This window comes from Rattus norvegicus, chromosome 2 (genome assembly GCF_021556685.1).
Source record: "Rattus norvegicus strain SHRSP/BbbUtx chromosome 2, alternate assembly SHRSP_T2T, whole genome shotgun sequence".
Taxonomy (NCBI): domain Eukaryota; kingdom Metazoa; phylum Chordata; class Mammalia; order Rodentia; family Muridae; genus Rattus; species Rattus norvegicus.
Window position 1 is genome coordinate 32,284,014 of NC_141535.1, and position 144,179 is coordinate 32,428,192.

General features: G+C 45.2%; 2 protein-coding genes and 2 long non-coding RNA genes across 5 annotated transcripts in view; 1 reads left to right on the forward strand and 3 right to left on the reverse strand.

The window, feature by feature from the left end:
* Positions 1-6,574: 6,574 nt before the first annotated feature.
* On the forward strand, positions 6,575-71,010 carry Zfp366 (zinc finger protein 366). Its single transcript, NM_001433267.1, is given in 6 exon segments — positions 6,575-6,765; positions 48,332-49,668; positions 53,614-53,805; positions 63,482-63,656; positions 66,505-70,141; positions 70,203-71,010. Coding segments are annotated over 4 exon segments (2,232 nt in total). The 5' UTR covers positions 6,575-6,765; positions 48,332-48,345; the 3' UTR covers positions 67,047-70,141; positions 70,203-71,010.
* Positions 9,906-15,106, reverse strand: LOC148006639 (uncharacterized). The gene is made up of 2 exons (XR_015673808.1): positions 12,714-15,106; positions 9,906-12,658 (listed from the first exon to the last, which is right to left on the reverse strand). It is a non-coding gene; the product is annotated as an uncharacterized LOC148006639 (long non-coding RNA).
* On the reverse strand, positions 28,298-43,248 carry LOC148006640 (uncharacterized). Its single transcript, XR_015673809.1, has 3 exons — positions 43,087-43,248; positions 33,851-34,024; positions 28,298-29,911 (listed from the first exon to the last, which is right to left on the reverse strand). It is a non-coding gene; the product is annotated as an uncharacterized LOC148006640 (long non-coding RNA).
* Positions 71,011-139,918: 68,908 nt separating the features above from the next.
* Positions 139,919-144,179, reverse strand: part of Ptcd2 (pentatricopeptide repeat domain 2) — a 27,636-nt gene continuing 23,375 nt past the window's right edge. The window contains exons 8-9 of one of the 2 annotated variants that reach the window (XM_087621653.1): positions 141,786-141,899; positions 139,919-140,603 (exon numbers count right to left, since the gene is read on the reverse strand). In XM_087621653.1, the coding sequence (XP_087477779.1) occupies positions 140,379-140,603; positions 141,786-141,899 (339 nt within the window). In that variant the 3' untranslated portion in view covers positions 139,919-140,378. 2 annotated transcript variants of the gene reach the window in all.

Consider the following 144,179-nt stretch of genomic DNA (forward strand, 5'->3'; position numbering starts at 1 on the left):
CTCCCCCCAGGGTGTGTCCTCCACAGAACATCTTTGGTGAATCACGGTCCTTCAGTTGACCTCGCGCCCATCATACCCTCTCCTATTACACATGAGTGCTATTTTACACATTTGTGTTAGCTGCTCGACTCATTCAAGTATTTGCATCTCATTCAAATAGAGTCTAGAGCTAATGAGGCCACACGATAGGCTTGAGGAAGAGAGGAACCTGGCCCTTGTGAGCTGAGTCTCAGAAGACTGAGAAGAGAAACTCAGCCGGGAGTTGAGTCTTATCAGAGTATCAGTGACCTTGGGTCTTTCTCTGGGGACAAGGTTCTGGGGTTAGTTCATAGGTCTTGAAATTCCAAATAGGTGTTGCTATGACAAGGCTTGATGATGAGAGCTCAGAGCTGCAAACAAGCCAGGCAGCTTTCGAGGCCCGGATCCTGCCAGGGTTCAATTCTAATTCCCTCTGTGCCTTCTGTCTGGAACAACTAAATAGAGACTATGGAATGGATGGAAAGACAGCGACACAGGGCCGTCAGGTGATTTAGTGTCTGGGAAAGAAGCTTTTTCTTGTTTCTGGTGTGGCATAGATGTAGAAGATCTGGGGATGCTCACAGAAAGCCTGTAAGGAGAGGACAGGCCTCGAGACCTTGGAAGAAGACCTTGGGGTTGGCTCTTCTGAATTACACGTGTGAATACTGGAGGGCATGAACACTAACCTCTGGCTTGAAAGTACACACAGTGACTGTAGGATGCAGATAGGGACATGTTAGCTCATATTGCTCGTACTAGGTGTGTGTGTGTGTGTGTGTGTGTGTGTGTGTGTGTACATATATCTTCTCCAGTTTCCTGAGTGTATACCCTAAAATTCTTCTTGAAGACCCAGTTGTTCACCAGTGGCCAATAATTTAACCATAGTCATATAAATGAGCTCCTGTGGGGTTTGAGAGCTCCCAGGTAGCCTCCCATGGAGGTTCCTAGACGACGGTGTGCCCAGAGTGGGTGGAAACGTTATTTCATTCTTACGAATCCCTTCCTACTCATCTTCGTCTGGCTTCATACGAATCCTCTGTAACATCCTCCATAGCAAAGCAGTAGACAGACAGAGCTTGGTGCTTTTCTGAGTTCCGAAGGCTGCTCTGTCAAATTATTTAAGCCGAGGAAAGGGCTGTGAGAAACCCAGTTTATAGTCAATTGTTTAAAGACGTACAAGAACAACCCTCCGCTTTGCAATTAACTGGTACCTAGAATGCGGGACTGGGCTCACAACTCGGGGGACTAAATGTTTTCTCTGTGCAGACAGTGTCAGGATTTAAGTGAATCAGAGGGCACTGCTGTCTGATGCAGTTTGCTCGGTGTGTAGGGAAACATTCCCCCACCCCCATGCTTCTTTGTGGATTTGGGCCTGGCAGGGAGGTTTGGTTTCCCCAGACTGGGCTTTTTTGTGTAGCCTTGGCTGTCCTGGAACTAGCTCTGGAGGCCAAGTCAGCCTCAAACCCACAGAGATCTGCCTGCCTTTGGCTCTCGAGTGCTGGGTTAAAGGTGTGAGCCACTAGTGTTGGCTCCTAATTCCTGAGGAGCTAGTAAGTAATTTGGGAGGTCAGGGAAGCTGAGCTTGTTTTTGTTGGTTGGTTTGTTTTGTTTTTTTGTTTGTGTGTTTGTTTGTTTTCTTAGTCTCAAATATTTTTACAGTATCTATGTATCTCCAGTTCTAAACAATGGGTCAGAGTCTGCTTAGAAAATGTCAACCTTGGTTCTAACATGGATCACCAACTTTCAATGCATCACTCAAACTCACCACCTTTCCGAATGCTTCATTGCTTTCTGAGGACAGCACTGGGTGGGGATTGATAAGCCCAGGCATAAGAATACATATCGAGGCAGTTAAGACAGCAAGCAGGTGGGAGGTTGGAGCAGAACATAGGCAGGCTAAGTATCTGTTTTGAGAACAGGGAATGGAATTAGAGTTATGGTGGATGTCCTTATTTGACAGGCATTCATAAGATTCTTACATTTGCACCACACATGGCCTAACTCCTTTCTCTTGTCTTACATCCTACCAAGCCATCTCTAAGCTGTCATGATTCTCCTGTGTCCAGATTTAGCACGCCCATCTTGATTTCTCCTAGTCCTCACCAGGACCATCGACGTAGCCTATACACCTGCCCATCTACATCCGCTCTTGCCCCTCCACAACCCACCTTTGCACAGTGACCAAGCTAGTATTTCGGAAATTCCTGTGTGGCAATTCCATCTCTCCTGTGACGGCTTTGACGGTGCTCCATCCTTCTTGCGATGAAGTACAAAGTCTGCACTTGGACCCACCATGCTGCCCCGCTAAGAGTTTCACCTCATCAACTTTGCTTGTTTTTGGGGCCTCTGTTGGCAAGCAGATTTCCTTGGAAAAGACTCTCTGTCTAAGGAATGACCGTTGGTTAGGCATCCAGGCACGACTTGTTTAATTTGCTTAATGTATCTCTCTCCTCTACCAGACTAACAAAACCCAGAAGCCCATTAGTCACTCACAGCCTGGAGCCTTCTGGAGCTCACACTTGCTCACTAGACAAACACCTAGTGAGCGTCTGAGCTGTGCATTTTTTTTTGCTTGTGTACTACAGACCATAATTTCCTCAATTTTAGGGACCATGTGTTGTGTTTGTGCTACTTGATAGGCATTGCTTGTGTAGAGGGTCAAACTGTTGGGTTCCATGGCTTAAAACTGGAACTCTGAGTCAGAATTCATGGGGTCTGAGATGTTACTGGTTGAGAATCACATGCTCTCAAACACAGAGGGATGGACAGCAGCAGTGCCTATGTTACAGGGCTTGACTGCAAAAAGCCAACAGTGCTATCCCCTGGTGCATGGTCAGTGTTGGATGCATATGATAGACTTCCTCCCCCAATAACTTGTTCAAACGAGTCCTTCATATCACTTTTCCAGCAAACAAAACAAAAAACTAAAACTAAGAAAGGAAGAAAGAAATGGATGTTTTAGTTGTTTTGGGAGTTGGGTTTTGAAAAAAACACCATGGCTTGGCAAGAGAAAGACAATAAGCCAATGAGACATTGGATGGCTCAAGGTAGTTCCAGGCTGGGCATCCGACCAACCCATCAGCACTTTAAAATGGCAGAACTCTGCATATTTACACAGAACCCAAATGTCAAGAGAGGCTCACTATCCGCAGAACCCCAAGAGGATATTAGGTCCACGCCATGGGGCTGGAGATTAGAACCACCTTCTCCAGGATCCTACAGGACATAACAACAGCACCCTGATATCTTGTTCAAGCTTCTCAGGCACCCTGCAAACATCTCCAAAGTATCCTCATGTCCTCAAAACAAATCGATATGATTAAAAAAGAAACCCTAAGGCCCTGGGTTCGGTCCCCAGTTCCGAAAAAAAAAAAAGAAACCCTGACTATCACATATCCCATGCGTGAGGAACTGGATACCAAGGGAGATCAACCAACCATTAACCAACAAAATATTGAGTCACTGGAGCAGAATGTCTTCCCAGAGAGAAATGAGTCCCACCTCTGACCTTTCAGAAGACATATGCTAGGGACAGATGTTATACTGTAACTTAGAAAATGACTCAAAAGTCTATCTGCAGGAAAGCAGACATGTAAATTGTGGTGTAGTCCCAACTTGAAGTACCAGGCAGCAGTGGGATGGGAATGAACTGTGCACACACTCAACGCTGGGGAGGAATCATGCATACGTCAAGGCTGAGAAACCCCCGAGTAGATAAACAAAAGCCACCTTCATATTTTATGCAACTTCAAAAGTGATGCAGACCTGTTGTTAGATGGGTGTGGTCGAAGGAACAGGAAAGCCCTGCTTCTGGCTGTGAACACTGACCACTCAGACAGATGGATTTCTGAATTTTCTCTGGCCAGTACATGAAGCATTTGGTATACTTTTCATAATATACTCTCTGTTTTAATACTAGCTCACCATCTCCCGAACTAAATCACTACCAGAGTGAACAGAAAGCCCCGGAGTTCTTGTCACGATAGCTGGAGATGCCCAAGTTGGGATGGTGTAGAATTGGGGAACTGTGATGATCTGTGTGCACATGAGGAGAGAGCAGGTTGGGCGTATGGGTTGCTAGGTTACTACTTGTGCCCCATCGTTATTTCTCTCCCAGGTCCATGGGCCTGAAGCCCTTTCTGGCCAGCTCCAGGGATCTCTATAACAATCTATGTGGAGATTATGCAGGGGGTCTATCCCCAAGTTACATCCACACCACATATGCATCTTCACATTGGCTTGGCACAAGTGACCATTTCCTTCTTCCTCATAGGATTCAGAAGAGCTTAGGGACCAGCTCAGATCTCTCTCGGGAGGCCTAATGGGAGGGACTGAGGAATTTTCAGTTTCTGAGACCCAGTGGGGGATTGGATGAGAATCATAGGTGACTTTCTATATGACTGGCAGTGCAGGGAAAGAGGAAGAAGTCTTTCTGCCTCTAGCAGCCAGGTTACGGTTCGGTGTCTGCACGGAGCAACCTCAGGGAGCCCCATGGGCGACCCTGAAGCTCAATAGAGGCCGATGGCTAGAATCAAAGCCCGGCGGACTGAATGTACTTGTCCCCGTTCATGATCTCTTGGGTGGGTCAGTTAGCTTTGAGAAAACAATCCGGTCCAACGTGACAGTCCCCACATTCTGAAGACTTGAAAGGGAAGTCGTTTGGCTTGGAACTGGACTCCTGGGGTGGGCTCAGCCTGGCTTGGCCTGAGTCTGCATGAAGAATAGCAAACTGGAAGGGCCATGGCTGTGACTGGATGCTCAGGTGATGGAGGTTTCTCGACTGTGGGGACTCTTGTCTCTTCCCATCCCTCTGTTGTGCTATGACAGATGCCCACCCTCTCCCTATGGCTCCCCACTCACCTCTCTCCCACGACCCACCTAGTATGGTATGCTTCCATGCTCTGAAGCCTCAGGCCTCCTCCCAGGTTGCCCCTGTTGCCTCCCCTCTGAAGGCCTCTGCAATTCTGGCCACCTTCCTTCTCTGGTGTCCTGCTCTGGCTTCCCTGGCTTCCCAGTTTCCTTCTCTTCCCTCCCTGCAGAGGCAGGATGCAGAGGAAGGCCAGCAGAGGGCAAGAGCACAGGAGCGGGCCCAGGAGGCAGATGAGTGCTTGCTTTGCACTGCTTTGTGTGAGTCTGGCTGAAGGGCAGAGCTAGTTTTGCTGGCTGTCGGTGCACTCGCCTCTGGGGACAGGTTCACCCGTGATGGAAGTCTCGATGCCAGAGTTGGATGTGTGTCAGTGTCGGGAAGAAGTATGCCCCGTTCTTATAAACATTCAGAACAACCTTCTTACATGGTTTCTCTGCTCTTGCACATGTTCAGGCAGACAGGCACACAGGCAGGCAGATAGAGAGACATGGAGATATACTCAGAAAATGTGGGACAAGCACTCCATATTGTAGCCCATAATACCCAGTTAAAGCATATAATGGACTTTGAACCAAGCCCTCTCTTGCTGTGAACCCACCTTTCCCATGGCAACCCATGAGGTATAACCTCCACCCCATTTTTTTCACCATCAAGGAAATCGAGGAAGCGGCTTATGACCAATGTTTCTTGTGCCACCACAAAGAACCACACGACTGCTGGATCCTGTTTGTAGTGGCTATGGTCTTAAATGAATGAATGGAGGGTACAAGACTCACAAAGATAATTAGATAAGTTGGCCCCAGCTCCCTCTGTCAGTGAAATCATCGCTCACAGAACCCAGGCCTGCCCACTGAACCCCAGAGCCATCTTCAGTAAAGGATGCTCACCCCACTTTTCTGCTCCCACTCAGCTTTATCCTCCTCTTTCAAAAACAGAGATCGATTTATCTAAGACCCCAGCTGTTTCACAGCATTTTCAAAACAAATTAACACCCTCCTTCCAGTCCTCCAGAAGTGACTACATCCAAGAAGGACAGGACAGTGTAAACAATAGTCGGATTTAGCCATGGCTGGCAACACCGTGCCAAAGTGGCTTCTTTTCCTTTTTCGTCCACTAGCGAAGATGGAAATGGACTTGGCCAGGTACACAGGGCTCAGTGGGCACTGCATAAATCTGCTGTTTGACTGTGAGGAACTTGAAGAATCTAGAGCCAGCCAAGGGACTGTAGCAACACTGGTGTCTCAAAGCACCTAGGAAAAGTCAAGAGGCCTGGGTGGCCAGTCACTGTGCCCTTTGGTAAAGGCCGCAGGTTCCCTCTTGGTTAGCACAGCAGCCTAAACTTTCCCCAGCTGAGAGTCAGAGTTGACAGGGCATGATTCGCTCCTTTTGGGCTGTGTCAGTTCTGCAAGCCAGATACCAGAGACTGCGACCAGGAGAGCCTGCGTTTGTTTGGACAGGACAGGGCCACTCAGGAGTTTTCGTGTCATGAGCGCTCCCAGGGTAGAGAGCATATTTGAGGAATTCACTTTTGTAAAGATTTTCTTTCTTTCTCCCCCCTCCCCTTCCAACATTTTGTTTAAGAGAAAATGAGATGTCTATCTTCTGTTTCCTTATTTTTTTTCAGGAAAGCGAACGGTTGTTGACTTCCGCCCTCTCCCCTCCCTTCCTTCCTTCTTCCCGAAGGTACTCATCTGAGAAAAAGAGAACGGAGTACTGTTCCTGTTCTCCTTCTTAAGTCATTTGAAACACTGTCCCTGCGAGTTCTTTAAGTTCCCTGCAATCGGTACACAAGAGAAAGAGGGAGAGAGAGAGGGAAAGACAGAGACAGCCAGAGACCAGGTAAAGCGGTGAGGCTGCAGCCACTCAGCCCTCAGGAGCTGGTAAGTGACCACATACTCCTTTCTTTCTTCATTTCGATGTCCTTGCGATGGGGGCTGACCTGGCATCTTCCACAGAAATCACCTCCCTGGTCTGCTCTTTAATCAAAAGGTGTGACTGATGGGTGGCCTAGAGTGTAGGCTCAAGTCTCTTTGCTGAAGAGAATATTAATGTTTTGCAGGGCTGAGGCTTGGCAGGAGCGGAGATGGAGTTGTATTGGGGCTGAGGAGGTCGCTGTGTTAAACCTGAGTTGTTTTGGAACAGGCAACTTGGGTTAACTAGGAACCACTGGGACATGTGGTGTGCCCCACTGGAGGGGTCACTGCTCCCAGGACTGCATCCTGGGAACCCTCTCGGGGTGTCTGTTGAGAACTGTGATTCGCCGAGGGGCTTTGGCATATTGTCTGACTTGAGGTTTCCTTCTCCTGCTTTTTTACTTCTCATTCTGTAGTCCATCTCCCCAAAGAGAACTGTTAATGTATGACTGTCACTCTGCCCCTGCAGTAGGAGGGAAAGGAAGGGATACCTCTCTGGAATAATGCTGCTGTGTATGGGAGACTCAGGAGACAGATGCCCCATGTGGGTTAGATGTTAATGTACTGTCACTGTCAATGTGGAGTGTCATGTACCACCCAAAAGAAGGCAGGGATTTGAGGGCACGGAACTGTAGTTTTGGAAATCAGTGTGTGACTGGAGCGGGAAGATTTAGATTGATTGCTCGTGTCAGGAAGAGTGAAAAGCTTAGCCACGGATGTGACTGAGAAATAGTCACCCAGAGCCTGCTCTTCTAAAGCGCCAAATAGAACACAGCAAGGTAGTCAGGCTTGCACACACTGTGCCACCAGCGGTTAAATGCCTAAGCTGCCTCCATTGCGTTCGTCAGAGAGGATAATGTTACCAAAAACTTACCGTGGCAAGCCAAGAGGGAGCCAGCATCACGCTGTCAAAAATAGGTTAGCAAGGTCAAGCCAAGATTGTGGCATGGCTGCTATTAATAATTTAATCCAGTGAGGTGCTGGATGGGTAGAAGGCAGTGGCCATGCATCCATCTCAAACCCTCCATTCCTATGGTATACATGGGTTGAAATGCTCAGAGTATAGACAGCATAGTAAACTCGACATTTTAAAATTAATTAGGCCAGATTGTGCTTTAATCACAATCGCGTAATTAATCTTTATTTGAAACGGAGCTGTCACCTGAATGAAGATGAGACAGTCTAGAAGAACTGGATGGTTAATGTAGGGTTTGTTCCATTCATAGATACTTTGTTTTGAAAAAGAAACTTTTCCTAGAATCCCCATAAAACAAGTTAAAAGAAAGAAACAGAATAGCATTTGCTCCTTAAGGATGCAAACCAGTGAAACCATAGTAGCCAGCAGTGCCCAGCTCTCCTAGAGGTGCCCAGCTCATCTGGCGGTGCCCAGATCTCGTGCCCAGATCTCCCCGTGGTGCCCAGCTCTCCCACCACCTGCCCCAGCCACCACACCCTCATGCATCTCAAGGCAACAGCTTCCAAGACTGATCTTCTTGGGCATTTTGTATCAGTACTCGCCAATTGTGACCCCAGGAGAAATGCAGGGCAGCATGCAATCCTGCTTGGCTCCTTTCGGTTTCATTTCTCCTGATGTTATTAATGCCATGCCTGGTGGCATGCGATGGGGGGACAAACAGCTTCGGGGTCACTCTATTGAAAGACAAGCCAGGCAAAAGTGGGGAGCCTGTGCTTGTTGTGTTCCTTCCTGGGAGCCAAGACTAAGGAGCTGGGAGTCGTGAAGTCATTGCCAGGATTGCTGCTGGGTACGGTGGGAGTGGGGGTGGGGTTCAGGAAAAATCCTTCAGCAACATCAGCCTGGGTCACCACTACTCAATCTATCTTCTCAACTCCAAAGAATGAGTTGATGTTTGTGGAAATTTCCAGAGTGATTCTTCTTTAGGGACATCATAGGCTCCTTTTTGATAGAATGGGAAATTCCAGTTTGGAACGATCCAGAATCTAACTCATACAATAGTTCGCTAATTAATTTGTTTGCCAAAATGGTACCAATAGCTAAATTACCAGTGTGTCATCTGCATTTGGGGGGTGTGAAGGATTGAACTTAGGGTGTATGTTGTTATGCACATGTTCTTCCACTAGCCCCTGCCCCACGCTCAGTTAAATACTGCTTAGATCACAGCACGGTTTGTATCCCATGGGGCTATGTGTGCATGCACGACTCAAGTCAGAGCAAGCAGAGTGTGAAAGACAGGACACAGCCAAACAACCTGAGCTTGAGTTTCAAATTTGTCATTTACTGACGGAGAGAGGGGTTTGGATCAGGGCTCTAACCTAAGTCTGTGTCCCTCAAATGTAAAGCTGAATTAATGCAATATATTCTGAGGGTTAAGTGGAAACTATGGCTAGGAAGCAGTTAACACAATACTTGGGAACTCGCAGGAGACAGCCACTGTTGGCTGTGATCTTTTTCACAGTCATTTATTAATGCTTAGGTGGCCCACGCTTTGACAAATTGAGAGATTAAATCCCTGTTGGGTATTTATTCTTGCTCTGAGACTGTACCAAAGATCCGTCAGAAGAGATTATTCCTTAAAGTTTTCAAGTCGGGCACACACCGAGTACACATATTCCTAACCTTGAAATCACACGACACAAGAGGCTGGTATTGTTGGACATGCTAATGTCCGTCTGTCTTGAAGGCAGAAGTGCAGTGGACCTTAGCTGCATGTAGTGACAGCTGCACTCCAGCCTCCACTGTTGGGAAAGGCTTCCTTTGGGACCAAACTTCTGCACTTAGATGCACGTGGGAAGAGAGCTGAAAGATGCTGCAGACATTTGTACTTCCTTCCACCCACTTCCCCATGCTCATGGTTTTCACTGCCGTGACCTTTTCCCTGGCTGTGCAAAACTGCAGACAGTCATTCTGAAGACGATGGTGGCCATGCCACAACTTAGAGGGGAGAAGAGCGAGTGGAAGTGACACAGGGTGCTGTTCCCTCGTGCTAACCATCTAGCTGCAAGCCCTCACAGATTCATCAATAGAAAGGTGTCAGCCAGCACTGGGTCTGTGTACTGAGCCGGGGAGGAGGCCCGTGTGAATCACTATTGTTTCTCTTTCTCTTTAAACTTTACCAGCAACAAGTCTGTTAGGTCATCGAGTAAAAATGATACTTTTATTTAGCTCCACTTCCCTCCACTTTCCAAAAACAAAACAAGTAACACTGAAACGAGCCGGACTTTACCACCCAGAGCCCGAGTTCTGGAGACTCTTTGATTAGAGTAACGGCTCTGATACCATGGAGACTGATTTGGAAACTAACCTAAGGAGAACAAATTCCGGCTGGGCACCCCACCCCACTGTGCACAAGGTGCCTTTCATTGTGGGGTAGTGCTGGAGAAAAAGGCCAGATCAGAAGCCAGAACACATAAGCTCTGGTGCAGTCTCTGCTACTCCCTGCCCGATACCTTATCAGACTTCTTCACTTGCTTGGACCTCTGTTTTCTGTGTGGAGGTAACAGGGCTGGATAAAGTCAATGATGAGGGTAGGTGAGAATCACAGAGAGGGACTGGCCTCTGTCGGTTGTCATATCAGGGCCTAGAACAGCACATAGCATAAAATGATGCAAAACAAATATCTGGTGAATAAGTGAATTATAAACGAGTGGGGTGTCCAGTGGAATGAGCTCTTTATGTAATGACAAATTAAGCAATTAATTAGTAAAAGGAGGGAAAGACAGGTCAAGCTTTGGGCCAAGGGAAGGTCTATCTTACCCCACGGTGCTGTCTTGGCAGCTCCACGCTGAGTTGACTGGAATTCTATGGGTTTCTTCTATGGATTTGTCAGTGTATGGGGCCGCTGCACGTGTATTAAAGGGTCACGCTGACAGGTAAGCCACCTACTTGCTCACGGGAGATAAATACTTATCAGAGAGATGCCCCGAGAGCCTACCGGTTGTCTTTTATTTTCCGTTTGTCTTCTGGGCAGATGATGGGTTAGCAAATTGTTTTTGGCAAGAGAAAGAATGACTATTTGTTTTCCCTTGACTGAAGAGCTTTGAGCCAGGATTCGGTCTTGAGGGAATGAGCGCAGCGCCCCTGTGAATATGAAAGGCAGAGCTGTGCATGCAAATTAAAGGAGGGCCGAGGTTGGCAGAGCACAGCACACCATGGGGGCGAATTCAGGAGAGAAATGGAAGACCCTTGCTGAATGCATTTCCCTCCATCAAAGCCTGTCGGGACAGGCAAAAATGACCGCTTCTAGTCTCACCGGTATTTGGCAAATTTAGAGTGGAAAATACAAATGCCTAACAGCAAGTTGGGATTGGGGGTGATATTCATTACATTTGACAATGGTGTCCAGGGTTTCTATATTGTAACGGGGCCTGGAAAAAAAAAGAGCTCTATCTTTCTGGGTCGATGAACCCTGTCTCTTTAGACCCAGGGCCACACACAAAGGCTCTTCTGGTCCACACACCTGTTTTCCTTTATATATTGTGGCCCCATGTTGACCTCCTTCCCTGTGTCTGTGGATACAAGTCAGGAACTGACGTAACCATAGATCGTATTTGTGGCAGAGTCCTGACCAGGTTTGGGACCTGTTCAGTGCTCCCCGTGCATCAGAGAACCCTGCCGTAAGTGGCAGATCTCTTTTTCTTTCATCTTCAATCTGGAGTTTCCCCAAAGCGATGTCACTAGCATTCAGCTCCCTCAGTAAGAAGGGAAGGGCATCTGCAGCTGATAAACCTGGAACACTCCTTCAGGCAGGACCCTACAAGTGTGGCCCAAAGACCCTCAGCAGAGTATCACCTGAGAGCCTGTTAGGAATGGGGAACCTCAGGCCCCATCCCAGACCTGCTGCTCTCTTTTATCCATCAAACCCCAAATCACAGTTCCACACAATTCTGTTACGCAGTCCAATACAGACAGCACCAAGGGTATGGGGGTCACTGCGGTATACAGAGTGGTGCAGCCCCCAGTTTCAGCATTATAAAACCATCTGCTAACTGCGACCCCATCTAAGACGATAGGACTGTGTTTTACAGCAGCGTTCCTAGATCGGTTTCTCATCTCTTCAGCTTGGAGCAACCTTTGCCGTGCACATTGTGGTACTGACACGCAAAAAGATGCCTTCCCAAAGATCCCAGTCCTCGGGGTCCACCAGTCCAGGATATTGTTTTCTAGTGTGTCTTAGCTGACAAAAATTAGAGTCACCCTGGGCAGATCCCTAGTTCTGGAAGACAACAGAAATCTGGGGTGGGGAAGCAAAACAACCCAGGAAGGAGAAACCCAAAGGCCTGACAGTGTTGACAATCTGGGGACGCAATGCTCTAAAAAGGAGTTCTGCCTTCACAGCAGCCTGAGAACCAATTAAATAATACTGTTTAATTTCCAGCATGGAAAAAGACATCTAAAAATGAGAGGGGGAAGGAAGAAGAAAGGGTGGAGAGAAAGGGAGGACAGAGAGAGGGAGAGGGAGAGAGCTCTGCTAGGGTCTTCTTGAAATCTCCAGCATGAGGCAACAAATCCCCAGTGTCAGACCAGTGTCTCTGGATTCTGTGTCCAGCATTGGAGCCAAAGTGGGGACGCCAGGACGCATACCTCACTCCCCTCATCTAGAAAAGCCTGCGGAAAGAATCCTTAGAGTTTCCTTTTTGCTGGGGACTCACCGTTCTCTCTCAGAACAGAAGTCAAGAAGGGGCTATTGTTGGAGGGGTGGGGAAAGGAAGCAGCGGAAAGAGCAAGGGAGAGGACAGGAAAAGCCTCTGCTCGCTGCAGCTGGGACCCAAGAGGGCCGCTGCCTCCTTCACTGGCGCCCTTGCACAGCACCGCGGGGAGCAGAGGAACTTTGGGGGTTTCAGCTCTCTTGTGGGGCAGCTGTTGCAGCAGGGCCCGCTAGGCCTTGCGCTTCCTAGGCAAGCGCTCTACCACTGAGCTAAATCCCCAACCCCGCTACTATGTTTCTTGATGACCAGTCTTTAGTTCTGTCGTCTCTCTCTACTATGCGGTTCTCATGGCGGGGGTGGGTGGGGGGGACACAGCGGAATCTGCTAGCATTAAGATAAAAAAAAATATTGACCCATTTTGAATACTCTGGAGTTCTGTGCTTAGTCTGTTGAGATGAAGTTCCTGAAATACTGGATACTGGGACGGAACTTTGTCGGGCCAGAAGAATGGGTGAAGTCCTAAGACTTCCTTGGGAGGTTTTACAAGACCCAATCCCCTACTGTGGGTATCACCTTTTCAGCCCCCTAGAGAACACTGGTAATGCACATGCAGTTGGGTATCTCTTCCCATGTGGCCATAGCCATCGTGGTACACCAGCTGTTTCTCGTGCATCTCCTGCATCTGCTAATGGGGCAGAGAACTTTCGATACAGAGACTCCCTGTTGCAGCCTAAGCCCCAGGTCTGAGCTTGCAGGTTGAGCCTAGCTTTTAGGAAAGAAGGCCCTGCCTAACACATTGTTTGGAGGAAAACGAATCCGTTCCACTTGTCTCCAAACCTTTCCATACCACAGGGCAGTGCAACGTGACTTATACTAACCCCCTTATTCCTTCTGGTGTATTCCTGATAGAGGAATGTCTTAGTGTGACATCTGTAGAATATGCCTTTGGGGAGGACATTTTGTAAAGGACTTAATGTATTTGTTCTGCGATTCCCTTGGCTGTCTCGGAAGGGAGATCTAGTTTACTGCTGCTACATATGAACCTGCCGCAGTCTTGCACACGTCTTTATGAGCACATGCCTATACAAAATCTCCAGCCTTCACAGAAGACCACGGGCCCAAAGATTAACTCTAAATTACTTATTTGACTTGAGAACATCATAGCTGAGAAGAAGGACCGATTCTTAGTCCTCTATACACCAACTTTAATGTCTTCACGCAGTTTCCTTGGTTCCATGTTTGCTAGCATTTGAATTCTGTTAGGTCGAGGCACCAGGGAGAAGACCAGCGATAAGCTAAGGGTTCCTGTAGACAATTCATAAAGTGTTTCATCTGCCCTAGTGTGTGCAGCCAAGAACAGAGTAAGAGTCAGGCAGCTATTTGGGAAAAACAAACTCACATCATGCAGTACTTCTCAAATTAAAATAAATGCCAAATAGACCAGAGACATAAAATGTTAAAACGAAAACATACTATGACTCTAAAACTACATTAACATGTCTTTTAAAACTGAAAGAACAGGGAGAGCGAAGGTAGCTTAATGGGTAAGGAAGGGTTTTTGCTGCTCTTCCAGAGGATCTCAGCTACCCATGCCGGATGGCTCATAACTGCCTGTAATTCTAACACCAGGGAATTGGGTATTTCTGGTCTCCACGGATACTGCACTCTAGTGGATAAACACACACACACACACACACACACACACACACACACACACACACTTTTTTTTTTTAAAGCAGAGTATGATGCTTTTAATCCCAGCTCTTGGGAAGCACAAGTAGACAGATCTCTGTGAGTTCAAGGCCAGCCTGGACTACCTATTGAGTTTCAGACCAGCGAGGACCACATAATAAGACCTTGTATCCAAAACCATTTTTTTCCATTATATGAAAGCACAAAACATTAGAACAAATTAGAGATATATGGTTTTGAATCCAAGATTAGGGAAGCTCTTTCCAGTTTGACCCAGAGGAAGCCTGGGTGTTTATTATACATTTTATTGCACCATGACAAAAGACTTCAGTCCTAAACTCAATAAACAAACAACCAGAAACCTGTGGGAACATTTGCAGCGTGTATCACAGAATGCTTTACGGAAACAGAAACAGGAGGAAATAGCACAAAACACACACTTCACATAAAACGAAATGTAGCTGACTTGTAAACATGTAAAAAAATGAACAATACACAACCCATTTCATAAGAGGAGAATAGAAACCCAGATGTCAGTTTCCATCCACACGACAGACACAGATAACACTTGAGCACACTTGTGTCTGAGCTCTGCTGTGACCTAAAAATATCAGATTTCTAAAATAAAAAAAAATGTTTGTAATCCTTGTTGGAAAAAGATGTCTTATTATGACACAAAAGAACATCACAAGAAATAATGGGCAAGTTGGGATTTAGCAAAAACTAAAAATGTTTGTCCTTAAAGAAAAAGATAGCATTAAGAAAATGAAATGCGACAAAATAGGGGAAAATATTTTCAAACTGTTACTAGACAGTGAAGACGGTGTTTCTAGAATGTATAAAGAACTGCTTGAACCAGGAGGTGGTGGTGCACACCTTTAATGCCAGCACATGGGAGGCAGAGTCAGGGGGATCTTTGTGAGTTTAAGGCCAGCCTGATCTACAGAGCATGTTTCAGGACCTCCAGGGCTACACAGAGAATGCATGTCTCAAAAACACAAAAGAAAACAAAAGCATTGTTTGAACTTAATAATGATACACCAACCCCAGTAACAATGGCTGAAATTTTCTGAATCTGCACTTAAAGAGGCAATACAGAAATGGGAGAATATTTGCTCCATTATAAGAATGCAGACTTGAGTCAGACTGTGGTACTTTTGTGCACTCAGTTAAATGTTCCAAGCCAAGAGGATGGATAAAGGCTGGCAAGGGTGTGCAGCTTGGACTCTCACTGTACAGCGATGGCAGGGACATAAAGGGACACTGACACCTTGGGAACAGTGTAAGATGTATATCCACCACAGAACTCGATGTCGCTTCCAAAATAGTATGCTTAAATGAAAAGTTGGCCTAATCACAAGAGAATTGCTTATAAGAATTCCATGCTGACAATAATCCAACGGGCCATCCGTTGGTTTGTAGAACCTGCCATGTTTCTGCAGTGGAATACCAGTCAAGCTTTGGAAATGGCTTCTGATATAGCCCATAGACTGTAAGTGAATCTTAGAATCATCCTCAGAATCAAAAGATCCAGGAATAATAGTACTGGAGGATATCAACCTACAAGAAATGCTGACGGCTTATATTCATATGAATTTTCTAGAAGCACAAAAAGAGACAGAAATCCAATTCGTGCTTTTCTGGAGCTGGAGTTGGGAGTATAGACGGTATAAAGGAATGTCTGAGGCTGATGACATCATTCTAAAGCTGCATTTTAGCAATGGTTGAGCTCTCTGAAATGCAGCACACTGAGTAGTTAAAAACACTTAGCTTTATAGTGTGTAAATTATACCTCAATGAAGCCGAATACATAACAAGGGGAAGGAGAATTATACAAATCTCATGTCCTCCTGAAGGAGCAGTCTCCAACCTGTATGGTTCAGAAGAAGGCCATGATGTCATATAGAATGGATCGTTTCTGTAAGCAAACCAAAACCAAAGTCTAGTTTTCACTTGCAGAGGATTTTTCTAGAAAGATATGGTAGACTTACTAATAGAATTTGGCTTTGGAAAGAAACTGGAGAGAGGTAGTCTTCATTCCCACATCAGGGGTGCCAGGTCACTAACTCTGGGACCTTAGCCAAGTGATACAGCTATTGTGCCTCAGCTGAAAAATGACCAGGTTAGACCAATAATATCTAAGGATGCATCTGGCTTTAATTCCCTCCATTCTTTAAGAATGACCTCCTGGTTTTCTTTTCCTCGTGTCACAAACTTGCAACAAAATGCAGCTAAATGTAACCAAATGTAAAATGTAACAAAATGTAACTAAAGCAGGCAAAGCCTCCTACTCTATTGGTTCCTGGCCTCTTGGCGTGCAAAGTCTGGGTAAGCTGGAAGCCTAGGAAGCCAAGCACAGCCGCAAGACAGGAAGGATCCCACACACATCCTAAGGCTAGCTGCTTGAGATAAATCACCGCCATCTTGCTTACCAGCACTGTAACCACAGACTGTTCACCTCTTAGGTATCTCGAATGGCAGGAATTGGATGGCACAATGCTCTTTAGGTGACAAGTGGGAATGCCAGTTCTTGTGATCGCTTAGTACAGTTAAGGCCTTACATCTGAGTACTATATTGATTATAAAGTGGAACTGTCCTTGTCCGTAAAATGGCTGCTTTGCTGAGGGCAGAGGAAAGAGAGACCTCAAGTTCAATCTGAGGACCAGTTAGCTTTGCAAATTAGAACTCCTTGGGTAGATGCGGTGACTTAATTTTTTGTTTTTCTTGCATTCCCACAACTCAAAGGGAGAGGCTGCAATACATTCTGCTGAACTCAAGCTGGTGATACTGAGGGGAACCGCCTTCTAGGATCCTGTCTCCTGGAGTCAGTGACAGCCTGGAACTGAGTTGGGTGTGACTAGGAGCTTTGAGATTGTGACATTGTGCAGAGGCTTGAGGCAGTTAGGTTACCATGAGTTTCAGTTTGCAAGCTGAATGTGCCTTAAATTATACCAGCATGCAATGCAATCAAACACTAGTATCAGGGCCATGTGAAACCTCCTCTCCACGGTAGTCACCAGCAAGGCTAAGTTATGTTTTCAAATCAAACGGAATCGAACCCAAAATCCCCTATCGCCATGAGGCGAACACCTCCGGTTTCAACTGCAGTTTTAGTTCACAGAGAGGAGACTGTCTAAATCTGGGTGGTTCTCTCTGGATCCCTGTGACTTCAAGCATCTTGCCGTACACAGCAGCCTGCCCCACACATACCCCTTGCTACGGGAATATTTCTGATGCCTTTTAAGTGAGGTCAATGTTCCCTGTGTGCCTGTGAGACTGCAGTTAGCCCCTTTGACACAGACTCGATCTGTCATCAGGTCTTATTCCTGAACTAGAACTTAAAAGGCACTTTTGGGGCTTTGTTCTGTAAGCCCATTCTCTAAAGACTGTCTATTTTCCCTAACCACATGAGAACTAGACAGGCCAGCAACTGTATGGTGAACCATTTTTATACTGCCCTAGACAGAAGCCTTCCAGATTCATGATGCTGTCACACAAATTCTGTGAGAGGCTTAAAACAACATCTCATATCATCCCTACTTTAGAGTTGGAGAGACCGAGGCTCAGAGAGGACAAATACCTCAGCAGAGGTCCGCATAGTGGATCTCAGGATGTGGAGTTACCACAGAGTATCTTTAGGACTCAGCTCCCCAGCATCTACAAACCAGGTGTTTTAATGCAAAGACGTTACTGAATTCAAAATAGCTTTCATTTATTTTGTATTTTTTCAGACTCCTTAGGGATTTGTAAAAGATTTATTATTCAAAATTTATGAAGTTTCCTCGTGCTGAGAAGCCTGGGATCCATTCCTGGGACTAAACCTGGAGTTCCCTGACACATGGAAGGTCTGCTTTGGGGGCAGGATTTTGATAACTGTGAGCTTTTCCAATCTGTGTGTTTGACCAAAGCATTTGGAAATATTTGCTCTATTCCTTTAACTACAAGCCATCTCCAAAGTCATGGCTTTTTTCTTTCACTGTCCGTATGACCTTGGGCAATCTTCCCGCTCTGCTTGAGCTTTAGCTCCCTCACTGAAGAACGAAGAAGCTGTGACAGTCACGTGACCGAGCACGCGTGGTAGCCTTACCATGGTCTTGTCACACAGGAAACGCTCAGCAAATACTGCTTAGGCTCTGCTTGTCACTGCTTTTGACACATGGACAAGGCTGAATAGACTTTCTGACATGGAGTTAATGAGAGAGAACGCGGATCAGGAAGCAGGGCAGCTGGGGATGCGCATCTCCTCACCCACGGTGCCTTTAACCCACCCAGGCATCGAGACCGGCTTTGTGCGGATGCTCGCTCCCTTTGAGGAGTGTTTGGGGGAAGCTCGGGCCACAGGACAGACATGGTTCTGGACCTTCAGGCTCAGCTGACTTTCCAAGTTCATGTCCCTTTGTATTTGTTGCATCGAACTCCACATGCGAGGGACCCGCAGCTTGGGCGCTGGAGCCGGTTTGCGGCCCATCTTTCTCTCCATCGCCAGTGGCTGTGAACGGAAACAAGCCCATGGCCCCATGGACTCCTGAACTGGAAGAGAGAAGCAGAATGGTGCTTTCTTGACCCAAACCAAATGCTGAGGGCCACAGTACCAGAGGGTCAAAGGGAAGCTCAAGCGACCTTCCTTTCCACAGCAGACTCGACATTTAGCCAGCTGATAATTTCACTTCCAGGTCATCCTACGGTTAGATACTTAGTTTCTTATGTCAGTAAGCTTCTGGCTTTAGTGGAAACCGTTGGCTTGAGTGTTACAGCGTTTGCAATGGTGGAGGTTAAATTGTTAATTAAGTTTATTTAATTGATACGTAAAAATCACACATATTATTAATAGGGTGTCACGTCGTGACTCGAGGCCTCTGACTCTGAGAGAAAAGAGCCTTCTGTCAGAGTTTAAAAGTGGACCACCCTCTCCTGAGTTTGGTACAGGCTGACATCGTATTTTAAAAACAGAATTGCAGGCAAGTCAGCTAATGAAGAAACGTAAGTTTCTGAGAATCAATCACTTTTCTAAGAATTATTTCTGAGTACTGAGAACCATCATTCTCATCATGGTAGCCACTGTTCTTGGCCACGCCGCATTGGGGACGCTCTATGCTGGTGCTGCTGGTGCTACAGACCGTAAATAAATAAGACCAAACTCAAAGCTTCCAGAATATTAGGAGCTATATGGAATTGAATTCAAATGAACTCTCCTGCCAGCCCTGTTTCTGCCCACTGCCGTGTATTCTTTCTAAGTGTCATCTCTTCAACTATTTAAACATAAGGTACCCAAGTGTCCAGGCTTCTGGCATGATTCCATAACTTACAGGTGACCTCAGTCATGTCCTTAGAGGGTAGCTCCCCATCTTTCTACCAGCAAATTGCATTCCCGGACATGTCCTGTCCATTGTGTCTGACCCAGAACATTTCCAACCCCTTGTCATTCTCATGGTTTTAGCCAATGAGGGGCAGAGTCAAGCATCCTTGGCCCATTTTCAAGGTAAGAGCAACTGTGGTTGTCTCTTTATCAGCCCAGGTGGAAAGCACTGGAGAAGCTTGGAGTGAGAATCACAGACTTAGCTCTGTTTTCTAATCTCCAGAGCTTACCTTGTCTCCAGGCTCCTTCCCTCATTAGCACAGCCCTGAGAATACCCAATCAGCATTAGGAAGATCAAATACTAGTGAAACTACTCCCTTGTTTGATATCCTTTATCTTTCTTACTTTATATACAATCACCCAGAGCATGAGTTATTGTTCTTACCAATACTCATTTTTTTCTGCATTAAGAAAAATGCCTTGAGGCTTAGAGATTAAACGATTTGTTATAGTTGGTAAGAAAACAGAGTTCAGGCCTAAGGCCCCTGCCTTCTAAATGCATGTTTCTTCTTTATTTATCAACCTTCATGGTATACGACATCTGAACATACTGAGAACCCTGTCTGGCCATACAGGCACTCCTTAAGTGCTATTTCCTCTTTCTTGGATCTGTCTGTCCTCTTCTCCTCAAATAATCACAACAACCTACAACACAGGAAGAGAGTTCCCAAAAGGTGTGGCAGGTCCCCAGGGGGCAGATGCCAGGGATGCTGAAGTGATACTTTGACTGGCCCAAGCCTCTTCTGCAGCAGTAGGTCAGCCTACAAGGTTCCCTGCATCAGATGTTAGGCCAGCTGGTTTCTGACATCAGAGTATTCATTCTAAACACCCCCACCCCCAACGTACACTTGTCCTTTTCTCTTTTCAAGTCATTTTATTCCCCCACCACATGCAGTCGAACTTGGTCCTTGACTCCATAGGACTTTATGCTGCTGCCCTGCCCTCTTTGAACCACAAGTTCATAGGTCATGTGGATGCAGGCAGCAACAGAGGTGTCTTAGGGTGGGCTTTTCCTTGGCACTTCTTCCTCAGTGGGGTCCTTTGTGACCTGCTGAGAGCTTTCTGTTACGTCACTTTCAACAACTCTCGTACTCAAGGCTCACAGTTCTCAACTGGGAGCAATGTAGCGTCCCAGGAGGCACATAGAAGTACGGACCATGCTTTTTGGTCATCATAATGACATACTCTTGACACATGGTCATTAGTGGTGGGCAACGGTGTTACGTTTTTGCCATGCACTCCATCCTCTGGCATGGTGAAAAACAAGCTCCCTTGAGAAGGTTGGTGCCTTCTGGGCATTGTCCTGCCATGCTGAGTACATTGTCCCTCCACAGTCCTCTAAACTGATCAGCTAAGATTACCCTTTTCAGTACAGATCAAAGACATGACTTGGCAATTTTAGGTATGAGGTTTTTTTTTTCTTCTCCAAAGTAGATTTAAGTGCTCTAAAATGTTTTGGATGGATTGCTTAAGTGAGTGTATTGACCAGTGAATAAGTCCATGAGTCTATGATTGCTAAGTGTTGCAGCCAAAGCCAGTGACCCTGCTGGCTCTTCCTGTGAGGAGACCGGGAAATAATGAAGACTGAGGTCTGGCAGTCTTCACTCTCAGGAATACAGATGTTAAGCCAGCCAAGGACACCAGCTTCCCACAGGGCAGATGAGCTATCAGGGAAGCGGCAGAACTGTCCCCTGAGATGCTCATCCCCTGATCTCAGTGCTACAGAGCACGGTGCGTCACAGTAAGTACCCTGTGGTACCTTCAGCATTCATGAATCCGAATCTTACCCACTGAGCAACCTCTCGAGAAGACCCATAGCTCCAATCCCCTTGGAAACTTCAAGGAAAAAAGATTCTCTTCACAGGGTAGGAATGCCCAACCCCTTTCCATTAAGATTCATTCATTATGATAAAGAAGTTTCATGAAATACTTTCACTGGCCTTAGAGTTCATTTTCATTCTTCATAAACTGGAAGCACACTGATGGGTAGCCTAGCTTGTGGCCAGTAAGCACAGGCAGGCAAGGGCCACATTTGCTAACAGAAAAAAAGCTCTAACATTTATTTAGCCCTCATCTACCATGCATAGTAACTATTGAGTATCTCACTTTAATTTTTCTGCAGATCCAAAGTGTATTTGTTAGGATAGACTAGACTATGCTTCAATACAAAAAGAAAAGTCCCAGTTCTCCACTGGGAAAGAGAGAGAAAACCAAAAGTTTATTCTTCGCTTCACTATCCATCCATTAAATGAATAAACCATGACTTTGACCTTGGCATCTTAACTTTGAGCCCTAGACCAAAATAACGACTGTCATTGAAAATGTTTCATGTCACCATGGTAGGGGGAGAGAAAATTATGTGGAATCATAAACTACTTCTCAAACACTAAAGAAATGGTCAATGCTATTTGTGTTTCTGTTGCATTGGCCAAAGCAAAAGGTGTGTTAACGCCTACTTATAATGGGGATAAGGAAGACCAACCCAAACACTTAGGGAATCAGTATCGGGAGTTAAGATTCTTGTTTACTCAGTGCGGGAAGGTATAGATGGTAGAGCTGGTTTTCAAAGCCAGATTTTGTAATCTTGTCTCCTGAACTCTTTGCTCGTCTGTGGTGGGTGCCTTCCACAGAGCAATGCAGACATGGCGCCTGGTCTACATCCGTATGCTGTTGCTCAGACAGTAATCATGGGGTTTGCCGGCATGTGCACGTGTACTTAAGAATGTCAGGGTTAAAGTTAACTCAAAATCATTGCAATCCTGCTACTATACTATTCTGCATTTTAGGTCTCTGTCAAGGTCTTCAGCACATCTGATATAAAACCACTGTGTAACAGAATCTTAAGTTTTAAAAACATACCATGCTTCTCTTTTGTCTCAAATGCTAGTCTTTGTGTGCCTTTGGTCTCTTTGATTACTGCTTTGGCATGCTCAGAAATGAGACCACTTTCTCCTCAGTTCGGCAAGGTTTTTGCCTGGTAGATCTTTAAGAGACAGAAGAAAGGGGGCCAGTCTTAAGTTATGCTCATCAGAAAAATTCCTAGAGGGAAACAACCCTTGCTCAAAGGAACAATAAAACAACAAGACCAGCTCTTGGAGGATCCACCCCAGCGTCCCGTCTCCCTGGGGCGCAGAGGAAGTGCTCAGTTACAACTCATCTCTAACTTTTCTCTTCCAAGCATCCCTGATGGAAGTGAAATCCTGGAGAAAAAAAAAATCCTGAGTTGTCTGTAACTGGTAAATTTGACTTTAAAGTGTCTGTGTTTCCTATGTTCTGTTCTGTAATATACTGGAACTCACAATGGAAAGGTTTCAGGTTAATCAACTACAGACTACGGGGTTCTGTGGGTTCTACCACCCCTTCCCCAGCATCTCAGCAGTGACATCATACTCATCTGAAAGTGGGGTCCCTGAGTAACATAAGAATTGCTGTCAGGTTTGTGGGACATGGGTGTACCCCTCAGCGGCTACAGCACCCTAGAAGGCAGGGTGTAGGAATAAATGTAGAAGTAGGGGCGTCAGGAAAAGAAAAATAGGAGGAGGAGGAGGAGGAAGAGGAGGAGGAGGAGGAGGAAGAGGAGGAAGAGGAGGAGGAGGAGGAGGAAGAGGAAGAGGAGGAGGAGGAGGAGGAGGAAGGCCAGTAGGACCAAGAGGAGGATCAGGAGGACCAGGAGAAAGAATAGGAGAAGGAGGAAAAGGACTATTAAATGACATCAGGAGACAAAATGGAGCCAGTGCAGAAAAGGAGAGAGCACCACACATTGCTAAGGAAAGCACATGAAAATAGTTTGGAACCAATTTACTGATTAACACAGTCATTAGAGCGCTACATTTTTTTTTTTAAAAATTCATTTTATTTCCTCTGTAATTTAAAAAAGACAAAGTGCTTTGTTAGAAGCGGAGCAAGCTGTGGGTTGAGGCAAATTGTTTAACCTTGCTTTGTCCGATCCATAACTCAGGGGCTGCTCAACCTAATGAAGCAGAGAAGCACCAAATTCTCTCAAGGTGAAGGGTTCGATTTAAGCATCATGTATTATTAAACAAAAATGTCTTCTTAGGAAGGAAACTCTCCAGTCACATTCCATTGCCCTAACGAGTCATCAACAAGCTCCAGGGCAGAAGATCCCGTTGTTGTTCACTAAAAATGGAAAAAAAAAATAAGAACAAAGACACCAGGCGGGTTGTAACAATTGACACGCTACATTAACACATTGGCTGCATCCAGAGACAGATTCCTGAGCTGAAGAAGGGCTTCACTTACTGGAATGGAAAAACCTAGGATCAGGAAATTGCTCAGAGGCCCCTGTCTTCCTGTGAACAGAGATTCACTGAGTGTTGGCTACTGTTTTGGATCAGAACCTCCGTTTTAGAAATTGCTTGAGTTGTGTCCTTGGGAAAGAAGGGAGTTGTGTGATGTGTTTGTGTGAGGTTGGAAGAGGAAAGGGAGCCCGGGAGGATGTGGGGGAGGAGTCTTTTATAGTCTGACTGGAATGAAATTAGCGCGGTGCAGTGCTGGGGGATTAGGCAACCACTCTGAGATTAGGAAGCTACCAAATTTCCTGAAGTGGGTCTCCCTGAAGACACAGGCCCATTCTGTGTGTCTAGGATGGGAGGCTTAGCTCACAGTGAAGCAGGGAATAAAATCAATGTCTACATGCTCATGGAACCTACATTTAGCAGAGCTTTGCTGACCTATAGACACAGGACCTCAGGGACCTGTGGATAAATGCCCAGTGCTGTCTGCCCCTCTGCACTGGAAGAATATAGGAAGAAGGCACATTAGTTACAGGGGACAATGTCTCTTCTTCATTCCTTGGTTCATCTCTACTCATTGAGAGTCAGTTATGTATCAGACAGCAAATGACCCTGAACTGACAAGATCCTTACCCCCGTGGAGCAAACAGTCTACTGGGAGAGCCAGATGTTAACTGAACAATCTCTCCAAGACCCCCAAATAAATGTTGCGACACCATTGTGGTGTGCAAGCATCAGCACCTGAGCGTCCGTCCTGGCTGGGGGTTCAGGAGGAAGGGATGCTCGAACTAGTATCCAAACATATAAAATAAATTAAATATTCTAGCTAGACCATCAAAAAGGCACACAATCCAGGTATTTTTATTTACAAGCTATAAACCTAGACTGGGTGGTTCTGGAGCTGTTATAACTTATATCCCAGCCACATGTCCCTTGCTACTTGCTGTTTCTCCTGGCCATGTGCTCTTGGTCCATCTCCTCTCATGGTGGCCTCTTCCTGTCTTCCTCCTCCTCTCTCATCCTGTCACCCTCAGCTGGGTAACTGAATACCCGCCTACCTCTATATATTGCCCAATCACAGGCTTTAGACTTTTATTGACCAATTAACTTGGGGAGCAAGGTTCACACAACAAAGTCTGGTACCCACAAGGATCTACTTGCCTTGGAGCAACCAGGTCTTGGGGTACAGAATTTAGTCTTTGGATACAAGCAGCAGCAGACCAACCTCCAACATGAACATATAAGTGTCATCCCAGTCTAGGGAGCTGGTGAGGTGGGGACGGTGCTGCAGACAGTGGGGATGGAGGATGTTACAAAGGTTCTGAAGGAGTGGGAACAGAACATGAGGGGAACTGAGATTGGAGATGCCCTGAGTGGATTTAGGGATCAGGGAATAAGATAATATGGGTGCCAGACCAGGTGGACTTATAGGTTATCATTGAAAGGAATTATTTTAATAAAATACTAGCCCAGGTTAGCCTAGAATTCACTATATAGACCAGACTGGCCTCGAAACCACAAAGACATTGTGTTACTTCAGCCACTAGTGCTAGAATTGCAGAGTCTTAGATGAATTTTTGAACTATATCTCTGGATGAGCAAGAAGCTGTTGTGGCCTGGGGAAAGGCAGGGTCCTGCTTGTCTAAAGATAAGTCACTTGTCACTTTTAGATTGGCCATGAGGTTTGACAAGAGGGATAATTCCCAGAGCACAACCGTGTCTGCGGCTCCTCCCCTACATGTAGAACTTGCATTAGGCTAACCATGGGGAGGATTGAAATATCTTTTTTTACCAGTATTTAAAAGAAAAACAGACTCTCAGGTGGTATGGTGTTCAGCCTTACTTAGAGGAGTGAGGCAGATGGGCAACTCTGGCCCTCTCGGACCCGACAGCATGTTTGTGAGATGATGTCATAGAACGTTGCGTCCAACCCCATATACACCCCAGGTGCTGCCACCTGTCTTACTCGAGCCCTGATTTAACTAGCATGTCCCTACAGCAGTACTACCCAGTGAAAAGGAATCAGGCAAAACCAACTCAAGTAATCTATCTTATTGAGCCCGATAAATCAGAAGCATTATTTCAGGATATCATCATAGAATAATCAAGAACCAGAGATTTTTTACTTCTCTTTCCCAAGTCTTGGCAATCTAGGGTGTACTTCACGAGCATTGCACGTCTTGGTAATGAAATGCCCCGATTTGGGATTCTCGAAAGGTACAAGTGGCCAGAGGCCTGGTCTGGACAGCAATGCCCATACTCACAGACGTCACAGAATCTGGACTCCATTTTCAAAGTAGCAGAAGTGCAGGCCCCACCCTAGCAATTTAGAAAGTAAGTCATATCCTAAATAGCCGTACCTCTTACATTTTAACATTGAGCACCTTGCCATCGATGAGCTGTGGGGTTTGTGGGTGTAAATGTTAGGCTCTGTGCTTCAGTTTTCCATAAGAAAGGTTCTCACCACTGACTCTAGACCATCGGTTCTCAACCTCCCGACTGTTGCAACCCTTTAACACAGGTCCTCATGTCATGGTGACCCCCAACCATAATATTATTTTCATTGCTGCTGTTATGAGTTGTAATGCAAATATATGATTTGTAGAATGGTACTTAGGGGAGCCTGTCCTCATTGGACCCCCCAGGTTGAGAACCTCTATTCTAGGGTAAGAAAGTTCCAGTGGCTTTTCCTTCCTAGTTTGCTTTGGGTTTGTCCTGATCTTTCATTGTAGACTGCTTTGCAACAACTGGAAAGTGGGGAATGGCCTCTTCATGCAGAAGTGACAGAGCCTCTGGGAGACTTTTCACACCCAACAAAAGAAAATAACAACAGAAGGGTTTTGTGAAGGGAACTTTGAATACTCTCTAGGTACTTCAGTGATCAATAAAGCGATTGGGATCTTGTTTTGTTTGGTTTGGTTTGGGTTTGTATTAGAGTACTGTGGCAAAATTTTCAGATTAAAAACTTTGATTAAAATAGAAGCAGATTTCACAGCTTCAGGTTCTGCCTCTGCAGATCAACCAACCTTGGGTAGAAAAAAGAAAGTTTTCAAATTGCACCTGTTTTGAGCGCACGCAGATGAGCTTCCCACCATCCTTTCTTAGATAACGTAACAGTTTCCATATCATGTGCATTGTACTAAGGATAAGCAATCTAGAGATTATGTTTATGGGAGGATATGTGTAGGTTATATGCAAACAGTATGCCAATTCAACTCATTCGTTCGTTTTTGAGGTATGCTCTCACTAAGTAGCTTTAATTCATTCATTTGTTTTTGATAAATGCTCTCACTAAGTAGCCTTTGGCCGGGAGCTCACTTTCTAGACAAGATTGGCCTTGACCCCATAGAGATCCTCCTGCCTCAGCCTCATGGGTGCCGGGATTGAAGACGTGGCCCACCACGCCCACTCGACTGTGTCGTTTTATAGAAGGGAATTTCGATAACTGGGAAACTTTTGCCACTAATCTCTGGATACTTAGGGGCGACTGTATTTACGGGTGAACTGATACTATGCCGCGGATGCACTTCCAAATTTTATATTTAATTGGAAGGCAGAGAGGGTAGGTAGGAGTCAAACAAAATTGGTCATGGATTAAAACTGCATGGGAGACCCAAGTATTTGTTATACTTCTCTCTCTGCTTTCACAGGTTAATTTTTTCCCAATAAAATATACTTTTTTAAAAAAAAAATCAGACTCTTTGGGCTTTTGCAGGTTGGTTTTACTACCTGTTGGAGTTCAACTGATCTCCTTCAATGTTGTTATACCTCATGGTACCGCAGGAAAAGCCACAACACCACCAGGAATGCACAGTCCTTAATGCCATGCAATGAACCCCAGGCATACGGCTCCAATCACAGGTTAAAGATCTCTGCTAGTTTTAGTGAGAGCACCAGTTTAACCCTCATTGTCCTTCCCTTTGAAACCTCTTGAGATGAATATTTAAAGTAGAAGGCTATCCTCCTGTGATTCAAGGAGAGCCCCAGGCACACAGGAGCCCAGGAGACATGGCAGTATAGTACTGACGTGGGCAAAGCAGCTACACTGAGGAAGACACTGACTGGCACGTAGATGGCACTAGCCTGCTCCTTCCACCATGTATTTTGGAGGCAGCATGCTACAGAGATGGGCAGAATCTACCGAGCAAAGAACTCAGAAGGAATGTGAGCTCAGAGTCTTCTCTCAGAGGACCAGACCTTGGTGACCAGAGAGAACGCACAAAGGGTTCTTTTCATCCTGGTTGCCTGTGCATTGTCTGAGGATCTGGCATGAAGCTACTGGTGAGTTTCAGTGAAAATACTCCACCACCCTGTCAGTCAATGCCATGGTAGGGGATGAGGAGGCTGGCCTCTGCCTCCAAGGGACCCAAGACCTGCTGAGGAACTACGGCAGTGAATTAGGAACAGAGAACAATATGTCCAGGCAGATATCTCGGGCAACCTGGCTGGTGAACCTAGACTTTCTGTGGTCCGCATACCTTTGTGCCTGACCCTCATTTTTCTGAAGGAAAAAGACACCATTGTCGGTGTCTTTAGAACAGGATCTACACAGAAAGAGAACAGGACTCAGTTTGAATGTGATCCTTCTGTATTTCAGTCAAAGGAGTATTGAGTTTAGGGTACCAGCATATGGCACAAGTATTGATGGTAAGTGTATTTTGGCACAATCATCACACTGAACTGTGTTGCTTTCCATGCACAGGACACTTGGCTCCATGGGGAGCAATGCGGTGCCAGATTTTCTTAAATGTCAGACATCTTCAGAAATGATTTCTCTGAATTTAGAACCGAACACGAACATACACACACACACACACACACACACACACACACACACACACACACACTCACACAAAACATGGATGTGCTACTGTGATGCTTCTAAATGAAAGGAATTTGACCCTTAAGACCAAATGAGGCAGCTGATGACGAGAGTTCAGGATGGATCACTGGCTGAACGTCCACCGTCAGCATTGTGCTGCTCGGATTTAAAGTCGTAGGCTTTAATCTTATCATTAATTATTTAGATGGTGACCTACAACTCTGGATAGAACCAGGGTTCAGAACTTTGAGGGGGAAGGATCTAGACAGTTTCAACACATCCCATGACTACTGAAAGAACTCATTTGTGCTGCATAGTTTGGGCAATCAGGTGAGAATGAGCCAGAGGCAAGAACTTCCCTTGTCTCACAAACCCAACAGTTAGTAGTCCCTGTGGTCAGCTGTCTAGCACTCCAACACATCAGGCCTGAAACTGCACGTGTTCTTCCAAAATTCCCTTGAGTAGCTTGTGTTTTTACCGAGTTCACATTGAGTTCAGAGCTGACTCTCCTCACTGTTGCTGACTTATGTTCATCTGGGTGCTCTTGGGGGATCTTCCTGGGAAATCAGCGACACCATGCTAAGTTTCATTTCAGGGGTGTTGGACTTCTATGACTGATTCCAGATGACAAGTTTCTTTCTTATTCCTGTCACAGAGGGAGAAGTCTCACACTGGTTGGGCAAGCTCTCTACACTGAGCTTCAACCTGAACCACAGAAAGAAATCTAGTCATGTATTTCCTGGTGGGTGTGTTAGTCAGTATGGGGAGGAAGGAATGGTGAATGCCACAGGGTTTCACAGGGACCAAGGTAGAGCCACAGTTGTCTAGGTCAGTGGTTTTCAGCCTTCTCAATGCTGCGACCCTTTAATGCAGTTCCTTGTGTTGTGGTGACTCCGGACCATAAAGTTATTTCATTGCTACTTCATAACTGTAATTTCACTACTGTTATGAATTGCAATAGAAATATCTAATATGTAGGATATCTGATATGTGACCCCCAAAAGGACCTCGACCCACAGGTTGAGAATGACTGATCTAGCGTAAAGTAATGAGTGAGCGGAAATTCTTAAAGCTGACTTCTAGAATATTAGAAACTTCATATCTTCTTTATGCCTTTGTCTTATGGAAACGGCCATTAAATCTGAACAAGGTGGTATCAGAAACGCTTTCCTATGCCCTGAACCATCTACAAGAACCTTCTTCTCAGGAAGATTTGTGAGGACCAGATGTTACTGTGGCCGTGACAGGTCGAACATGCTGAGAAAAAGCTCACACCACCACGATCTCAATATTGGGTTACATTTGGGTGGTTTCTTGATCTCAGGTAGATGATGGATGTAGCCATAAAAAATAGAGAGAGGCATCTGAGGAGAAAAGAAATAATATGAATTAGATTGATCTCAAAAACAATTTAGCACTGTGTACCAAGACTCAGAAACTCATAGACTTTTTCTCCATAACTCTAGTTCTACGGAGTCTAGTCTGAGGAAATGATATTCAACAGAGATTTATGAATGAAGTTGTTTATTTTGTATATTTATTTGTATACTGCATAGAGATTTAGATTAAATAGTGCCGTCAGAAAAAAAATATCCATGCATAGTAAAAGGAAAGGACCAAAATATTAACATCGCTACTTTGAGGTTATTGATTACTTTAATTTTCTTCTTCAGTATTAAATTTTACAGTGGTAATGGATTTATATTATTTAAAGGTCATTAAAAGCAAATTATGTGGAATCCTTTACCATAATCAAATGCAGTTGCCAACGCACTCTGGGTTTTAATAAGTCATGATCAATAGCTGGGGCATCTCAATTGAGTGGCTGCCTTTCCCGTTTGCCATCATTCTGGGTGGGGAAGGATTCGGTCTGCATCTCTGAGACACAGCTTTGCTTTCGTTGTTGTCCTTCTTTGTTTTGTGTTTGGTCTGATTTGGTTTGGTTTTTTTTTTTCCAGCAGCTTTCTAACACCCGGAGAGCGGAGTTGCCTGTTGGTTTTAGGGCATCTGTATTGTGTTTCTCCCCTCTATTTCCTACTTACCAATTCCCGCCACGATGGCCACTTGATATTAATTAGCTCATCACCTGTTTGTTCAGGGTAGCCTGCCCCATGGAACAGTCATGGGAAGATTCGGTTTGCTCAGTTCTCCCCTGAAGTTCTAAAGTGGAAACGCTCTACACTCGTATTGGATTCCTCATTGAAATATAAATATATAAATAGCTCTTTATAATGAGAAGGTCAGAAGTTTCAGAAAATGCTGTAAGCTAGGAATCTATTTTATTATTAACAAAAAAAAAGCTCCAAATGGATACCTCTATGTCTCCTTTGCTTTTTTCTTTCTTCCTTCTTTCCTTCCTTCCTTCCTTTCTTCCTTTATCTTTTATTTTTTAAATTCATGCTGGCCTTGATTTCATGGCTATCCTCCTGCCTCAGCCTCAGGAAGGTGTAGCTATTTGTTTTCATTTTCTTGTGAGTGTTCTGTTTCGGTTTTGGTGTGGAATCTCACGCAGTACAGGCTGACCTAGAACCCCTAGTCTCCTGAGTGTTGGGCCAATAGCTATGCCTGCTACTTCTACCACAGATCGACTGTTTTCATAAGAAAGCACCAGAATCCTCCATTTTCCCCTGTGTGTGTGTGTGTGTGTGTGTGTGTGTGTGTGTGTGTGTGTGTGTTGTATAAGAGAATGTCTAATGTTTTGTTATTGTTTCCAATGCTGGGGATCTAACCCAGGCTCTCTGTCTCCAAACTGCAGCCCCAACCAGGCCTTGAACTTGCTCTGTAGCTAGGCAGGCTTTGAGGCGTCCATCTTGTCTGTCACTTTTTTGAGTCAACGGGATTGCGGGTTGGTACCACTAGATATGATTCAAAAGGTTTTTTTTTTTTTAACAAGTCATTGATACTGTTCTATTGTCTTGCCATTTGATTCATTTTATCCAGTTTTCCAGCTTAGTTTGTAATTCATTTGTGTACACTGTTAGATGTTGGACATTGCCGTCATGTGTCCCTTAACGATGGGCATGTTTTCTGGAAAAGGTGTTGGTTGTCAGTTTCATCGTCTGCATACATCACAGAGTGTGCTTACACAGCCTCAATGGCTACAATTTCAGCAGACAATACAGTCTTTTAGAACTAACAGAAGGTCCTTTCCTGACCTAAGCATCCGTATGTTATCGCATTTGTCAAATGATGTACACATCTTTTCATCAGTTATTCTCTTACTAAGTTTATGTGCTTTGGGGGCTTATGTGATTTTTTTTATGTATTCATGTTTTAGTTAAGGGTTTAAGAGATTGTAGGCTTGAGGCCGAGACCCCAGTGTTCTGTTTTCTAGTGAGCAGAGAGTCCAAGTGGACGAAGCTGGTAGGTGTTCTACCGAGGGTTACTGTTATTCAACACCGAAGCAGGCAATGCGTCTGGGAGAAGAGGTCAGTGGTACACTCATCCCAGGGAGGCAGAACCCTCTGAAGCAGGAAGAACAGAAGTGAGAAGTGGCCTCTGGGGGGATAAGAGGCCTGTAAGGAGTGCATGTGTACTCCATGACTTAGAAAGTCAGGTGACTAGAAATTGAATGACTGTCCTCTAACCTTTATCCAGCCCCAAGGGTTTGGATAGTTTAGAGGGACAACTTCTCCCCAGACTGAATGATTCAGTGGTGGGATTTCTTGGGGCGAATGGGTAAATCCTTTTTGGGGCCAGCAACATAATGAGGAAGCAAAGGTTGGCCTGGGTTCTAAGGCCAATTCCCTGCAGATCCCCCACTTAACACGTGCATGAAGATTCCCCCTTCACTGCCAGGCTTTGATTGTTCTAGCAACCATGGAAAGGGCATAGGGCACCCCGGGACTTCCTGTTCTTTGTAGAGGCTAGAAAGGAAGAGACTTCCGACTTTAACTGGCTTTCTGAGCTCATGTGGTGGTGATTAATTTGAGGGGTAAAGCAAGGTGAGCAGCCTGAGTGCCCTAAGGGAAGCCACACAGCAAACGCGTGGTTCAACCGTGTGCACCCTGACCTGAGGCAGGTAGCTTCTGCTCTGTGCTTTTACCTCTCGCCTACAGAATGGGACAGTGGCACATCTCTTACAGAATTCAGGTGAGACCTCAGTTTTGCGTGTCTCATAAGACCAAAAAGTCTTTACCATCTGTCCTTTTACAGCAAAATTTGCCAGGCTCTGGCAAAGGCCTGTTACTACCAGGCTACATGGCCTTACATAGTATTTATACTCACAGTGCCTTTGAGTCTTAGTGGATAAAAAAAAAGATGGGCTGAATGTGCTAACTCACACCTATAATCCAAGTCCTCAAAGGGCAGAGCACGTTCAAGCCAACCTTGGCTACCTGGTGGGTTAGAGGCCAGACTGAGCAAGATCTTGTATAAACAATGAATGAATGAATGAATGAATGAATGAATGAATGAATGAATGAAGCAGAGGTATACTGTTTAAATTGGTTGGCTCATGTAAAGAGATTCACATGTGCTAACCTCCCCAGCTCTCAACAGCTGTCGCAAATATTGTTGGTACCACTGATTGACAGCAAATCTTTCTGGGTAAAATACCCTGGCCCGGTTTTCAAAGTCCCCCACCCCCACCCCCAGCAGTTACCATTGCAACTAAAATAGTCCCCTCCCCCTTCCACTAGTGTGACTCCTTAAGATCAGACATCTCAATGCTATCAGCTCAGCATACTGTCCCGTTCCTCCACACGCCGTGCAGACATTTGGATGGGTGTCACTGAATATTTCCTCATAGTCTGTGCATCCTATCCGGGGAAGAGGCCTTGAGCAAGGCAGTCTGTTAGAATTAAATGTCAAGGCTGCCAGCTGCTTCTTTCCCGAAAAAAGAGCTAGATATTCTAAAAGGTGTGACCATCAATCAAAGTATGAGGAGAGAAGAGTTTGAATTCACTTGCTGTTGTTGGGGGTGGGGGTGGGGGGTTTAAATTTTAGAAGAAAATCATCCTCTTCACAAACTAGCACCGAAAGCTATGTAGGGAGCTGAAAAAACCCAGCAGCCTCCATTTGCCTCCTAGGCACAGTGGGAAACGCTTGTTCAACGAAAAGAGCACGCCTCATCCTGAAGTCCCATCACACACAGGGGTGATTTCCAAGAGAGAAGTGAAAAGAAAACAGAAGCCCACAGCCCAACCTTTCAGAAGTGTTGTAGTCATGCAGAAAGAAACCTTCCTCCTTCCTTGTCAACCTTTGCAGATTAGAAAAAAGCTCAGTCTTCAGTGGTCTAAGTGGGACGTGGGAGGACAGGAATGGTACAAAGTCTCAGGGCTTTCTTACTCAGAGTGTCTCACCTGAAGCACAGTCAGCTGGCCTAGACTCTGCCATTTTCATCGAGGGAGGGGAGGGGGCGGGCTTAGTGAGCACTTCCCTTCAGCAGTTCCCAGCGCTGGGTGCCAATGGGAGTCAGTTAATTCTAAAGACAAGGATGCCTAAGCCTTTGTCCAAAGGCCCTCAGGTCATTGACTCTATGGAGGAAAAAAGGACAAGGAATAGTGTATGTTTAAAACTTTCCAAGTGGTTATAATGCATTGAGACCTACTATGCGCTGGTCTTTTCTAGGGGAATGAAACAGAGAACACTGATCTAGTGGAACAAGAAGATAACAAATAAGCGAATGGCCAAGATACTCTCCTCTGATAATGCAACACACACACACACACACACACACACACACACTCACACACACACACTCACACACACTCACACACATATACACACACATACAGACTCACACACATACACACACACTCTCACACACATACTCACACACACACAGAGTGGGGAGAGAGAGAAAGAGAGAGAGAGAGAGAGAGAGAGAGAGAGAGAGAGAGAGAGAGAGGGAGAGAGAGAGAGAGAGAGAGAGAGAGAGAGAGAGAGAGAGAGAGAGAGAGAGAGAGAGAGAGAGGCTTGAGGCTATAAAAGAATGAGGCTGGGGTAAGGCTATTTTGTAGTTTTGCTTGGACTGTTCTTGGTTCAAAATTTGCTTCTTTGCTTGGTGAGCTCTTTTAACGTTCAAGACTGGCTGTGAGACCATGCTCCTGGCCCAGCATCCTTAGCCCAGTTGTCATAGCTTTATGAATGCTGGCAGGGACACTCACCTGTAAGCCATGTCACCTTGGCCCTAGGATGCCTCACCCCTTTACCTTTTCACCTAGGGAACTTGGGGACACCTTGAACTATTCTGTTTCTTTTTTTTTTTTAAGTGATTTTGACTTGTTTCTTCCATGAATGCAAACTTCTTTGACCACCCTCTGAAGAAATGTCCTGTTGACAACATTTATGGGATACAATTTTCTGTCTTGCTATTTATCATGTGTGATCATGTGACCAGGCTATACAACAATTAGCTCAGCTCAACTACCACTCAGATGAACAGAATAAGCCCCATCTGGCCAATACGGAAACCAGACTCACACGGGAGCTTGAAACTTTGTTTAGCTTTTCAGACCTTTTCCATCTCTTCAAAGGACCTGTGGTCCTTTGATCTCTCACCATTTTCCCCATCTAGGCAGAAGCCCCCCAGAGAAGCATCTGACATACACGTTTTGGCTATATTCCTACATGTTAGCAGCCTCACTTGTATGATGAAGGCCACATAACTTTGATGGCCACACCTGAGGCTCTGGTGTCCCATATATGAGCAAAGATGGCAATTCCTCACTTTCTCCTCAAGATTCCCAGGACAGTCCTCAGCAGGCAACATCAAGAGTCCAAAAAGAGCCCCCAACCCCCAAATACCTCCCAGGCATGTATAAAAAACTCTGTGTGCTTGCTCCCTAGAAAGAAAATTCCTAAAGAAATTTCTTCCTTGCAAACTTTTTTTCTCTACTTTTTCCCTTTAAAAAAAAAAAAAACAAGATTAAAACACACAATAGCATCACTGTCTTCCTTAGGTTAGGGATTGTTATTCAATAAGGCGGATTTCAAGCAAGTGTGCTCTGCCCTTTAGGTGATAAGAGATTCCATGCAGAGAGAAGTTCAGGCAAGGTTTTCTTATCTTCAAAGGGAATAGTAAATTTTGTTAATTTAACACAAACAATATGGCAGGTTATATAAAATGTGTTTTTCCTAAGATGTATGTGTATGTGTGTCTATGTATGTGTGAGTATGTATGTGTATGAGTGAGAGTGTGTGTGTGTGTGAGTATGTGAGTGTGTGTGAGTGTATATGTATGTGTGTATGTGTACATGTGTGTGTGTGCGTATTTGAGAAAGGGAAAGAAAGTAAGGGTGTGACTATGAGGATATCTCATTTAAAAAAAGAAAAGGAAAGGAAAACCAGAAAACTAAGAAGTTATAATATCCCAAGGGACAAAGGGATATCCTGTAAGATGGCAGGTTTGTGATAATTTCAGTTTGCAGAGCTTAAACTGAGAGGTTTGGGGTCTTGTCCCCTCTTTCCTCTTCTCTGGTCATTGCATAAGAGGGGAAATCTAGCACTTGGAGTTGATGGCTCAGCAAGCTGGTCTTGTGACAGTCCCACACAGGAACCAGGTAGTGAGAGTCCTTTAAAAGGATTTTGTTTGTTGATTTATTTTTACATGCATTGGTGTTTTTATGGCATGTATGTCTGTATGAAGATGCCAGTCTTCTAGAACTGGAGTTACAGACAGATGTGAGCTGCCATGTGGGTGCTGGGAATCGAACACTGGTCCTCTGGAAGAGCAGCCAATGCTCTTAACCACTGAGCCATCTTTCCAGTCCCTGTCCTTTTTAGTTTTTGTTTTTAATGTCAAGATCCCATAGTATTGATCTCACTTCCTCTTGGTGTGTTAAAAACAAAACAAAACCCAGATTTAAGGAGTTAGAGGTCTATTTTCAACATCCAGACCTACCCTACAAACAATATGCAAATTCCAACATACTTCTTATGGCGATAAACACAATGTTATGGTAACGTTGGCTGTTGCAGACTTCTACACATGGCGAATTAATTCATCCTAACTACGAACTGTCCATCAATGCAAATATCCACTCATCAGGGGGAGAAATAACTTGCAATTCATCTGTGTTCATTAGGTTCCCACAGCCACAGACAAATCTGCTCTAAGGCACAGAGTAAGACCATAGGAGTCAAGCAGCAAAATTGTCCTTGTGACCAGCATAGGGAAGGGAGCAAGGGGGAGATCAAAACTCAGGGGTTTCAGGGTGCTGGGAACTTAACAGTTGAAAAGCAAAGCTTGTCTGTCCATCGATCAGAGTGCAATATATGGGAAATCCTGTGTTTAATATTGGGCTTAGTGTGTGTGTGTGTGTGTGTGTGTGTGTGTGTGTGTGTGTGTGTGTGTGTGTGTGTGAGAGAGAGAGAGAGAGAGAGAGAGAGAGAGAGAGAGAGAGAGAGAGAGAGATGGAGGGTTTTCAATAGGATTTGGAAGAAAGGCTTTTGATCATCTTGACAGAATGCAGTGAGTCAATCAGAACTACAAAATCCTGAGTGATTTTCTAGCCTATGCTAATGGAAGGGGTAAGATGGTGACTGCCTGGATTAGCTTACCTAAAGTGAGAGAGAAGAGCATCCTTCTCCCCTAAAAGCCAGGATGGGAAGCTTGTACCTGATTTGCTCATGAACAAGTTCTTAGAGGAATGCTTTTGCTCAACACAGAACGGGGCTCATTTTTCATCAAGGGTGGGGTGCCAGCTTCACCTGGGTAAAAGAGCTCCACATGGCCTCTTCCCCTCCCTCCTCTACCTTAGTTGTCCAGAAGCAGTTTATGGTTACAGTGTGGCTGTCCTACCCCCAACCTCCTCTTCACATTCTAGACAGAAGGAAAACAGGAAAGAGGAAAGCATCTGCCATGGGAAGTACAAGATGAAAGCATTCACAGGGGTTCTCTACATGGTCCGGGTGGTGGGGTGGGGATCGTGACTGAAGGGATGGTAGGAAAGGCCGGTGTTTCTCCCAGACACATTGTCACCAAGGGAAAAATCAGGGTTCTATTTCTCAAGGAAAAGATTAAATGGATATCAAAGCACAACCAACCACTTCCACACACAATGTCTAACCATCCCAATAGGCTATCATATAGGTTTCTGAGCAGAAGAGTTGACTAGAAAAAGTAACAACATATTTTTGAGTGGATTTGGACATTGTACAAAAGGGACATGGAAGGCAAGAGAAGCATACCCAGGAGGATGCTTATAAACTATTGAGAGCAAGCTGGACATGAAGTGGACATTTGGACTAGTTTGATGATACCAAGAGAGGCAAACTGTCATCTGTTTCCCAAGAACGATCCCATGATTTTGTGATAACTGCCCAGCCATAGACAAGATGAATGATGTTGATAAATTGACTTTTTGACTCACTGTTTTCACTCTATCCACGAAGCCAACATTTGGAGACAGGATAGGAAAGGACTTACTGGAAGGAAGAAGCTGGTAAAGAAAACTCTAGAATTAGAACCATTGCAACAGCAGCAAGCCCTGGAGTATTACTGTGTTTTAACACAGAAAACATCTGAGAGGCAGAAAAAGGATGACTGAGCCCAAAAGAGGGGATTCTACAGGAATCCTCCCTCTTGGAAACTAAGCTGTGCTTAAGAAGAGTCAGGTCTGGAAAAACAATGCACCTTCCTTTCCATGACTAATCATTCAGAACAAAGAAAGCACTGGGCCTATCAGCAGGAATCAGGTCAGAGCCAAAGGAAAGAGGGAACGGAAGAAAGGAATCCCAGAGGCCGCCTTCTTCTCCTTCTTCTTCTTCTTCTTCTTCTTCTTCTTCTTCTTCTTCTTCTTCTTCTTCTTCTTCTTCTTCTTCTTCTTCTTCTTCTTCTTCTTCTTCTCCTCTTCCTCCTCCTCCTCCTCCTCCTCCTCCTCCTCCTCCTTTGTAGTTTTATTTACTAGTTAATTATAAAAGAATAGAATACAAGTTTAAGGCTAGAAAATGATTGGACTGTGAAAACATATCACGTAAAAAATTACCAACCATAGCACTAGAGAGGGTAGATCCAGATAGGTTAAAAGGAGACCCAGGGTCACAGGGAGGCAGCATATCCCAGTGCCAATGCAGAAGTTCCCTCAGCCAGAGAGCACAGACCATGGAAGCTGATGTAAGGAGGAACTAACCCAGCTGAGGGTTGAAGCACATTCTGCACTTTAACATTTAGTTGTTCTGTAGCTGCACAGATAGTTTGGAAATATTAGCCTGAAAGAAGTTCCATCTTGTGGATATGAGAGCCCTGGGAAAGGACCTGACATGGTGAGAGATCCGAGGGGGTCACCCTAGTACTCCAGAGTTCTCTCTGCTAAGGAGAAGTTACAGGAGGAGTGTGATGGAGAAATTGGATTAGTACGTAATTAGGCCCTGACCAGGTGAGACCAGATGACTGCACTCATCTGTCTGAATGCTCAGGGTTCAGTGCTGTTTGTCTTTCTCCTTATACAAACATGGCTTCACAAGGGCAGCCCTATAGAGCAGACCTTCCTCTATTGTCTGGAATCCACAGATAGTGAGGCTGGACCACTGGGTGGGGAAGAAGGAAGTTTTCTCTTTCCTCTCACATCTTCAGATACCCTCCATCCTTGATGAGGTGTTCTGACATTTCATGCTTAAAGAAGGGGACATTTGGGGAAAAAAATGATTCATTGAATGAGTCGAAGTCACAGAGTTCTGCTTCCAGTTCTGTTGTATTAAAAAAAAAATCAGGCTTTCAGGTCAAGATGGTTCCACCATAACTCCTACAACATGTTTCCACATCTGGCTGTCATCTGTTCTCCCATCTGCTGTGGATGGAGTTCCTCAGGAACTCATGTTTGGCCGATAGGACATTGTGTTCCTGGCACCTACCCTAGGGCAAGCATAGAAGAATCTCAAAGTTGCTTCCTATGAAGAGTTCCTCACAGTCTGAATCTCAGTGGTGATTTGTACTTATCTCCCTAATGGTTTGAGCCTTGGTCAAAATACTGCACACCACAAAATAGGGCAGGGTGAACTCTATCATCATAACCAAAGACCCAGGGAAGGAAATCAGAGATAAATTAAACTGTCTGAAAGAGTGCTTTGAGGGGAATCTTCTGAGATATGAAGGGGTTGCTATATCTAACTTTGTCTAGATGTTTGATGCGGGATAATCAATATGAATTTGCACTGTATGCCTACGTGTTTGAAGAGCTAAGCCATTGCCAGTGTATAAAAGTGTTGGTGGGAGAAGTGCACAAATAATTCCACCCAGGGAACTGCTCAACTGCGGGGCCTCGTTCCTGTGAGCCCTGATTGGAGCAGCTCCTTCTAACATCAGTAACTCTGCTCTTAGCTTCCAAGCCTACCCCTTCCTAGACACTCAGCCCTCCTCAGAGAAACAGGCTTTTGTACTTCCTTCCCCGGATGGGCTCATATACATACATGTACCTGAGAAGATGTGCATGTGTGTTTTTTAAACATAAGTGCACATGCACACACACACACACACACACACACATGCACACACACACACATGCACATGCACACAGGGGCAGAGGGAGGAGACTGAGAATGAGAGGGCTTGGGGGGAATTGTCTGTGACAGAATTCACAGATGAGAGGGATTGTGGGAAGAAAGGTTTAACTTCTTAGTTCCCATGAAGTCTCCAGGAGGAGGGTTTCTCTCTATCCAGCCCAGAATGTTGCAGAAACTCGATATTTCAGGTGCAAGGCCTTAAGACACTAGGGCAGATGGCTGCTCCGTTTAGCTGTGTGGGACAACAGGGCCTGGCGAGGACTATGGGCTCAGCATGTGGCCTATGGGTTTGTAGATATATGAGGTCCAGTCTTATGATAGAACTTAGTTAATCCAACTCAAAGAATATTGAAGGAGAGCGATTGGTGGACCTGAATAGTATGAGTCAGGTTATTTACAAGGTGACAAGTATATCTTCTAATGACTAAAATGATCTTGCGCACTGGATGCAGATTACTCTGCATTTCAAAGACCCTTGGAGCAATTGAGAAGATTGCTTACTGAGCATGCAATCAGGGTCCAGAGGTTAGACACCCTTCTGTAAAGTTCATCATCTCTGTCTTATAATATTCTCATTGAATTGGATACACACACACACACACACACACACACACACACACATGTATACATCCATACACAGGCACATACGCTGCTAGTATATGTCATGTCTAAAGTTCTGCCTTTGAACTAAAGAGGAATTAATACTGTTCAATTATGACCCAGTCCACATTCATTTCTACAAGCCATATGCAAATTATTAGACACATTCCAACGCTAAGAATTTCTTAAAGAAGCCTTTGTCACCATGACTACTGTTGGACGTTTGACAAATATCTTTTGTTACTCATTTAGTAATCAGACATAAAGTAGTATTTTGTGTATATTTCTCTTGCGCTGTAAAACTTATTTGACATTTATATAAACATAATTTTTTATATTTTGAAACCATAATTACATCACTTCCTTCCTTATATTCCCTCCCTCCAATCCATCTCATATAAACCCCTTGCTCTCAAATTCATAGCCTCTTTTTCTTCAATTATTTGTTATATTAGTTCTCTAATTAATTGCTTTATATATTTATATGTATATTATGTGTGTGTATTCCTAATTACCTGAGGATAATTTCTTACATGAGCTCTACATGCTTTGACAATTACAGAGTTGTGTAACTCCACAATCAAAATGCAAAGCATTGCACCATCTCCCTGCCAGAGAAATACTGTGTTGAATGACATTTTCAAAATTCAGTTTTTCTAAACAGAGCCAACAACAGTTGGTTGTCACTCAGAAGGTCATATTTTCTAACCTTGCCTACAACATGCTGCCATGCTTGCCAATGGGGAGAATTAATCTTTCTGACACGCATGCCCATGTTTGCTTACCCACAAGTGAGTCTTTTAAGCTCCTTTGATCAGTGAACATAAAGCAAAACAAAAAGTCAGACAGAAAATGTCCTAAGGACATCTTTCCCCCGGAGAGTTGGAGACAAGTTCCATCCAAATGTGATACACTAACTCTGAAGGCTGGGGAAGAAAACTGCTAAGCCATTTCTTCAAGTCATTTCCTTCCTTTAAACAAGCTACATACACAAAGATAACCCTAAACTCCCAAGCACCCAAGCCACACGTCACCCTGCTCAGAGAGTAGCCCCCACACAGACATCTAAAACCTACACCCATTTTGACTGTGCGAGTTAGTGTCTAAATTCATCACTAAAGTTTTTTGTTTGTTTAGTCTGGTTTTGTTTTACTGATGGCTTTCTTTAAGATGGGGCCTGGCATGGTGGCTTATAGGGTAAAGGCACTTGCAGCCAAGCCTAATGACCTGAAGTGGATCCCTGAGGCCCAAGTGGAAGAAGCAGAGAACCAACTCGATAGATTTGTATTCTGCCCTCTGTGTGTGCACTGTGGCACGAATCCACACATGCACTTGTGTGCTTGTGCAACACATGCACACAAGAACTAATGTAAAACCATTCTAAGACTTTCTTGCACATTTATAAAATAGTATCTATCCATGCTGGCTCTGGAGATTTCAAGCAATTCAAAACTCCAGTTGTCTCTTGATGGTTCTGATTTTGATTTTTCAAGACAAGATCTCTCTACATAGCCCCAGCTGTCCTGGAGCTCGCTATATAGACCAGGCTGGCATGAAATTCTCAGAAATCTGCCTGCCTCTGCCTCCCTAGTGCCGGGATTGAAGATGTGTGCCATTACTCATGGCAAAAATCTTTATTTTATTTTATATGTATTAGTGTTTTGCCTGCATATATGTCTGTGTACCATGAATGTGTCTGACCTGGGGCCTGCAGAGGCCAGAATGTGTGTATGCATGCCTGATGTCTCTGACTCCCTGGGCACTGATAGACAATTGTGAGCCCCCATGTAGGTGCTGGGAATTGAACTCAGGTCATCTGGGAGAACAGCTAGTGTCTTAACCACTGAGCCATCTTGTCAGACCCGCACTGAAGATCCAATCAACTGTTTCATATGTGACCAAGTCTTACAACCAAATATTGTAATTTGGCCACTATCTGCAGACAAGACTATTTCTTTTAAACGGGTGGGAGAAATGAAGTTCGTAGGATAAGAGAGAACCAGAAGGGTGTGTGGAGGGGTGCTGGGGTCTGGTTACTAGGTATCTGGTCACCTCTTTTTGTCCTTACTGCTGACATAGGGCATGATAAGGTAGACATTCTTTCCTTCGAGAACACACTGCTTGCTCCCCCACAGGATGTATGTGGAGACCCCACACTTCCTGCCAGCCCCAGGACACGAGGCCGGACCTCTGTTCACCGTCACCTGCACTGGAAATCTCAGCAGACTCCTGCTTCATTTGGTTGGGCAACTAGAAACTGCATTTTCAGTCTCAACATCTCCATCTCGGTTCAGAAAGAACAGGAAAACCATAAAAGCCTCGCTCCAGAGGGACCATTAACGAGGTCCCTTTTATGAATAAGGAGAGGACAGTCAGCCTGTCCTACCCTGTTCTGCCTTCCTGTTGTTCTCCCACATACACCCCTCCCCCTGTTCCCTTGGTGCTGCTTCTCATGCTCACACTTTTCCTGACCTTCATCCCCTCCTTGCCTCACCCCTGTTGAGAACGGAGCTCAAGGATAAACCACAGGAGCAAACCGCAGGGCTTCTTAACATGTAGCGTCTTGTCACAAAACGTTGGCGAGCTTCGCGGTTCCTCTCTTTCCTGTGAGCGTGAATATTCTTCGCTCTGTTGCAGGATGGACAGAAGTCAGAGCAGAAGAGTGAAGCTAACTCTGTCCCTGGCATGCTGACTCACTCTGACTCTTCTAATATCACTTACCAGAGTGACCTTCAATTCAAATGAGAACCACAAAATACCAGTAATTTTATTTGGGGGAATATTTATATTTTGGTACAGTAGGTGAATTCCTAATGAAAGGGCATTATTACAAGCATTTCCCTCCAAATTCCACAGTCTCATCTCTGTGCTTCATGCTTATAAATTGGTCTGCAGGAAGGAAAAACTATTTTTTTTAAATTCACCCACTGCCTATTTCATCATAACTGACTCTCACGGCTGTAATCTCTCAGAGAAGATAGAAGTTCCAGGTCACTTTAAGACAAATCAGCCCAATACCTTCCTCCTCAAACCGTGCTTCCTGATTTAGTGCCGGCTGAGTCCGGGACTGAGTGCATGGTGTTAAGAGCACATTGTTCTCTGCTCAAAGAAATAAGCCTGTAGTTATTCGGTCATCTTCTCTCCTGTTGATACAAAGTTAACTTCCTAAGGGTAAGAGTGGGGAGTGAGCGTGCAGCCTGTTCCTAGTGCAGGAGTCTTTCCATGAAGCTCTTTGGAATTTCAGGAATCTGTTCCCTGTCTGGGTTGGAGAACTTCATGATACTTGGAGGATGGCATCAGTGTAACTGTATCTGAAGGTTAGCCAGAGACCAACCACTCACAAGGGATTGTGTGCGGAGTACCTCCTGTGGTAGCTAGCTGTGTAGTGTGCCCTTGAGGGGTAAGAAGTAGATAGGATAGGAGGCCTAGGGTCTTCCCTAGAACTTGTGAGGATTCTACCAATCACGTTCATCACATACCAAAAGTCGCCATAACCTGGATCATGTAAGACAAAAGTACACACATATAGGCTTCATATGGAGGCTTTACATACAAGAACTAATTGTTTCTTCTCTCAAAGCATCTTCCTGGACAGCTACTTTGAGCCAAGCATGTGGTAGAATCTAGAGACACAGCATCGGACAATACAAAAAAAAAGTGGGTTCTTACTCCCACAGTCGAGAACAGTGGTTCTCAACCTCCCTAAGGCTGTGACCCTTTAATACACACTTTCTCATGTTGTGGTGACCCCCCCAACCGTAAAATCATTTTTGTCGCTACAACCTAACTATATCTGTTACTGTTATGAGTAGTAATGTAATCGTTTATGTTTCTCGAGGGTCTTAGGTGACCCCTGTGAGAGGCTCGGTCAATCCCCAATCAGTGCAAGCACTGGTCTGTCAATATTGATCCAGCACTGTCCTAGCATCTGTACCTTTGTACAGAATTTGTACTTTCCCAGACAAGTGACCTCCAGTGTTAGTTAAGGACAGTCTTTCAATCTCTTACACAAGCTAATGTAGTGCCTACGAGCTTCCCATCCTTCAACTCTCTGCTTCCCTAAGCAGTCTGGTATAAATGTACACAGGAGAGCATCTTCAACACAGGAAAAGAAGCATGGGGGAGGGTGGGGAAGTCTTCTTAAACTCGAAAGCTATCACTACATGCAATTAGTAGTAAACTCATTGGCTCTTTGAGTATGTATGCCTTTGCCCTGTGACAAGACCAACACAGCCTAAAAGGGTTAAAGCCTTGGGCTTGAACTTGTAGAGCAGAGGCTTAGATGCCCATCAGTGGTAATCAACAGTGTCTGTTTGGAAAATAGAAGTGTGACTGCCAGTATCCGTCCTCTGATCATGAACCCCAGCCCTCCCGTCCTATCTAGTCTCCCATTCCTCAAGGGCACGCTCCACTTTAAGCCTGTAAACCTATGAGGGCATCCAAGCTCCCATTTGACAGATGAGAACAGCAGACCTCAAACCTAACCTGCCCAATCTTCCTCAGTCACCAATGACCCAGGGTTCAAGCCCAGATTCCCCAGGCTCCAAAGTGATGTCCCTTCCGTAATCCCGCAGCTGTCCACTTGAAAATTTCAGTTCTTTCTTTCTGTGTGCTGTTTCGACACGTACATAACAGGTGGGAAACTGCCTTACAGCCTGCTGGGTTTCTTCAGGGTTCAGGAAGCAGCCTGCAATGCCCACCAAGCTGAGGGTTTCTGCTGTTCTTAGATATAGGACTCCCAGTCAATCACTTGTCCCCAAGTCTCTCTTGCCTCCGGCACTGGAATCCTGCAGCTGCCTGGATGCCTGTGGGTGTATTTTTAGAATTGAAGGAGGGCGTGTGGGCGGTACCTATTTGAAGGGTTCTAGGGTCTATTAATAATATTTTCTGCTGAGGACACCCAGAATTTTAACTCAGTTAAGTTCAAGCTGGATTTCCTCTAAGGTGAGCCTGACCTTGAGCTCTGCCCCTCCCCAGTATTGCTTCCCTTCTGAGTTCTGTTGTTGTTCTTCGACTCCCAAGGGCGGCTCCTAGCACCTGACCCTCAAACACAGGGGCATTGGTAGCTAGCAGCGGCCTCAGTTGGTTGCTCTCCAAGAAGGCCAAGGGGGAAGAGAGGCTAATTCTCCTTGACCTCCCTCTGTAGGGGTTGGCCATGTTTCCTAAGATACTTCGGTAGAAGGGGCCTGCTGTTTTTAAACGTCCATGGGTGGATCCCCTGCTTTTTTTTTTTTTAATTCTTTTTTTTTCCGGAGCTGGGGACCGAACCCAGGGCCTTGCGCTTGCTAGGCAAGTGCTCTACCACTGAGCTAAATCCCCAACCCCGGATCCCCTGCTCTTTAATACTTCCTAGGGCCACTGACTTTATTCTAGGGCACATAAAGTAAATACTCTTTTAGGAATGAGAGGACAGAAAGCCTACACAGTTGGAAATTAATTTTCAGGTGTTGAACTAAGTAAAATATGAGGATATACACATATAAGATCTCTACCTTTGGGAACATAATGGTGGAGCTTGTATTTAAAATAAAAATCTTTGCTCAAAATTCTTCAAGTTCCCAGATTATTGGTGATAACCTGAAAAGGCAAATGTGCTTTTGAGGTTAGTTTTATGTTAGGAGTGCCACTGTTAATATCTATAAAATATCTATCTATATCTATATCTATATCTATATCTATATCTATATCTATATCTATATCTATATCTCTATATCTATATCTACATCTACATCTACATCTATATCTATATCTACATCTACATCTACATCTATATCTATATCTATATCTATGTCTATGTCTATGTCTATATCTATATGTATATCTATATCTATATGTATATCTATATCTATATCTATATCTATATCTATGTCTATGTCTATGTCTATGTCTATGTCTATGTCTATGTCTATATCTATATCTATATCTATATCTATATCTATATCTATATCTATATCTATATCTATATCTATATCTATATCTGTCAGCCAATCCATAATGTCAAACTAAATAAAAAATATTAAACAGGAAAATAACAGTGGGGAAAAAACTAAAACATCTTCAGTTTCAAAATCTGTGATGATGTTCCTGTCCAAGACTCCCCATATATAAGACAGAGTATGTGACAGAAGGGCCTCCTATCGCCAGCCACAACCTTTTAAATACCTTCTTAATAACAAAAGCAAAAGCAAAAACAAAAAGTCATTGTGTTCTGGCATGCCCCTTAGAGACACATTCTCCCATCAAGCTCTCTGGCGTGATCTAGGAATAAGTGCTTATTTTAACTGTATTGGAGTAAATATAAAACCACTTTGGCATGGGGTAGGCTCTTCAGACAGTGAAGGGCACTAACAGCTTCCAAGAATCCCTTTCAGTCTCAACAGCCTCTTTGCCAAAGGGAATCTATCTCTAAAGGGCAGGACTAGTCAACTCCGGAGAATCACTATTGCCAATGCCGGCCAATCGAGAAAACCCTGGGTCCGAATTGCACTTCTACAACTGTGAATCTAGAGATCAGAGCCCGATGCCCACGTAGCAAAAATGGAAGCACACCAAAGAGCCTCTGCTGTCCCCACCTCTGGTCTGGGTCTTCTGGCAGCAACAGTGCCCAACTTTTGTTTAATGCCCACCCACATGTTCTTGGAGACGCCAAGCAAGGTCTCTCTCCCAACCCCATCACTTCCTACAAACCAGGGACATACCTACTCACTGAATGAAGGATAAATGTTGCTAGGCATTATTTATTATTACCATAATAATATTATTATAGTCTTATAGTGCATGATAGAGTATATTAAATATTATATTTATTATTATTGTTCTCAGATCGATTCGCTGAAGATCCTTAAATAATGTGTATTTAATATTTGGTTACCAAGCCCATACACAAAGGATGGACAGACTCCACAGGCCTCCCTTAACTTGAACATCCATGTGAAGGGAGAGACACAAGCATAGGTTTAGAGATCCATAACCTTGGAATACCCTTCCCCAAAGCCCACCAGCCTTGACATTGCTTCTGACTGAGGATTTAGGATGTATGAACGTCATGACAGCGTGACTCGGGAACATGAAAATGCCCGTGTTTTCTCCTCGTGTCAGCCTCCTCTACTTGATGTACCTAGCAGCTTACCTTGCTCGTCCACATCATATCCGAGCTCAGTGTTAAAGTCTCTCTCTTTCACAGTATTAGAATATTCTTATCTGGGGGGCAGCACAGGCTCAGAACAAGCGGTAGAAACTGGTTTTCATACGCCAAGAAATTCAGCAACAAGACATTTAAAACACCAATGAGTGGTAATTCCAACTCAGATGAGAACTGCTGCAGTCTGCATCCTGGTTCTGACCCCCCACCCCCACCCCCACCTCCACCCCCACCCCCCACTGAGTAGCTGTGCTGTATGAACACATCATTTCATCCTCAGGGGCCTTAGGACCCTCGCTTTAAACAGAAGGAAGGAGAGGGAGATACACGAGGGACAGATAAACTTTCAGGTTTCTGTCAGAACAAACCCACTCCCAGCCCCTATGATACTGAAATTCTATGGCTCTGTAGTTCACAATAGGCCCTCAGATGGGTAGCACCACATTAGCAGGTGAATTTAAAAGAACTCAGAGGGTCAATATAATAATACTTTTTATAAGTTAGTACTGATCCCTATCCAAAACCTCTTTAAGTTCAGAAAAGAAGATCAGAAACAAGGCAAAGCAAAACCTCACAAAAGTTTTCTTTCTCTTTAAAGAGAAGCTGCAGAGGATGCAGAAGGTGATGAAGATGGTCAAAGACGAGGATGGCCCCCTCAACGCTGCTGCGAAAAGCATCCCTTCCTTTCCCCACTGCCTACAGCCCGAGGCTTCCCGAGGGAAGGCTCCCCAAAGACACCCCTTCCCGGAAGCCCTCCGGGGCCCCTTTTCACAGTTTCGGTATGAACCTTCTCCAGGAGACCTTGATGGATTCCCGGAGGTCTTCGAGGGAGGAGGGTCCCGGAAACGGAAGAGCATGCCCACCAAGGTGCCTTACAATCACTCTGCAGAAGAAGCCACCATCGCTCAGGAGAGCAAGAGCTTGGGTCCTCCAAACCTCGCTCTGCTTTTTCCGCAGCCACAGCATCCCAAGTGTGACTCCCAGATGATCGACCTGTGCAATGTGGGCTTGCAGTTCTATCGCACCCTGGAGCACCTGGGGGGCAAACCAGTCAAGCAGGAGCCGGTGAAACCCAGCGCCATGTGGCCCCAGCCCACGCCTCCTGCCTTCCTGCCTGCGCCTTACCCCTACTACCCCAAAGTCCACCCTGGACTCATGTTTCCCTTCTTCATGCCCTCGTCCTCACCCTTCCCCTTCAGCAGGCACACCTTTCTGCCTAAGCAGCCCCCCGAGCCAGTGTTACCCCGCAAAGTGGAGCCCCTGGAGAGCGAGGAGACCAAACAGAAGGTGGAGAGGGTGGATGTGAACGTCCAGATTGATGACAGCTACTACGTGGATGTGGGCGGGGCTCAGAAGCGCTGGCAGTGCCCCACCTGTGACAAGTCCTACACTTCCAAGTATAACCTGGTGACCCACATCCTTGGCCACAGTGGGATCAAGCCGCACGCGTGCTCCCGTTGTGGGAAGCTCTTCAAGCAGCTCAGCCATCTGCACACCCACATGCTGACACACCAGGGCACTCGGCCCCACAAATGCCAGGTGTGCCACAAGGCCTTCACCCAGACCAGCCACCTGAAGCGTCACATGATGCAGCACAGCGAGGTGAAGCCGCACAACTGTCGCGTTTGCAGTCGGGGCTTTGCCTACCCCAGCGAGCTCAAGGCCCACGAGGCCAAACACGCCAGCGGGCGCGAGAACATTTGCGTGGAGTGCGGCCTCGACTTCCCCACCCTGGCTCAGCTGAAAAGGCACCTCACTACGCATCGGGGCCCCATCCAGTACAACTGCTCAGAGTGCGACAAGACCTTCCAGTACCCAAGCCAGCTTCAGAATCACATGATGAAGCATAAGGACATCCGTCCCTACATCTGCTCCGAGTGCGGCATGGAGTTCGTGCAACCCCATCACCTCAAGCAACATTCACTCACCCACAAGGTATGGGAAGTGGAGGAGGGGGAAACGGGGTGGCAACCAGGGGTGGTCTGCTGTGTCACCAGGAAAGGAACAGAGCTGGTTGGGGTGGGTCTATGATCCTGTTCCTATCTAAAATGCAGAGAGCTCTGTGACTGGCTAATATGCTCGCCTAACCTGAGCCCCCAAAGCCCTTTCCCACCTCACGGAACAAACAGTGAAAGATGTGCCAGTACGCAATCAATTAAGCCCTTTCCCAGAATAGAGTTAGCGCCTAAGGTGGGACTGGAAATTACCAATGCAGACTCTTGGAGAGGACAGTGAGGAAGGATGAAGGAAGCAGCTGGGTGCTGTGATATTTCTGCTTAGCCCTCAAGAGCCCTAGCATTTTGTTTCCAGAAACTTCTTTTAGGGCACTAGTGAAAAACAAAAACGACAACAACAAAACGCATGTGATCAGACACAGATCATCATTCACCGTGCCTGGGCTATACCAAAGAAACCCTCTTTCTAGAGAATTCTCTAAGAGCCCTTTCCAGCAGCAGCAGCAGGGCCTATTTCTGGTTCGTTGGCTGGCCCTGCTGTGACACTTGCTTCCTTCTGGTGGCTATAAGTTGGAGCAGAGTTTAGCGTAGTCTCCGGGGCCTGCTCTTCCCTGTCCGCTTGGGTTCACTAGTCTGTGGTATCTTTGTGGGAAGCGGGAGGAAGCACCCTTCTCTGCTGGGTTTTAACTTCTCTGGGCTCAGATCTTCCGGGAGCAATGCAAATACAAGATTCTTTGTAACTAGCGATGTGGAGTGCACCACAGGAATAGGGCGAGCCCAGAGCTGCATCTTGAGATCTTACTCAAATAAGCTTTTACTTAGGTCTGCTGTGACCTGCCAAGAGAGGACTTTTGCCTCTACTGACCTCTGGTCTTACCCTTGACCTCAGTAGTTTTCTTGGCAAGAGCAGAGCAGAGTCTTTAAAACATCCTTTATTTCCATGGGTCATCAGAGGGCTGGCCAGCTGAGGCCAGCTGCAGCCCCACTCTGCTGGCTTTCCTTCATTCAGTCAGGACAAAACACAGTGCTCTCTGGCTCTGTAGCAGAGATGTACTTCCTGATGGACAAAAGGCACTCATAGAACATCTAAGGGGAATGGGGGTTGGGGGGGTGGGACTGGCCGACAAGTGCGGGAACCATCGACAGAGGACTTGGACTCAGATTTGGCCACAAAGGCACTGCTGGCTTAGTTCAGGGGGTTCCTGTGTATGTATGGGGATGGAGGTCAAAGGTTACTGATTTTAGACCTTATGGATTTGGCAAGGTAACGGAAAATGAAGTTCCAATGGGAAAAAGAACCTGTTGTTTTCCTCAAATAGTTAATTAAACAAGTGTGCTTTTGGTGGACACCTGGGCAGACACCAGATGCTTGCTTTGTGGTGGTTCGCAACTCAGTGTTACTGATTCTCAAGGGTGCTGGGGTCTGCAGCTGACTGAAAGTGAAAACACCGAGATATGATCCAGTCTCTCAGAACAGCAGCTCCAGCACCCAGAGCTTTGTTTGTTTGTTTTATTTATTTAGTTGGTTTTTTTTTATTTTGTGCATGTTTGCTTAAGTGTGCAAAATGCTCATGTGTGCACACAGAGGCCAGAGGCCAACTTCAGGTGTCTGCTCTTACTCCCCATGTAATGTTTTTGAGATAGATGCTCTCACCGAGCCAAGTTCATCAACTGGCTTGAGAGTCTGGCCAGTGAGCCTCTGGCTAACTCTGCCTCCTAGTGCTAGGTTTCCAGACACCCCTCTGTGCATGGCTTTTTCTACGAGCTTGCCCCCTGGGCATTTTACCCACTGTGCTAACTCTCTAGACCCGACATTGAATTCTTTGTTTTTTTTTTTTTTGTTTTGTTTTACTGGTTTTTAAGATGGAATTTTTCGGTGTAGTCCGGGCTGTCCTGGAATTCCCTCTGTAGACCAGGCTGGCCTTGAACTCACAGTGAGCTACGTGCCTCTGCCTCTTGAGGGTGGGAATTAAAGGCATGTGCCACTACAGCCCAACCAACACCAAATTCTTAAACATCATATTATCCATACTCCCCCTTCTGTCCCCTGGCTCTAACTACTGTCACAGGTTCCTTCCTCTGTACAGTTTCATTGGGACTTTCAGAGAGCCAGTAGTTTCCCCCTAAGGTCCACAGTGGACACAGCTCTTCTTCTCTTGTCTTCCATGCCACTGAGTCCTAGTTTGGAAACGAAACTCTCTAAAGTATTTCCCAAACCATGATAAATACCTTCTCTGTAGTCCAAGGACAACTGGATCTTACCCAAGGCCAGAGAAAAGAAATCTCTTTGTTTTTCTCCTTTGTCCCCTACACTACATATCCATTGAACCCATGGATTTAGGCATGCAAGACCTGAGCTGACCTCAGTCCCACAGAACAGCAGGTCAGAAGGCAAATGCTGCTGTAGTAAATTTGAAAGTCCTTCAAGAAAATTAATTGTTGATTTCATGATTTTTAAGTGCACTGAATAACTTTAAGGTTTTATAATCAGTAGATGATTGGACAGAGACATGAACCCACCCCTTAGTGCTTTGAGTTTATCAAACTAAAGGCTGCTAATCTCTTACCGTGCTCCCAACTTAAATACGTGACGATATGGCTAAAGTCAGAGCTAACCTGAAACTCCTCCTTCCTCAGACGACTTACCGATACTAGGCAGTATGGATCCTTAAGGTGATAATTTGATAATGTGTTCTAATCCTCATCTTAGTGCCAAGGTTCTTTGAATCTTCCTTTTAAGTCATTCTTGCCTGGGACAGCAGTCTACACCTGTAGTCCCAGCTACTCAGGAGGCTGGAGCAGGAGGATTACCTCAATCCAGGAATTCAACACTAAGCCTCAGCGACACAGTGAAGCCCTGGATTGAAAAGTCACTGGGGGTCTAGAGAGATGCTCAGTGGATAAGAGCACTTGTTGCTCTTGCAGAGGACCTAACTACGTTTCCCAGCATCCACATGGTGGTTCAAAGCTATCTGTAACTCCAGTTCCAGGAGATCTGATTCCATATTCTGACATCTTCGGGTACTAGTCATGTAAGCGGTATACATGCATACACACATACGTACATACGTACAAGCATTCATACGCATAAAATAAACAAACCTGACATTCTTCTTAAGTCACTGTGGATGGAGACATTTTGCCAAGGCCTTGTCTGGGAAGTGATGGTTGTTGAGATTACTAACATTCTGTCTATGCGTCCCTAGAAAGGCTCTGAACTGAAGGCCTCAGGACTCAAGCCTTTAAACACTGGTCTCTAGACAGTGAGGAAGCCAGCCGACCTTCTGTTCTATTTTCCGATTTAGAAGGTTATCCATGCCAATTTTCCACAACAGAAGCAGCTGGACCACAGGAGGCTCTGGAGTTATGGCCCATGGGTCAGCATGGTCTGTGGGAACCCAGAGGAAAAACTGGAGAGGGAGATTATCTACTGTAATTGATTGAGGCAAGGATGCGTGGCTCTTTGGGGGTTTTTTTGAGTCCATTGGTGAGAGCTGGTGAGAACTGGCTTCCCTCTGGGAAAGTTTAGATCCCTCATGATCAGTTTAGATTCTGTCTTCATCCTCATGAAAGCCCGATTATGGACTCACTTCACATATCGTTTTACAGTGCTCTTACCAAAATCATATTAATCCTCTCGTCCCATTGCTGTAGAATTAACCCTGCAGCAGCGGGAAGAATAGAGGGCTTCTTTTATTCTAGTGGTCAGCTAGTTTACATTGTTCAAAAGAAAACGGTAGGTTACGCGATCAACACTTCCAAGGAAATCATAATTTAACACGGCTAAAGCTGTGTCATTGAAGACTTCACTTTGGTCTCCGCACTTCTTGCGGGTTCATGTGTCAGGGAGGAACAGTCTGTAACACTCTTGGCAGCCTGGTTAGCATTCAGCACTCACTGGTTGTGAATCTTGCCTTCTGCACAGGGTGTGAAAGAGCACAAGTGCGGGATCTGTGGGCGTGAGTTCACCCTGCTGGCCAACATGAAGAGACACGTGCTGATCCACACCAACATCCGTGCCTACCAGTGTCACCTGTGCTACAAGAGCTTCGTGCAGAAGCAGACCCTCAAGGCACACATGATCGTCCACTCTGATGTGAAGCCTTTCAAATGCAAGGTGGGAAGAAAGGAGGACTCCAGGGGCTATGCGAATGTCTGACAGGCAAGACCCTGGGAAACCTTCTGCTAGATTTCTTCAGTAGTACCACTGAGGCTCAGAGTAGATCTGTGGTCCAGTCCAAGTCGCTTCTCAACTCTGACCCTGTTTCTGCCACAGTCCTTCCCTGGTTCCCTATTCACATGGCTGTGACCTTACTGCTTGGGTGGTGGGTGGGGAGTGGGCAGCCAGTCATGAAAACTGAGTGTAGGAAGCTCGTTATAGTATGGCTTGGAGGGCAGGGTGGGAGGCACCGCTGGTCTACAGAGGAGAAACCATGCTGGCCCTGTTTCTCTTATAAGTCAGTGACTAGACATAAAAGGGAACCTGAAAATCTAACACATTTCCTTGGGCTGAATCTAATACTGTGAGAGCAGACCTCCCCAAGAGGAATCTGGCATGCCGACTTCATTCTGGATAGTTTCAATGGTCAGATTGCTAGTTCTTAAGATGGTTGCAATGATATTCACCATAGCCAAGCTATGGGCACATCAGAGGATGGTCAGTAGAAGAGGAGCTGGTTCATGTACACAACGGAGTGCTGCTATTCAGCTATAAAAGGAACAAAACCCTGGATCTATGTCAAACATGAATGGAGACCATATTGGAGGACACGATGTTAAGAGAAATAAACCAGGCATGGAGAGACAAATATTGCATGTCCTATCTCATACATGAAAGCTAAGTTGAGCATCATAGCAGTAGAGTTGAGAAGAGTGGTTACTAGGGCTTGGACAGGGGAGGAAGGAGAGGGGACAGAGGTTGGTTAGGCTGCAGAAATATAGTTAGGTGGGAGGAATATGGTCTAGTGTTCCACAGTACAGCAGGGTGACTTGCTATTAAGGTTTTATCGAATATTTCCCTGAAAGAAAGATTTTGAGCACCCGGAACATCAAGACCTATTAGTGATGGGGTACTGACAACCCTGACCTGCTCACCACGTGTTCTACACATTAATCTAAATATACCCTGCATATATGAATAGTTTCTATGTGCCAATCCAAAACATTCTGAAGAGGTAGAAAGGGATTCAAAGCTAGTCCCCCCTAAAGGACCCCAGAAATGCTTGTGTGGGATGGGGAGTATATGAGAACTCAGCCTCTACAGAGCTTTCTCTTTATAGCGGAGTACCACCCGGCCCAGGGCCTACGCTCTGTTGTTAGAGCAGCTGTGTCGGCTGACTTTTACTTTGGTTTATTCTTGTTTTATCAGCTGAGAGGGTGTGTAAGCTCGAGATCTTACAAGACTATGGCTCTCTGAGGCTGCCCTGCTCCATGGCTGTTTCCGGGAGAGTTGCTTAGGCCTGCCTGGGTAGTTGGGGGACCTCAGGGGTAGGTATCATCTCGGTCTGGAAGAGAGAGCAGAGGGGAGAGAGGAAATACTTCGTTCAGACAGTGGAGTGTATCTGTGTGAGATCTAAATTTTCCTTTTCTGCTACTGCATGTTGTTGGGCCTGTGGGTGACTCGCTTTGCAAATCTGCGTCCCTGCAATTGGATTCCTTCTTCTAGGAGGGGTTGTGGCCCTAACCCCTCCGCAGTGTGGCCCCCACTTGAAGGAATCCCTGTGAAGTGGACTTTTTTCCTGTGTTGGCAGCTTCTTCACAGGGTGAGAGGTCAGGAACCAGAGCTTCCCCAGGCTGTGTGGACATTGTCTGAGGAGGGGCCTTCTCCCTGACTCCTTTCCTGCCACCCGCTTCTGTTTCCCCTTCTTCTCTCCAACCTTTCAGTGGTTTGAAGGCCCGAGTTATGCCCATCTTGAACATGTGAGCTAAAGGAGGGGAAAGCAGTGTGGGGGATAGGTCTGCATCAGGGCCCAGTGTGGAACGGAAAGGCAAGGCTCCTTCAGAGGGCATAAGCAGCTTCAAGGGCAAATAAAGCTCTAACTCAGACTCAGGACCCCCCAGACAAAGAAACCTGTGAGCAGCCCCAGCACTCGGGTCTCCACAAACACCCCTTCCTTCTCATCTCAGACACCCCTCTATTTTCCTTCTCACTCCATCAACCCCTCCTCAGTGATTGACCATTGACAGTTGCTCTGCCCGCAGAGATTCACTGTCTCCAGGAGTGGAGGTGCCAGCAGGTTCTCCTATACTTGAACGTCAAGCGTGAACCGCATCAATTACCTCGCCAACTGGTTGACTGCAGTACAACTGTTATTATATAAAGGGAGACACCTCTTAGTTAATTCTCCGAAGAAATGAACACCCCAGCAATCTCCCTTCTATATTTATTTATTCAGATCTCTCTGTAGAAATATTGACCCTGAGGTGGAGGGGTAGGTCAGAGGCAACACAGTCTGGGGGGTGGGGGAACCCCTAAGATGGAGGTCAGGACAAAGCCAGTCTGAGCAGTGTGTGATCTGGGGCCCTTCCTAGAACAGTTCTGTTTCCCTATCCTCAAAGACCTACAAGATTTCTTGGGCCTGAGAGTACATTAGTATCTAGAAAGTTCTCTATAGGACCAAGGCACAAAAGCTGCTTGGAGTAGTATGCACTGGGCCTAATGCTTCAGTGGGCCATCCTGGATGAGTGTGTTTGGCCTCCATTCACAGACATGTATGTCCTTCTCCACCCTGATGACTGTGCACCATACATGGTGCCAAGAGCATGGGGCAGTGAGCTGTGTGGCTCAGAAACTCTGTTTTACCTTCCTTAACGCTCTTGGTGTCTGGCCCACATTCCCAGATCCCACAAGAAAGTACAACCCCAGCTTTGACCGGAGAGACGGTTTACCCCGAACGTGGGGAAGAGGAGCTGGACTGCTCACCTACAGGGCTTCTCTCAGAAGGCCAGAATATAGCTCTTCACCTAGAGCATTGTCTGTTATTGGGAAAAGCAATTTGGAAGATAAAAGACATTCTCATCAAACATAGCTGGCCCTTCTCCAATACTTAGACATTTCTGAAATAGCAATCCATGTAGGTCACCGTGATGGAGCCCTTTCTTCCTGAGTGCTCCGGAAGCATGCTGTCAGGTTCTTTCCCTCCTTGTCACCACTCCCTCACAGTGGCACCCTTTGAGCTAGCCTATGGCATCATCACTGTCTGTCGAACTGTGAGGTGCTGTGTCAAACAGGTTTCTTCGGGAACCTGAAAACCACAGGGTAGAGAGAGATTCGTGAAGCCCCAGGCCCTGGTTCACGTCTCTCAGAAGAGCAGTGTGGTCATGGGATATCCCGTGGGCCTTGCTTCCTATCCATGTTGAGCTGGATAGAAATCTGTCCCTGGATGAAGGTTGTAGGGTATTGAAAGGTTGGAGGAGAGATGGAGGTCACTCCTTCATTGCTATGCACTCCAGGGCCAACTGAGACAAATGCCTAGCCAGCCACATAGCCATGGTAGGAATCAAGCCTAACCAATCACATCCAAGTTTGGGAGTCATAACGGGGATAGTTCTTCTCTCCTCACGATTGACAGGACAGGCAAAAAAAAAAAACCCAAAAAACAAAAAACAAAAAACCAACCGAACAAACAAAAAACCAAAAGACAAAAGGCTTGCTGTAGCCCCAAGCAATTTATGACAAGAAAGCTTCTTCCAGCAGCAGATTCTGATTTCTTGGGATTTTTGCCATTAAAATCCCCTCCCCAGCATAAACCCCGCTATGGCAGCGTGAAACAGTTCTCAGTGGAAACAGCTGTCCCCAGTGAGCAGCAATGTTCACTAGCTGTAGAATTAAGTATTAACAACAGGATGTTAACAAGAAGGAAGTTTTCCCTTCTATGTTCTTTCCTTTCATATGTATGTATGTATGCATGCATGCATGTATGAAATGACTGCCCTTCTGGACTCTTGCTATTGGCTCGACTTCTAGACTCCTTGCTCCTGGCAGCCAGCCAGAGTCTGTCCAGAGACCCAGCCTGTAGGCTTAAGCTCCATTTCGTAGATATGCTTCCCAGATTTGGCGTGAGCACGCAGCTCTCGATTCGGATACTGTCTGCAGTGGCGGCGCCCCGTAATAGCCGAGAACCAGCTGCCGTCTTTGGAAAACCTATCCAGGAAAAGCTTCCATCTAGAATTTCCGGGACAAATTCTCTGTTGAGATGGGTGAAGCCCAGAGCTGCCTAAGTTATGAATCACCAGGTCATCTATAGCCTTTTCTACAGCAGAGGGCTGAGGGGAGGCCTGCGAGGAGGACGGATGGGGGAAGTTAGTTGCCTTGAAAAAGGGGTTCAACTTCATGCACCAAATGTGTTGTGGGCTGTTTGGTACACGGAAAGGAGAGAGATAGGATTGGGTGGTTTATAGGAATTCAGTGCCCCTGGTGAGAGTTTCCAGGTTGGTGTGGAGGGGGTTAAGGCAGTGACCAGATAGCAGCCTTTTGGCAGCAAAGCCCTCTTCCTAGGCAGAAGGAAGGATATAACTGCCCGTTTAACAATGCTTCACATGTCCCCAGGGGCCCGCCTGCAAATAGATTTCATCTTGCTTTCTCTTGTACTTTTCAAAGCTTCCTGTTTTCTCACGGTCCTTTTGGACAGTTTACACTCTCTCTCCCTCCCTCCCTCCCTCCCTCTCCCTTTGAGGAAAGGAACACCCTTCTTATTAAAGAGGAGAGAGGGAGAAGAATGTGAGGGAGGGGCGGCTGTGCAGAGGCCATTCTCTTGGGCTGGCTGCAGCTCTTTGACCTCTCCTCTCTGGATAGGAAAACATAGCTTCCTGGTGCATCTTGGCTCTGAAGCTCACCTCAGGCGGTGGTAGCCAGGTCTAGTGCTGCTTGGCCTTCTAAGCCTCTGGACTCAGCTAAGGGGCAGCTGTCATTGCTCCATCTCTTGCCCACTGACCATCTCTCTGTGGCAGTGGCTGCCTCAGGGGCTCATGGGAAACAAGCAACTTCAGGCCCTGTATTTCCGGGCAGGTGGAGGTTGGGAAGGGCACCAGGAGGCCAGAACAAGGAGGGCAAAGCAAAGAGGACATGTGCGGGCTGTTTCAAGGGCATCCTGGACATCAGAGAGACGATGGGTGGTAGGTTTTCCAAAAGCCTGTGATCTATAGTGAATCTCTGCTTTCCACTCACAAATCCTGGGGCTGGGCTTCTCTTCAGTCCCAGGTCACCTGGCAGGGGTTCAGCCAGAAGATTCCTTTCAGTTCCTTTGATGTTTGAAAAGCACAGCACCCTTGCTGGGGTGCAGTGGCTCAGATCTGGTAAGAAGGAAACTGAGTCTCCAAGCCTCCACTAGTGTCTCTCTTACTTCGATGCAGACCTTGACAGGATCCTTCAATCCAGTCGTGGCTTGGGGCTGTGCTTGCATTTTCAATTCAGGAAGTCTTGCCTTTAGCTGCTGATTTTTTCCCCCCAGAGAAGACATGAGTTTTGCTGTTCCCTCTGTACTCTTGCCTCTGTCCCCAGCTGTAGGGACTCTGCTTAGAGCTGACATCCCAGGACTTTGTTGGTAGCGGATCCCGGCCTCTCTCTGTGTCCCCTGTCATGGTCTGACAGGGATGGCTCTGTGTTTCCACAGACAAAAACCAAACCAAATCAAACCTCTCTACTCTTGGGCATTGTCACATGAGGTCACTCTTCTGGGAACTGTGAAGAAGAAAGTGTTCTGAGTGAGAGCCAGAGGACCCCGAGGGGGTCAGAGATGGAGGATGGCACTGAGTAGCTACTGCTGATATGGGAATGAGGCCCAAGTGCTTCAGGTCCTTCACATCTGACTGCAGCCTTCTGCCAGTCAGGGTCTTAGTTTACAAACTGGTGTGCGTGCAGGCGATTGGGGAAATGAGGAGAACCAGTCATGGCTGTAGTTTAAGATTTTTGGAGAGATGATGCTATTTTCCTGACCTGCTTACATATTCTCCTAGCCTAATGCTTAACTACTCCTGTTAAGCAGCCCTGAAACAGAGGTCGGTTACAAGAAAATAGAGGTGACTGTCTGGGCCTTGTTTTGGACTTCAGTCACCTATTAGAGTTGACGGGCCTCTACTGACCACTGTGGTATCTCTCCATTGTTATACCCAACAGTTATGCAGAGCAACTCTTATTATTAAAAAAAAATTAAACTTGCCAACAGCACAGAAACTAGTTTCCTTTACCAATCAGTACGATATAATATCTCTTTTGTCATTTTGGTTTTACAAGGTAGCATTCCTCTGTGATGCTCTCCTGGAATTCATTAAGTACACCATGCTTGCATTGAATTCACAGATCTAATAATATAATCTTAAAGCCATAATGTTCCCATATACCACCAAAATGTCCCAAGAACCTTCATGTTGAGTGAATTGAGCTAGAAAATCTGTAGCAGTGAACAATTAATTCACCGGGCTCTCAGAAAGGAACCCAAGTAACCCAAGTTAGGGTTACTATTGCTGTGTTGAAATACTATAACCAAAGAACGAGGGGGAAAAAAGGTTTCGTCTTTCAGCTTATAATTCTAGATAACAGTCCATTACTGAGGGAAGTCAGGGCAGGAACCTGGAGGCAGGAGCTGATGCAGAGGCCATGGAGGGATGCTGCTTACTGACTTGCTCACCATGGCTTGCCCAGCCTGCTCTATTATAGACTCCAGGGTCATCACCCTAGGGATGGCTCATCCATGATGGGCTAAGCACTCCACATCAATTCCCAACTAAGAAAATGTTGGATCTTACAGAGGCATTTTCTTAATCGAGGTTCCCCCCTTCAGATAACTCTAGCTGGTGACAAGTTGACATAAAACTAGACAGCACACCTGTCTGAGGCCGAAGAGGAACCTTGCAAGATACCCAGATACCCTGAGGTGGCCATTATGACAAACACAGAACTCTGAGGGCTGATTTGTGGTGAAAGAAATTGAAGATTGATGGGTGGAACCTTGGGGTAGATGAGTTGCGGGATCTCTCCTAAACCCCAAGTCCCAGTTATAACGGGTATGGCACTATAAGCAGTTAACCCTTTTCACAACGGCAGTGGCTCACCTCAGTGTAAGGCAGACTGACGTGTCTATAAATGTTAACAAAGACAATTCACACTGTGTCGTATCAAAAGTAAAGGACATACCACACTTTCTTCAAGTAGGGGATGAACTACCTGTAAGGCGTGCATGGGCGCACGAGAGAGAGAGAGAGAGAGAGAGAGAGAGAGAGAGAGAGAGAGAGATCGCATGTGTGTGTGTTTGGTCTGTGTTCATGTGGAGGCCAAAGGTCAACCTCAAAAGTCCTTCTTTATAAGCCATCAGGTTCTCTGCCGCTGCCCCCCCCAAGTATTATCAGTTAGGCCAGATGTCTAGTGAACCCCAGGTACCTGCCCATCTCCACTGTCTCAGCACTAGGGTTGCAAAAGCTTATCACCACACTCAGAGTTCTATGCAGGTGCTGGGAGTCCGACTTGGCTCCTCAGGCTCACACAGTAAGCACTCTACCAACTAAGCTGTTGTCCCAGGTCTATCTCTTTAATGAAGCGTCTTTCAGTTCAATCTAGAGTCTAATACCTGAGCAGCATGAGAATTACTTGAAGAGGAATGTCCCCCACCACGGAAGCCAGCTCAGAGGCCTGCTCGCTTCCCTTTCAGTGACAGCTGTCTGCATTACAGGGGAGCATCTGACCCTCTCCGTGGCTGCACTCGCTTGATGATTGAAGTCATCTGTCAGCCCTCGACTTCTCTCTCCCTACATACCTTCTGCTCTCCCACTTGGGGCTTTCTCCTCTTTAAGTTCTCCTACTGTAACATGCCCCACCTAATAATACAGGACCTGCCCTGTGTCAAGCACCACAAGGCAAATTGCAATCCAAAGGCAGGCAGAGCCTGCACAGACTCAGTCTGCGGAGTGGAAAACACATTACCGGTATAGATTCAGCACTGATCTCAGTAATGGCAATGGCAACACACCTCTAGATACCCAGGGATCACCCCGTAAAACCTGTGAGCTGTGCTTCTTTTCCTTAAAATGTTCTTGGGCTAGAAATGCCTAACATGTATCTTTAGATCTTAGGTTTTGCTCCTTAGCTATGATAGAGAAGCCGGAAAGCTAAGCTCTCACGGCTTTAAAAAGAAAACAATTTTTAGCTGTGTGCAAAACAGAGATTAGCAAGCATCTTCATGAATTGTGACTAGTGGGAATAAAGGAAATATCCATGCTACATATGGCTTCTCTTGTGGAAGTTGGAATCGGATCAGCTTTCCCGTCCTTTCCTCCTCTTAAGCTGTCATTTTTTTGTTGTTCCTCCCCGATCCATGGTGGGATTCAAACCTAGTGCTCACACATGATGTGCAGGCACTGTACCTCTGAGCCACATTGCCAGGCTTCGAGTCACTGTCTTCTAATGTGTATGGTGTACAGTTACTCTGAGCTAAGAAGAACTCTGCCTACGATCAAAAAGTCATTCGTGCTGGCAAGGAATCAGAGGTGGAAAATGTACTCCAAATCCTCAAATCAGTCAGAGCCAGCCACTCACAGTCTGTGTGGATTGTTTGGGTCTGCTGTGAGGCCCCAGGATGGCCCCTAATACACCCAACAGTCTTTTGCCTTGCCTCCCAAGATCAATCTTGTCACTCTGCCCATTCCTCCAAGGTCAGCTCCGTTGTCCGTCCCTAAAGAAAACAGTGTCTTTGGTAATAGAAATTCAATCTAGAATCTTGACATTAGCCTGGAAGACCTCTGTTGGGGAGAAGGAAAGCTGATATAAGCCCCAGGGGATGCCTTACCTCACATCCTTCCTGTGGTTTCTCTCACCACAAATTGCACCCACCAGTCCCCTCAGGGACTGAGGCCAGAGAAGAATCATCTGCCACTACTGAACAGCTGGTCTAAGCACAGACACAGATTCCTGCTTTGTCTTCCTCAGTGCACAACCAAGGAAAAGCAGAAGCTCCCAAACACTGCTCTCCTGAGGCACGGGGACAAAAAATATACCCCAGAGTCACCATTGTGCACTTTCTTCTGTGGAGAGGTATCAGATCCACTCTTGAGATCTATCGTGTATGCACCCACACTGGGTGGTCACAGCAGTTTGGTCACCTTCGTGCACATAGGCCCACATAGGTACACATACATAGACATAGACATACACACAGATGCATGCATTTCTAAAAGTTTGCATATATATATATATATATATATATATATATATATATATATATATATATTCAGACACTTTTCTCATTTCTTTAGATCTCTACCCAGAGAAAAGATGGCTCCTTCCTTATATTTCTGTCTCTTTTTTAAAAAAAAATATTTTATTTATTTAATGTATATGAGTAGCTGTCTTGAGATACACCAGGATCTGTTACAGATGGTTGTGAGCCACCATGTGGTTGCTGGGAATTGAACTCAGGACCTCTGGAAGAGCAGTCTTAACCCCTGAGCCATCTCTCCAGCCCCTATTTCTGTCTCTTTTAACTAGCTACGTAGTAAGCTTGAGGTTAGCCCGGAAGACATGAGACCTTGCCACTCAACAAAAACAGATTTTGAAATTGCAAGCTTTGCAATCTGGGCTTTGAGTTTAGAGAGTCCAGACACCTGTATCTCACAGTCCACTCTGCCTGCTCCATGTCTGACCCCCAGGTAGTGCCTGGCCCCTCCCTGCCTGTCAGGAGGACATTGTCCTTGGAAGTAGTAATAATTGCACCAAGCAGGTGTGGCCAGGGCTCTCCAGCCCCGCACCACTAGAGCATGGGTTCTCTCTGGCAAGATCACTGTGCCCCGGTCTCTGTCTCCAACAGCTGTGCGGGAAGGAATTCAACAGGATGCACAACCTGATGGGCCACCTGCACCTGCACTCGGACAGCAAGCCCTTCAAGTGTCTCTACTGTCCCAGTAAGTTCACGCTGAAGGGGAACCTGACCCGCCATATGAAGGTCAAGCATGGCGTGATGGAGCGAGGCCTTCACTCTCAAGGTACTCCCTCCACTGTGGCTGGAAGCCCTGTCCACCACACCCGGGGGGGTGCACAGGGAAGAGCAGTGTGCTTTTATGGGGGCACTTCTTGGGGGGGATTATCCTTGCCCAGAATGGGGGTGTATTTTAATGACCACAGCAGAGCAGCAGAGCAGGCAAGAGTGAAAGGGTCACAGAGCAACTCTGGAGCACAGTTATGATGGCAGTGGTCCCGTCTCCTTTGTCTCAGGCCATGCGTGGTATGCTCCATCTCTTTAAATCTTCAGTCACCCCCAGCTAGAGCGCCTCTGTTGTCCCCATTTCGCAGGTTGGAAATCTGAGACTCCCAAAGTTATTCTATCTTGATTGCATTTCAACTTTATTATATATAGTCATTATTATATTATTACACGTACTTTTCACACAGATAGACAACTCGGGGTTTTTCTTCCATTTTCAAAACAAATGATGGGTCTGCATCCCATCCGGCCACAGAGATGTTTGCTACCCTTTCTGTCCACACAAGGGCAGCTTTCCCATTGCCCCAGCTCCTACATGAGCAGGGGTTTGTGTCTCTTGACTGAACGAATGAAAAGCTCTTGTTTATTTAATCTCCTTAGCTCCAGACCCTTGTTGGGGAAGACTTTATGTTCCAGGTCCCTTGAGTGCAGCACGCTACTTAGTCACCTCACCAGCCAGCCCTACAAAAACAAAACAAACAAACAAAGCCAGACAATAAGTGCAACCCCCACCACCACCACACACACATCTACCAAGCGGATGCAGGGACAAAGTATGGAGAATGAGAGAGGGAGCACCTGGGCCCTCTAGGTCTGTGTGAAGATCGAAGACAGTCACACACAGTGTTCATAAAATTACATCAACAGTTTTTGACCAGAAAAACGGTGACAACTGAGGGTAAGACTTAGCAGCAGCCTCCTCAGTCACCTCTTCCAAGTCCGTGAGAGAGCCTGTCCTCATCTTGTGTCTGAGGAGAACTTGCAGGTGCCACATAAACTTCCTGTGGCCGGCAGAAGTTTGCAGGCAGAGCTGGGACTGATGTCAAGCCTCCATTCGCTCATCATCCCAGGCAAAACCATGGCTGACTTGTTTGTCTTTACTGCTTATGAAGTAAGGTGCAAACACTGATAAAAACCCATGTCTGAGCAAACAACAAAAACCAAAATAAGCATAGACTGGGGAGATTTTACAACGGCTCTGAGTTTATGGTGACCCCGGGGCTCACAGGCAACTATGGTCACTACAAGTGAGTTTATGCAAAAACCTTTTAAAAGTACTGGTTAAAAAGAGAATATTTCTCTTTTCCTTGGGATGCCCTTTCTCTTTACTCATTTATTGACTCTGGTCCGCCAAGCCCCTTCAAGGCAAGACATGGATTTTTCTAAAAGTAGAGTTTGTTTCATCACTTGGGTGGGAAACAGTTATAGCAAGAAGAAGAAGCCATCCACTAGAAGCCTTATGTGGTCATTGTGAATTACCCCGCAGGGAAACTCATATCCGAATAGACATATTGTGGCTCTGTCACTGTGGGGCAAGGAGAGCATCACTACGTAACAGAGGATTGCTTTGAAAAACAATTACTGGTTTTTCAACAATTCTGGTGGCTTTATCTATACATGGTAATTTTTCTTGTGGCTCAAAAAAAATCATTAGAAAGATGAAAAGATTCCTCTTGGCCCCTGACAAGATTAAAGCTATGGACAGCAGGCATCATTGTGCCTCAAAGCCCCGACCCTTCCTTTCTTCCCTCCCACTCCAGCCTGCCACCTGCTGTATCCTGGACACCTCCCTTCCTGTTTCTCAAACCCTCAGTGTCCCTGCTGTGTCTGACGGTCTGGTTTGGGTCATGGAAGGCAGAGGCCTTGAAATGAGCTGCAGTCTGTGCCCAGTTCTAAACCCTAAGCCTGTGCTTCTAGCAAAAAGTGAAAGGGACCCTCCCCCATGTCACCCTGTCCATTGCAGGGACATTGGATCCAGATCGGGGACTTGGGAGCTCCTCAGAGAACCTCTACTTTGTGCATAGGGACCACAGGCTGTGGAGTTGCCTAAGTGTGTTTGTCTTTGCTGTGGCTTTATTTGTTTGAGGTCTTGAGACCTCAATATTTATTAAGGTCTACATGTTCTCTGTGAAAAGAAAATGAGAAATACTTGAGAAGTGAAGAGAAAGTCCAGTAGCCACTTCAGAGTTTTGAGATCTGATTCTTTTTCCTTCCACACAGTTCTGATAAGGAAAAAGGGGAAGAGACATAAGTGGGGAAGGGGAGGGAGGGAGGGAGAGATTTTAATTTAGAATACACAGAGAATATGTGTATGGATTCTCATGTATGTAGGCATTTTTAATCAGCCAGACACAGTTCATTGTGTAGTTCCATTTATGTGTTTAAACCAAAATTTAGATACTATTTTTTCACATGTAGTATAATAAAAAAAAAAAGTGTTTCGCACATACTCCGTGTCCCTCCTCCCTTACTTTTTCATATTTTAAATTCTCAGTAGAGAGACGCTAAGTTGGGGCACAAGGTGCCAGGTTTGCCTTACAGAGTTCTATGGATCACAAGCTCCCCACGCCAGAGTCCTTAATGGGAACTATTCCCCCCTCCCCCCTCCCCGGCCCCCAACCCCATCCCTGTTTTTTTTTTTTTTGTTTGTTTGTTTTTTTTTTTTTTGGTTCTTTTTTTTCGGAGCTGGGGACCGAACCCAGGGCCTTGCGCTTCCTAGGTAAGCGCTCTACCACTGAGCTAAATCCCCAGCCCCCCCCCCATCCCTGTTTTTAAAATGAACAAGCAAAATGCCTAAGGGGCCTCCGGCATAACTTTTCTCAGACATAAATTCTGCTCTGCTCCTGTAGGTCTGGGTAGGGGACGACTCGTCCTGGCACAGTCCACTGGTGCGCTGAGGAATCTGGAGCAGGAGGAGCCGTTTGACCTCTCCCAAAAGCGCAGTGCAAAGGGGCCAATGTTCCAGTCCGACATGGACAGCACGCAGGGCTGCCTCTACCCAGAGGAGGAGGAGGAAGAGGAGGAGGAGGCAGATGAAGAGGACAAGTGCTATGATGTGGAGCCCTATAGCCCCACCCTGGCCTTGGAGAGCCAGCAGCTCTGTGCGCCTGAGGATCTGTCCACCAAGCAGGAGCAGGCCCCGCAGGGCCCTGGAGAAGGATGCCAGGATCAGGACACTCCAGAAGAGCCGCAGGAGGACAGTAGCGAGGACCATGAGAGTAGAGACATAGACTGTGAAGTCAGAGACGAGCGACTGAGCAGCAGGCTGTTGCAAAGCGGCGGGCAGGGCCCCTCGTTTTCTGATTACTTATACTTCAAGCACAGAGATGAGGGTTTAAAAGAATTACTGGAGAGGAAAATGGAAAAGCAAGCAGTCCTTTTGGGTATCTAAGTAAAACGGCTTTAAAGTTACATTTGGAAAAGGAGATCGAGGCAGTTCAACTATAGCTTTTCGTGCAAACTGTCATTTGCTGCAAAGGGGAGAGAGGCGCCAATCTTTACCAATGGCTCAGACTGAATGCGTGGCTAACACGCACACTTCTCAGGTCCTTCCTTGGGCACTAGACCCTTTGGTGTTATTTTACACATCACCCGCATGATGAACTGTGCCTCCTTCTAGATACCTAACTGCAAGCTGGACCTCGAGGTGCTTTTAGACACTGTTTTCTCCTAACATTCAGTGGCGCAAACATCTTTCTAGTTGCAAGACTGCGGTGCTCGAGTTATCTTACTTAGTAACTAGTTAGCTGCATTTATGAAGGCTACAGTATCATAGATGAAAATATTAGTAGTTGTATATATAAAAATATAGCCTCTATGAAATAACAGAAACACAGGAAATGATGCAAGAGACCAACTGTTGGGAAGGTTCGAGTGGTTCCTGCAGATGTGAGGTTGGGTTTCAGGAGAAGGAAAATCGTTTTTTCTAAGACTGAACCAGATGATGCTTAAATATCTGGTTGAGTCCTCCCCTACTTCAGCTTTTCTGGTCAGTGGGACATTTGAGACACCCCTGGAGACATCTGGATAAGCTTGGGGGTCCCAGCTCTTCAGATCAAACCCCTCACAAGAAGAGCTCCTTCCCCTTGCTCTGAGGCCCCATGCCCCATGAAGCAACTGAAGGGAGAGTTGCCTTTCAGAGTGAGCAGTGGAGCTTGGGCTATGGAATGGGGTTCAGGACTGCTCCCTAAAACAAACTTTTATCTGGGTAGAGGAATGATCACCCGCCCCTCGCTATAAGCAAGACCTGAGGTATCCTCTGAGAGCTGGCTACATGTAGGAATCATTCAGTAGATCCTTCAGAAGGCACTGATGTAGCTGGGCATGGTATCTCACAACTGTAATCCCAGCACTTGGGAGGCTGAGGGGGATTATGAGGTCAAACCTTCTCTCAAAGAAAAAAGGTGGAAGTAAGCGAAACCCTGTAAGGTTCTGGGTGAATCCACCTGGAGTAGGTCCAGCTTTGGGAATTTCCAAAGCACCTCCAGGTGCCTCTTGGGAAAAAGAGAGCGCTGGTCTCACGCAGTCCTGACCCAACTGTCTCCTGGGAGTTCCCACTGTTCACACATAGTTCTGACCCTGTCTTTAGATGCACTGAGGTGGCAGACAGGAGACCTGCAAGCACAATGCTGACTTGGGTCTTCGTTCTTGTTCTGTCATCCTCCCCAGGATACAACACACACACACACACACACACACACACACACACACACACACCCCCCATACACACCATACACAACATACACACCATACACAACATACACACTATACACACCATACACCATAATATACCCCACACACATATACCATACCATACATAACACATATACCATGTATCACACCACAGACAGACACACACACCACATATGTACACCACACGCACACAACACACATACACACAGCATGAACACATACACCATACCATACATATCACCCATACCATACACACACCACATACACATATACTACCCACACCACACACTCACACATACTTTCTCACTCTCTCTTACACACACATCCACACATTGTAAATATACATGTGTGTGTGTGTGTGTGTGTGTGTGTGTGTGTGTGTAAACTAGAAGATAACACCCGTGATGTTTGTAGCCATCTAGTGCATTGAAAGATTCATGCATGGCTGGCCTATGATGACTCTTACTCTTGCCCAGATGTGTGAACTGCTATTGCAGTGTACTGTGAGGATTATGATGGATATGCTGGGCCTATTGGGCTGACCTTCTTAGACCCTGCCACCATGAAAAGCAGTGCTGCATGGGGCTACGTTCATGTCACTGACTCATGGTAGGTTCTAGACTGTGTTTCTATAAAACCTGCCTTTCAGTTGAGAGTGTCAACATTCTTGGTAAAGCCACGGTTCTGGGGACTGCCTTGCTTCCTCTTCTCCCAAAATTCTCCCATTCATCTAAAAGACCCAGTCTAGCTCTGCTAACTATTAGTTGCTGCTTTTCTTATCAACCAATCTACTTCTCCACGAGGCTCATCCAGTTCCCACCATTCACCTATGCACATGGACAAGCCTCTCAGCCATTTCTCTTACCAACATCCTAAAATTCTTTTCTCTGTCGTGACTACTCCTGTGAAGGACAAAGGGCTTGTGTGTTTCCAGTTCCAGCTGTGTACATGTCTAGGTCATAACACCTGCAAAGATGGTGGATGGTGGGGAGATTTCCCTGGGTTTCTACAGTCACAATCACTGCTCAGGACAAAGAATTGTTGAAGGTCTTCAGATGGGCAAGATCCCTTCTATTCACTGTGAATGGAGCTTTTTTGGTGTCTTAGATAAAAGTGTCCAGGAAGCTTCATCCATGAATCCAGAATTGAGGCATGATTGAATTCAGTTGTGTCAGAAAGAGAATGATCTAGGATGGTGGTTTGCGAGCATGTTTGAAGAGTTAGATGTCCATCACAGAGCTGGTAAAAAAGGAGATATCCAGCTCCTGGGCCCATTTCACTGCAAGCAGCAGGCTTCTTCTGTGCCACTACACATGGGTTAGCATCCTCAGTGAGATTTCATGGAGGAAGAACTGCAATGTAGTGTGGGGTATGCCCCAAGCTTGGCTCTGGCTTTTACTTCCCAGTATGAAAGACTTAGTAGGCTAGAACCTGGAAACCAACCCAACACTCACCTGAAAGTAAAGCCAGCCCCAGGTTTCATGTGTGGAGGAGACAGCAGCCCTCATTCACACGTGTTACCCCAACGCAGCCATGAGTATTGTCCCTTGGCTTCTCAAAAGCATCCCAAGGTATGAGATCAGATTCTGGACACTGGAAAAGGTGTGGCCAACCTTGATAAGATTAACCAGATACAAATCTGAAGTAGATCTCATGGAGCCCACCTCAGCAAACCAAAGAATAAAGTCACCCAGGATGCACCAGCCCCCCAAAGCCACACACACCCTTCATGGCAGTATAGAATTCTGAAAAGAGGTCAGACCCAAATGGACCACCATCACATTGACTTCCAACCTTTGGACCATCACTATGTTGACTTACAGGCTTTGAATCATCATCACATTGGCTTCCCAGGCTTTGGACCATCACCATGTTGACTTCCAGCCTTTGGACCACCATCACATTGACTTCCAGTCTTTGGACCATCACTATGTTGACTTACAGCCTTTGAATCATCATTAGATTGGCTTCCCAGGCTTTGGACCATCACCATGTTGACTTCCAGCCTTTGGGCCACTATCACATTGACTTCCAGCCTTTGGACCATCACCATGTTGACTTACAGCCTTTGAATCATCATCACATTGACTTCCCAGGCTTTGGACCATCATCACTTTGAACCTCCTAACCATCCAGCCTAGTGACATATTTGCCTCCTGTCCTTTATATTCAGGCCTGCAGTGGTCCTCCTTAGTTTATTTGTATCTCTCTTTTATTCTTTTATGCTTTTAAAACTTGGATGTCCCTTTGGCCATGACACTGAAGCCAATCTTTCCCAAGCCAAAAGGAGCTAATGGGTGAATGTATATCTGGATGTAAGTAGTTGCAGAAGAAAGCTCGACTGTTGTGCATTCTGTATTTATTGAGCCCCCAAGACATTCAATAAAATATTAACATTATGTTTTGAATTGTGATCTTTATCTGCTTTGCTGAAACAAAATGTAACCAAGCTAACATTTAAAATCCTTCACATAATTGGACAACATTACACCAAATGTTGCTTTTTATACAGAATTTGGGATTGCCAATAGAAAAACTAAAACTCGGAGTGTCTAGCAACCCAAGTTGTGAAATGTTACTTCCTGTTTCCAGACAGTTTACCTTGAAATGGCATGTAACCTGTGTTTTGTTAATTTAAGTAAATAAAAAAAAAGTTGAAAGAACCGTGTTACTTATTTGAGAATACTTGAAAACTGAAAAGGAAGCTGCCAAAATACATAGTTGCTAAGGTTTTTTCTTACTTCAAAGCACAAAACCTGGTGCAGGTTTGTTCTCCAGGAAGCAGATGCTAAGACAACTTGTTGTAAGACACTTATTTATGATTAACACAAGTGGAAAGAAGAGATGAAAGGCCTAGCAAGGACAGAAAAAGGTTCCAGCGTAGTTCTAAGCCCCAGTTAGTCTTGGAAGGGCAAGCTGGGGCAAAGACCTTCCAGCCAGTATGGCTGTACCAGATTGGGCAGGAACATCTAGGTGTCTCCTACCACGGGTACTCCAGCTACTCTGAGCCTGCACTCAGCACCAGAGGTGGGCTGCCCTGAGAAGAGCACACCCCAGCTCCTACTGACCTTACAGGGTACGTGTCTGGGGGCTGGCTGCTACCTGCTCTCTCTAAGCAGCTACTTCTCCTTCCTTGGAAGAAAACTGTATCTTTTAGTGATGTTACCTCTGGCATCATTCTACACCACTTTATAGAGATCCATGGGCCTCTTCTGGAAGTTTCTGGTAGGCTTTTCAGAATCTTAAAAGAGGGAGGTGAAAACAAATTCCAGCTCCTTTACTTGCAGTGTGTCTGATCCTTTCAAACAGGGCTACTCTCCAGTGACTAAGCATTCAAATCTAAGAGCCTATGGAGGCCATTCTTAATGAAACCACTGCAGTGACCAAGCACCTTAAGGACAAGATGGTCTACTTTGGCTCATAGTTCCATGTCTGCCATGTGATGAAATCACAGATAATCAGTATTAAATCAGACACTGCTCTTCTGAATAAATGACATTTAACTTGAAATGAAGTTCTGTTCTGAAGGACAGAAAGTCACCCTTGGGAATAAGGAAGGAAGGGTGTGATGTTTTGTATATGCTTGGCTCAGGGAGTGGCAATTATTAGGACTTGTGGCTTCGTTGGAATAGGCATGTCACTACGGGTGTGGGCTTTAAGACCCTCATCCTAGCTGCCTGAAAGTCATTCTTCAATTACCATCCTTCAGATGAAGATGTAGAGCTCTCAGCTCCTCCTGCACCATGCCTGCCTGGATGCCGCCATATTCTTGCCTTATTGATACTAGACTGAACCTCTGAATCTGTAAGCCAGCTCCAATTAAATGTCCTTATAAGACTTGCCTTGGTCATGGTGTTCACAGCAGTGAAAACCTAAGATAGAAGTTGGTACCAGGAGTTGGGTATTGCTGTGATAGGCATGGCCATGCTTTTGTTTGGAGGAATGTGGATTTGGGGGACTTTGGAAAGCAATGAAATGCTTTAAGTTGGGCTTAATGGGCTATCCTGTTAGGAATATAGAAGATGTCCTTACTGAGAATGATTTGAATTATGCAGACCTGATCCAAGAGGTTTCAGTGCAAAATTTCAATATGTGGCCTAGAGATTGTTTTGGTAAATAATGGGGCTACTTTTTGCCATTGTCTGAAGAGTCTGCCTGAGGCTAAGGTGAAGAGACACTGATTAATTGCATTGACAAAGGAAGTCTCAGAATCACCCATCATAGACTTTGTTCTCTGGTTAAGTCTCATGAAGAGCATTTTAAACAAACATAGCAAACTGAGAAAGGGGAAATATAAAATATATGGTTTGAGTATTAAAGGGACACCAGGAAGTGAAATGGAGCTGAATCCTGTGTTCAACGATATTAAATTGAATTAAGGGAGTAATGACCTTGTGGCAAGATTCCACCCAGCTAAATTTAGATCTAGGCATGGTAGAATAAGCCTTTAATCACAGTAGGCAAAGGCAAGCAGATCTCTGAGTTCAATGCCAGCCTAGAACAGAGCAAGTTCTAGGTGAAGAAAAACTGAAATCCAGGTTTGGTGGTCTATACCTTTAAATCCCATTGCTTTTGAAACAGGCATGCAGATCTCTGAGTTCAAAGTCAGTCTATGGAGTAAGTTCCAGGACACTCAAGCTTAGGCAGTGAAGGAGTTGGAAAACAGAAAGCTGGTGATAATGTAATAGAACAAGGGGGGCCATGTTCCAGCTCCTGCAAGCAGCAGAACTCAGCAGCTTTGACCATGTGTGTCTGGCTTTATAGTTAAGAGGAGAAGGAGATGACTGGGACAATTGATGCTGGTTAGCTGGAGCTAAGAAATTAGTGGTGATTTCACTGAGGTGAAATCTTCTGGGAAGTGTTTGCTGAGAGCACAAAGAAGCTGTGCTCCAGAGACAGTCAAGATTGTACCTAGTGCTGCAGCTGTACTGGGTAGTGTGTAAGAGTCACCCATGTGGTACTGTGGCTTTGAAAAGGGTCATGAAGAACAGCTGAGGCTTAGCACTGTGAGAGACCATGGGAGACCACTGGTGAAGGTGCAGTTGTACTTGATGGCCCAGGATTGAAGGGGTCATGCAAAGGATTTGTCACCATGAGCAAAGCCTATGAAAGGCTATTGGTGAAGCCTATTTGCAGCAGAAGGCCCCAGTATATTGGAGATGCCAGTACCATAGGAGGATCACCAAGAGCAGCAGCCTCAGTGAAGTGGATCCACCTGAGCTTAGAGTGTGATAGAGGGCAGAGCTGGAGAAGTGACGCCAGACCTTTGGAGGAGCCCAGAAGTTCATGTGTGGATCCCAGACATTGAAACAAGAAGCTTTAACATTGAATCTGCCTTGGAGACCCCAAGATTTTCAAGATGCCAGAGCCACAGGAATGCTGCTAACAGGGAGTAGAACCAGCCCAGGAAAAGAAGTTTGTTGCAGTCAACAAAGATGAAAAAGGAGCTGGAGGTCTGAAGACTGTTTTGACGTCAAACATGGAGAAGCAGAGTTTGGAGTTTGCCCAGCTGGTTTCCTGTCTTGCTTTGGGGATTACACTTAAGTGATTGCATGGATCTCAGAAGAGACTTTGAACTTTGAACTTTTAACATTGATGGACTTTGGAAGTTGGACTAAATGTACTTTTTGTTATGCTGTGGCTAGATATGGCCCCCATAGACGCATGTGTTTGAACAAGTCTATGGGAGCCAGGGAGTAGAAAGTTATGGTTTGTATGTGCTTATCCCAGGGAGTGGCACAATTAGGAGGTGTAGCCTTGTCAGAATAGGTGTGTCACTGTGGGCATGGGCTTTAAGAACCTCGCCCTAGCTGCCTGGAAGTCAGTTTTCTACTAGCATTCTTCAGATGAAGATGTAGAACTCTCAGCTCCTCCTGCACCATGCCTGCCTGGATGCTGCCATGTTCCCACCTTGACGATAACAGACTGAACCTCTGAACCTGTAAGCCAGCCCCAATTAAATGTTGTTCTTTATAAGACTTGCCTTGGTCATGGTGTCTGTTCACAACAGTAAAACCCTAATGAAGACAAAGGGCTTTCTAGGTAGGGTCTATGACATGGACAAAGGTCTAGTAGTATAAAGAAGCATGGTAGAGGAGGTCATGGCCAGAGGACAGGGATGGTAATACAGTGTGAGGATGATATAAAAAGTCATCGAACAAAGAACATAATATTCACATTTTTGAAACTTGTTTTAGTTATCACAAGAGAGATGGCTTGGAAGGTAGCCAGAAGGATGCTGGGAGATACTCAAGAGTCAGCTTTAATATCCTATCAGAGACAATATTAGGATAACATGGTAACAAAGAATCTAAAAATGGGTATAATTGAGCATATCTGTAAAATGGGTACAATTGCACATATCTGTAATTTCAGAACTCAGGAGGCTAGGGTAAGATGAAGAGAGTTCAATGGCAACCTGAGCTACATAAACAGATATCTGAAAGTCTTTCTCTCCTCCTCCTCCTCTCTCTCTCTCTCTCTCTCTCTCTCTCTCTCTCTCTCTCTCTCTCTCTCTGATCCTCCTTTGAGTTGTACTCAAGGAAAAATGTAATAGCAAAAACCAAAAGTGTGCTGGGAGGATGTGTCAGTTGGTAAAATTGTCTGTCTTGCAAACATGAAGACCTGAGTTCAATTGTTCAGAGCCCATTTATGGGTCAGGGCTGGGACAGGATCTGGATGTAGTAGGGTTTGCAATCCCAGAGCAGAAGAGGTGGGGAGGGGTAGATCCCCTGTGCTTGCTGGCCAGCCAGATGAGGCAACTTGGTAAACTCCAAGCCAGACTAATAGCAAACCCTGTCTCAAAAACCAAGGTGGCTAGCACCTACTGATGAATAGCCTTCACACATGTGCACAAATAAACACAAGTGTGTGTATGCACACACACACACACACACACACACACACACACACACACACACACACAAGTAAAACAAAACGCATACTTTTCTCAGTCCTTGATGTGAAGTCCATCTCCTGTCATAATGACTAAAGGGATCAGTTAGAGTCTGTGGCTCCCAGGGTGCCCATGCTCTGCTCTCTGCTTGGTGACTGTATGGCACACTTCCTAAGTACAAAATTAAGTCCATCTGTTCTCTCTGTTTTCTCCTAGATATCAGTGAAAAAAAGGGAAGCAGGCAAGATCTGCACAGGCACAGGTGGTGGGAAGAGAAGGCAGAGCACAGAGCTTGAGAGGCTAGACCATATGATGCTGGGAAAAGCCCTTTATCTCCCCCGGCTCACCAATAAAGCAAGTACATGAAAAACACTTTCATTCTTAAAAGAGAATTCGCGGCCCAAATACATTTTCACTAAAAAAAAAATAGTTCTCAAAAGTCTAGCTATGCAAAAACTTTGGTTCAGTGCACTTAGGGAGGTGCGGAATAAACACAGTGTTGTTATGTCACAGGCCACAGAGACAATTGTTCCTGGACACCCTGATAGCACTTTAGGAAGAAACCAAAAACAAAAACATGTGGAAGGAATTTGTCTCCGCCCTTAAGGAACACATAGTTCTAAGCCAGACTGTGGAGACCAGCAGGGCACAGCTAAAGATTGTCCAAGTCTCCTTTCCTCAGAGCCTAGCATCTAAGAACTTTCTGACCCAGGAAACCTAGGTGTGTTCATAGCCTGCTTTGTTGGAAGTCCCCCCCCCGCCCCCTCTCACTTGCTCTCTCTCACCCTCGCTCTTTCCCTCTCGCTCTCTCTCACAGACACACACCACACACACATGCATACACTCAACACACACACATGTATATATCACACACCACATACACACACACTGCACATATATATAGACACATCACAAACACACATACACAAACACACATACACGTTTTCCTTTCTTCTTTCTTTTTTTTTTCTTTGTTTCACATCAGTGCGGAGCCAAAAGCAACTTCCACACCCAGCACTACAAATTCCCTGTGCAAATGGAGGAAGACAAGCCCCTGTGGTAGCTGGGGTGTGACCCTTATGGGATCCCTGGGGGCTCAGTATCAGTGGCCCTCACGGCTTCCTCTTCCCTGATGCAACAATATATTAAGGAGAAGGAGAGGAAAAAAGAGGCTGGCTCCTTTCATGATTTTCCTTTTTTAATTTTTGTTGAAAGAGGGCTGTGTTCTCTTGATCCTTCAAACAAATGGAGGGGAAGTGGGAGCCCAAGAGTTTCTCTGATGTTCCCTGGAGAGTGGCTGTGTTTGGAGTAAGATGTGGGAAAAGTCCTTGTGTGTCTGCTGCTTTGTCATGCTCTACTGAAGTGATCTGCATGGGGAAGCATGGGACAAATAGGATTTTTATGTCAGGGAAGAAGTAGGGTCCGGGACCTCAAATCAAAGATCTTTATCTGTCCTTCATCTGTAACACCTCTCCCAACCGCTACCTTCCATCAGTTTCCCCCGATGAAAGAAACACAAGAAAAACTGGAACAACACATTCAAGCTGAAGGGCTGCCTCTTCAGTGCCCTTTGACAAGGCAGGTGACGGGATGAGGGGTGGGACAAATCATCCATAAAATGATAGAGACCGTGGCGGGGAAGGGGCTCTGTTCTGGTATCACACGTAGAATCCTTTTTAACTGATGCTTGGCCTGTGTAGTAAGTCTCTTTCCAGGGTGGCTCTTAATAAATGAATGGTCTTTGGAAGGAAAATAGATGGGTGTATTAAAAGGCATACGGAGGAATCTCAGAACTATTGTTCCTAGGTTCCCTGATAGATTAAGGGGGCAAATAACTTTGTTTCTTCTTCTAGAAAGTGGTAACAGTAAAACTATCTCTAACCTTGTGTGGGATGAGGGGCCGGCTGAGGCAGAAACCAATTAATCATTCTAGACTCGCAGAGTCAATCACCATTACCTATTATGATATCTGGATAGCTTACCTTCCAACCTGTAGCAAGTCTAGCAAAGTAAGCAGCTGCACTTAGAGTAGCTGGTTATTCAAGTCAGGATAATATGTAAAACACTCAGCTGTCATTTTGCAAGATGGTATCCATACAGAGTTGAGCCAATTGCCTTTTCTTACACTTTAGAAACCAATTGAAAAAAAAGAGAAAGAAATATAAATTCTCTGGCTGTGAAACACTCCCATGGGAAGAAAAAGCAAAAATCAAGGCAAGGTTAGGCAGAACTTCAAAAACGATTTGTGGCAATGTCACTCCCTAGGGGATGTTTGATAAACATTCACCAAGCAATGATGCATGTCTCTGGTGACCACAGAGGCCAGAATCTAAGCCTCTTAGCAGAACCCTAAGCCCCCACCTGAAGATGCAGACAGTTTCCTGGATTGTCGGGGGCTTGGGTGTCTGGCACTGGTCATCTCCTTGCGTAACTACAGGAGCTTTATACGTTTGGTCTCAAGTTTTGCTTTACTCCAACTATGAGCTCACTGGGCAAAGAGCTGGGCCAGGTTTTAGAGCAACTAGATGTTGGCCACAGCCACTGTCTCTGATCCTCTTCAGGGTATTTTTAGAAGATAGTAAGGTTGGTATATGAACTTACCTGGAAGACCTCAGGAGGACCACACAAAATGCTGCTACTCAAAAATATACATCCTTCCAGTATGATAATGTTTGAGGCAGGATCTATGGTAGTTCAAGTGGGCCTTTCAAGGATGACCTTAGACTCCTGATCCTCCTATCTGTAACCCCATGAGTGCTGGCACTTACAGACATGCTTTACCATCCCCAAGTTATGTGAAACTAAGATCAACTCCAGGGCTAAGTAAGTACGACACTCTCCATCGGAGCAATACATCCTTAGCCCCTCAACATTGTGAATTCAAACTCTGCGGGATTGGGGAAAGTTCTAGAATAGAGAGGTATGAGGAATATAGAGACACTGGTGCTGCTCAGACAGCAAATAAAACAGGCAAAACTTTGCAAATGTCAAAATCTGGTGACTGGCCAGAGGTCTTAGAACAATATAAGAGATAGTTTTTGGCCTGATGAATGAAGGAGGGCTGTCTGATTCCCACCTATCATTTTAATATTATAGAAGACAATTCCAATAAGCCACCTGATAGGTCTCATCTCCCAGTTTCATAAAGAAAAACTATATTATAAGCCAGACATTGGCCTAGATCAACAGGAAGAAGCTGACCTCACTGGCTCCCATCTTACCTAGTTTATTGGTACTCTAAGTGCCAGGCAAAACTGGCCCATCCACTTCCCCTGTCTCTGTGGGGTGGGAAATGGGTGCCATTGGGAGACAAATAAGAAACATGACAATTACATTTCTTGTTTCTGTTGCTGGTCCTGTGTCCTTAATGAGCATTTATAATGACTCTTTACTACCCACTCCACATTATCTTACCCCCACCAAGTATCTTAGCAGCATCACTGTTTACCCTGAGGGGCGACCCTCACCTTCCTTCCTGAAGGGCCTTGGCCTTTTGTCATCCTACCTAGATAGAAACTCTGTGGTTTCCAATGACTTCAACTGAAGGGCGTGATGACTAATCTTCATTGCCAACTTGACTATATTTAAAATCACCCTGGACCCAGTCTTTCCAGCTTTGTCTGTGAAATGAGGCTGCTTTTGATGAGGTTTCCCAGAGGCTGTAAGGCCAACACCGTGGGTGTCACCACCTTGGGTCTAGGTCTGAATGAAAAGGAAAAAAAAGAAAAAAGAAAAAAAGCAGCCAATTGCCAGCATCCATCTCTGTCTTTGACCTGACTATGGACACAATGTGACCAGCCTCCACTTCCACTGTCACACCTTCTCCACCACGCCCTACTCGCTGTACCTTTAAGCCATGAACCGAAATAATCCCTTTCTCCGTTAAATTGCTCTTTACCAGGTGTTTTGTCATAGAAATGAGAACGATAACTGATCCAGGTCCTACAGGATCTTTGGTACTCTTCCCATGTCCATCACAGGAAAGCAGTTCAATGCTCCCCACCCCCGTCTGGATCAATCAACAGCACAGACACTGAAACCCCTTTCTTGACCCACACAGACCACGTCCATCTTACGAAGATTGCTGCTGTGCATGCGGTGTGTCAAATAACACCTAGCTTGTGACTGGCCGCTCGGGTTGCATAGTAATTTGGTAGCATGTTGCCAAGCATCCAGTTCCTGCTAATGCCCAATGGAAGGCCAAGGTCTGTTTCTCAAAGGGCGATAATTGCCTGCAGATGACAGCAGGGCCTTTATCCAAAAGCCACAGGTCTCCACTGTGATCCATATTTGGAAGTCTGCCAAAGGCTCCGGACACTGTCCCCATCTGCCATTGATACCTTGAGTACCATCTGGCTTGCTGGAGGAGGTTTGCTACAAAAGCCCATTCCTCTAGAATGGGAGGATTCAGAAGACATGATTCTAAGCCCCATCAAATTGACAGTGAAGACAACCATGACAGTGCACAAGGCTAACAGTAAGTCCTGGTCTCCTTCCCCTTGGCATACTGGTTATTCTAGTCTATTCTATTTCTTTTTTTTTTCCCGGAGCTGAGGACCGAACCCAGGGCCTTGTGCTTGCTAGGCAAGCGCTCTACCACTGAGCTAAATCCCCAACCCCATCATTCTATTTCTAACTCTAAATTTTACCAGCTAATATGATTCACATGACACGATCTTTGTGTCTGGCATGTTTTACTTAGCATAGTACTTTTAAGGATCACCTGTGTGGTAGGTAGCCTAAGCCACAACTTCCTTTCACTCTTCACGGCTGAAGAATGTTCCAACCTATGTGCATACCATCTTTTGCTCATTCACTTATGTGTTGATGGACACTTAGGTCCTTACTTACTTAACCCTAAGTGTGGGATCCCTTGTGGCGACAGCATAGAGAAGGGAGAATCCACACTGGTCTGTCTGGATCTTTCTTGCCTTCTCTTTTGACTTCATGCCCCCAGACCTCTCCCTGAAGCAGATCACTCGTCTGAGTGACAGTGACATAAGCCTCCTTCTGTCATGAGCCCAGTCAGCTGTGCAGGATGCAATTGCTGGCTAGGATTTGCATTCCTTCCTTTCCTTCATGCTGCATCAAAGGGCCTCGGTGGGGAAAGCCTCCCCAGCTGTGGCAGACCATCAAGTAGAATGGCATTGCCAGGTGCACTTCCGATAAGATACCCCAGCACCCACCCAATGATAGCACATTGTTGCAGCTCTGAGGGAGAAAGCCTCAGGTAGATTTTGTTTCCGATGCTTTTGGTACACTTTGGGCAGAGGAACTCTTAACTCTTAAAGGAAGAGCAAATATAGCAGGCAGAGAGCGAAGGCTTTTAAGGTTTTTATTACACAGGCAAGCACCTGGATGAGCTGTCAGGCCTGTGGGTGGCATAAATAGCAATGTTTTTGAAACAATCTGTGACTCGTTAACGGACCATAAAATCAAGTGGGCCGTGAGCAATGTTTCTGCAAAACAAAATAGACTGCGGTAGAAAATGCCAGAAAAATGTCATTTGCAGTAAAGCCAAGTGCTCTTGATGAGGTTTGATTTTGATATATGGGGGTGGAGATGAATTACGTTGTCCAAGTTTTTCTTATTGTTGGCTGCGGTCAAAGTAGTTTGAAAGTCACCTAAACAGATAAATACACATTCAGCATTTCTTATCGAGGCAAACGAAGCCCACTCGGGATAGGAGGAGTGTATACGACGATAAGAGAAACCCGTTTCTCAGTCCATGGCTTCTGCTCATGTTTGCAGTTCTACCTCACTGCACAAAGGGTGGGCAGAGCTGACCACGATGTCTACCTCAAGGGGCTCTGACAGTTTCTCTTCTGATAACTGGAACCACGCCAGGCAGGGAGAAAAGCTAGATAACAGACTCAGCTCTCCGGCATCCCAAGTAGTGGGTTAGTTCTCAGCTCCTGAAGAGTGAATGGCAGACTTTTCCTTCCTTGGTTATCTCTGTGCCTTCTCACGGTAAGTGGGAGCTTCTGTTAACACAATGTCTATGTGGGACACAGTGACAGAATGCTGAAATGCGACTATTCTAGCTTACCTAACTTACATGGGCCGTCTTCAGGTGTAGTCCCCCTGCTTCTGTTCAGTGAATACAGGGAAGTTTGCAGGAAGTTAGTAATGAAGTTTCAGGATTTAGGTGAGAAGCAGTGGTGGGTAGAGTCTTGGTGAAAGATGTGGTGACTCATGGGAAATCAGGGATGGAGAGCATGCTATCTATCTGCAACTCTAATTCTAAGATCTTCTTGAATACTCTAAGATGCATTGGCCTGCAGATGTGTACTTTGTATCTTTTTGTATCTTTTGTATCTTCTTGAATGCTTTCAGATACGCCAGCACACAGATGTGTACTTTAAAGCATACTTTGAAATATTAAAGTAATCTAAATGTCCATCCACAAGGAAACATCTAAATGAAATATGATGTGTTCCAGTTTAGATCTGGAATGAAGAGACTATGAAGAATAAGTTCTCCATGAGGCCCACAGGTAAAAGGTTTGGTCCTGGGCTGAGCAGCTCCTAGGAAATGGGAGAACTCTCAAATGATGGAACTTAGGGGGATGACTTAGGTCATGGAAGGGCATGACAGGACTCCAAACCTCTCTTGTTTCTCTCTTTTGCATCCTAGCTGTGAGGTAAATAATTTGCAGTGTGTTGCCACTATCCAGTGCTGCCTTACCACAGGCTCAAGAACAATAGTGCCAATCAGCCTGGGAAGGGAAGCTCCAGAATAATGAGACAAAGTGTCTCTTGCTCTTAGATGTTGATGGTCTCCGGAAGTTGTTAGAGAAAGGAAGCTGAACACTCCAGGCAGTGAAACAGTCCTGTCCTAGTCAGGGTTTCTCTTGCTGTGATAACTCACCATGACCAAAAAGCAAGTTGGGGAGGAAAGGGTTCATTTGGCTACACTTCCAGATAATAGTCCTTCTTTGGAGGAAGTCAGGACAGGAACTCAAACAGGGCTGGAATCTGGAGGCAAGACCTCGTACAAAGGCAATGGAGGGGTGCTGCTTACTGGCTGTTTCCCATGACTTTCTCAGCCTGCTTTCTTATAGAACCCAGGACCACCAGCCCAGGATGGCACCACCCACAATGGGCTGGGCCCTCCCCTACTGATCACTAATTGAAGAAATGCCTTACAGCTAGATCTCATGAAGGCATTTTCTCAACTAATATTCCTTCCTCTCTGATGACTCTACCTTGTGTCAACTTGACACACAAATCCAGCCAGTACAACTCCCTACTGTATGGTGTGTGGGACAGCCCATGGAGAAAACAATAAAGACATGCTTGCTGTGCCCATAGGGAATAGACTCTTTGCTTAGTCAGTGTCCTATCGATAAGAAGAGAAACCATGATAACAGCAATTCTTATAAAAAGAAGCATTTAACTGGGGCTGGCTTACAGTTTTCAGAGTTTAGTCCATTATTCTCGTGTCAGAGATCATGATGGCTTAGAGGCAGACATGGTAGTCGAGAGTTTTATCTCTGAAGGTGACAGGAAGAGAGCCACTGGGCCTGGCTTGGGCTTTTGAGACCTCAAAAATCACCATTTGTGGCACCCTTCCTCCAATGGGGCCACATCTAATCCTTTCAGATAATGCTACTCCCTGGTGACTAAGCAGCCTGTGGATTCCATTCTTATTCAAATCACCACACATCTGTCCAAACTGCTTCTTCCCCTTCTGTCCCAGGGGCATCATGTCATTTCCTGATGGCTGTGTAAAATGCCACCACAATAGGCAATAGTTAGTCTCCTGTGGGTCACGGACTGCAGAGCAGATGGTCTTATGGTCTTGAGTCATTCTGGTTAAGAAGCCCCCTGGGTCTGTTCCCACCACAGCAGGTAGACTATGGAAGGACACAGTGAAACACTCCTGTTTCCCTGGTGAAGATGGATGACTGTATGTATGATGCCGGAGGCCAGAGGGCAGCAGATGGGCAAAGCTCCCACAGGGCCATCTTAGATCAGCCCCAGGAAAGGAGAGTCTATGACCCTGTTCCATCATCTCCCTCGCAGGATGGCTGCAGCCTGCTTTCCCTCAGCAATTCTGCAGGTGCACAAAGTCTGAACTTTAATTCCCCTCTGACCAGGGAGAATGAGCTTAGCACTCTTTCCCCAGTATCTCTTTTGGAAGAACACAGCGATTAGTTCCTCTCTCTTCTCCTTAGTAAGGTGGGGTGATCTTGTTTCTATTCTAGTGTTTCTCTTCAACGTTCTTCCCATTAGCGTCTATGGGCATGAATAAAGGTAGACATGTAGCCTGGAGATGGAATGTGTAAGATTCACACTCTAAGGACAAAGGCCTCCTTAGGGAAACACCAGGTGCCTGGGACTTTAACACACTGTCCAAAGAATTTAGGAAAACACCCTGTTCCAGGAAATGCCCTTAGCAGTCCCCTATCCATGTGCCAAAGACATCTCCCCATTGATGAATGTAAGGGTCAATGTGTGTCATCAAGGACCAATTCATGCTGTTGCCAAAGGCTTTCCTCCACAAGTGTATAAAAGATGTGTGCTTTTGTTACTGGGGGTCACCCCTGTCCTGATTACAGGGCCACCCCAGTGCACTGGATCATTAAACCTCTTGCTTATTGCATCGATCTCTGTCTCTGTGTCTCTGTGAGTGGGACATCCTGGATGTAGGGCTCAGGGGGCTTCTCGAGTCTTACAAATACAGCTCTTGGGAATAATTTGTGTCTATTTTATATATTAACAGGGGCCAGGTACCATGGTGGCAGATTCATGTGTTCCAGCCCCCCCTCACCATCCAGGTACCCATGCCCCTAAAAAAGCACCTTTCCACAGGCCTTCTCTACATCTTTCCTGCCATAGTCATGGTTGAAGCAAAGAATTCTATTGTGAAAGTAAAGAATTTCATTGTACAAAAAAGGGTTAGAAGCCCTAGTCTCTCTCTGGTCATCTGGTCCAATTTCTAGCAAGTGTCAGACCCCATTAAAATAGTGCACAGCCCATCTAAATCTACTTTTAAATGAGCCCCCCACAAGATTTGTTATCCTAGTACCACCCATAAAAAATGCCAAAGATGGCCATGGATTTGGGTATACCTTAGGGAAGACCACAGTACTGACTTCCCTCCTGCTCTTGGGTGCACTGCTCACTGGGGTTCCAGAGGCTCTTGAGTTTTACTTTGCTTCAGGTAAAGCAAATGAGAACTATTTCTTTGTTTGGACACAGTGGCTCTTATGGAAATGACCTGGTGCCCTTAACATGGGCTCACCTAGCCATGATGCAGGCAGCTGTTCATATAAGAGGGTGCTGAAGTCCCCCAGGCTTGTTCACGGCAGAAGTGGCATGTTTTCCAGACACTGACACTCGACATTCTCTCTTAAACTGTACCTTACCCCCAGATCTCTGCATAGCACTAGCCTCACAGTTAGAAAACTGCTGTGTGTAGTCAAAGCCTGGAACCCCTTCAGTGGCTGCCTGCTTCACCAGGGTCAGGTCTTATTATAGATGGCTACAATGAAAGCTAAATGACAAGCAAGTCTCAAGTGTCCACATAAGATGACTTTGAAACTAAAAAGCCACTCCAGTGATGAATCCCATTGTCAAATCCCAGTGGGGACTCCACTCACCTTGGCACTGTGCCTTAGCCTTCCTGGGGCTGAAGACCCCAGCATATGACATTTGGAATTGTTTGTGTGCTCTGCCTCATCTTCAAAACAGTACCACCCTCTTCTGGTATCTGTTGACACCAGATACTAACATGATATGCAGACACACTTGCAGGCAAAACTCCCTTAAACATAAAATTTAAAGAAAAAAAAAAGAAAGAAAGTTGAAATCAGAACAGTGGTGCCTATAATCGAAGCACTCAGGAGACATAGTCAGATAGGTATCTGTGTTCAAGACCAGCCTGGTCTACAAAGCAAGTTTCAGGACAGCCAGGAATGTGCAGAGAAACCTTGTCTCAAAACAAACAAACGAATAAACAAACAAACTTTGATCTGTGTCAGTCCCTGGCTTCCTACCAGCATTTCCCCAAAGTCTTATTGATTTTGAATCGATGGTTCTAATCATTCGTTTAACTCCCCCAATAGTATGTGTGCGCTGATGTTATATGTGGATACTGTGTTTTTTTGGAGAATATTATTATCCATGATGATGATACCTGCAGTCGACCTGGCCACTTTAGAATATCTGTTTGGAGCTGTTCAGAAAGCAGAGCCTGACCTAAGTGAGTCACTGCAAGTCTGTGTGCTCATGTGGGAACAAAAGAGAGGTCGAGAGAAGCACATTTGCTTTCAACTCTAACTAGGAAGTTTAAAGACAAGACACCATTGGATATACGTTTTAATCCTTCTTGTTGACATCTGCATTTAAAGGACCATGAGAGGAAAGTGGTTGGATACAGGGCTAAACTATCATAGCTTAGGGTAAGTTTCTGGCGGAAGTCAAAAGTATGAGGTCTGGGCTAGAGAGATGGCTCAGCGGTTAAGAGCACCCGACTGCTCTTCCAGAGGTCATGAGTTCAATTCCCAGCAACCACATGGTGGCTCACAACCATCTGTAAAGAGATCCGATGCCCTCTTCTGGTGTATCTGAAGACAGCTACAGTGTACTTATATATATAATAAATAAATAAATCTTTTTTTAAAAAAGTATGAGGTCTTAGAGAAACATATCTAATAAGAGAAAGAGAAATAAGAACTTGGAAATGTTGTGGAAAAAGAAAGAGCTAGGAAAAACTATCAACTCAAATGTCATGAAGTACGTCTGACAGGATGAAGTATTAAAGACTATTAGGTCCATATAACCAGATGGGAGCAAAGGGAGCAAGTAACCATTCCAAAAGGAAATCAGTAATTTTCAGGAAGAAATAATAATAAGTTTAGAAACAATATTTATTATTCTCGGTGTCTATATAATAATAATAATCTAAAACATGCTTGTTAAAATGATACCGAAAGGGTTCCTGATTCACCCAAGAATGATACCCCAGACTTATAAAACACTGTAAACTCAGTGTTTTATAAGACAGAGAGACAATAAGTGAGCTCACAGGCCTGATTTAAATTAAAGCACATTAGGGGGTTCCAGAGTAGGTGGCCTTTATCTTACTCCGTCTCTAGGGACATTCCATTACTGGGATGTGGGGGCTGGAAACTGTAGCTGGGGAGGTCTGGAAACTGTTGCTGAGGAAGTCTGGAGACTGCTGCTGACCCATTGTCCTTGCCTCAGGCTAGCGGTCTGGGCAGCTTCTGAGGGCAGCTTCTGACTAGCTGCCTGAAGCCTGTTTTTTGTTTTTTGTTTTTTGTTTTTTGTTTTGTGTGTGTGTGTGTGTGTGTGTGTGTGTGTGTGTGTGTGTGTGTGTGTGTGTTTTTCTCTAGTAACGGACTTACCTGGACTTTTTGGACTTGCCCAGTTCTTAAGCCTAGTCTCCTAAACTGCCAATTTGCAACCTGCCATGGAGTTAGCCTAGCCTTTTCAATTCCATGTTTTTTAAGATGTGTTTTATTTATGTGTATATGTGTCTACTTGAGTTTGTGTGTACCATGCATATACAGGTGACCACATGGGGCAAAGAGAGTCAGATATCCTGGAACTGGAGTTATAAGCAATTGTGACCTGTATGATGGGGCACAAGGGCTGGAAAACAAGCCCAGATTCTCTATAAAAGTAATATACTCATAGCCACTGAGCCATCTCTCCAGCCCCTTATTCAATATGTCAGTATAAGGTAAATAAATCCAATTGCTTATTTATACTCAGGTAAATAGAATTATATAATTGTTTTTAAAATAGGTTCAGAGGTTACTGCTACCTGAGATTTCTTCTAATAAGCTACCTGTAGGAAGTCTCATTTCTGCTAAAAGAAAGCGCTACATAAACATCTGGTACCTTTCTCTATTAACACATTTCCCCAGAAGCAAACAAATCAATAAAACCAATACAACTAACTTAATTCTAAACAAAAAGTTAGAATTTAATAGTAAACTGGAGCTAAAAGGAACCCTGGGAGCTGTAATGGATGTCTGTTGTTCTACAATAGTCTCTCATATACCCACCCCACTAGGAGTAATTTTACCCTAGTTCCACCCAGAAACATAATCTCTCTTCTATCGAAAGTCTTCTTACTGTACATGCAAATAAAAGGTCCCTGCTTTTCTCTGATCAAGAGACAAAGAACTAAGCTTGACCATTCAGACTCTGTCTTTCTTAAGACTTCTAATCTTAGGTATATTGGCGTAAGGGCAGCATAGTTTCAGCTGAGTGGACTGAGCCAGTTCAGGCTGGTTCTACTGCTTTGGAGCTCAGTTCTGAGGCTGCCATCACAGTGCTAGCTTCCCAGCAAATTCCATTTGACTCAGCCACACTCTATTTCTGATGCTATGGACCTAGTAAACTCATACTTATGAAATCCCAACAGTGTTCTATGTTGTGATAGCCAAGAGGAAAATGAGGGAGCCCTGAGACATTAATCTGAAAGTTCAAATGTTCTAGCCAGTGCTAGGTATGCTGATACTGCTGCAACCTATAGGTGCAGAAATAGATTAAGACTTGAGGAAAATATAGGAATGAATAATCTTATAAATTACCATAGTGTAAAGAAAAAGAGACAGGAATTTGTGGGCATAATGGTCAAGTCAATGGAATCAGAGTAGAAAAGAACACACACACACACACACACACACACACACACACACAGGGGCGGAGAGGAGGAAGAGAACAGAGCATTCAAAGAAAGACTGGCACTGAAGGAAAGTCATACCTGGAAAACTGAAGCCAAGAGAGGAAAAATCAAAGTATCTAGAAGCATTAAAATAATATTTTGTTGAGTATGGGTAAAGCACACTGGACCAAAGTGCATTGAGGCTCAGGTTTCAAAGCAAATGGTTGAGTATGGGGGTTGGGAGGACTTTCTTATAGCTCCCAGTTTCTGTCTGCTCTTTGGAAGTGAAAGGCTTCAAACCTGTTTAGGTAGAACAGTCATTGTGAAGTCCAAGAGGGGCCAAGAGAGGAAAAGAATGTCCTTGTAAAGGGTTCCGTTCTTCACACTTGGATGAATTCCACCCCACGGTGCTGAGGGAATTAGCCGAAGTCATGGCAGAGTCCTTGCAGTTTGTTTTCAGAAAATAAGGAAGAGTGGGGCAAGTGCCTGAAAGTAAAGATGGGAAATGGTTGTTTCTGAAAAAAGTTAGGGTGGTGAGCATCAGGGTTGGTGTCTGTTAACAATCAATGGGGTGTCAAGCCTAGTGGGTGGAGAATTCTAACACTGAGGGGAGCATATCTGCACACTTTGCAGTGACAGACCTGATTTAAACAGGCAGAACCTCCTGGGTTGTCCTTCAGAGCACTGTGGGAAGTGCCTGAGTAGGCTCCATGCATTGCTAACTGTCTGGTAACTCCCACCCAGTAAGTGCTGAGGGATGAGTCAGTAGCCTGGGAGGGTGGGTGGTGGGCTGTGCTACAGGAGTCTGTTCTTACCCACCCCATGCAGTGTTTTATTAACAACTCTCACAGAATACTGGAGCCGCTCTAAGGCTGACTCAGAGCTAGGAGGAGCAGCCTGTACAATGGATATATAAAACAAGCCACAAAGTCACCTCTATGTGTCATTCATATTCAGAAATGTGCTCTTTTATGGGTTACTGGAAAGGCATTGATTAAGGTTCTGGAAAGATAAACATCTAACAAAGTGTTCATGGTGATCAACACTGTGTGGGTGGCTTAACATAAATTCTAATGCTCTTTCTGCTCATCTCTACAACACTTTTAATGAACAGATATTCCTCTCACAACAAAAATTATTTTAAAAGATATGTTTTAAAAGAAAAAACCTCTCCTGGTTGAAATATTATTCAAAACAAACAAACAAACCATTTGTGTAAAGTCCTGGCTTAAGCAAAAAAAGTACTTCCATAAACATGAAAGAGAGAAAAGTATGATGTGTCTGAGAAGACTATTTGGAAGCCTTTAGCCCAAAGTTAGTGCTTTCCAAAGGACAGATGGGTGCATCACAGGCTGAGTCAGGAAAATGCTTGCCTTACAAGCTTGAAGGCTGAGTTCCAGCCCCAGAACCTATGTCTTAAAAGTCAAGCATGGCTGGAGAGATGGTTCAGGGGGTGAAGATACTCAAAGTCATGCCTGACAAGCTGGGTTCAATCCTTCCACATGTTAGGGAGGGAGAGACAAGCAGTTTGTTCTCTGGAGCTCACTAGTCAGCCTGCCTGCTGAATCAGTGAGTTTCTAATCCAGGGACAGATTCTGTAGCCACAAAAACATGGCGGACAGCATCTAGAGAAGTAACACATAAGGTTGACCTCCTGAGAGGTTGACCTTTTGTCTCCATGCTGAGATAGCGCGCGCGTGTGTGTGTGTGTGTGCGCGCGCGTGTGTGTGCGTGTTTGTGTGTGTGTGTGTTTGTGTGTGTGTGTGTTTGTGTGTGTGTGTTTGTGTGTATGTGTGTGTTTGTGTGTGTGCACGCGTGTGTGTGCGTGTTTGTGTTTGTGTGTGTGTTTGTGTGTATGTGTGTGTTTGGTACATGCACATGGTCTGAAAGTTGCAGAGAAAGACTACAATGGTTGAATGGATTGTGGTCAGGCCGCCTGTGGAATGCTGTGGTTGTTTCTGAGTGCCACACACACTAACATGGGGACTGTCATCCCAGAAAGCAGACAGCAGAGGTCATCTGAACAGGGATAAGTTTGAAGTTGATGTCACCTAAAAGTATATGTCTTAATTGTGACAGGTCAGGGGAGACTGGAAAGGGAAAAATATGGGACAGGCTTTATAGAACAGACTGGCTGCCAGTGCACAAGGGCATGGTGGGAACCACAGACCCTATGAACTCGCCGTGACGTGACCATAGTTCGGGAAGTTCCTAGGATCTGAAAGCTGGGGCAGGTGAGTAGTAAACAGGAACATGTTGAGGATAACAACAGAAGTGATGATGAAAGTTCTCCCAGCTACATCTGACAACACAGTGAGGGCCCAGAAACATCCCGGAAGATCTAAATGAGGGAGGGACCACCCAGCCTCTAAGGAGTTGGGATAGCAAGCATGCAACAAATGAATCTATTAAAATATTGGATTCCAGAGAAGAATCTAAGCTGGGCTTGGTGGCACACGTCTTCCATCCCAGCTCTCAAGAGGCAGAGGCAGAGGCAGGTGGATCTCTTTAGGTTTGAGGTTGGCCTGGTGTACATAGTGAGTTCCAGGACAGCCAGGGTCATGTAGAGAGACACTGTCCCAAAAGAGAGTTGGGAGTCCAGTTGGCACCTACCTCATAGTTCTTAAATTGTGGTGTCCTATCTGGCACCACCAATATCACATAGTAACTAGTTAGAGATGACAATGCCCAACCCCTTCCTTAAGACCTGTGAGTAAAAGATACCCATCAGTCTATGTTTGAGCATACCCTTTGAAATCCTAATGCATGCTCAAGTTTGAAGACCACTAGCTTGGGAGGCTAGCTTACTTACTTTTCCACTGCTTTAAGACACCATGACCGAAGCAGTCCCCTGAACACCATTAGTCTTGCCACAACTCCACCCACCATCACCAGGCCTGCTGCACCAGGAACATCCAGGTTAGATCCTTTCTTCCACCTCTCAGTCTCCTGCGTAGCTCCCCTGAGATGTGCACTACCCCCTGAGTTGCACTGTCCAGCATGAAGATGCCCACTCAAAGACAGCTGCACCACGAACATTCAGACTTGGCCTGCCTGAGACCTACTACACGAGTAATAGCCAGGGACAACCAGATGACTAAAGGCTAGTGTAAGAACACAAGTAATGAGAGCCAGGATAATGTGGCATTTCCAGCATCCAACTAGCCTACAAAAGCAAGCCCTAGATATCCTAACACAGCCAAAGCACAAAAACTGACCTTAAATCCAATCTAATAAAGTTGATAGAAGCCTCTAAAAAGGAATTGAATAAATTCCTTAAAGAAGTACAGGAAAATACAATCAAACAGAAGAAGGAAATGAATAAAACAGTTCAAGACCTGAAAATGGAAATAGAAGCAATAAAGAAAACACAAATGGAGGGGATCCTGGAGATGAAAAAGCTAGGGACGAGAACAGGAACAGCAGACGTAGAAGATACAATGGGAGAAATTGATACATTGTTCAAAGAGAATGTTAAATCTAAAAAAGTCCTGGCATAAAACATCCACAAAATCTTGGATACCATGAAAAGATCTGTTTCCTAAGAATAATGGGAATAGGAGAAGGTGAAGGCCCAGCTCCAAGGCCCAGAAAATATTTTCAACAAAATCATAGAAGAAAATTTTCCTAACCTAAAGAAAGAAATGCCTATAAATGCACAAGAAGTTTACAGAACACCAAATAGATTGGACCAGAAAAGAAAATCCTCCCATCACATAATAATCAAAACATTAAATCTACAGAACAAAGAAAGAATATTAGAAGCTACAAGGGAAAAAGTCCAAGTAACATACAAAGGAACCTATCAGAATTATACCCAAATTCTCAACAGTGAGATATCTTACAGGCCCTAAGAGACCACGATGTCAGACCAGACTACTATATTCAATATAGATGGGGAAATCCAGATATTCCATGGCAAACTATACCCAAGAAAACACAGGAAATAACTCCACACCAGAAAAACCAAAAGAAGGGAAACACACGCATATGCTCGCTCTCTCTCTCTCTCTCTCTCTCTCTCTCTCTCTGTCCCACCCCACCACCACCATCAAAATAACAGGAATTTACAATGATTGGTCCCTAATATTTCTCAACATCAATGGACTCAATTCCCCAATAAAAGACACAGGCTAACCAAATGGATGTGAAAACAGGATCCATCATTCTGCTGCATACAAGAAACACACCTCAACAATAAAGATAGACATTACCTCAGAGTAAAGGATTGGGGAAAAAAGTTTTCCAAGCAAATGGACCCAAGAAGCAACCTGGAATAGCGATTCTTATATCTAATAAAATAGACACTCAACCAAATTTAATCAAAAGAGATGTAGAAGAACACTTTATACTCATCAAAGGAAAAATCCACCAAGGACATCTCAATTCTGAACATCTATGCCACAAATTCCTAAAAGAAGCATTAGTAAAGCTTAAATCACATATCAACCCTACACATATTAATAATAGGAAACTTCAATACCCCACTTTCACCAATTGACAGGTCACTGAAACAGAAACTGAACAGAAAAATAATGAAAATAACAGAGTTTATGATTCTAATGGGCCTAATAGATAGCTATAAAAGAATATATCTTCTTCTCAGCACATGATGGAACCTTCTCCAAAATTGACCATATACTTGGACACAAAGTAAGCCTTAACAGATACAAGAAAATTGAAATATTTCCTTGTATCATATCAGACTACCATGGATTAAAGCTGGACTTCAACAACAACAGAAACAACAGAAAGCTTACAAACTTATGGAAACTGAACAACTTTCTACTCAATGACCACTGGGTCAGTGAAGAAATAAATAAATTAAAGACTTTCTTGAATTCAATGAAAATGAAGGCACAGCATACTCAAACTTATGGGACACAATGAAAGCAGTACTAAAAGGAAAGTTCATAGCATTAAGTACCATCATAAAGAATTAGAAAGATCTCATACTAGCAATTTAAATGCACACCTGAAAGTTCTAGAACAAACACGCTAAGATTAGTAGATGACAGGAAATAAATCAAACTCAGGGCTGAAATTAAAAAAAATTAGAAACAAAGAGAACAGCACAAAGAATCAATGAAACCAAGAGCTAGTTGCTTGAGAAAATCAACAAGATAGACAAAACCTTAGCCAAACTAACTAAACTGCAGAGAGACACTATCCAAATTAATAAAGTAAGAAAAGGGGCTGGAGAGATGGCTCAGCCATTAAAGGCTAGGCTCACAACCAATAAAGTAAGAAAAGAAAAAGGGGGACATAACAGACACTGAGGAAATCCAAAGAATTATTGAGTATTATTTCAAAAGCCTGTACTCCAAAAAATTAGAAAATCTAAATGCAACAGACAATTTTCTTGATGGACTGCACTTACCAAAGTTAAATCAAAATCAGATAAACAATCTAAATAATCCTATAACCTGGAATTAAATAGAAGCAGTCATTGAAAGTCTACCAACCAAAAACAGTTCAGGGCCAAATAGTTTTAGTGCAGAATTCTACCAGATCTTCAAAGAAGAGCTAATACCAATACTCCTTAAACTACTCCACAAAATAGAAACATAAGGAATCTTGCCAAAGTCACTATATGGGATCGTAGTCACCCAGATACTTACGTAAGCCACACAAAGAAAGAGGATTTCAGACCAATTTTCCTCATGAACACTGATGTGAAAATACTCAATAAAATACTAGCAAAGCCAAATCCAGGAAGACATCATCCACCATAATCAAGTAGGCTTCATCCCAGGGATGTAGAGATGTTCAATATATGAAATCCACCTATGGTAACCCACCATAAAAACAAAATGAAAAAAAAAAGCAAAATAAAGCACATGATCATCTCAATAGATGGTAAAAAAGCCTTTCACATAACTCAACACCCCTTCAAAACAAAAGTGTTGGAGAAATCAGGGTTACAAGGCACATACCTAAACATAATAAAGGCAATATACAGCAAACTGATAGCCAACATCAAAATAAATGGAGAGAAACTTAAAGCAATTCTAGTAAATCAGGGACAAGACGAGGCTGGCCCTCTCTCCATATCTATTCAATATATTACTTGACATTCAGGCGAGAGCAATAAGACAACTAAAGGAGATCAAGGTGATACAAATTGGAAAGAAAGAAGTCAAAAGTATTGCTATTTGCAGATGATGCAATAGCATACATAAGTGACCTCAAAATTCTACCAGCTGATAAACACTTTCAGCAAAGAGGCTGGATACAAAATTAACTAAAAGAAGAAATCAGTAGCCCTCCTTTATACGAATGATAAACTGGCTGAGAAATTAGGAAAGCAACACCCTTTACAATAAGCACAAATAATATAAAATATCTTGGTGTAACTCTAACCAAGCAAGTGAAAACCCTGTATGACAAAAACTTCAAATCTCTAAAGAAAAAAAAATTGAAGATATCAGAAGATGGAAAGATCTCCCATGCTCATGGATTTGTAGAATTAACATAGTAAAAATGGTCATCTTCAGGCTGGAGAGATGGCTCAGTGTTTAAGAACACTGACTGCTCTTCCAGAGGTTCTGAGTTCAATTCCCAGCAACCACGTTGTGGCTCACAACCATCTGCAATGGGATTGAATGCCCTCTTCTGGTGTGTGTGAAGACTGCTAGAGTGTTCTTATGTAAATAAAATAAATACATCTTTAAAAAAAAATAAAAGGCCATCTTACAAAAAGCAATCTACAGATTCAATGCAATTCCCACCAAAATATACAAATCTTGAAAGAACAGTTCACAATATCATATAGAAACATAAAAAACCCAGGATAGCTAAAACTATCTACAATAAAAGAACTTCTGGAGGTCTCAGCATGCCTGATTTCAAGCAGTGCTACAGAATACTAGTGGTTAAAACTGCATGATATTGGCATAAAAAACAGACAATAGAATCAAGTTGAAGATCCAGAAATAAAACCACACACCCATGGCTACTTGTGTTTTGACAAAAAAGCCAAAATCACACAATGCAAAAAGGAACGCATCTTCAACTGGCAGTCTATAATGTAGAAAATGCAAATAGATCCATATTTATCACTCTGCACAAAACTCAAGTCCAGGGGTTGGGGATTTAGCTCAGTGGTAGAGCGCTTGCCTAGCAAGCGCAAGGCCCTGGGTTTGGTCCCCAGCTCCGAAAAAAAAAAACAAAAAAAAACCAAAAACTCAAGTCCAAGTAGATCCAAGACCTCAACATAAAACCGGATACACTGAATCTAATAGAAGAGAGAGTGGGGTGTAGCCTTGAATGCATTGGTACAGGAGACAACTTCTTGAACAGAACACCAACAGCTCAGGCACAAAGATCAATAATTAATAAGTGAGACCTCATGAAACTGAAAACCTTCTGTAAGGCAATAGGACAAAATGACAACCTACTGATTGGGAAAAGATCTTTACCAACCTTGTGTCCAATAGAGAGCTAATATCCAAAATGCATAAAGAACTCAAGAAATTAAACGCCAAAAAAACCAAATAACCAAATTAAAAAATGAGATACCGAGCTAAACAAAGAATTCAAAAGAGAGGAATCGCTAATGGCCGAGAAAAACTTAAATGCTCAGTGTCCTTAGTCATCTCAAAAATGCAAATCAAATCTATTCTGAGATTCAAACTTATATCTATCAGAGTGGCTAAGATCAAAAACTCAGAGGACAGCGCATGCTAGCCAGGACGTGGAGCAAGAGGAACACTTCTCCATCGCTGGTAGGAATGTAAACTTGTATAACCACTTTGGAAATAAATATGGTGGTTTCTCAGAAAGCAACTCTACCCCTCCTGGGCATATACCAAAAAGATGCTCCAACATCCCACAGAGACACTTGCTCAACTTTGCTCATAACAGCTTTATTTGCAATAGCCAGAAAATGAGAACAACCTAGATGTTCCTCCACTGAAGAATGGATAAAGAAAATTTGGCAAATTCCCGCAGTGAAATACCACTCAGCGGTTAAAAACAAGGACATCCATCATGCCTGGCTTTAAAAACAAACAAATCAGAATAAAGAGCAACCATTTTTGAGAATTTCAGACATAAGTACTGCCCTCTCCAACCTCCAACTTTTCCTTTGTCTCCTACACTCCATCTCAAATCATTCATTCATTTATTATTGGTGTGTGTGTGTGTGTGTGTGTGTGTGTGTGTGTGTGTGACAGAGAGAGAGAGGTTTTTTGCATGGGTTCTGGAACTCAAACTTGTCTCTTGGTGCTTGCTGACTAAGCCATCTCCTGAGCCTCATCCATAGACTTAGAATCCTTAACGCTTAATGTCACATAAGTGGTTGTCACACTGCGTTGTTGACAGCACAATAGCAAGGAGAAGTCTGTACTTTCCCTGTACAGACACAAGCTTTTCTTTAAAAGCCTGTTCCACCCACAGCTCGTCGAATCCATGGACACAGACTTTACCTCATTTGGGCTTAACACGGAAAGTGCTCTTCTCCCCGCCGGCCTTCCAAATTCAGAACTACCTCTGACCATAGCAGCAAGCGCCCAGGCAGACTTTGCTCACCTCTTTGTGTGTGTGTGTGTGTGTGTGTGTGTGTGTGTGTGTGTGTGTGTGTGTGTGCGTGCGTGTGTGTGTGTCTCGGGGGGTGGTGGTGGAAAATATTTCAAAAATATTTCAAAGCTTCCACAGAGCAGCAAAATGCCTCTGACCCCTTACAGTGGCCATATGTCCTCACTGCTATCACATTAGTAATGGCGGGAAGTGAAATACACATAAAGGTCCAGTGACAGGAACTCCAGAACAGTCTGTGCCTTTGATTTGCTAAGCCTCTGATGCTGTGCTCTAACGGAGCCTGAGCCCAGGGAAGGGGAGCACGGGGAAGCGCTGTCCCTTGACACACTGTCACATGTGAACATAAAACTATTTCCTTTACACCGGCTTCTTAGAGCTCTTTATTTAGTCTGACTTCACCATGTGTTAATGGATGGCTTGTTTGAAATGTGTTTAGACACCGACTTGGGGAGCAGAGTCCCCCTGGGAAGAGCGACTGCTGGCATCTATGGCGAATTTTGGAGCTTAAGACATAGTTTGATCGTTTCTGAAGAACTGGAATTTTGCCCTGACTGTTCCTCTCTATAAATATAATCTATCTAAATAATGTCATAGAAGTTAATGCACGAGATCCTTCCAGTGCGGCTTCACCAGCCCTGTGGTGGCTATTCCGATGCACTACCTCTGGCTTAGCAGCAGGTAAGGTATCCTGGAGATCATGGGGTAGCAGGGTTCTCAAGACCCTAGTTGGTGTCAGTCAGAACTAGACCCTAATTTTATTCCCTGAAGTACAGTTTAAATAATTTAAGGAGAGGGAACAAGCCATTTCTCATGGTTTCCACTCTCAAGCAGTTCTAGATCTTAACGGCCTCTTAATGTCTAACTAACTGACTTGTCAATCTTTCTTAGAGTTGAGAACATACCATTGAAGCCTGGAGAGGTATTTCTAGCTGTGTTGCTGTCTTGGATAAGGTTCTGCTACTTTCAAATCATAGAAATCAAAGTCGGCTCGCTTAAATATAAACGAGTAGATAGTGAAAGAAAATCTGAATGGCCAGTCTGTAAGAAGGCTAGCCGCAGGATAGCTCCAGTCAGTAGCAACAATCCAACCCTAGACCTCATTCTGTAGTCTGGACGATTCGCGTCTTTTTCTCTTCAAACTTCAAACTTCAAAAGTCCTCAGAGACAACCCTTATAGGCTCCATTTATGTCAGGGGTCTCTTGCATAAGTCAAGTACGGCTAAGCAGGAAGAGGGTTGCATGAGTCACACAAGTGACACGGCAAGTGAAGGCCCTGCGCGTGAAGGGGATGGTTCTCTAAGAGGTGAGTTTCTTGGTTTTGTATCAGTGTGACCAAAATACCCCTGACAGAAACCACCCGAGAGGAGTTTAATTGGTTTGGATGGGGCCACAGCCCATCATGGTAGATATCTTTGTCACTTTTCTGTTGCTGTGATAAAACCCCAGGCAACTTGAGAAAGGAAGTGTTTGACTTGGCGTATAGTTCCCCGGGGTTAGAATCCAAAATGGCAGAAGAAAGGCACAGCAGCAAGAACCTCTGAGTATACAGATATCAAACCACAAGCAAGTTAGAGCACACGCTGCGGGTGACAGGGGGCTTTTAAAAGCTCAAAAGTCCAATCCCTTGTCACAATTCCTCCAAGGCCACACCCCAAGGTTATTATTATTTCTGCAAAAGGTAGATTTTCTTTTTAACAAAAAGTAACATGAATGGCCTCCAGTTCCCACCTGAAACCCCCTGATGGCCCTCATTACTGTCTGCCTGCCTGGCGACAGTGTGGCCTTCTGAACTCTGATCAATTTCTGGTCACAGAATCCGAAGGACTCTCTATTTTACCTCTCCAGACTTTTCCAAATCCTCAAACCAAATTTGCTCACTGTTTCTCCGGTGTCCATTTTCTGTGTTGGTTGTTTTTACACAAGTGGCTAGAATGCCTGCCAGAAACAAGGAAGGAAGGATTTACATTGGCTTCTGGTTTCTAAGAGCTTTGGACCGTTGCAGTGGGTAGGGCATGGGGAGCAGTTCACCTCATGCCAAATACTGTTCATATCCCAGGAGACCAGGAAGCTCTGCACCAGCCAGGAATTAGGGTCCAACTTTGTAACTTCCACAAGTCTGCCCCAGAGAATGCCACCATCAGCTCTATAGACCCGAAGACAACCTCAGCAGCTGAGGGAACAAGCATTCAAAACACAAGCCTGCGTACAACAGTCTATGTTCGAATCTTAAGAAGGAACCTCTACTCTTTCGATCCTTTCTTTGGCTCCCTAACCTGAGAACAGGTCTTAAACTGACTCTGAAGATAAGCCATTCTCATCTGCCCTTCTCTACCCCTGTACTCCCTTACAGGCCCAACCACTGCTGAAAAGTTTCATGGACTCCCTTCCTCATGAATCTCACCCGTGTGAATTTCCAACTCTTGTTCTTCTGACTCGTGAGTTCACTTCTGTGTAGTTCTCGTTCTCCAGAGAACTCCTTTAAGGTCCGTGAGATGCTGCTGCTTTTTTTTTTCCTTTTGTGCAAACAACACTGGGAAACCAGAGCTGATTATCCTGCTCTGAATTATTTCTCTAACAAGTCAAGGCCAGTCACTCAAACTGGTTTCCTTCGTGACTGCTGTTACAGAGTGGTGGATAGTCTGGTTGACAGTGTGTACAGGTTACCTGGAAAAGAAGACTCTCCCTGGTGGAAGTGGCTATCTAGCTGGCACAGGCAGAGAAAGTTATCCCTAATGAAATCTATTCCCTAAATCAAATGAGTTAGCAGATGTATAAGAAACCAAGGTAGTTTTTTTGGGGACACCTTCATATTTCATTCTCTCTCCACAGAAATCATGTTAGCTAGCACATCATAAAACATGAACTACAATGACACATGTGTCTCATGAAGGTCATGAGAAGACATCACCAAACTCAGACATGTTTTTCTCTGAATCGGACTGAGAAAAACTTGGTAGATACGCGTTAGTTTACGATGTGCACCTTGAAAGCCAGCTATGTAGCTTCTCGGTGACTGCTGTCTCCTGCCCGTCTCCTCCTCCCTGGGGAGATTATTTTCAGAAGACTGAGTAAATGTTTAAAATAAGAACCTAGATTACCGCCTGTCATGTCACAAACACGTAAGACACAGTAGCTGCCGGAAGCGTTCGTGACATCCTTGGGTAACGTTTGCACAGCTTCTCTATAAAAGCTTCATTCATTGATCTTTCTTTACCACTAGACCAGGGCACCCAAACAGAGCTCTTTGTTCCATATCACTGGTACCCAAGGAGCCACGGTGATGCTGGGCGTACACACGAATGCTTGCTAGGAAGGAACACCGTGATCTCTGAGAGTCTTCTGTCTGTGGAATCAGCAAGTGCACTTGCAGGAAGATTTGCTAGAAGGTTACCGAGGGGATGGGGTGGGAAGAGAGCAAGCTAGGAGTTTTACGTAAGTTCAGCAGATTGTTTAGCTCCCTGGTTGTCTGTCTGCATTTTGTGTTCTTAGACAGTGGCCTGTGCAGCCCAGACTGGCCTTGGACTCATCGTGTAACCCACGTGACCTTGAACCCCTGATCCTCCTGTCCCCTCCTCCTTAGTACTGGGATTACAGGAACGCACAACCACTCAGTAGCACTTCAAGTCTTCTTAGCTCCGGCTTCTTTATGACATGGGTCTTGAGACTGATTCACGGCACCTGTATGAAAACCAGATATGGTTAGAAGGGCACAGTGTTTGTGTATAACAAGCATCAATGCTAACTTTTATAATTAAAAAAAAATTAGCTGTGCCAGAATTTCCTTACCTACCCAAGTAGGGTAGTTCAATGACAAGAGCTGATAACATGGTCAACTAACGCTTCTGGGTTTGATTTATCTTCACCAAACCCTCTCTATCTAGAGATAGTAGTTTGGTTTCCTCTAGAGAAACCTGGAGAGATAGACCACACAAGGGATTCTGACTGTTTTGAGCCTTGTTTAAAATGGACTGACATGGAGCTGGAGAGACGAGTCGGCAACTACGAGTGCTAGCTGCTTTCCTACAGGACCCCAGTTCAATTCCCAGCAGCCTTAACAACCTGTCACTCTGCCCAGTTCCAGGGGACCTGATAGCCTCTTCTGGCTTCACGGGCACCAAGCATGCAGGCCAGAATACAGACACGCATGCAAGCAAGACATTCATACTCATACAAAATTAAATATTTAAAATGGAATTTATAGGCATAAATTACCCTTAGGAGTCTCACTAGGTGGACCAAGTCCCAGAAGAAAGGAACTCAGGGAACGTGGACATGATGCTAGCATGTGGCAGCCTCTTCTTGTTCAGACACTGGAAAGCATATTCCCGAGAGGCGCCCACTCAGTTCCCTTTGTCTTGAGCAGCAGAGTCTAGACATTTACAGAGCCGTGCTGAGCCAAGAGCTCCTTTTCCCATTTGTCTTAATCCAAGAACGCCGTTAGAAGATCTGTGAACAACTGGCTTATGGGTTCATATAGGATGCTTCATTTTAATGAACTGAGAGATGTGTCATAGGTAAGAAATGTGGTGTGGAAGATCCAAGGTATGCTGACGTTTCCTGTACCCCTCTCCGAATGTAAAAATGTTCGAGCTATGTAAATATGACCACTCGCTCAAATCTATAATTTTTAAAAATTAAGAATTTTAATGGAAAATTGACTCCTACCACATTAATTAAGTTTGATTCCTCAGCGGATGAGCTTAAAATTTACATTTTAGTGACTCCCTTCCTGAGGCTTTCTTTTAATGTTCTTTAAAGCGCACTTTTGCCTTTGATCACTGATCTCTGTGTTCCCAGTTTTTAAACTTCAATTAACTTTTTGAGGGAAGAACTCTTAGATTTGAAAAGGAAGCCGGTTAGTTCCTGTGCTGACCTGATAATGCAGGAATAGAGAAAGGGTGGTAAAAAAATACGAAGGAAAGAAGAGCATATGCTCTCCCCCACTCTCTTCCTCCTTCCCTCTCTTTCCCCTTTATCTGTGTCTCTCTGTGTCTCTGTCTCTCTCTGTCTCTCTGTCTCTGTCTCTGTCTCTCTGTTTCTGTCTCTGTCTCTGTCTCTGTCTCTGTCTCTCTCTCTCTCTCTCTCTCTCTCTCTGTGTGTGTGTGTGTGTGTGTGTGTGTGTGTGTAGTGTGCGACAGTTTCCATTCACTGTGATATTCTGATTTTGGGTTCAACTTGGTGGGTTCGCACTAAATCTCCTGTGACTAAAATGAAGGAATAATGAGTCTGGACAGCGTAGAAACATCCCTCTTGACAATCCTTCATTCCTCATCGTGCAATGCATAGACCAGAACTTGATCCTCGATCCTACTTGGAGGTGCCCACCTCCATTTTCATTCACCTTCTCTCTGCTCAGAGTGACTTCTGCTTCATATTGCTTTCCATGAAAACACACACACACACACACACACACACACACACACACACACTGTGCACACAACATGGACACACACTTACCCTCAGTGTCTCATGTCTGTAGCAGCTGTCATCAGACATGAGTATGTATTGAAAACATTGGTATGGTCTTATTAAGGCCCCATCTCTGAGCCACACATCCAGTTTATGATCCAGAGGGTCTCAGGTGGGACTCAAGAGTTATCATTTCTAACAAGCCTCTGGCAGGATATCAAGGACACGGGAACCATACTTGAGACCCTCTTGTTTATATAATTCTTTAATCTTTGAAAAACATCTAAAGAGTTTTTCTTAGAAAGGTTCAATGGAGCTGGTGAGATGGCGGCTCAGCAGTAAAGAGAACTGGCTGCTCTTGCAGAGGACCAGGGTTCGATTCCCAGCGCCCACACATTGACACACAACCATCCATAGTTCCAGTTCCAGGGGATCCTTTGCTTACCTCCTCATCCAGGCATATACGTGGTGCACATACATGCACGCTGGAAAAATACCCATACACATAAATACAATTTTTTTAAAACCAGAGAGTCTGTATGTTTTATCAATAAATGAATTCTAGGAAATGGAAAGAGCTTGGGTATTTGGGTCCCTCATTTGTGAAACGGGGTTCACAGCTAATCTTGACACTTGTGAGCTTCATCAACCAATGATGCTGAGCCAGACTCAACTGCCCTCAGCCTCATTTTCTGTCTCCTCAACTGTAAAACGGGGGCATGGGCACCTACTTCATACAATTAGCAACAGTACCAAGGGTACGGGCTGTTCCTTTAGCCCTACACTCTTTTCTGGTGAGCCATGGACTCTGCTACAGTCTGGATGTTTCTCCTCCAATTTCACATGGTGGAACTGTAAGGCTCGAAGTGAGTCTTAACTACCAGGAGACTCCCAAGTGAGACACGGAGTTTGATGCAAACACAAGAGGTTTATTTTCTGGTGCGTCCGGGTCAACCTTCAGTTAGCCCCTCGAGGCGAGTGACTGGAAGGCAACCTGGAATGGCTATAACAGGCAGCTTTTTTACTTTTTAGGGGTACAGGTTGCATCAGCAAGGTTACAGTTTAAACTTAGTGGCTAAACATATTGACCTTTGAATCTATTGGCTAGCAAGCATATGACATGCATTCTAACTCTATCTGGGACCAGAGGGTCAGGTGACTATGTCAGTATATTCTTCGGATTTTCAAGAATGTCCCTGCTTCTCCTGAGAACTGTGGGTGGAGAATAGAACTTGGCCTAGCCTTGACCCAAGGCAGGAAGCTGGTACTTGGCTTAATCTTGACCTGAGGCAGTGGGTGTAAAGCTGGCAAAAATCCCTAAGGTCCCTATAACCTACCTACTTTCTATCAGGCCAAGCCTTTCAATAGCTCTTAGACTTCAGTAAGAACTAGGGTCCTTCAGAACCTTAACCCCCGAAGCCATATGTTAAAGGTATTTGAAGAGCTGGATCTACTGAAGGTAACTGGCAACATCCTCGTGAATGGATTGATACTCTATTTTGAATTATTGAAATGATGGTTGTGAGGAGAATGGCTTTGTAAGAAGAAGGAACGGCCTCTGCTAAGCTTCCTCTGTCTCACTGATGCCTTCTGTTGTCTTGGCCTCTGCACAGAGCCTTCACCAGGTGGAAGCCCTCCCAATCCTCCAAAACTTCCAGAGTTAGTTTCTCTTCTTCATAAATACGACAGGTATTCTGTTACATGGATGAGATGAGCCACTTGCCACTCAGAATGCTGATCGTTCTAGGAGTCCCCCAACAAGAACAATTACTTGAGTATCAACGCCTTTTTGCACTTACGAAAGAAGCTGTTCTACACTGTCATCTGGTGAGAACCTAATAATTAACAACATTAACAAACCCACAAAATAATGTTCGACAGAGCTTGGAAGTAACTGGCATCTCCCTTCATCCTCACAGTGACCTGAGGAATGACATCATAAATCAGATTTTATACACGAGAAAGGGATACTCGACTTGCCACAATTGCAAAGCAGGGTCCCACACCTCTGGCTTGTGAATTTGACTCTGCCATATGAATACGGAAATATTTAATGGTGGTATTTTGGGCTTGAGAGCCAGGAAAGTGGAGTGGATATTTTTGCGTCAAAAGCTATTCTTGGCACCACCTGACCGTGCCTGGAGGGCAATTTGCCGAGGAATTTGGGAGGTGGTTGGTAGAGGCTGAGTAGGTGATGCCTGGACTGTCAGCTCTGGAAGGGTGCACCTGATCCAGGTGTCTCAAGGCCTTTCCACTCTGAATGGCCAACCGAGTGCCAGTTGGCTTTCTGGAATGGAACATTTTGCAATCCTGCTGACAGACAGGTTTTCCTTTTTCCCTTCTTTCCTGTAAAGCTCCAGGCTTTATAAGGGAAGAAGCCAGGAGTTGCTCCTAAACAGGGTTCTGGAAAAATCTTAACCCAGGAAAGAGCGAATCTTGGCTCGCGTCTTCATAAGTAGGGTTGGCCATCAGCCAACATGCTACCAGTTGGGTTATTTATACTATAAAAGGAAATAATTTAATTGCAATTTACACACCTCCCCCTCTCAGCTTTTGACAAATCCAAAACGAGGATCTGTAATTGAAAAGCAGAGGTTGAAATTAATAAAACAAAATACTTAGTAGCCAGCCACATGGCTCCCCAATCATAAACAAAGCATCTGGTATAATTGTCTGTTTCTTAGGCTTGCCCTCTAAGTGCCATATTTAATCAAGACTTAATCTGATGCTGTCTCTGCCCTTCCCACCCCAGAACTGTATTTGCTTCTTGAAAATTTTCTTAGCATATATCTAAGAGTGTCCCTCAGGCTTTCGTGGAGTTTTCTTTTTTAATTTTATTTTGAGTAAGGGATGAGTGAGTGAGAAATATAACCTGTGGTCAAGTGTACTGAAACCAGCCAAGGGAAAAATTAATCCTTAAGCTGGCATAGAGTTCAACAACTGGAAGCAGGGGTCTAATACTTAAGGACATTTGGACCCATGAAGCGGTGAGGACAAAATCACGTGAGCTAAAGCTGAGCATTGAACTGGAAACCCCACTGCCTATTAAAGGGATAGTGCTTCTCTCTTCTACACCCAGCTTGAGACAGAATACTTTGCTTGATGTTGGCATGCCTAGAATTTACAACAAGCCTCCCTGGGGCTGTGACCGCTAAACTCAGAAACACAATCTGGTGCTTAGAAAAGGGAGCTTGAATGGGGCTGCCCACACTAGACTGAAATATACCAGGTTCTAAACCACACTTTGCCCTCCTTCTCGAAGTTAGACTGAGCCTTGGAATTGGATAGAAAGGGCTTCTTGGAGGAACTAATAACTATAAAAATGGACTGTTTTTACATTGTGAACACATGCTAGTTCGTGGTGCTCACAGACTGTGATTAAGTCAAATCAGAGACATTAAAACCAGTTTCTGAAGTCTAACTGAAGAGCTGAGGTGAAGCCCAAGTTTGAGAGGCTGGTGAAGGGCACAGAGGTGCCTCTGGGAAAACGCCTAAGATCACAGAAACGGGAATCGCAGGCCATTGCTGCGAGTGTCTCCAGTGGGGAGTGAATGTTCGGGGAGGACGGAGGACTCGTGAATCATTTGGCAACCAAAGCACAGCTTGCCTCCTGGGGAAGAACAAAGCCAGTTTTATAAGCTGTCTCTGAAAACGTGCTGTTTCCCCGCCAACCGAGACCACATCTGCCATTGGAATTCTCGGTCAGTAAGGCACGACAAGAAGTGAGCCAGGGCTTTCTCTGTTGCTATGAGTTTTAGTTAGTGCTAGACCGGCAGTAATTTGCTGTACAGCATTCTGAACTTCAACTCCGTCTAGACTCAAACCAATCTGACGCATGTCGTAAATAAGGGAGACACATGTAGGACAAAAGGTACAAACAACTGGCATGCGATGGCTAAATGGCTGATTCAAGCAGCCACTCCGTCCTTTCATTCAGGAAATACTGACAGAGCCCTCATCACAGGGGCTCTGCACCACCCTGGGGCCATGCACAGAGGTTTCTCTGCTGTGTATATAACACTGGAAGACAAAGGACTGTCCCAGCCCCTCCCCCTGTGTGTTTGTGTGTGTGTGTGTGTGTGTGTGTGTGTGTGTGTGAGAGAGAGAGAGAGAGAGAGAGAGAGAGAGAGAGAGAGAGAGAGAGAGAGAGGAGGGATGGGAGAGAGGAGATTTGACAATTACAATGCAGAGTGGAAACGTTTACTCATAATAGTGGTCCTGGGGGGTCAAGCATTGTAGTCTGGAGGGGAGGGAGGGGGAATCTGAATGAAAGTGGCTGCACCTAAGAACAGGGCCTGGGAGGAGAAGAGAGAACAGCCCAAGGTCAGATACAGCTTAGGGTTAGGAAGATGAGAGAAGAGGAGTTGGGGCCAGCAGAGCAGACAAAGGAAGAGAATTCCAAGACAGTGAGAAGAGAAGACGGGCAGGGCAGGATGAGGAGGAAGGAACTGAGGAGTGTAGGAGATGGCCACAGCCACAGCTGCCTTGCTTCTCACCTCCCCTTGGCCTAGCAATCAGACTGCTGGGGGTTTCTGTGGTCTTGTTGCCCCTCACGGCTAGAACAGATAGAACCCTAGCAAGGGCTCTCGGTGTTCAAAGGGCTGAAAGGCAAGTGGGTCCTTTTATTTTTAAATCATGTAAGATGCACCAAAAAGGCCCATTTGGTGGCCTGTACCTGCCATCCTAGCTACTCAAGGGGCTTGGAGGAGAAGATCCCTTGAGTTCAGGAGTTCAAGGCCAGCCTCCACCGAAATAACTGGAAAACAAAACTAAAGTGAGGGAGAGGGAGCATGCTTTGGGCCCGGTAGATCAACTGGTCTTCACCATTTATAATCTAGGTACATTTAAGCCACTGAGGACTGCAAGGAAGCCGCTCGTTTTTCCCAGCACGTCACAGTGTGCATCCCTATTCACTGGCCTCTATCTGCTTATGTGAGGAATGCTTGCTCTGAATTCCTGGTGTTTGCTGCCCCTCAGTGAGCATCCATTTATAATGGGTAACTAGAGGGAAAGGCTGGCTTACCACTTTGCAAAGCGAAGTTTTAGCCTGGTGTTGAAATACGTTTTTATTGAGGAAAGTGTTCTGTAAAAGAACTCAGAGAAAACAATACAGATAGCTTCTATCCTCTTGGATACCCAGCTCCTTAGTTCATATACTTAAATGGGGGCGATAGAAACCTAGTGTTGGAAAGTTCTGGGACGGCAGAAAGGAGGACGAGTCTCATGGGGCAGCCCAAAGTTTCAGCCACTAAGCATTCAACAACACGTCCTCACCGGGAGAGCAGCCCGGGGCCTGTACCTGTGAGCTGAGAGACGATCAGCAGCCGGTTCAAAGCTGAGGAGTCAACTGACATTGCAAGGTAGATGTAATGATTCCTTCCTGGCACAAAGCTACCACAAGCTTAACCACAGATGCAGAGGAGCAAATGGGTTGGGCTTGCTCTGACACCCATCCCATTTTGGAGCTACACAGAAAGGCCATTAGCCAACAGCAAAGTTAAAACTAAAACGATAGAGTGTGGTTAATTATTTCTTCCTAGAGCAAAATTTTGGCATTCAAGAATCGCACATCCGTGGACAGACCGTGCCCAGGTCAGTAAAAGCCTGAGCATAGGCAGTTGGTTCTTTGCTGTTTTCCTAGTTCACCTGCCCTCCTGCTTCATGCAAAGCTAGCTGGTGTCTTCCTGTAGTCTGCTTTCATTAAAATACCCTCTTCAACATGCTTCTGGTCTCCCTTTGGTTATTTGGAAGTTCTTGGATAGCGGCCTCCCTAAATTTAGGTCACCTAACCCAAGAAAGGCGATTTTCCAATGTTTAGCAGCATTCGTTCGGTTTGGTGTTTGTTCTGGTTTGGTTTGGTGGGAGTGGCACGTTCGTGTTGTATTGTGTGTGTACGGTGTACACAATTCTTAGTATGTGTGCTTGCAGATAGATGTGTATATCTGCATGCAAGCATGTAGGGCACGGAGGTCAACATCAGATGTCTTTCCTTGATTATTCTCCATTTATTTTTTTTGAAACAGGGTCCGTCACAGGACGGGGAGCTCACTGACTCAGCCAGGCTGGCTGGCCAGCAGGCCTCGAGGTTTGCTGGTCTCCCGTGTCCCCAAGCTCCACTGGGGTTACCGCTTACACTGCCAGGTCCGGCTTTTCCAGGGGTTGTGGGGATCTGAACTCAGGTCTGAATGCATGTGGTACCATACTGACTGAGCCATCTCCAAGCCTGACTAAAACCCATGTGTCAACAGTGGGAGTTAAATATCGAGGAGCCAGTCTTCCCTCTCTTATCTCTTCTGTTCACTCACTGTCTATTGCTTTTTTTTAAAAAACCACACTGAGAAACCAATAACACAAAGTTAGCCAACATGAACATCCCTCCTCTACCTCTTTCTTGCATTTTGTTCCTCATTTTTTTCCCACTTCCCCTTAAAGAAGATTTCTCTGTCTTTCCTAAATGGGCTGCAGCCCATAATTAATCCTGTGAAAGCTAAGCAGGGTTCTGGCGTCTTCTTTTTCTCATGCAAATGCAGGTAGGGCTCCAATCCCAGGACTAGATGGGTTCTAGAGTGCTTTTAGCTTTGGTTGTCTGGAGGAAGAAATCTGAAGGAGCACTAGTTGTAAATCTCCTCAGAAGATACAACTTGTGAAGAGTTGTACTCATAAATCCAAACACTAAAAATTCCCTGTGTGCAGAACTTGATGAATACCTCGGTCTTTCTTAGCCATGCCCTGTAAACATAATCACCCCCTGCAACTATTAAACTACAATGTATCGTGTATCAGCCTTGTTCCCAGGACCTTTCCTTGTCTGCCTGATAGCTCCTTGTTACCAATTGCTTTCAGCCCATCCCACTGTTTCCTTTCCAGCGCTGGATAGATAGAAGGTACCCGCTGTGGTTAAAATTGAGTACCCAGCAATGAGCGTCATCCCACTGCCAGCCGCAGGAGACCCTATCATGTCCTGCAGAAGCCCTCACAGTCCCATGTGATGTGAACCACACGCGTCTCTACTTCTCTCTGGAAGTTTCAATTCTTAAAACTTGGTAATACTGAATCTCTTCTTAGGTTCCCCCCAGTGAGTCGAATTCCTCTCTGTGGGTGCATTTCCTCTGCTTTATCTTTCCCACCATACCTCCTTTCCTTTTTTCTTCCTGTTTTTTCGAGTATCCATTCCCATGTCAAATCCGGTTTTTTTTTTTTCTTTTTTTTCGGAGCTGGGGACCGAACCCAGGGCCTTGCGCTTGCTAGGCAAGCGCTCTACCACTGAGCTAAATCCCCAACCCCTCAAATCCGGTTTATTTAGATGCTATTCCCTTCTCCTCATTTTAGTTGGGCAAGATATAGTCTGTCTCTCTCAGTCTCTCTGTCTGTCTCTGTCTTTCTGCCTCTGTCTCTCTTGTGTGTATATATGTGTGTCCTGTGACCATTACCATTTGGAAGATGAGTACAGAAATAATTTAAATTCTTATGAAATAAGATAAGCTATGTTACTTTGACCTTGGCGTGGTGATTCACATTTAAAATTCCAGAACCCAGGAGGCTGAGGCAGAAAGACCACAAGATTGAGACTAGCTTTGGCAACATCACGAGAAACTCCATCTTCAAAAGGAAGCAAATAGGTGCTGGTGAGATGGCTCAGTGTTTAAGAGCACTGGCTGCTCTTCCAGAGGTCCTGAGTTCAAATCCCAGCAACCATATGGTGGCTCACAACCATCTGTAATGGGATCTGATGCCCTCTTCTGGTGTGTCTGAAAACAGCTACAGTGTACTCAAATAAATAAAATAAATAAATCTTTTTTTTCTTTTCTTTTTTTTCGGAGCTGGGGACTGAACCCAGGGCCTTGTGCTTGCTAGGCAAGCACTCTACCACTGAGCTAAATCCCCAACCCTATAAATAAATCTTAAAACAAACAAAAAACCAAATGGGCAGTTATGCTGATGAAACCCTAATGAAAATTCCACTTTGCCATCCCCTCCTCATACAAGTAAAACATTTTCAAAACCTGTAAATGATGCTATTGTAGACACACACACACACACACACACACACACACACACACACACACACACCAAGCCATACTCCTGTCCTCATTGAAGGCTGATGGATTTAATTAGAGTTCTTTGGTCATACCTCTCACGAACGTGTGGGAATGTCAGGGTCATCACAGGAAACCAGAGGCCAGTGGATGGGTTGACCTCATCTACTGTCATCTATACAGGCCCATCTTCTAGGATGAGCACTGTGGGTGTTAGAGATGGAACGAGAGGATTCAGCACAGGCACGGATGCCTAAGATTTTTAATAGCTGCTTTTTAATATGCGAGCACGGGCAAGGATTGAAGTGTGCATTTTTTAAACTCATTGACAGCCATGGTGTATGCCACAAATAAATCTGCCTGCTGGGTCTAAGCTGGTGGGGGGAAACAATTAGATTTGTAAGCCTAGAGAGTTGGAAAGGAAGCTTCTAGTCTCTAGAAATACTCTTTGAATGGCATTTATTTAATCCTAACAGGTGTGGGCCACGGTATTGCTCTAAGCTCAGATGACAGCCCAGGTTAAGTGACCTGCCTCCCAGTCCACTTACCAATTCCTGTAAGCCACTTACAGATTTCAAAGCCTTCGACACTTCACTGCTGTGTCTAATGTGGCCATCCAAAGTTATCCACCCCGTACAGCTTTTTATTGGGTTTCTGTTTGTTTGTCTGTTTTTACAACTGGGTTTCTGTGAAAACAGAATCTATCTTCATAACGAATCTTGTCTTTAATATTTTTTAATGTGAGCTGGGTATGATACATACCTTTAGTCCCAGTACTGAGGAAGCAGAAGCAGATAGATCTCTGAAAGTCGACACCAGCCTGCTTTACACAGCAAGTTCCAGAACTAGGATTACAAAGAAAGACTCTGCCTCAAAAAAAAAAAAATCTAAACAACAACAACAACAACAAAAATGTAGTAGGAGTTCTTAAGACACTGGCAGTGTCTTCAGCTGGGAGTTCCTTATTCCTGTCATCTTACATCGTTCAAAATGCTTTCTCTCCTAAGTGTGCCTTGGGCAACCTCGAATGGACAACGTTGTATTTCATTAGCCACCCTCCAGTCTTTTTCAGACGTTCTCCCGGTGAGTAGAGTTGTATAATGAAACCCCTCTTGTGGCGGAATCATGAACAAAAAGGAGTCTCCGGTGGTCCCGCCAGTGCCTTCATTTAACTAATATAAATCTCCCTGTTTTTTCTTTCTTAATTATAATCCCCAAATATAAACTGAACGCTTCTACTTTTCATTCATCTCTCAATCTAGCTAAATTTAAGATAGGGGCAAAACCACTCTTCCTCCTCCAGAGCGCCCCCTAGCGGACACTCCCTGCATCACTCGGTGCCAGGGTCCTCGGAGCTGGTAGGCAGTAGCAAAGCTTTTTTTTTTTTCACTAGGTCATTGATTTTCTCACCAGGCTTCTGGAACCAGATGCCAGCACACGGTAACTCCATCTGCAGGCACTCTGGCACAAAATTTTTCTGAATCTGTGGGGTGCATCTGCTGCGTTCTTGATACATTCAGAAGCCCATCTCCACTCCTGTTCCCAGTCTGGTCCACCGTAAAGTGAATTACTGCTTCATTTTAAAGGGAAAGAAGCAAGATTTTGAACTCATGTGTCCTGGGATAAATTAGGCAGCTGGGGATAGAATCAGAAAATATGCCAATTCTACACATCCTGCTCTGATAACATACTCTGACCAAAAACAGCAAAGGGAAGAAAAAGGGTTCATTCTGGCTAGTGGTTCCGGAGGGATTGAGGGATCGATAAGTCCATCATGGAGGGAGAGAAAGAGCCACGGACAGGGAGAGTTTGGTGACAGGGCTGGTTGATCACATTTTTATCCACTCACAGGAAACAGAGAAAGAGCTAACAGGAAGTGGGGACAAGCCATGAACAACTCAAAGCCAACGCATAGTGACAGACCTCCTCCAGCAAGCGCTACTGCCTAAAGTTCCCACAGCTTTTCCAAACAGCTCTGCTCACCTGGTATGACATTTCAAACAAACAAGCCTCGACGGGGCGTTTCTCATTCAAACCACATCCTGATTCCGTCTGAACTCAGAGAGCCCCTCAGCTTTAACTGTTCAAAAGTCCAAAAGTCCAAAGTTTCTTCTGAGACTCAAGGCAGGTCTGGCACCCTGTTTAAATATACACATACATACACACATACATGTATACATATGTATGTGTGTATGTGTGTATATATGTGAACATGTATGTGATATGTATATGAATATGCATGTGAATATGTAATGACTATGTATATGAGTATGTGTATGTGCATGTATATATATGCGTGTGTATGTATGTGTATGTATGTATGTATGTATGTATGTATAAGGGCATACTGCTGGAAGCACAACTGGGCAATTTCTAAATTATTTATGTGGAGGTTTGGTCCGTTGCTATGCATTATAAAGCTAGATTCTGTACCCAAAGATCTAAGCCTCTGAGTGAATTCTCACATTTACAAGCTTTTGTTGTGCAAACCTTGTTCCTTAATTTAAAACTTCTGGTTAAATACAACTGGCAACAGCCGATTACTGGAGGGATGAGAGGTTGGTGAGTTTTGAGTTAACCGGTTTCGAGAAGAGACCTCGAGGGAAGGAGGAGGAATGAGAGGAGAGGAAGAAGCCACCATTAGGGGAAATGAACCATGAGCTTGTGGTCAGGAGAAACAGCAAGTAATTGGGGCGCATCACTAGGGAAATAGCCAGGCCAGCAGGTAGGAAAGTAGATTGGGGTGACCCCCCAGTAACTGTCAAATCCAAAGAAAATAACCAGAATCTGAGTCTCACTTATTTGTAAGCCAGACGGGGATAAGCTTAGATGGTTGTAGCACGTTTGTAGCTCCATGCGAACTTGCGAACAGAGAGCCCACAGGGACTCAGTTTCACAGGTCATAGCGGACCCTGCCACTCCAGCTTGGCTGCCTACAATACTCGTGTTTCTCTTGGGCTCTGTACAGCTCCCCTTGGCTTGGCTTCGCTATCTCTAACATCTTGAGCTCTCTGCCGCAATCCAGGCTTCACCTTCACAGCTTCATTCTGTGACCTTTTGAGGCTTCCTCGCAGAGGCCCGACCCTGCTGCGTGTTGCCTGGTCTCCAACGCAGTGGAGAAAGAGCCCATGGCCTCCTCAGTCCTGCATCTTTCATGCCTCCGGAGCCAGGACTGTACGAACGGCTCTGTCACGTTTGGTTGCCATGTTGGGATAGACCCTGTCTCTCAGGTCGCAGCCAGGGCGGTAGCAGTAGCATCTGTAAGCTGGAGCTGGTGGACAACATCCCTGGGCTGCTGCTTTCTAAGAGCAGAAAATCCGGTGGGCTCTCTGTTCACAAGTTCGAGGCCTGTCTTGGTGATGTCTTGCTCTTGGGACGTCTGCAACCCCAAGCTTCCTGTGCTCCTTACTGTCCCAGATGGCACATTTTTCCCTGCCCACTTGTTGCACTTTTTCATATAAACAGATAAGCATTATCAGTAACTACCACCCCACAGACTCAAGTGTTATGCTGTATTAACATTTCCTCTAACAAAGAAATTAGCCCAATGCTTTTAAATTCAGCCTCACACGAATTCTCCAGAGATGACAAAATACCACCCTATTTCTTTTTGTCAAATTATCACAGAGAGTCCTACAGCTCTGTTTATGATAAAGGGCGTCTTAGTTAGGGTTTCTATTGTTGTGATGAAATAAAATGACCAAAGAGCGAGTTGGGGAGGAAAAGGTTATTTGGCTTAGCACTGTTCATTGTTGAAGGAAGTCAGAACAAGGAACCCGGAGGCAGGAGCTGATACAGAGGCCATAGAGGGGTGCTGCTTACTGGCTTGCTTCCCCTGGCTTGCTCAGACTGCTTTCTTACAGAACCCAGGACCGCCAGTGCAGGGACGGCACCACCTACCATGGGCTTTGCCCTCCCCCATCGATCACTAATTAAGAAAATGCCTTACCACTGGATCTTACAACGGAGGACACATTTTATCAAATGAGGTTTCCTCCTCTAGTTTGTATGACAAGCTGACATAAGAGTATCCCGCACAGAGGCTTTCCCCTCCGAAACCTACAGACCAAGACTCTACTGTCCACATTTCTCTCAGCATGCTTATCTTCTACGTTTTCGTTTTAGCCTATAGTTCCTGAGGGAGAGAACCTGTAATGTCAGGGAAGGCAGAGCCGCAGTCAGGGCAAGCACGCGCCGCCCCCCCGCACCCCCCCCCCCCCCCCCGAGCAGAAAGCTGGCTGACCACACTTTGATCCACATGCAGGATGAGAGAGAACAGGAAGTGGGGCCAGGCTAACAGTGAAAGTCTTACTCCATCAGGGCTCCATCTTCCAAAGGCTCCATAACCATCCCAGCTAGTGTGGGCAACTAAGAGCGAAGTGTCGGGATAGATAGACATGTGAGAGATATTTCTCATACCACAGGTATGGTTTCAGTGTTACCCAACAATGGTGTGTAAGACTCCAATCCCTGCTGTGAAGCATTAAGAAGGTGGAAACTTAAACCTCACTGTGATGTTTCAAAATGGGGCTTCTGGGAAAAGACTGTGATTAAGTGCGTTCGTTGAGTGGAGATCAAGTCTTGGTGGCTTTATAAGCAGAAGGAAAAACACGTGGAGCTGCGTCGTGTTGGGACACTGGAAACGAGAAGCCAGCATTCAATGTTACCTCCTCACCTTGCACTTCCAGAACCATGTGCAGCCAGATAAACCTCATTCTTTACCGTTACTCACCAGAGATGTTTCCTTACGTCACTATTTTCTGTATATAATACCAAACTTCACGTTTTTCTCCCTTTTTTATGATTTACAAACCATACTCATGCCACACCCCTGCGGGGGAGGGGGAGAAGGGATGAGAGAGTCAAGGCAAGGAGATTGCATCTCTGTAGGCCATCTGGTGTTTTTCAGTCATCCCCAGAAAGAAACCAATGACGCTGGACCTTAGTTAGGCACGCCCTTCTTTCCTACATTTTCACCTTGTTGCGATCCATTCAAGTTTATGTTTGGTGCCGCGTTCCTCTCATAATCAATTCTGTGCTGTGTTTTAGCCCCCCCAGTCCTCTATCCAAAGTGAATTCTTTTACGGTGACCATCTGAACGGTTTGCCACCGTTTTCCTTCAGCAAAATCCTTTGGAACAGCTTTGGTGACAAAGTAAAGAAGACAGGAGAATGAGTGCTTTCAGACCACAGCTCAGGGGAGAAGCAGAGGAGAACTGACCACAGCCAGAGCACAACCATAAAGCAGCAATCATCTTAGAAGACTTTTGAATTTTAAGAGATTCTCCTAAGAAAAAGGAACATTTATACACTGGGAGAAAAGTTTACATCTAATAAGGGGCTGGTTTCCATACCATATGAAGAACTCACAGCTCAACAATAAGAAAACTACTCTAATCAAAAGGTGGTCAACAGATCTAAATAAATATCTCACTAGATAAGATACGGGGATAATCCTAAGTACATGCACCTTGGGAAAATGCAAGTTAAAGGCACGGCTATTTCTTTAAAAACGTTTACTTTATTTCTGAGTGCACGAGTGTTTTGCCTGCTTGTAGATTTGTGCGTTGCCTGCAAGCCTGTGAGGGTCAGAAGAGGACGTCTGACCCCCTGGAGCTGGAGTTACGGATGGTTGTGACCCACCATGTGGGTGCTGGGAACGGAACCTGGTCCTCTGCGAGAGCAGCAGGTGCTGCTAACCACTGAGTCGTCCCTCAGTCCACTAGTTACGTTCCTCATTCCCACCATCATGGCTAAAGCCAAAACACGTGTTGAACCAGACTTGGAAAAATGACCACGTTCAGACCTCATCGGCAGGGATGAAACATGGTAAGACACGTGGGAAACAGCTTGAGAGTTTAAAAACAGACTAACACACCCCAGCCCTTTTGAAGTAAGTGCCTCAGAGGAGCAGCAGTAAGCTGCAGTACAAGGACTTGTCTGCAGCGCTCACTGTGCTTTTACTAATAGCCACCCATGATGCTAACTGAGAAAAGCCAGGTCACAGAGGAGGCCGCTGGGCATTCTATTCTATTTACATCTATAGAGACAGATACTAGGTTAGGAATTGCCTGGAGCTAAGGATCAAACAGATTTACTATCAAAGAGGGGAGGCCATTTTTAGAGGTGAGGAAAAGTTCTAAAGCCAGGCTGTGCTGCCCATTGCATGACCCTGCATTTATCCAAAGTATTGAGGTAGCTGGACTTGGTGCTGCACACCTTTAATCCTAGACCTCGGGAGGCAGAGGCTCACTCTGTGAGTTCAAGGCTGGCCTAGCTAACGTAGGGAGCTCCAGGGTAACCAGGACTATGTAGTAAGACATTGTCTTAAAAAATAAAATAATCGAAGGGCTGGAGAGATGGTTCCGTGGTTAATAGTGCTTGCTGCTCTTCTAGAGGGCTTGAATTGAGATCTTAACACTCACATCTGATCAGTCACAACCACCTGTAACTCCACCTTCCAGGAATCTAACACCCTTGTCTGGCATCCTCAGGTACCTACACACACATGCGCATATACACACAGGCACATGTGCACATACACACAGGCACATGTGCACATGCACACAGACACATGTGCACATACACACAGGCACATGTGCACATGCACACAGACACATGTGCACATACACACAGACACATGTGCACATACACACAGACACATGTGCATATACACACAGGCACATGTGCATATACACACAGGCACATGTGCACATGCACACAGGCACATGTGCACATACACACAGGCACATGAGCATATACACACAGGCACATGTACATATGTACACAGACACATGTATATATACACAGGAACATATGCATATATACATAACACATGTGTCCATATACACAGGCACATGTGCCTATATACACAGGCACATGTGCATATGTACACAGACACATGTGTACATATACACAGGCACATGTATATGTACACAGGAACATATGCATATATACATAGACACATGTGCACATACACCCACACAGACACATGCACATATACACAGGCATACTTGAATACATATAAACAAAAATAAATTTTAAAAAGATTATTGGACATTTGCAATGGACACATTTTATAGAGTTTAAATTAAACATGTTCAAGACCTTTACAGTCTCACCTCTGCAGAGCCTCTGTCTTTACCTTATTGATTGCTGTTTGAACCTGTGAGCCCACCTCAGTTTGCAATATGTTTATTCATTTATGAGCAACGATAATTAGTGTTGCTAGTGTTGAAACTCCGTCACTGTTTTGTGCCTGACATCTTTTACCCTCGCCTAACGACGGAGCAACTGAGTCTACAGACAGACTTTGAAGTATATGTTGTCTCCCATCAGGGCCCCGTTTTAATCTGACAGCGTTAGGCAATGTCTTCAGGCTCTAATATTTCCCAGGCAGATCTGTTTGAAATGCTAACTCTTTAACTCAAAGGAACGGCTCCACTTTGTTCATTCAATTAAAAGATTAAAAGCTAAGTGCTAAGAAGAGAACACATATTTTAATTTTATTGGGGTCAACCTTTGTCACCAGAGTCTGGGTCTTCTTAATTACCTGGATGGATAGACTTCCTCCCACAAAGAGGGCATTAACTGACTCTGGTTTCATGTTGGTAACAGGTCAGGAATGTTTGTCAGCTGCCCTAGTGCCACCCAGACATCATGTGGCCAGCTTAGAACTGGGCTAGTTTGGTAATGAGAATCATCCACCTCGGAAAAGAGCTGAAGTAGGGAAAGACAAACAAACAAACAAACAAACAAACAAAAACAAACAACACAAAACAAAACCCAAACAAACAAAACACAGAATACAAAACAAAACAAAACAAAAAGACCCAACACAACAACAAAAGCCCACGGGTGGTGGCAAACGGATAGTATCGTCCTGCTTGGGTTCCTTTACTTGGAATGAAACTGCATCTCATTCTCAGCCTATTTCCACAATTGTCTGTTCTGCACAGGCCTTCCCTGGGCTCTGCGCAGCATATGGGTCTGATGAATTTGCCCTAAGTATCGATTCCAGTCTCTCCTTTACTAAAATGAAAACAATTACCTTCAGATTCTTTTCATACAGGATTACAGATGCAAATTAAGCTCTCCCAGCTGAAGAAAACCGCCTAAGATTTGGAAGTAGAATGCACCTGGGCCTCAGAGTCTGACTGTGGAAAACCAGCCTGGCCCAGCCCAGCCCACTTCTTTGCAACACGCCTTTTTACTCTGGTCTGAGTCCATTACTAGGACTTATTCACCATTTGCAATGTCCTTCCTATTTAGAAACTTTCTGGCTTGGCCTTTAAATTTTATTTTGGCAACAAATTACCCTTGAGGGGAAAAAAATGAGCTCCATGAACTCATGAATTCCTTGGAACTCTGAGCGCCCCAAGCCCCTGTCACTTCCTCCAATGAGAGAGAGGTGCCTCCTGTTAAATGTCCCACTCCCTCATTCTTGCCTCTTCCCCTGTGGGTTGCCACTTTCCTGTCTCTTTTCCTTCCATTATGTTCTCCACAGAAAGCTTCTTCCTCCTCGCAATGTCCTGTCCTTCCCTAGGGGACCAGCACACTCACTGGATCATAGGGGAGACACCAGGCAGAGACAGACTCCTGCAAGGGTTCGTCATTCTTTTTAGAGGACTCAGACAATAACCTACAATAGCAAATTCTGTTACATGGACACTGTGTGCGTTTGAAGGTAACTTTCTCTGTGTTTACCAATGGGATCGTGAGTGATAAAGTAAGTCCAAAGCTCTAATAATTTCATTAAAAAGCATAGAGTAGTTTTTTAATTACTGACATAGAACAATGACCACGCTCTAAAGTCATTTGTAGAACAATACGACCCCAGTAATCCACATTTTTTTTAATTAAATGCCATTTGACCATTGCTGGAAAAGAATCTGGAATAATTTCAGTGGCACACAGAAGCATTTACCTTGAGTGGGAGGCAGAGTCAGATGAATAGGGAAGGAAATTAACTTTCTGACTGTATACTTCTAAATGTTTGACTCTCTTAAATCAGCATCCGCTTAATAACTTAACCACACCTATTTTAACCATCTTAGAAGGCCTGGGATAGTGATTTACTAATAGGTTTTAACTACTAAAATAAGTTTTCTTCCCTAACAGGCATTATTTTAGTCTCCTTTGAAAATATATCCTTCAGCAGTGGCTGCTTTAAAACACTAATGGCATAGCCATGTAAGCTTCATTCACTGCACCCTCCCCACACAACCTGATACATCTCTGGGAGAGAACCTTTCCCCTGCCTCCAATGCCTGAGGAGGAAGTTAGTAAGAAAACCCTGAGAATGTTAATTTCCTTCCACTTCCTGCTGCTGATCTGCCTAAAGACAACTATCCACAAACAATTCTATTGTCATGTGACCAAGACTGCTAATTTTCCTGACAGGACAATGGCTCCGTGCCTCAGAGTTCCTATGTTTAGGGTTAGGGTAGGCCCTGTCTTCTGCCCAGATGTGGTGGTGAGTCAGTGGAAAATGCTTGTCCCGTCTGCACATCCCTGGGAGATGGAGTCTTTGTTTATCATCCTACAGTAAGTGTGTTTCCTGGAAACAACGTGGCCCCGAAAATACCTGCTTCTCAGATTTGGAAAATGATGGTCTAACTACAAGACTTTTTATTAATGTATATCTAGATTTGGCCCACCTTTCCTCCAGAGAGCTCTGCTGCCCCCAGCTCCGTGAAGCCACCTCTGCCTTTCTTTCTCTGGCCTGCTACATTGTTTCCTGATTGTCTCCTGCTTTCATTGGGTCCCACTATATCCATATTCTCCACATAAACTTAAGAATGTAAATCAGACCCAATCCTAAACTTCCCCCTGAACCTGTTATCTTCCCACTATGGGCCACCTCCCCAGCCCCTAACACCCACCTCCTGGACTTGGCACTGCCCCTATACCTCAGCTGCTACGTCCCAGGCTCACCCTGCCTTGGCACTTTGACATGCTCTCCCTCCACCCCCTGCCTGAGACTTAATTTCTAGGGCTCTTCACTGGACTCACTTCTTCTGCTTCCTCAAGTTCTCCTTAGAGACGCCTCCTCACTAGCCTACAGGAGAGGTGCTCTCTGTTCTCTACAACCTCTTCCTCTTCTCTTTCTTCACACTTAGCATCCCCACAGTTGTCGACTGACTGCCTATCCCAGCATATCACAACTTCCTGTGGAGGCAGGCTTAGGGCCAGCTTAGAAGGTGTACCCTGTCCCCAGGGCAAGTTATCACAAGCTAGTTTTCAATACAAATAGTATTCTGATCAACTAACATACAGAAGCCAGTGGACATTGGGAAATAGGGATGCAGTGGACTGTCCACCAATTTGAGGGATATGTTGCCAATTTTTGTGATGGGGGAAAGATTCAGATATAGTTTTAGGGCAGGATGTAGAAAGCTCACTCCTTTCTCCCAACTCACACCCTGAGCACATCATGTTGACCTTACTACTTTATTTGAGACAGAAATAAATAGGGTGAGCATTTTAACCTTCCCTTAAACTCTTTGCATAACTATGCCCTTTCCCTTATATAAACCACCGGAGCTTAAGTTTTTCCTTTTTAATAACAAGGTTTATTTATATGCTTGTGGAAATTTAGTCAAAACTAGAGCTATAATTGTTTTATAGGGACTTGGGTTTAAATACAAAAACTCAAGCCACAAACTACTACTAGACACATTTTATCTTGGTCAAACAGTTCCGGTTTTGAAAGAGAAAAGGTCCTGACTGTTGCAGACAGAATGGAAGGCCAGTTAAGACAGAGGCTCATTATAAACCTTGCTGCTGCACTACCCCGATGCTGGCATGAACCGCTGACTCTCTACAAAGCCTCAGGACACACCTCAGCCTTCCAAGAGCTAAATCTGAGGGAAAGGCAGCACAAGGGTCCTATAGTCCACTCCCGTTACATTAGTAAGTGCCCTCTGGCAGTTATTGGGTGCTTGCCAGTGGCAGGCTCTCTGCTAAGCTCTACCTTCATATCTTGAGTCCATCCTTACAGCATCCCTGTTGTAACAACGGAGGTTCAGAGCAGCTCACTGACTGTTCCACTCATACCCAGCTAATGTGGCGATGGGCTTAATGCAATTCAGGCTTCAGTCACTCTTCTCATCATATCTGAGACAGGTCTGGAGGCTTTCCTCCTCAGGGGATACAGGGACTTGGGCTCCTGTCAATACATGGCTCTACCACCTTAGAGATTTCAATGTTCAGGCATGTGAGTGAGGGGGACGTGGGCAGGGAGGAGGAAGAGGGGGCCTTACAGAACCTTGCTTCTACCCACATCCCATTGGATAGACCTCAGTCATCTGGTTTCATCCATCTACAAGGGAAACAGAGATGTTATCTTCTTCCTTTGTGCTAACGAGAGTGACCACCCATGTTGGTGCAGGTGGGTCTGACCTCATGTGACACCATCTTCATCCCAGCAAAGCCTTTGGTCCCAGACCAACCAGGATGGCTAATCCCTAGTGCTGGGAGAAGGGGCATTAGCTTTGGTGAACAATCAGAGGTTGTGTGACTAAATGAGAGCAGCTGGAAAGCCACAATAGGCACTTCTATCTCTGATAAAGATGGCTCACGGTATAGGGCTTGGACTTAATGGCAGGTGAGGGAGAAGAAGACACTGACCGTGAAGGAAACCTGACTTTGGGATTCGAGAAAAATCTCACTTTCTGCAAGCGAACCTGCCTGCAATAAAAACAGGGTCAGACTTTTGCACATATGCTAATTTTATTCATATTTATCAAGGGAAAAGCCATTCTATGCTCCTGAAGGTAGAAACATAGGAAGGGTGGTGAGGGGGAAAGTGGGCATGAAGAAAGACCAGATGGCTCCTCCCCCACAGAGAAGGAAACACCACACATGGGGTTGGGCGGCAAAGCTTTTCTCTCAGCACATACTAAATTTTTGTAAATGAAAAAGGTGTTATTGTAACATTTCCATATATATACAGAATACTAAGGACAGATGTAAAGGGCCATTGAACTCATAGACTGAGAGGCATACAGAGGTCTTAAGAATCACAAAATTTGGGCTGGAGAGATGGCTCAGCGATTAAGAGCACTCGACTGCTCTTCCAGAGGTCATGAGTTCAATTCCCAGCAACCACATGGTGGCTCACAACCATCTGTAAGGAGATCCGATGCCCTCTTCTGGTGTATCTGAAGACAGCTACAGTGTACTTATATATAATAAATAAATAAATAAATAAATAAATAAATAAATAAATAAATAAATAAATAAATAGAAAAAAAAGAATCACAAAATTTGTAATGGAAATGTTCCTGTGACAAGAATAAACCAAACTCCTTGCTCCATGAGTTAATCCCATAGGTAAGGGAGCGGCTGTGCCTGCCGTGCCTGTGCCTGCTGTGCCGGATCGAGTGACAGAGCTCAATCCAAAGATCCGTGACTCTGGCTCAGTCTTTCTCTTTCTAGGCTTCCTCCTTTTCTAATCTAATTGGAAGAACTTTCCTTAGAAATTTGTTTGTTTGTTTTTCCCAGAAGTGACTGCTCTAGTCAAAGTCCCTATAATAAAACACCCAAAGCTGAATACTTTATAAAAAAAAATTAAGGTTTCTTTAGCTCAGAATTTCAAAGACTAAAAGTCCAAACAGCTAACTCCGGGGAGGGCACTCCCAACTGATCTCCTCATTGTAGATTGTCTTACAAGGATAGGAAAAAAGGTGAGAGGAACCACACGGTGAGAACAGAGGGCAAGGAGGACATACAAAGAGCTTGCTTTTTCTAGAGGTAACTTGGGGTCTCAGGAGAGCTACGGTAATCACCCCTGATGACATGCTAGCAGTTACCTGTGCACCTTCCCTAGGCCCTCCTTTTTAAAGTAGGCTCTTAACTTCACCATGCTAAGAACCAAGCTTCTAACACACAAACACTTAAATCACAGCCATTTCGAAGGACAAACTGATTCTCGGGGAGTCTAAATTATTTGTTTGGGGCCATAGGCATCAAAGGGGCATGCCAATCACAGGGCTCTTTGGTCTGTTACCTTATTGCTAAGGCAGGCTCTTTCTAGCTCTCTTGGAATCTCACCCCCAGGGATGGTTGGAAACATCTCTAAGTGTCCATGGAGGTAAAATAAAAGGAAGCTCCCTGCTCCCTGTATCACCGAGAAAGTATTAGTTTGTCCTTTAAAGTGGTGTCACCTTGAGTTACTAAAAAGGCATCCCTTTGGGGCTAGAGGGCTTGTGATTTCTGTGATCTTATACATTATTTTCAAAGTAGTTACATTGTATTTTCCTAGCACTAAAGTATCTCTGCTTCTCCGCCATTGCAGAGGGGTTTGTGGAGGTCACTTGATGTAACTTTGCTGGAGTCGGGGCTTTTGCCTTAGGAACTGAGACAGTTTCAGGGCTTTTTTTTTTTTTTCGGAGCTGGGGACTGAACCCAGGGCCTTGCGCTTGCTAGGCAAGCGCTCTACCACTGAGCTAAATCCCCAACCCTCAGTTTCAGGGCTTAAGGAACTGGTCAAATGCAGGACCCACTACCTGTCTCTTTCTCATGGTTTCTTGTGTCCCCTGCTGCTTGGGTTCAATTTCCTCTCTCTACTACCTGGTTGAGGCTGCCTGTTAGAGGTTTCTAAACTTCTTGGATTATGGCTTTGCACAGGTTTCCCTTGTCTTATCCCCGACTGTGCACCTATAAGGATACAGGACAAGCCAAACTGTTTCCCCTACTATGCTTCCACAACACAGACCTCTGCTCTAATCAAATGTGTAAGGGCATGGGACGTTCATTGCCTTGCAACCAACCAAGCACGGAGGCCCATACCAGCTCAGTCCTGACGATGTCTACTGGAACACACCATCAGATTCCAGGCTAAAGCCCTGTGAGACAGTACCCCCACCCGCACTCCCACCCCCACTCCTACCCCTACCAGGTTTAGATGCCAGTTTTAAACTCTTACGTTGTTAGCACTGCACTTTCGATTGGCTGTAAATCAGCATCGAACTTGACTAATGGTGGCTTATAGAACCCAGAGAAACATTGATGTTCACTGTTTGAATGTAAAGGGTACCCTGGAGGATGCAGAATGGAGACACATAGGATAAGGTAGCTGAGAAGGACCACTGGGCCTCTAGCCCTCTCCTGGCAACCAGCCTTCAGGACTCTCTACATGTTGGGCTATCTAGAAACTCTAAAATTCAGTCCTTTTTGGTTGGGGTTTTAAGGAAAGCTTTATTATATAGCTTGGCCTTTGGTGATCAAGATAACTGTCAGCCCTCCCCACCTTCACTCCACCAAGTTTGGGGGTTGGGGAATGGGAGTTGAGCATCCCAAAGTACCAACCCTGTCTTGGTATGATCCATGACTAATCTTCATCTTGAAGCTTGCTAGAAGCTGTGAGCCAATCTATTCAAAAGGCATCCATTTTGAAGATTGCAGGCTCTTAGGAGCTGTATACCAGGAAGCAAGGCTGGAGAACAAGTACATATTTCACAATATCATGGCACAGTCCATTTCTAGGCCCGTTGCTAAGGGCCCATTCCTTTTTGTTTCCTTATTCCCGCTTTTGAAGGACAGGAATCCGATTGGCTCCCCTCACTGTTTTCAACAGCTCATATGTCACAGATACTCTTTGGCTGCCTGTTGGTCAAGTGCCTACCTTAACACCAGTCAAAGATGGTTCCTATCACACAGTAAATTAAGGCTCTACTGATGAGGTGATTTCTTTAAAAGAAGCAGAGACATTTTATGTCCAAAGCATTTGTTTGTTTTGTTTTAATCTTCTGGAACTGAATTTCTTAATTGGTATTTTTTTGGGGGGAAATTCCTCCTGATTTATACAAATATGTTATTCAGAAACTCTTTATTTAACTGTGAGTTCCAGCAACACTGCTCCCATCTGTGAGGCCGTTGGCACTTTTCCAAGAATCTATATTGGCTTCCACCCCCCTCACGCTGAAATTTCAGCCTGATTCTGGAAGGGAGTGGATCCATGTATCCTGGCCTCTGAGCTTTGGCCAAGGTCTGGTGACTTCCTAACTGGGCCACCCCTTGATGGCATCTTTCCTAGAGTACTATACCAGAACTTTATACTCACATACAAACTGTCCTAAGGTCCCTGATAGAGGCTCGTTGGCTTAGGATCTTAAGAGGATACAAGGAAGTCATTGAGAAACAGAAGAGGGGTTTCATGCTCACTAAGCATCAGTCTGGTGTGAGAGTCTCGTTGCACTAATGAGGAAAATGATTAGGTTACAACTTGCAAAGGGTAGGGAGAAAAGCCGGAAATGAGCTTAGATCTGCCCAACTCCCAATCCCATTCTGTGCATTGACTCTTAAGACTGGACAACCAAGAAGAAAGAAAATATCCCAGCCCCCCACCACACACACACACACACACACACACACACACACACACACATGTTGAGTGTATCAGGTCAGGGTGTAGAGATGAACAAACAGTGGCCACCAATGGACCAGATTCTCAGTGAGGGCCCAGAGAGATTGAGTGAGTACACACATCCGTGGCAGTCAGATTCTGCACAATAGAAAGGATAGGCTAAAGTGTCACTGACGTGTTTGGAGGCCATGGGCAGTCACAGAAGACAAGGCACAAATGATGTCTCTGAGGCAGCTGTTTGGATTAAAAGATTAGTTTGGAGACAGGTGTCACACAGAGTGGACTAGGAAAAGCTAAAGGTGATTTAGGCATGCAACTCTAGATGACATTTTTTATTTTTTATTAATTTATTTATTCACTTTAAAGCCCAGTTAAAGTCCCCCATCTCCTACTCATTCCCCCCACCCAGGTCCTCCTCACATTCTTCCTTTCCTTTTTCCTCTGAGAAGGGCAGGCCTTCCCGGGTATCACTCCACCCTTCTACATCAAGACACTGCAGGACTAGGTGTATCCGCTTCCGCTGATGCCAGACAAGGCTGCTCAGTTAGGGAAATGGGATCCACAGGCTGGCAACAGATTTAGGGACAGCCCCCGCTCCAGTTGAAGGTTAAGCTGCACATCTGCTACATAAGTGTGGAGGGCATAGGTGCTGTCTATGCTTGCTCTTTGGTTGGGGGTTCAGCCTCTGGGAGCCCCCAAGGGTCCAGGACTGGTCTTCCTGTGGAGTTCCTATCTCCTCCAAGTCCCTCAGTCTTCCCCCAATTATTCCACAAGAGTCCCAAGCTCTGTCCAGTGTTTGGCTTTGGGTCTTCACATGGTTCATTAAGCTGCTGGATGGAGTCTTCGAGAGGTTCTTCGAATCTCAGAGAACAATTCACAATTGGTTTCACACTCCCAAGGCTGTTCCAAGCCTCTTCAAGTTTCTTCTCTGTGACACTCATGAGCTTGGAATTGTCAATTCTCTGTGTTAGAGGCAGAACTCTGTTACACAGCATCTCTTTTAATTAAGAGAAATGCTGGTAATTAGAAATGGTGGTAGTGCCTACCCTTAATCCTAGCACTCTGTAGGCAGAAGCAGGCAGATCTCTGAGTTCAAGGCCAGCCTTGTCTACAGAGTGAGTTCCAGGACAGCCAGGGCTACATAATGAACACGTCTTGAGAAAAAGAACAACAACAATCAGAAATAATTGTAATTTCTTGTAATAAATCCTGCCAGAAGCTTCTAAAATTGTGATTTAGGGGAGCATGTAGTGTGTGTGTGTGTGTGTGTGTGTGTGTGTGTGTGTGTGTGTGTGCGTGTGTGCGTGTGTGTGCATATGCACACGCACATATGTGTACTGGTGTATGTATACATGTGTTCGTGGAAGTCAGAGGTCATCTAGGGCTATGTATTCCTTAAAATAAGATCCACCTTGTTTTTCTGATAGTCTCTCACTAGCCATAAACTCACCAAGCTGGCTTAGTTGAGGGCTAATGAGCCCGTGGACCTGCCTGTTTCTGCCTCCCAGCACTGGGATTACAAACAAGGACCCCGATTCCCAGTTTTCTTACCTGGGATCTGGGGATCAAATTCAGGTCCTCCTAGTGCTCACACACAAGCACTTTACCTACTGAGTCATCTCCCCAGCCCCCCGAAATCGAGTTTTGATTTTTAAAAACAGAACTACTCTGAAGGGTAGCAAGTACTGAGAAGCCGAGGCTGTGGTCTAAATTTCCCCTGAAAGTCTTAACCACGAATGCGATCTTGTATCTGTATCAATCACACCATTTCCATCCCTGCTCTCTGTTCCTGTCGCTCGAGTGTGAGAAGAGAGATGGTTAAGATAAAGGAGAAGTTCCTAGGACTCTACCTTCTACTTCTCCTTTTTCTTTCCAGAGTAAAATGACCAAGGAATGGTAAGACTGTCGCAGCAGCGGCCACTCTGCTTGTGGATTTGTGGGAGGATGAGCCAAATAAGCAAATTTCATTTTTCTATGTGCATTCCGCAGCCACAGAGGCTGTTCATGTGGTTTGGGTATGGTACACCAAGAACACAAACAGTACTGCCTTTGAAGTACATAGTTCTGTCACTGGGGAATACCTCTGAAGTTTGGGGGGGGGGGAGTCTGTCAGCTTTCTTGGTGAGAGGATGAAGGATTTTAATCTTGAGACCCCCGAGGAGGTCAGTAATCATGTAGCTGCAAAGCTAGTAAATCAAAATGGTGACAGACTCATGTGCCTTTTTGTTGTAGGCAAAATTTGGAGCCTTTCTTCCTTGACGTATTTTAATGAACCCAACTTGTAACTTTGACAAGGCCATGGGGGGGCGGGGGTTGGCAGTTAGTTTTTGTGTACAAGTCAACCCCCATCTGATGAAACAGTAGCAACGTTGAAAGAGAAGTGCGAATCGGCTAGTCTCAGTGTGTAAGCCGCTTGCCTTCGTGCGTATGCCACTAGCCTTGGTGTGCACGCCACTGTGCTTAAAAGCAAGCTCTAGAGAACCTTTTCAGACGAGCTCAATGGCTGTGATAACAGAACCCTGAGTGAAGTAGGGGTGAGTGGTTAAAATATCCAATGCCATTTAAAGACTCCGAGGATACAAATTACCCAGAACTTCCTCAACCCAGTTTTAAAATCAGCACCTAGCATCCCCAATGATCAAAGCCTGGGCCATTAGACTCTATATACATGGATTTATAAAGGACACATGTCTAAGGACCATGTGGATGCAAATGCTTGACTAGCAAGTCAAAGTGCTCCAGTGTTGTGTGTGCATGAGGACCTGTTGTTAGCCTGTCGTTAATGCCTCAGTCCTGATGACTGGAGTAACCTGACGATTAAGGTCACCATGTCTTCTTCTTGGCCCTGTCATAGCGAGACTTGGTGGAGTTTTAGGTAGGAGTTATAGGAAGTAAAAACAGAGAACAGAACAGACTTGGTCAGAGTAAACTCTCTGTATTGTGCTAGTGGTAACTAGTTCAAACCCAGGGAGGTTCAGGTAGGGTCTCCTGTATGCATTTGTGCGTCTTAGAACTTTAAAATCCAGGGCAGACCAGTCACAGCAGAACTAAGGGTTGTTGTTGTTGTTTAAACTCCTTGGGGTGAAAAGTAATCAGTAGGAAGTTTGAGGTTCTTGAACAAGGAGAGGAGGTCTGTGCCAATCTCACAGAAGGAGGAGCCCTCAGGGAGCATGGAATTCTCTCACTAGAGCAGTGAAGGGACACAGTTTACAGTGCCCAAACTGAGACACTCATTTTTTCATAGCAAATGGGGTATCTTTGAGCACAACAAAGAGATATGTCTCATTCCAAGGAACTTGTAGATTCCTATGTGATGACTATGTCAAAGGGCTGTAAAAATCTCTGGTTACTCAGGGTTCAGAGAATTCAAGGTTATCTGCAAAAACTGAAATTGTTTGAGATGGGGGCCAGGGTCGAAACTTTCTAGCTCTGACAGGAATAAGGCAGGGACTGAGGATGACTGGGGACAGCAGTCAAGAATGAAAGCAATTGTTGAGGACTAGAAAACTCTAGGAGGAGTAGCAGACAGAGGTGGATGAGTAGGGCTGGGAGGAGGAGATGGCAGAGGTCAGTGGGGGAAAGGAGGAGACATGGTTTTTGTTACAGAAATACAACCCTGTGGGGACTCAGGGCCCAGATCCTTTGTGCCCATCCACCAAGTTTTGAATATCAGTACGGGGTGTGCAGTACCCACAGACAAGGTTTCCTGTGAATTGCTGCTCAAACATTGGCTCCTGTGAAAACACCACCATTTCCACTCTTTTGGGGATGTGAAAGATTTAGGATGGTGAGCTCAAACACATTAGTCTGGGAACTCTGAAAGCTGTTGTGTGGTCGGGGGACACAGGGGCACTCCAGCATAAGCTGTTGGGATCAGAATTGCCCTACCATGCGGAGGAATTACCCACATGCCCACCGCAGTTACATAGCAACAAAAGACATGATTTGGTGTTTGTCCTGGAAAGTTTGTTTGCTGTGGCTAACAGACACTAAGACACTCTTCTCATCATCCTTGTGTCTGGTAAGGAACCAGAGGGGTCTGTGGATGCAAATATCTACTTCAGTTACTGCTACACATCCAAGAATAGGAAAGTCCTAATTTGGTCAGCCAACTCTCTCATCCCATAGCTTCTGTGGCCTAAAACCAGTCAAAGGCCAGACCGTAAGCAAGACACATCTCTTTACTGAGAGCCATCTCACCATTCAGAATAACCTATTCATTCTAGCTTTGGAACAAGTTTCTATCAAAATTATCTGGTTAAGACAACCGTAAATATCTATCTCCTACAGTTTTGTAGGTCAGAAGTTGAGGGCTGGCTGACGTGTGAGTCAAGATCACAAACTAAACCGGGACTGGAGGGTTGGCCTCCAGCATGGAGAACTCACGTGCTGTTTAGAATAGTGACTTGATACTGGCTGTGGGGAGGAAGCCTAGCCTCATGGAATCCTCTATGGGACTGCTGAAGCATCATGACATCTGACTACACCATATCATGGACTACTAAGAGAGAGTAAGACAGGAGCTTAGATAAGTTTTAGCTTCTTGTCCCAGAAACCACACTCTGGAATTCCTCATATTGGTCAAGGTCAGCCCTAATTGGTGTTAAGAGGGAACTACCCACAGATATAGATGCCAGGAGATAAAAGTCATTGTTGACTGTCCTGAAAGCCATCTTCCACAGAGCTACAATCTGCCGGGAGGTGGGAGATAAGGTTTTTGTCAATCACCGTACATGTTACAGTTACCATTTTGGCTTAAGTAGGGGATATCTCCCATGGACTCATGTGTTGGATACTTGGTCCTTAGCTGCTGCTGCTGCTTTGGGAAGTTCTGGAAATTTCAAAGACCGGAACCCAGCTACAGGAAGTAGGTCACTGGGTCTTCTCTCTCTGTAGTGAAGACAATCCTTTGCCATGCCCTTCTGCCATCACAGTGGAAGATGCATTCTGTTCAAATGCATGGGGCCAAGCAAATACGAAGTGATCCCTTAGAAACTGTGAGCCCCACCCCAAAAAAATCCTTCATCCCTTATTCGCATCACAAACAGGCCAGGGCAGGATTAGGGAGTTCCACCAGATTCACCAAGCACATAGAAATCTCCCATCTGCACCTCCTAGCTGTTTGATGAAGCAAAGTGGTACTTTACCACAACTGGCTGAATGGAAATGTGGGCTTCATGGTCAGAAGGGTCTGGCTTTCCTCCACTCCACTCTGTACATATACTATGGCTATGGCTTTTGTAATGAGGATAAACAATCTCCCCTGCTATTGTGGGATGCGGGGAGAAGGCTGGTTATCGGCATCGGGCATAGCAAAGCATACGAAGTAAGTTCTACTGAGTTCAGAGCATTCCTTCTGAGATGGTTTGTAGCCGTAGGACCATTACACCTCTGTGTGCCTTAGCTCCTTAACCCACTCACAGAGGAGAGCGCAGAGGAGCTTCACTTTTTACCTCAGAAGTATACACTCAGAAAGTGGGGGGGAAATGGACCAATAGCTCCTGAGGTGCTGATGTACCTGACTACCTCTGAGGAGTTCAGAGACGCTTCAGCTGTCCCTCTGAAATTATGCTACTGAAAATGTCTCAGGACATGGGAAAAGAGAAAGAAGCACGCCATTTGCAATTGTGACATTGCTCATGCTTTGTGTAGCTCTTTAAAGACAGCCATAGTGGGGTGGGCAACACGTCACGGCTGTGCCTTGTAGAATTACTCAAAGCCCCTCATCCTCTTCAAAGGCCACATGGGAGAGGTGCTCATTTTGTCACTCACTTTGTTCTCTGTGAAGCTAGGCACATTCTTTTCAGATTTGATGGTGCTATGATTTGTTACAGTTATTGCATAAGCAAACGAACAATGGTTTTCTTGTAAACAGTGCTCTCATGTATGTGTGCAGGGGAGGGAGGGGAGTAGTGTTACTCTAAAATGACGTATGTGGGCGAACGCCAGGGAGAGACAATTGCTCCTCTTACGCAGCCCCGCCAGTGTTCTCATTGGCATTAGACAGGTAACGGACTAGATAAGTAGTGCAGGAGGCAAATCCCCAGATATACGGGTCACTGCACTTGCAAATCCGATGCCAGGGTCCGTCTGACAATGCACACAGGATATTGCTCTCCTTCAGAGTCGAGCTGCTGTCATCCCGTTATGCTATTCTTCTTGTCTGCCCAGAGTAGAAAGGCCGGTCACATGTTCCTACAGGCTCTTCTTTACCACACCCACAAGCACCTCCCACCGCCACAGGACCATCAGACGAGGTGCAGAGACTTTGGACATACCCCAAAGGACATTAGCCAAACCGTCCCAGTGACCTCCAAGTTCTGGAAACATTTTCTCTTTCTGGGCAAGGAGGCCAAGACGATTCTAGGGTGAAACTTAGTAACCCTGGATTGAGAAGTGAATGATCACCTTGTTCTACAGAAAGCAGAAGAGGAATTGAAGCAAGGAAACCAAGACTCTCCGTCTAGTCCCGGAGGCTCAGCTCTCTTCCCTTTCCACGAGCGCTGCAGTTCCAGCCTACGGCTGCAACTGTGAGTTTAGATGATCTGCTGTGTCTAGTAGAAGACACTCAACACTCACCCTCTTCAAAGACTCCGTGGGGAGGTGTCCATCAATTAAAATATAGTAAAATTAATTTCTAGTATGTCGCTGAATTCTACACATGTGTGAACTCATGCAACCAACAATACAGTCAGGATGCCTGGCAGTTCTGACCCAGAACATAGTCATGCTATCCCATGCTACCTCTCCCAGCCTCTTATAATCCAACCTCAGATTGGTCTTGTCTTTTCTGGGCAGTTCCAGGAATGGAATCAAAGAGTATGTATCTTCTAAGACTGACTTTCTTTCCCCTCTCTCATGCCTCTGAGAGTCCTACATGATTTTGTGTTTAATAATAGCTAGCTCCTTTTAGCTGCAGGGTAGTGCTGTACTGTTCTGATATGTAGTTAAGATAGCGTATCTCAGTATAACGCAGACCCCATGAGTCCTAAGAAGAAATGGTGCATGGGTCACCAAGTGAAGTAGCTATAGTTTGTTCTTAAATTCATCGGCTAGTTGTCATGGTTGTGTTGGATGATCATGTGGGGGTGGAAGGGAACAAGCTGGTTTTGTTCAAGAGCGAAAGGCAGGCATGGAAGTAGAAGACCCTCCACTTCAGGCTCCCCACAATCCCCCTAGTCAGCATTGAATAGTAACTCCACCTGCAGGTGGCCAGTGTCTATGTTTCGATGGCACTCTCTACAGTAATGGCTCTCTGCCCAGGGTGATATCGCTCCCCCGTGTGATATATGACAATGTCTGAAGACACTATTAGCCATATCTAAGGGATGCGACTAACATTTGGTGGGTAGAGACCAGGGATGTCTCTACATGACCAATACACAGCATGGTCTCTCACAACAAAGATTCATGTGGGCCCAAGTGATAGGATAAGCCATCACACAAACCTAACACAAAGTGTCTTGTGTTGAACCTGAGGCACTCCACAGAAGATAGATAGATAGATAGATAGATAGATAGATAGATAGATGGTTGCCTTTCAATGAAAATCTATTTGCTTGAAAATTTTAAATAACTATGAGGGGAGGGGAGACAGAAAGATGAATATCCGGATTTTTCAAGTCTCATGAATCATCCAAGCCCCTTTTCGAACAACTCCCCTGACCCTGGTTCTCTCAGATACTGCTTGCCAGAGCACTGTGGCCGCCTGCTCAGAGCAAGGACTCATTCTACTCCACTTGGTGGGGCTAAAGCAAGAAATCCTTTCTTTCCTAATTTGCTTTTGGTCATGGTATTTTATCACATCAATAAAAACCCTAATTAAGACATTCTCTATCAAACAAGAGAGGACAGGATGGTAGTTTACAACCCCTGTGGTCTACACAGTGGGTTTGGGTGACTAAGAAGGCTGCATTATCTTTTAGGCATAGCCTTGCCTCTCAGCCTCCCCAACTCCTCTCTGCCAAATGCCCGAGGTTGGGAGACTCGCTGCATAGTTGTACACCTACAGCCTTCAGGGCTGCCATGGTTACTTAAACTGAATGGCATTCCTGACACTCTCTGGTGCTTTGTGTATGTGGGGTAGAAACTGATGTCCTATAATGAGACTTCAGGGGTTCCAAATTAGTATCTGAGGAAAGATGGAAAGCGATTTTATCTTATGGGTGCCCTGCCCCCCCTCTACCCCCAAGAAAAGTATCAGCCGATCCCTGAGACTTTCAGCTGCTAGGAACGGAGGTGTCTCTCCTACATATAGAAACCCCGCGAAAAGGAACCTTACAGTGGTCGTGGTGGTTTTCATTTTTATTCTTTGTGCAACTACTGGTTGCCAGGAAAGCACTTCCACACATTTGCAGGCATGGTGAGCTTCTCAAGCTCTGAGGCCAAGAGTGGGAGTAGGAAAGCCATGTGTCACAACGTGCTACTGTTGTTACAGTGACAGCAGCTGCTGGAACTGATGGAAGTGAGTCAGGGCCGGCGCTGTCTCTCCATTAGCTGTTCCAGCCCTTTGTTGTTTTAGATGTATAGTGTAGCTAAGAGGAAAGGCTGACAGGGGTTTTCGTTGTTATCATTCAATCACAGTATTTGGTCGTGACAGTGCTTCTGAAACCACCCTAGACAGGTGTACTGTGGCCCCATGTGCTGTGGGCTTTTCTGTGGGGAGATGTGAGCAAATGCCTACTCATTCCAGGTATACTAGCTCGCTGAACCAGTGAAACTGGGATTATGTGAACAAGGGTAAGGAGGTACCTATGGGAACATGGCCAGCTTACAGTTGGACGCCACCAATGACTTACCTATAACAGATGCTCAGGGAGAGGTGGGGACCTCTTGACCAGCTTCTACGCCACTCATGGGCCTATTGGAGATATATGTTGGCCCACTTCCATTGTCAGGAAATGTTAGTGTGCCTGATTTTGTGTGTAATTACTGGGGTCTAATTTTGAGACATCAAAGGGCATGACCAGAGGACAGCATTCCACAACACCCATGTCTTCCCATTTCCCAATGTGCCGTGGGAGACTGCTACTCTGGAAAGAATAAGAGATACCTGGCAGCGGAGTGGGGCCCACTGAGTCATAGTTAGTATAGGACTTTGTTCTTTCCATTAGTTATGTCTTCATTAGCTCTGGAGTCACCCTAGTCACAGGTGCATGCCCTTCACTTCCTGCCAGAGTGTGATGGAGCGTCGTCAACTCTAAGAACAAGTTGGATCAGTTTAAAAATGAAAATTCCTCACCATCAGATACAGTACTATTGATTAGGTCGACTGTTGTTTATAAGGACAAAAGCAATCAGACGGTCTGAGTTTGGGTGTGCTGAGCATCATGGGAGTTCTGAGATGTCAGGCGCACCCCAGAGTGGGGCACTGAACCAAGGTCCGGGGTAATTTTAAGGGACATGAGCATCGGGCATGGAAATGTCAAGCTAGCAGACACATTTTACTGTTTTTCATTTGTTCTTGGTGTGATTTCCAGGCGAAAGAAATGCTTGCTAAATATTCTCTGTGGAACGAACTTGGAAAATAAAAATATGCCACAGGTTGCAATAAAAATAGAGGTTAGCTATTCTTGCCTATGTCCTCCTCTGAGAGACGTAACACATTTCAAAGGCTGCGCGAGATGCTGGCCCTGTGAGACAGTGTTGAGAACAACCTGGCAGTTCCAGGTGGCTTTGCTACCTACCGTCCACGGCATGTGGCAGCTGGAGAGGAAGGTGTTTTCTCAGGATGTCACTTCTCTCATCTTGATCTATCCGGTTCTTCTTTCTAATAGGGCTGGCAAGGGAAAACGCACGACTGAAGCAGACCGTGCATTTCTACTAATCATCCTGGTGAGCTGGCCTCTCTGTGATGAGTCAAGAGAATGAGAACACGGGGAGGCAAAAACTGTCACAACACAACCCCAAAGGAAGAGACATTATCAGAATGACGGGAAGACAGAGAGAGGGGAAAGAGGAAGCAGAATTCAGGAACAGAAGAATTCAAAGTCCTCATTCAACTGACATGGAAGAGAAAGCTGGTGTACCTGATCTGCTTTAGACTGCCTTGTGTTCAATGACGCCACAGCTCAAAGACCTGTCGATTTAGACCTACCACCGCGGAGAAAATTGGCACTATGAGGGTAGCAGCGTGCCGTCTCTTTTTGGATCCCGTTCTTTGCGGCTCTACAAAGGTTCTGCACAAGAGGATTTCAGTGGAATTAGAAGACTAAAAGCCTGAAGGTCAGGTTTTCACTGAAATGTTTGGAGAAGAGAGACCTATAAAAGGCTTGAGGCAGGAGGATCATGAATGAGCAGGAGGGTCATGGGCTGCAGAAGAGGGTTGCTAGCTGGTATGGGCTACACAGCAAGACACAGTCTCAAAATAAATAAAAGACAAATAAGCAGAGACTTGAGTACTCGCTATATATACATTTTGCATCTCTGGGATACACCTATGGCTCACTGAGTTCACTGTGGGTTCCAGGCAAGTGGCAAAGGCCAGGCCGTGGGACGTGCAGGGACAATGTTCCTTTTCTGTTCCTTTGGTAAAATGTCTGGCAGAAGCAGCTTCAGGAAGGAAGGATTTACTCTAGCTCATGGCTTCAAAGAGATTGAAGTCCATCCTAGCGGGGAAGGCACAGTGCGGTAGCTCTACTCTTCCCATGGCATTGGAATGGGGAGAGTGTAGATGGGAGTCAGGGTCAGGTTAACCCTCAAGGGCCTGGCCCTAATGACCTATCTTCCAGACAGGCCACCCCTCCTCAGGTTCTACAGCCTTCAAAGTCCTGCTACAAGCTAAGGGCAGAACATTCCCAGCATGCCTCAGGTCATGACAGGAGGTGTGGTAGCCTAGGGCTGCTATCTACCCTGGGAGATACTGATTTTAACTTGTTCCTTTGTCAAGGAAGAGCTTGGTCAAGCATTGTGGCACACATGTATAGTCCTAACACTGGGCAGGCTAAGGCAGGAGGATCTTCAGTGCAGACTGAGTTATAAAGGAAGACCACCTCCTACCCCACACCCTGAAAAGCCAGATCTCGCGGAAGTAAGCTTCATTGTATTGACAATGAGTGACAAGAGGTCATGAGCCCAAGAAGTCACCTTCTCTTTATAAACACTGCAGTAGGCTTTATGCTTTCTTTTTTTTTTTTTTTTTTTTCTTTTTTTCGGAGCTGGGGACCGAACCCAGGGCCTTGCGCTTCCTAGGCAAGCGCTCTACCACTGAGCTAAATCCTCAGCCCCAGCTTTATGCTTTCTTTCTCACCTTTTAACTCCTAAATATAAAAGCCTACAAAAAGCTCACTTGACATCATACACAAACAGAATTCTGGTCTTCAGACTTAAGGTCAGATTTCTATTGGATCTGGGGCAGGTAGCCATCAAACATGATTTTTAAATACATGTATAGAGATTGTGGAGAATGGGGAAAGTCTTGAGGGACCAAAGTCCTGGGTAAATATGTGTTGCTTGATGTGAACACAGCCATGTCAGGGACCAAAGCCTTCCAGGCTAGGCTCAGTGGAATAGCAAAGCCTTCACTCCTGGTCTGAGTACGTGCAGAAGAAGTCCACCATAGCTCTGTCCCCAAGATGTCTGCAGCCTGAAGATGGCTGTCCTACAGACTGCTCCTTCAGAGATTCGCCTCCATATTCAGTTTCAGAGTTTCCTGGAGGACTTAGCATACTGGAGGATTTTGAGAATCGCTTGTTGATTTCTCAGTAAGGCCTCGAGCTATAGTCTTTGTACCTTTGCTTCTGCCTGGTGTTCTGGTCTCTGGCAGGGGTGTGTTTCACTGGCATCCCAACATCATTGTAATTGGTACTCTGTGAAGACTCAGTACGTCACTCTCCCGGAATTGAAACGTGACCTCGGAACAATTCTTCGAGTTGGGCAGACCTAAATACACTAATGCTCTAGTGAGTCATCTAGTGGTTTTGTGTGTACCAAGATGTTTACTGCATCTGTAAGGTGCATGGGTACTTTACCCGTGTAGCCTCAGTGTGAATCTCTGCTCTCTCTTGAGTTCCAGAAATGGAAGACATTTTTGAAAACTCGTACCCTAAAAAAAGGGGACTTTGAGCGCCCTCTGCTGTCTCATCTAAATTCTGCTGCTGTAGGCTGGAAAAGAACACCCCAGACATAAAGGTATATAAACATACAAAACAGAGACTCACACAAACACACAAAACACAGACACATAAAACAGACCCCCACACACACACATGCAAAACACTGACACACAAAATAGGCACAGACACATGTTGACACGCAGACACACACACACACACACACACACACACAGAGAGAGAGAGAGAGAGAGAGAGAGAGAGAGAGAGAGAGAGAGAGAGAGAGGCAATACAGACATGTGACTACAAACATGTTTACCAAAGGTGCTTCCCAATAGCCCCTTTTAAATACCGTTGGCTTCCACTCCCTGGGATCCAATCTATGAACTTCAATCTTTCCTCTGAGCAAGTGGGGTAATACTATCTCAGAGGGTTTTCCTGAAGGTTCAGTGAGATATATATTCAACTGCTCTGCAGGAGGCTGAGAAACAGTCACCCTGGCTATGTGTTGGGTCATTTAAAAAAAAAAAAAAAAGGGCTGGGGATTTAGCTCAGTGGTAGAGCGCTTATCTAGGAAGCGCAAGGCCCTGGGTTCGGTCCCCAGATCCGGAAAAAAAGAACCAAAAAAAAAAAAAAAAAAAAAGAACTCTGGCATAAGTGGCCCTGCTTCTGTTGTCACCCAAACCCTGTCACCCAAATGCCCAAGAACAGAGGTTCTCAACCTTCCTAGTACCTCAACCCTTTAATACAGCCCTTCATGTTGTGGTGTCCCCCAACCATAAAGTTATTTTTGTTGATACGTCGTAACTGTAATTTTGCTTCTGTTTATGAATCATAATGGAAATATCTGATATGCAACGCTGTGAAAGGGGCATTTGACTCAACATTGCAACCCACAAGTTGAGAACCACTTCTCTAGATCAAAGAAGCACTCTTTAAAAAAAAAAAAAGTAATTAATGGGACTGGAGAGATATCTCAGTGGTTAAGAGCACTGGCTTCTCTTCCAGAGGACCCAGGTTCAATTCCCAGTTCCCACATGGCAGCTCACAATTGTCTGTAAATCCTGTTCCAGGGAATCTGACTCCCTCACACAGGAAGGCAAAACACCAATGTCCATAAAATTAAAAAGTAACAACAGTAACTAATACATTTCAGGAAGTGAGTGCCCCCCTTTAATAGTGTATTGGTTACCCTGGTACTGAGGCTGTAACACAGGTAATGATGGCTGGTTTCCATCAGCCGAGGTCAGCTGCCTCCCCACAGGGAAGCAGGGGTTAGGAAGGTTGGTGCTTATTGTTCACAAAGTTGTTTGTGTTTTTGTTTTTGTTAATGAATGGCTGTGGCCTAATGAGTGCCATATTTATTCAACACATCACAGCCATTTACACACAGTAAGTTGGGGACAGGGAGCTTGGTCTATTCTCTAAGGCTCTGCAGGTAGAGAAGCTAACTTTTGCTGTTGTTTACGGAACACCAGACACCCACAGAAGCCATCACTTTCTATGAAGACAATTTTTTTTTTGTCATTGTTGCTTTGTTTTTGTTTTTTTAAATGAGGCTGTCTAATGCTTTATAGAACACAGGCAAAATCCTTCTGACATTTTGGGATTTTCAGAGCTAGAAGAAGGCCTCACTTATTCACGGAATTCTTCAGCGAGGTGGGAATACTTTAAGTGCCACCTGCTAGTTACGGTTACACAGCGCAAGGCACAGCCCTTACTGAGTGTCAGGCTCACCGCCTGCTTTACACTCACTGTGAGCTCTCTCTTGCTGTCAGCCTGTGCGCTGGCTATTAGCCCCACCTACCCAGTGAGCAAACTGAAAACAGCCAGCCAGTAAACCTTGGGAGTCCTCAATATTCTGGAAATATCTTAGGAGAAACGGCTTTAGCCTCAGAAGAGATATCTCTGTGTCTACCTCTATATTATATATATACTTTATAAATATTACATATGTTTTTATGTATTATATATAAATGTGTGTTTATATGTTTAAAGTATTTTATAAATATAAATATATATTTATTATATATAATAATAGTTCACAGTGGGAAGGATTTCAGAACAGGAATCTAGCGTTCTATCCCAAATTAGTTCTGCTACTTTGATTAAGTCATTTCTTCAACCCGAAAGATGAGGGAATTAAGAGACTCGGGAGACTCTAATTCTACGATTTCTGATTCTATGGACAATTCTTGTCTGAGAAAAACAATGGCCTCAAGTACAAGTGTGCAGCACACGTGGGTTCCACACCTGTCTGGCCCTCTGAAGTAAGAATCGGTAAGATGGTTCCTGGTGCCTTCTGTAAATGAGCACAAATGCACAATTCAGGGCTGGGTCTTACACTGTCACAGAACTGGGCGTGCTGTTGGGAAAGTTTACAATAACTGGTAATAAAGTAACAACAATAAAGCACTCAAAAGAGGAGGGTACAGCAGACACGGTGACACACAGGCCCGAGTGTTTATGGTATTAAGTACAAGGCTAAGTGTTCCATGGTTTTCAATTGGCATTTTTGGCTTGCCAATGACAATGGCGATAATCATTTTAAACGTAGCACACTTATCAGTCCTGAAGGCTAAATTCTGGTTTTGCTCACGTGCTGAGAAAAGAAACACAACCCAAGTCTGTGCGGGTACCTTTTATTTATGTCAGAGAAAGTCCAACTCTCCTGGCCCGAGACTGGAAATGTGCACACAGACAGAAGATGACAGCAGGCCTGAGACAGGCCTCGGCCATTTCCAGAGATCAGATCTCCCGAGCTCGTCAGGACGCCTCTCCCCAAACTCCCCTCTGCCGTGAAGGGTCAGTAAGGTTGAAATTCCTTCTGTGGTACTTCTGAGTCCACGCTGCTGAGCTGAGGTAGTGGCTGTGAGCCTTCCTTTGGAGTGTCTGACACGCGGTGGCTGCCTTTCTGTGGAGCTTCCCCTGCTCGAGCGACATATTTCTCTGCTCAGCACAGCATCACTCAGGGGTCTTAGGGAGACCAAGTGTCAGCACAGCGCCACTGAAGTAAGATGGCTGCTTGGAGAAGCCACGAATTCACGTGAGGAAGCAGCTCCTCACGCCAGGGAGATGGAAAACAGTTACTCAGTCAGCAGGGACCGGCTGAGAGGTTGTAAGGTCCGATGGCTGACAGTCCTCTTCTTCAACAGCAATGTGTTGGATCTCTTGTCCCGGGGGACATGACAGAGCAGAGCATCCAAAGTGTAAATGGTGATTTGACCGTTTATGTGCAGCTTCCCATAGACCTCATCAAACCTGGCTATGAGTGTAGGACGGCCCTTCAATTTTTCTCTCGTTTTGGCCAGCTGGAAAGAGAGTTTTACTGCATTACAATGAGGTCTTCCTATCCTCTTAGAAGCAGAAATAGACATGTAGAAATGTATAGCAAATACATAAACACCAAGGCACACAGGCATGACTGACTAGAAGAGCCGGTCCTCAGTAAAGCCATGCAAGCCATATTATTTTACCTTACGGAGGCAACTCAAATAGCACATGCTTTACAAGGAGACACAACTGGGGGAGGTCAGATGACAGCGCAATTCACAAAGTACAGTAAGAGTGTGGGTGGGGCAGAGTATACAGGCTTTACACGTAGTCCACGGAAAGATGCTTAGTGTCTACCCTAAAAGTCAAAGGGATGGCGAGGGCCATGGTCTGACTGAGACTTAACAAGCTGCACAGAGGACAAAGGGTGGGGGGATGTGGAGACAATTCCAGAGGCCCCATCACAGCCCAGAGAACAAGTGGTGATTTGTACTGGGAGAAGCACAGGAAAGATGGAGAGGTGACTGTACGTGGGCCACACCGTGTGTTACAGTGAAGGACTCACTCTAAGGAGCTGAAGGAAGGGGTCAGTGTCACCCTCCTAACTTGGGTCTTAGAAACGTGACCATGGACACTGAGGTTTACTGCAACGGGGAGGAGAGGGAGATCCAAAATCGGATACACAATCTGGACTTCTATTCTGGAGGTGAAACACTGGGGGTGGGCACGCCAAGGAGGTCACTGGCCATACAGTCTAAGACACAGAGCAGGGGCCAGACCAGAGCTCTTGATAATGGCCACAGGTCCATCACTAACCCTGGAAAGTGGGTCAGCTCAAAATCAGAATGGCTGATGGTGTACTAGTCACTTTCTTCAGTTTGCTTCTATTTCCTCCTACCAAAGGAAGCAAGGGTTAACTGAGAGTGGGAGCAAGGGGAAGGTACAGGACACAGAGAAAACTGTAAAAGCGTGAAGTCATTATTCAGAGAAGGGAAGGCACCTACAGAATAGTGCAGGGAGAGAGAAGAACACTGAGAATTCTAGAAGCCACATTATCCCAGGAGGAAACAGTCATTGTGTTAATGCATGCAAGCCTTGAAACCACAGAGACTGCTGTGTCTGACCTCTTGCTGCACAGCTGGCCTCGGGGCCGGGACACCAGGTGAGCCCCTGAACTGCGCTCTTGCCCTCAGTGCCACCTGCAGCGCCGACAGACTTACCACTTCCTCTGAGAACGTGTGTCTTCTTACAAATTTCGATAAATTTGGGTCAAGAGCATCCTGTAAGATCTTTAACAGGCTTTCCAACATATTCGACTGGATGTGGATTAAGATCTGAACAGAAAAAGACAAGACTGGGCTGGCATGCCAATGCTGAGATAAGCCTGAGCTGACAGGCACCCTTTTAAATACCATCCCCCAGTCCATTAGCATATGTATGTATGCGTGTGTGTGTGTGTGTGTGTGTGTGTGTGTGTGTGTGTGTGTGTGTATGCTTTTTAAATGCTTTGCATGTACGCTCACCAGCCAAAGTTACTTTCTTACAGCTAATGACATTGCTGTGCTGGGACTAGTGAGGTGGCTCACACATCAGAGGTGCTTGACACACCAGCCTGGGTTTGATTCCTGAATTCCACAAAAAGAAACACACACTCACTCACTCTCTCTCTCTCTCTCTCTCTCTCTCTCTCTCTCTCTCTCTCTCTCTCTCTCTCTCTCTCGGCCCAACTTTAAACCCTGGCTGAAGTCTCAGTGAAGTTTGTTTACACCGCACCCATTAAAGACCCTTCAATACTAGGTGCCAAACAAGTTTTCAAAATGTCCTTGTTAACGACTTCCCATTAGCCTGGCACTCATAGCACACGGAGGTGCAAGGCTCATTGCCCCTCTAATTGTCAGTACTCGCTAGGACAATTTGAGACACAGAGAAAAGGTTTTAAAAATTAGAATAACTGAGAATTCATCAACCAATGTTAATCACTATTTATAATTTGATGTATCTTGAAAATGTATTTTCTGTAAAACTGGATCTTTCCTTTGTCATCTATGAAATAATCTTGTATAGCACAAGAAATAATTGGAAAAATACCATGCTGAACAAATGCATAGCAATTAATCATGGAAATATACCATCTTCATTATATGACTGATGGGTCCCTATGAGAGGCAGTGTTCCCCTCCAACCTAAACCAGCTATTTTGATCCACCCACTTCCGCCCTTTCTGTTTGCTGGGATGTTGGCATTTTCACTGTCGTAACAAAACCGATACTCAGGAAGGGAAGAAGCTCACTAACTGGAAGTTCTGGAGCGGCAGGGCGTGGGGCTAGCCTGAGCTCAGCTCGGGAGGGTGCTTGAACCCAAGTCACACCAGGGCAGATGGCAACGAGAAATCGGCATGGAAGCAGGATCACATCTCAAACAGGGAAGCAGGGGGAGGGAGGGGGGCGGCTGGCTACGCTTCCTCCCGCCTGAGAGCACAACCTGTGACCCCAGGGCCACCCTCTAAACAATCTCACATGTGGATATCATGAATTTTGGCCACACACGGCCTTCCATTCCCTTTCCTTATTCCCACTCCCTCTGGGACACTTCCTCTTCCCAACACACCCCTCCTATTTTCTCATCTTTTTAAAAAACAACACCCAGCCCACCCCGAGTTTAATTAGGCATTCAATGCATGGGTTATTTACTATGTCATAGGTAGCTTACTACATTTCCTCAAGAAAAATGCCTCTGCCTCTTCCAAACACCATTAACTGCCATCTGCTTCTCACATAAGGAGGGAGCCTCCTGTAGGCGCTGCCTCTTAAAGGTCTCCTAACTCACTTCCACACTAAGGGTCAAGCTTCCAATAAACAGACTCCTGAGAGACAGGAAAAAATCCTCAAGCCAAGCAGCTCACCAGGTGAGGGGTTATTTTGGTCCCTAAGAACTTCACAGCATTGAAAGACTGCCCTGTCTTAGCACTTACAGGAGTCCAGTGGGCGAGCTAGCCCCTTGTCAGAACCTCTGCAAGGTAAACTGTCTTCTACATGAGTCTCTACTTAGAGCCATGCCAGATTTCTGGAGAAATGATAGGAATTCAAACGCAATCACAGAGTGCCCTGCCCTGGCCTCCCCTGCTTCCAGATACAGCTGTAGTGGGAACTCATCCTGTGACGTCAGGTGGCACGGCTGAGAAGGCCTGTGGTTTTCTTGAGACTGACAGGGTAGAGTCAACATGAGTGTGTCTTGATGAGATCATAGGCTAAATGAATACAATACCTGGCAAGTACCAGCTGGGAAAGTAAGGAACCAGGTCTTCTGGGTCATAGAGGCAGCAGAAGCAATTCAGATAGAAAGAAAATTAAGTTGGGGGTGGGTGGCTTATGTAAGTTTGAATTCTAATTCATTGCAGCAAAAGGTTTTAATTTTAACAAACACTGTCTTAGTCAGGGTTTCTATTCCTGCACAAGTTGGGGAGGAAAGGGTTTATTTAGCTTACACTTCCACATTGCTGTTCATCACCAAAGGAAGTCAGGACTGGAACTGAAGCAGGTCAGGAAGCAGGAGCTGATGCAGAGGCCATGGAGGGATGTTTCTTACTGGCTTGCTTCCCCTGGCTTGCTCAGCTT